Raw genomic sequence first — 139,709 nt, forward strand, 5'->3', positions numbered from 1 at the left:
TATAAAATATTACAAACAAACAGAAACTAAGAGAGTTTGCAAAAAAAAAAAAGAGTTCACCATTGCAGGAAATATTAAATGACACCTTATAACCTGAAAAAAAGACAGGAGAGACAGGCTTTGAGGAGAGTATAGAAGAAAGAATAGAGGAAGGATAACCAAAAGAGTAAAAAGACAGACAAATATTAGATAAGACATATGAAAACCAAAGAATAAAATAGAGGAAGTAAATAGTTCATTTACAGTAATATCATATAATGTGAATGGACTAAACTCCCAATTAAATGACACAGGCTGGCAGAATGGATAAAAAACACTTGAGCCATCCATATGCTGCTTAGACCCAGGGATACTGTAGCAGTTTGATATAGTTATGAATTCCAAAAATTGATACTAGATTATGTTTGTAAACTGGTCTGTGCCTGGGCATGGTTAAATTATGATTAGGGCTTTGATTGGGCCACAACAGTAGGGTGTTGAGTCTCCACACTTTGGTGGATGGGGACTCACAAATAAAAGACATGTAAAGGACAGAATTGGAGACTTTGATGTTAGGGTTTTGATTTGGAGTTTGATGCTGGAGTCTTCAGCTGGAGCCCCAGGAAGTAAGCACATAGAGGAAAGAGAAGAAAACACTGGGAAGAGAGGACCTGAGCCAGGAGAAGAACACAGGATTAGAGACAGCTCCTTAGACACAGCAGAAACCCCAGGGAGAGAAAGCCATTTGCCTGATAGTCTACAGCTGACCTTGTGGAGAGAGACAAGGCCTACAGAGCCTCATAGTCTACAGCTGACCTTGTGGAGAACACAAAGGACCTGAGCCCAGAGAGAAGCAAGACCTGGACAGAGAAGAACCTAGGAAGACTAATCTCTGGCAGACTTGCTCCAACACATGGAAATAGACTTTGGTGAGGGAAGTAACTTATGCTTTATGGCCTGGTATCTGTAAGCTTCTATCCCAAATAAATACCCTTTATAAAAACCAACCCATTTCTGGTACTGTGCATCAGCACTCCTCTGGCTGACTAATACAGATACAAAATGGCTGAAAGTGAAAGGTTAGAAGAAGATACTCCACATGAATAGTAACCAAAAAAGAGCAGAGGTGCAGGAACAATTACCAGACATTGTATGTCCTCCCATGGCCCACTGGATGGAATGTGGGAGAGTGTGGGCTATGGTGTGGACCATTGGCCATGGGGTGCAGCGATGCCCAGAGATGTACTCACCAAATGCAATGGATGTGTCATGATGATGGGGGAGAGTGTTTCTGTGGGGGGAGTGGTGGGATGGGGGCAGTGGGGGTGAATGGAGACCTCATATTTTTTTAATGTAATATTTTTTTAAATGAATAAATAAAATTTTAAAAAAAGAGCAGAGGTAGCTATACTAATATCAGACAGAACAGACTTTAAATGCAAAAAAAAATTATAAGAGCTACAGAAGGCCATTATATATTAATAAAATGGACAATCCACCAGGAAGATATAATAGTCATAAATATCTATGCACCTAACCAGGGTCCCCCAAAATACATGATACAAACTCTGGGAAAACTGAAGGGAGAAATAGACATCTCTACAAAAATCATTGGAGACTTCAATACCCCACTCACATCATTAGATGGAACATCTAGACAGAAGATCAACAAGGAAACAAAGAACTTGAACAATATGATGAGTTAGACTCTAGGTCATCTACAGAACACTGCATTCAAATTCAGTGGGCTATACTTTCTTCTCAAGTGCCCATTGATCTTTCTCCAGGATATACTATATGTTAGGGCACAATGCAGCTCTTAATAAATATAGAGAGACTGAAATTATACAAAGCACTTTCTCAGATCATAATGAAATGAAACTGGAAATCAATAATAGACTAAACTATTTTTAACAAAACTAAATTTTGTTTAAAAGTTTTAAACAAAACTAAATTTGTAAACATGTGGAGGCTAAACAATCAGTGGGTTAAAGAAGAAATTGCAAGTGAAATCAGTAAATATATTGAGACAAATGAAAACAAAAACAAAACTTATTAAAACTTATGGAGGAAGTGGATGTAGCTCAAGCAATTGGGCTCCCATCTACCATATAGGAGGTCCAGGTTCAATTCTTGGGGCCTCCTGGTGAAGGCAAGCTGACCTGAGAGGAGAGTTGGCCCATGCAGAATGCTGACCCATGTGGAGTACTGGCCCACACAATAATGCTGGTCCACACAGGAGTACTGGCCTGCATGGAGTACTGGCCCATGTGTAGAGCTGGCACAGCAAGATGATGCAACAAAGAGAGACACAGAGAAGAGACAAAAAAAGCAGACCAGGGAGCTGAGGTGGTGCAAGAGATTGAGCACCTCTCTCCCACTCTGGAAGGTCCCAGTATTGGTTACCAGGGCAGCCTAAAGAGAAGACAAGCAGACACAGAAGAACACACAGTGAATGGATACAGACAGCAGAGAATGCAAACAAGGGTTGGGGATAGATAAATCTTTAAAAATAAATTTTATGGGGTACAGCAAAGAGTCTTGAGAGTGAAACTTACAGCCCTAAATGCCTGTATTAAAAAAGAAGAAAGAGGGAAATGGACTTTGGCCCAGTGGTTAGGGCATCCGTCTACCACATGGGAGGTCCGCGGTTCAAGCCCCGGGCCTCCTTGACCCATGTGGAGCTGGCCCATGTGCAGTGCTGATGTGCGCAAGGAGTGCCATGCCACACAGGGGTGTCCCCCGCGTAGGGGAGCCCCACGCGCAAGGAGTGCACCCATAAGGAGAGCTGCCCAGCGCGAAGGAGGAAGCAGCCTGCCCAGGAATGGCGCTGCCCACACTTCCCGTGCCACTGACAACAACAGAAGTGGACAAAGAAACAAGACGCAGCAAAAAGACACAGAAAACAGACAACCGGGGGAGGGGAGGGGAATTAAATAAATAAATAAATAAATAAATAAATAAATAAATAAATAAATAAATAAAAGAAGAAAGAGCTAAACTCAGAGATTTAACTGAACAACTAGAGAAACTAGAAAAAGAACAGCAAACCAATCCCAAAGCAAGCAAAAGGAAAGAAATAATAAAGATTAGAGCAGAATAAATGAAATTGAGAACAAAAAACAACAAAGAAAATCAACAAAACCAAAGCTGGTTCTTTAAGCAGATCGGTAAAAGTGACAAATCCCTAGCTAAGCTAACAAAGAAAAGAAGAGAGACAATGCAAATAAATACAATCAGAAATGAAAGGGGGGAAATTACAAATGATCCCATAGAAATAAAAAGAATCATAAGAGAATATTATGAGAAACTGTATGCCAACAAACTAGACAACCTAGATGAAATGGACAAACTCCTAGAAATGCATAACCAACCTACATCGATGCTACAAGAAATGCATAACCAACCTACATCGATGCTACAAGAAATACAAGAACTAAACAGACCAATCACATTTAAAGAGATACTCAGGGGACTTGAATCTCTGGACTGCCCATGTGACAGCTGGGCCCTGAGCCTCAGCAGAGTTTTGACTCTACTCTCTTGTTCATTGAACTTACCCAGGTTAGCTAACATGGAGGTGAAGAAGGTCTACCACCACACCAGGGAATCAAGAGTGCCAACAACTGCAAGCATAGGAATTGCATCCATCATCCATGTGGAATCTAAGTCCCCTCTTGATCTAGAGGTGGAGTGGACATCACCGTCCCAGGGTCCACAGGATGGAGGAATAAAATATGGATGAGTGGACTTGCTGATATTCTATTATGGAACTATTGTGATTAGTAATGGAAGAAATTGTAGCATTGAGGTGGAGAAAGTGGCCACAGTAGTTGCTAAGGGCAGGGAAAGGGAAGAAGAGATGTGATGTGGGAGCATTTTTGGGACCTTGAGTTGTCCTAAATGATATTGGAGGGTCAGATGCTGGACTTTATATATCCTACCATAATTCACTGGTGTACTGGTGGAGAGTGTGAACTACAGGGTAAACTATTATCTATGTGGTGCAGCAGTGCTCCAAAATGTGTTCACTGAGTGTGATGAGTGTGCCACAATGATAGAGGAGGTTGTTGGTGTGGGAGGAGTGGGGTGGGGGGGGTGTATATGGGAACCTCATATTTTTAATGTAACTTTTTTTGTGATGTATATATCTTCAAAAAATACAATTTACAAAAATGATGGGGTGGGGGTGGGGGGTGGGGAGTGGGGTATATGGAAACCTCTTACTTTTTTTATGTTTTTTAATGTAACATTCTTTGTGAGCTATAACATTAATGAAAAAAGTGTAAAAAAAAAGAAACAAGGAAAGATGAACAGACACAGCAATAAATAAGTAAAATAAATCTTAAAAGAAAAAGGACCATATCAAGTATATGAAGGGAGCTCCTCTCAACTGAAATAAAATAATAGGTCCTTTAATAAATTTGAACATCAGCATTGTACTTGCCAGGAAAATTAAACTTAAAAAAAAATCAAAAAGTAAATTGTCAAAATAATACAAAATAAAAAAATAAAGAGGGAAGCAGACTTGGCCCAATGGATAGGGCATCTGCCTACCACATGGGAGGTCCACAGTTCAAACCCCGAGCCTCCTTGACCCATGTGGAGCTGGCCCACGCACAGTGCTGATGCACTCAAGGAGTGCCGTGCCACACAGGGGTGCCCCCTGCATAGGGGACTCCAACACACAAGGAGTGTGCCCCGTAAAGAGAGCTGCCCAGCATGAAAGAAAGTGCAGCCTGCCCAGGAATGGCACCACACACACGGAGAGCTGACGCAGCAAGATGACACAACAAAAGAAACACGGATTCCTGTGCCGCTGACATCAACAGAAGTGAACAAAGAAGAACATGCAGTAAATGGACATAGAGAACAGACAACTGGGGGGCGGGGGGAGGAGAAGGGGAGAAAAATAAATAAAATAAATCTTTAAAAAATAAAATAGATTGAATCTGTCATTAAAAATCTCCTAGCAAAGAAAAGTCCAGGACTAGATGGTTTCACAGGTGAATTCTACGAAGCATTTGAAAAAGAAATAACACCAATCCTGTTTAAACTCTTCCAAAAAATTGAAGGGGAAGGAAAATTATCCAATACATTTTATGACACCAACATCACCCTAATACCAAAGCCAGATAAAGATACTACAAGTAAAGAAAATTACAGACCAATTTCTTTAATGAACACAGATGCAAAAATTCTCAACAAAATACTTGCAAATAGACTCCAACAGTGTATCAAAAGACTTATACATCACAACCAAGTGGGATTTATTCCTGGTATGCAAGGCTGGTTCAACATAAGAAAATCAATCAACATAATACACCACATTAACAAATTAAAGAGGAAAAAAAAGGACATGATAACCTTAATTGATGCAGAAAAGGCATTCAACAAAATCCAGCTATCTTTTTTGATAAAAACACTTCAAAAGTTAGGAATAGAAGGAAAATTCCTCAATTTGATATACAGCATATATTTTTTAAAAACCCACAGCCAACATCACACTCAATGGGGAAAGGTTGAAAGTTTTCCCTCTAAAATTGGGAACAAGACAGGGATGGCCACTGTCACCATTATTATTCAATATGGTGCTAGAAGTTCTAGCTCGGGAATTTAGACAAGAAAAGAAAATGCATCCAAATAGCAAAAGAGGAAGTAAAACTCTCACTGTTTGCGGATGACATGGTCCTGTACTTTAAAAATCCTGAAGTATCCACTACAAAGCTACTTGAACTAACAAATGAGTTCAGCAAAGTGGCAGGACACAAGATCAACAACAAAAAAAAAACAGTAATGTTTTTGTACACTGGTACTGAACAACCTGAGGAGGAAATCAGGGGGGAAATTCCATTTTCAATAGCAACAAAGAGACTCAAATACCTAGGAATTAATTTAACCCAAGAAATTCAGGACCTATATGCGGTCACCCCTCGGGCTGAAGTGTGGTTTGCTGGCCTGGCGGGGGAGCAGCCGCGGCAGGCCAAGCCGCTGCCCCCATAATAGGGTGGCTGGTCGGACTCAGGGCCACCCCTGAAGGGAGCTCGGCATGGGCGCAGAGTGCCCTCGGGTCTCCCCTTCTCGGCAGCCATGCTTCCGCGGCCGCCCCTCCTCCCGGATGGCGCCACACGATGCCTGTGGGGCGGCACCCTTCTTCTTCTTTCTCCCTGCGCAGGCGCAGGGTGGAAAATTCCAGTCTGCCCTTTTCCCCTCCCCCGACAGCAGCAACAGCCAGGCGTGGGCGGAAAAATCCAGTCTGCCCTTTTCCCTCTCCCCCGACAGCAGCAACAGCCAGGCGTGGGCGGGAAACTCAAGTCTACCCTCCACCCCAGCAACAGCAGCCACCAATCCCTAAACCCTGCCCCTTCCCCCAGCAACAGCAACAGCCAATCCCTAATCACCACCCCTCCCCCGTCCAGTACCGCCCACTGACCTTTCACCGGCAACCAATCAGAACAGGGCGTGGCTTCGACCAATCAGCCTTCCCCAGCCCCTATAAAACTGTTGCCTCTCCCTCAATAAAGTGGACTTGCGTGTTTACCTTGTCTCCGCGGTAGTTCTTCTGCCGTGTGCCCTCCAGTCCTGAGAGCCCCCGACAAGGGCCTGGCCTCCCTTGTCCCCAGTTCGTCGCCTGCTTCTCCGGGCGACCCCTTCGTTGCCGGCTTCGCCGGGCGACCCCGTCAGCCAAACCGCGCAACCCCTGTGAGACCGACCCCTCGTCTGCTGCCGGACCGACCCCTCGTCCCAAGTGGGACCGACCCCTCGTCCCAAGCGGGACCGACCCCTCGTCCAAAGCTGGACCGACCCCTCGTCCGCAGCCAGACCCCACCTCTACCGACTGAGCAAGCCGCCGCACCTATATGCAGAAAACAACAAAACAGTGCTAAAAGGAAGTTTAAAAGACCTAAACAAATGGAAAGACATTCCATGTTCATGGATTGGAAGAACAAATATCATGAAGATGTCAATCTTATCCAAACTGATTTATAGATTCAATGCAATACCAATCAAAATTCGGACAGCCCACTTTACAGAATTAGGAAAGGCAATTACCAAATTCATTTGGAAGGGAAAGTGCACCAGAATAGCTAAAAGCATTCTGAAAACGAAGAGCAACATGGGAGGAATTTCACTACCTGACCTTGAAATGTATTACAAATCTACAGTGGTCAAAACAGCATGGTACTGGCATAAAGATAGACACATTGATCAGTGGAACAGAATTGAGAATCCAGAAATAAACCCTCACCTAGAGAGTCAACTGGCTTTTGACAAAACTACCTAGTTAATGTTAACAGGACAAAACAGTCTCTTCAACAAATGATGCTGGGAGAACTGGATATCTATAACCAAAAGAATGAAAGAGAACTCCCATCTCACTCCCTATACAAGAATCAACTCAAAATGGATCAAAGTCTAAAACCCAGGACCATAAAACTACTAGAAGGAAACGTAGGGAAACATCTTCGAGACCTTATAGTGGGTGGTGGTTTCTTGGAACTTATACCCAAAGCACCTGCAACAAAAGAAAAAAATAAATGGAACCTCCTCATTTAGGTGCAAAGTTTTGCATTTAAGTGCAAAAATTAAAAACTTTTGCACCTCACAGGACTTTGTCAAAAGAGTGAAAAGCCAGCCAAGACAGTGGGACAAAATATTTGGAAATCACATATCCAATAAGGGTTTAATATCCAGGATATATAAAGAGATGTTACAACTCAACAAAGAAAGACAACCCAATTACAAAATGGGCAAAAGACTTGATGAGACATTTGTCCAAAGAAGAAATACAAATGGCAAAAAAACACATGAAGAAATATTCAACATCACTAATGATGAGGGAAGTGCAAATCAAAACTACAGTGAGATATCATTTCACACCTACCAGAATGGCCACAATTAAAAAGACAGAGAACTACAAGTGTTGGAGAGGAATTGGAGAGATAGGAACACTTATTCACTGTTGGTGGGAATGCAGAATGGTACAGCCACTGTGGAGGACTATTTGGCATTTCCCAAAGAAGTTGAAAATAGACTTGCCACATTACCCTGCAATACTACTCCTGGATATATACACAGAAGAACTGAGAGCAGTGACATGAATAGACATCTGCACAATGATGTTCATAGCAGCATTACTCACAATTGCCAAAAGTTCAAAACAACCCAGCTGCCCATTAACAGATGAGTGGATAAACAAGCTGTGGTGTATTCAGATGATGGAATAGTATGCAACCGTAAGAAGAAATGAAGCTGTAAAGCATATGACAATATGGATGAGCCTGGAGGGCATTATGTTAAGTGAAGCAAGCCAGACACAAAAGGACAAATACTATATGATTGTGTTACTATGATCCAAATATATTGTGCAACATATTGTATGGCTCAAAAAAAAATTATATGTATCCAGAAAAAAAAAAAAGAGTAGGGGACATCAATACACCATTTTCAATAGTGGACAGGACATCTAGACAGAAGATCAATAAACAGAAGACTTGCACAATACCATAAACCAGCTAGGCCTAAGAACACTTATATAGAACACTTCACCCAACAATAACAGAATCCACATTCTTCTCTCGTGTACATGGTTCATTCCTCAGGATAGACCATATGTTAGGTCACAATACAGGTCTCAATAAATTAAAAATAATGAAATCATACAATGTATCTTCTCCAACCACAATGGAAGCAAGAAATCAATAACAGAGGGAAAGAATGGAGAATTCACAAAATATGTAGGAATTAAACAAAATACTCATAAATAACCACTGTGTCAAAGAAGAAATCACAAGGGAAATTGGGAAATATCTTGAGGTGAATGAAAAGGAAAACAAAACATACCAAACATTATGAGATTCAGCAAAAGCTTACATTAAAAAAGAAGAGCAATCTAAAATCAGAGACCTAATCTCACAACTGGAGGATCTAGGGGGAAAAAGCAAACTAAACCCAAAGTAATCAAAAGGAAGAAAATAAAAAAGATTAGAGCAAAGCTAAATGAAATAGAGAAAAAAATAGAATTGACAAAACTAAAAGTTGTTTGTTTCAAAAGATCAATAAAATTGACAAAACTTTAGTGAGTCTGATAAAGAAAAAAAGAGAGAAGACAAATAAAAATCAGAAATGAAAGGGGGGATATTACTACTAACCCCTCAGAAATAGAAAAGGATTATAAGAGGATACTATGAACAACTATACACCAACAAAGTGGATAACCTAGATGAAATGGACAAATTTCTAGAAACACACAAACCACCTACATTGACTCAAGAAGAAATAGAAAATTTCAACAGGCTAATAACTAGTAAAGAAAATGAATCAGTAATCAAAAACCTCCTGACAGGACATCCAGGATGATGGAGGATTAGAGACACACAGGATTCAACTCTTCCCCAGAAGAATAGCTAGAGGACAGGCAGAAATGACCTGAAAAAGAAATGTTTTAGGGCTTAGGACACCAAGGGAAGCCTAGACACCACCCAAAAGAGAGAGGGGCAAGGAAAAGAATCTTGATGGGAAAATTCAGTGAGTAGAAGCTGCCGTTGCAGGTGCAGGTGCCCATCCCCCCACCCTTGGGGCAGACAGCTTTGAATTCTCTGGCATCTGGCCAGTGGCTAGGAACAGAGGAGGCCACAAGGATCCACTTCCCCAGGAAAAGGGATAGAGAGGGACACAGCCTAAGGCTGATTCCACTTTAGGCCAACAAATTAGGTCTACTGTGTCCCATGAGCACTTCCAGGCCAGTGGGGCTGTGCCAATGTTTGCCCTAGGAACCAGCTGGGGACTAAAGAGATCCAACCCTCTCAATCAACCTCCCTACTGACTTTGTTGAAGATTCAGAGGGGAGTGGAATTATTTCCTCCCTGGGAAAAGGGAGGTGGCTGCCGGCAAAGTTTGGAGAACTGCCTCTGAGAAAATTTGAATTTTGAGGTTCTTAGCCTCTAAGCAGGATCCTCTATTACATTGATTTGGTTGGTGTTGCAGCAAACACACTCCAACCAAGCTTCAATCTGAGAAGGATGCCAAAGAGCACCATCTGCTGACCAAACAAGGAAGTGCATAAAATGGAGAAATAATAAGAGGCAAGCAGGTGCCTTCACTGCCACCTTCTCCAAGGCCCTTGAAATTTCCTTACATCCCATTACTGGATCCTTTGCCCTGGTTTGAGCAGTTAATCAGGAACAATCCTAAATATCTAGAACAAGTTGAACCAAGAGACAAAGAACAGTAGTAGCACACAGCTACTTAACAGTAAATCCCTGGGCAAGAGAGAGAAACTGAACATCAGAGTAAACTCAGCTTCACAACCAGATGCCTAGACATCAGCAAAAAATTACAAGCCATACTCAGAAATTGAAGATATGGCTCAGGCAAAGGAACAAATCAAAGCTCCAGATAAGACTCAGGACTGGAAACAGCTAGTCAGTGAGTTTCATACAAATCTCTTAAATAAAATAATGGAAATGAAGGACTGCATTACTAAAGAAATAAAAGACATTAACAAGACACTGAGGCCTCTCTCTAAGCCTAACTTACCATATAAATTCACTGAATTCCCCCAGCTGTGGGACATAACTCCCAGGGATTAGCCTCCTCGGCATCAAGGGATTACCAAGTGCCAACTAGCAATGTATCTGGAAAAAGATTTTGACCAAAAGTGTGAAATATTAAATACAAGTGAATTTTTATGGCTAAGATGTTTTAAAGTGACTTGGAAGGTCATTCCCAAGGTTCCATTTATGCATGTTTCATCAGGACCTCATTGATTGCCCCTAAGGGCTCTAGAGACATCTGGACACTATAGGCAGGGCAGACAACCCCAGGAAATTGGCACCCCACTGATGGGCCTTACCTTGCAGTATACAATAACCTATCATGGGAAGAAGATGTGGCTCAAGTGATAAGGCCTCCACCTACCATATGGGAGGACCCGGGTTCAATCTCTGGGAACTCCTGGTGAAAAAGAAGAAGAGAAAGCATGCCTGTGAGGCAAGCCAGTGCCCATATGACAAGCTGAGTGCCCACACAGTGAGCCTAGTGTCCACACAAGTGCCTGCATGGCAAGCTGAGTGCCCATGAGTGCCCACATGGCAAGCTGAGTGCCTGCGTGAATGCCCACGTGGTGAAGCAGTGCCCATGCAGTGAGCCAGTGCCCACATGGTGAGCCAAGTGCCCATGGAGCAAACTGAGTGCCTGCACAGTCAACCAGTGCCTGCACAAGTGCATCACACAGAGAGATGATGATGCAACAAAAGAGAGATGAAGGGGAGAGTCAAGATGAAGCACAGCAGAGACCAGGAACTGAGGTGGTGCAATTGACAGAGAACCTCTCTCCACCTCAGAAGTCCCCAGGATCGAATCCTGGTGAATCCTAAAGGAGAAAGACGAGAAGACAAAAAAAAAGAGAAATAGATACAGAAGATCACATAGTGAAGGACAAAGATAGCAAAAATGGGGGAGGAGGGGAAAAAAAATACCACATGATCATTTTGATCGATGTAGAAAAGGCATTCAACAAAATCCAGCACACTTTCTTGATAAAAACACTTCAAAAGTTAGGAATAGAAGGAAAGTACCTCAATATGGTAAAGGGCATATATGAAAAACCTACAGCCAACATCATGTTCAATGGGGAAGATTGAAAGCTTTCCCTTTAAAATCAGGAACAAGACAAGGATGCCCACTGTCACCACTGTTATTCAACATTGTAGTAGAAGTTCTAGCTAGAGCAATTAGACACAAAAAAGAAATAATAAATTGCACCCAAATAGGAAAAGAGGAAGTAAAACTCTCACTATTTACAGATGACATGATCCTATATTTATAAAATTTCAAAATGTACATGACAAAACTACATGAACTAATTAACAAGTTCATCAAAGTGGCAGGATCCAAGATCAACACACAAAAATCAGTAATGTTTATATATACTAGTATTTAACACTCTGAAGAGGAAATCAAGAATAAAAATTCCATTTACAATAGCAAGAAAAAGACACAAATACCTAGGAATTTATTTAACCAAAGTTGTAAAGGACCTTTATCAGAAAACTACAAAATAATGCTAAAGGAAATCAAAGACCCAAACAATGGAAAGACACCCCATGTTCATGGGTTGGAGATCTAAATATTATGAAGACGTCAATCTACCCAAACTAATTTATAGATTCAATACAATAGCTATCAAAATTCCAACAGCTTACTTTACAGAAATAGAAGAGCCAATTACCAACTTTATTTGGAAGGGAAAGGGGTCCTGAATAGCCTCAATATGTAAGCACATATATGAAAAGCCCACAGCTAACATCCTACTTAATGGTGAAAGACTGAAAGCTTGCCCTCTAAGATCAGGAACAAAACAAGGATGCCCACGTCATCACTGTTATTCAACATTGTACTGGAAGTTCTTGCCAGGGGCAAGATAAAGAAATAAAAGACACTCAGAAGCAGATGTGGCTCAACTGATAGAGCATCTGTCTACCATATGGAGGGTCCAAGGTTCGATCCCCAGGGTCTCTTGACCCATGTGATGAGCTGGCCCATGTGCAGTGCTGCCACACACAAGGAGTGCCATGCCACACAGAGGCACCCCCATGTAGGGGTGTCCCATGCACAAGGAGTGCACCCCACAAGGAGAGCTGCCCCATGTGAAAAAAAGTGCAGCCCACCCAGGAGTTGGGCCACACACACAGAGAGCTGATGCAGCAAGATGACACAACAAAAAAAAGACACAATTTCCCAGTGCCACCAGATAGTTCAAGCAGATGCAGAAGAACACACAGTGAATGTACACAGAGAGCAGACAATGCGGGGGAAGGCGAGAGAAATAAATAAAATAAATCTTAAAATAAATAAATAAATAAATAAATAAATAAATAAATAAATAAAAGATACCCAAATTGAAAAGGAAGAAGTAAACCTTTCCCTATTTGGAGATAACATGGTCCCCTACACAGAAAATCCTGAAAAATCCACTACATAGCTTCCAGAACTAATAAATAAATTCAGCAAAGTGTCAGGTTACCTGATCAACATACAAAAATCAGTAGTGTTTCTATATACAAGCAATGACTAATCAGAAGAAGAAATCAAGAAAAAAAATTCCATTCACAATAGCAAACAAAAGAATCAAATATCTAGGAATAAATCTAACCAAGGGTGTAAAGGACTTGAACACAGAAAACTACAAAATATTGCTAAAAGAAACTAAAGAAGACTTAAATAAATGGAAGGACATTTAGTGTTCATGGGTTTGAAGACTAAAAATCATTAAGATAAATATGGGAAATGAACTTGGCCTAGTGGTTAGGGCGTCCGTCTACCACATGGAAGGTCCGCGGTTCAAACCCCGGGCCTCCTTGACCCGTGTGGAGCTGGCCCATGTGCAGTGCTGATGCGCGCAAGTAGTGCCGCCCCACGCAGGGGTGTCACACGCATAGGGGAGCCCCAGGCGCAAGGAGTGCGCCCCGTAAGGAGAGCCGCCCAGCACCAAAGAAAGTGCAGCCTGCCCAGGAATGGTGCCGCCCACACTTCCTGTGCTGCTGACGACAACAGAAGCAGACAAAGAAGATGCAGCAGATAGACACAGAGAACAGACAACCGGGGGGGGGGGGGGGAATTAAATAAATAAATAAAATAAATCTTCAAAAAAAAAGTACTATCTAAAGCAATTTAGATTTAATGTAATCCCAATTAAAATTCCAACAGTCTGAAGAAATGGAACAACCAGTTGTCAAATATAAATTATTATCATTATTTTGGGGGAGGAACAGGGGATTGAATCCAGGACCTGGGAAGCAGGCACTCAATCACTGAGCTACATCTGCTCCCCAATGACAGGGTTTTTTTTTTTTTCATTTGTTTTGTTTTGGGGAGGTACCAGGGATCAAATCCAGGACCTTGTACATGGGAAGCAGGCATTCAACCACTTGAGCTACATCCACTCGCCAATTTTCAAATTTATATGGAACAGTAAGGAGTCCCAAATAGCCAAAGCTACCTTGAGAAAGAAGAATGAAGTTGGAAGAGTCACATTTCCCGATCTTAAAATTTATTACAAAGTCCCCCGGTATATAAAAAAAATTTAATTTAAATTAAAAAATACACTGCATGGTACTGGCACAAGGACAGACATAATAGACAAATGGAATAGAATTGAAAGCTCAAACAGAGAGCTCAGAAATCAACCTCACATTCATGGCCAACTGATTTTTGACAAGTAGCAAAGACCACTCAATTAGGAAAGAATAGTCTCTTCGACAAATAGTGCTGGGAAACTGGATGTCCATTTGTTAAAACAAAAATTAAAAAGGAGAACCCCCTACTTTTACCATATACAAAAACCAAGTCAAAATAAATTAAAGACCTTAATATAAGAGCTAGAACTATCAAACTCCTAGAAGAAAATGTAGGGAAGCATCTTCAAGACCTTGTGTTAGGCAATGGTTCCTTAGACTTCACATCCAAAGCACAAGCAACAAAGAAAAAGTAGATAAATGGGACCTCATCAAAATTTTAAAATTTTGTTCCTCAAAGGACTTTATCATGAAAGTAAAACAACCTACACAATGGGAGAAAATATTTGGAAACCATATATTCAATAAACATTTATATCCAGAATATATGAAGAAATCTTTCAACTTAACAACAAACAACCCAATTTAAAAATGGGCAAAAGACTTGAACAAACATTTCTCCAAAGAAGATATACAAATGGCTAGAAAATACATGAAAAGATGCTCAACATCATTAGCCATCAGGGAAATGCAAATCAAAAACACAACAACATACCATTTCACACCCATTAGGAAAGTTGCTATTAAAAAAAGGGGTGGGGGTGGGGATAAGTGTTGGAGAGGATGTGGAGAAATAAGAACACACATTTCACTCACTGCTGGTGGTAATGTAAAATGGTACAGCCACTGTGGAAGACAGTTGGATGGTTCCTCAGAAAGCTAAGGATAGAACCACCTTTGACCCAGCAATCCCACGTCTAACTATACACCCAAAAGAATTGACAGCAGGGGCTTGAACAGGTGTTTGCACACTGATGTTCATAGTGGCATTATTCACAATTGCCAAAATATGGAAGCAACCCAAGTGTCCATCAACCGATAACTGGATAAATGAAATGTGATATATATGTACACTGGAACATTATTCAGCCATAAAAAGGGAATGAAATCTTGATACATGCAACAACATGGATGAAACTTGGAAGACATCATGTTGAGTTAAATAAGCCAGACACAAAAAGACAAATATCTCATGGAAATGAAACTTAGAATAAGCAAACTCATACAGTCAGAATCTAGAACATAGCTTACCAAGGGGAAAGGGTGGGGATAGGAAAGGGGAAGTTAAGGGTTAAATGTACAGGGTTCCTCTTTGGAATGATGGGCGTGTTTGGTAACCGATGGCAATGATGCTAGCACAACATTGTGAATGCAGCTAACAGCACTGAAATACATATCTGAATATGAGCAAAAGGGGAAATGTTAGATTCATAAATGGTAACAGAGTAAAACATTGAAATTTTTAAAAGCATTTTTAAAAATCCATGGAGCTACACAGTGAACCCTAAGTTAAACCATGGACTTTAATTATAGTATAATAATAATAGTTGAATTATTAATTTAATAATAGCATAATTATTAAAATGTGCTATTGATAGCTGGAAAATGTACTTACTAAATATTTCTTCACTTAAGCACTCTGAAAATTCTAATACACTAATTTAGCTGGTTTTTTATAAATCTAATTTTAGAAGTTTACAGTTTGCACTTAGTTCCCTGAAGGAAAGTAAGGAGACTTTCTCAGTTTTGCTAAATCTGTACTGGAATTTCATCAGACTTGAGGTTTAATTTGGGAAGAATGGTCACCTTCCCAGTAAGTAATACTATCCTTGTTTACACTTCCATTCATGCGAGTCTTCGTCCATGTCCTTTTAGAAAATATATTATTTTCATCACAAGATTCTTTGCATTATGAAAGATTAGTATTGTTTGCTACTGTGAATGGTATTTTATTTTGTATTTTCTTGTTATGTCTTTTCCTGGTAAAGAAATGCTACCACTTTTTTCAAGTCTAAGACACACATTTGGCTGCAAGTTGTAGAATATCCAGGTAGAAAGAGCTTAAACAATCAGGGACTGAGGTCAGGACCCCAGTGGTTCACAGTCAAAGAGCCCACCCTGGCCCTTGAAGACACAGGTCCTGGTGCCTCAGCCTGTGGCCTAGGCTCAGCATCCCATGACTGCCGGTGGCAGCAGAAACCGTGGGAACCAGGTGCAGTCCCAGCAGGAGAAGGGGCAAACCCTTCCCCAGGGAGCCCCAGACACTTAACCGCAGGTTTTACGAGCTACATCTGCATCACGTGTCTTCCCATTGCTGCCACCAGGCAGGTGGAACGCCAGTGGCAGGTGCTCATCCTGTGTGCTGGAAAAGAGCGTTGGGGCCAAAAGCTGCAGGATCTGCCACTTCAACATCATTTTATGCTGATACTGTGTTAAACACAAATGACATTCCTATTTTTAAAGGATTACATTTAAAAATTCTCCATTAAGTACAATGCCTGCTGAGGTTTTTTGAGAAATAGCCTTTAACAAGTTAAAAAATCACCGTTTGGGGAAGTGGACGTGGCTCAACTGATAAGAGTGTCCGCCTACCGTATGGAGGGTCCAGGGTTCAATCCCCAGGACCTCCTGACCCATGTGGTGAGCTGGCCCATGCACAGTGCTGCCATGCACAAGGAGTGCCGTGCCACACAGGGGTGCCCACATAGGGGTGCCTCATGTGCAAGGTATGCACCCTGCAAGGAGAGCCGCCCCGCTGTAAAAAGCACAGCCCACCCAGGAGTGCCACCGCACACACTGACAGCTGATGCAGCAAGATGATGCAACAAAAAAGAGACACAGATTCCCAGTGCCACCTGATAATGCAAGCAGATGCAGAACACACAGCGAATGGACACAGAGAGCAGACAATGGGGGGGAAGAGGAGAGAAATAAACAAAATAAATTTTTTTAAAAAAATTCATTATTTGCCTGAGTATTAGCTTTTTTTTTTAATCACAAATAAGCAGGGATTGCAACTAAATGCTTTTTCATTTTTTGAAAAAATAATGAGTGTTTTTCTCCTTTGGCTCACCATTAATGAGGCATAGTAAATTTACTAATTTTCCAAAGTAAATCCATCCTGAACTATACTTGGTCATGATGTATGTTTTTTTTTTTTTTTTTTTTTTTTGAAAAGGCAATTACAGGGGACTTCCGGCAAGATGGTGGCTGAGTGAGCTTGCCTTGCCGTCTCTCCTGGGAAGAAGCAGCTGGGCACCGCTGGAGGTTCTCTGGGACCAGGCTTTTTCAGGATTTTTTCAGGGCAGGAAGTGTCTGGACATCGATTTGGTGGGAAGGTAATGGAAAGGACTGGTCTATAAGATATAATTTGGGACTTTTCAGGAGGGGGAGGCAAGATGGCGGCTGAGTGAACTTCCCGGTTACTAGCTCCTGGGGGGAATTGGCTGGGAGGCTTCGGAGACTCTTTGGGACCGGCTGTTTCAGGATTTTTCCTGGTCCGGAGGTGTCTGGACATCGATTTGGAGGGAAGGTAACAGAGAGGATCCATCTGTGAAATATACACGGAGATCCCAGCTACGTGTGGAGGACTCCCTCCTTGGGTAGGTGGAGCCGAGGCAGCTAGCACCGCGGCGGGTGGCGGGTGGGAGAGCCGAGCCGCGCTGCGCCGCGGCGGCGGGCGGTGGGCGGGGAAGCCGAGTCCGGCCGAGCCCGGCTGAGCCGCAGCGGGCGGGGGGGCCGAGCCCAGCCACGCCGCGCCGGGCGGCGGGCGGGAAAGCCGAGCTCAGCCGAGCCCAGCCGAGCCGCGGCGGGCGGCGGGCGGGGGACCGGAGCCCAGCTGAGCCCAGCCGAGCCTGGCGGCGGGGTTTCTGTTTGTTGTTTTTTTTTTTGTTTTTTTTTTTAAATTTTTTATTTTTTGTTGTTCTTGTTGTTCTTGTTGTTCTTTTTTTTTTTTTTCAATCCTCTCTTTCTTGTCCCCAATATTCTTCTTATACTATTTTACCTTAACAATACAATAGGTCCTACAGGAAATACCTCACATTTGCTGGGTTTCCTCACCCTCCACTGCCTCATTTCTCTGTGAATAGATTTAGCATATCTACACTATCCCCTTTCCCCTACAACTTGATATCCTCCACCATCTGCTATCTCTCCTATATTCCATCTCCCTTTCTTTGATCCACAAAGTGTCTAACTCTTAATTTCTAATACCTTTGTTTAGTTTTCCATCTGGTATTCGTCCCTGAAACTATTACCTTTCTTTTCTCTTTCCCTCTCTCACGAAAACAATAGCCTCTTAGTACGTACCACATTCCTCCCATATTCAGTCGTCTACCTCATTATAGGTACTTTCCTACTACTATAACTCTACACAATTTACATGATCTAACCTCCATCCTCCCAGAACTCATATTGTTGCTTTGTAAACATATATCACCAATACTACTTCACACTTTTTCCTTCCTTACACAATTGCCTTTCCCCAGCACTAATACTTTCCTTTAAAGTGAGCTTAACTAGCAATAAGAAATTGGAATAAGAAGAACAAAGTGACAAAGAGAAGATATAACACTTACGCAAAAACAACAGCTAATTAATCTCCAAGACTAGACAAAGAAGCTAAGGAACTGATTAAACCCGTCAAGAAAAAATGTTGACAAGACAGCAACAAAAATCTACAAACCAAACCAGTAATCAGGAAAACATGGCTGAATCCAATCAGGAAGGGGGGCAGGACTTCGCACAAGCAATGAAAGATCTCAGATCATTTATCACCGACAAATTTGATGAAGTAATGAAAGAGGTTAACAGCATGAAGACAACACTTGGAGGGGAAATTGCAGACATGCGCAAAAAAATAACAGATATGATGGAAATGAACACCACAATTCAAGAAATCAAAAATACACTTGCAGCAAATATCAGCAGACTAGAAGAGGCAGAGCAGAGAATTAGTGATGTGGAAGACAGTGCATTGGAAATCAAACAGATAGTAGAAGTGGTCAATAAAAAGGTAGAAAAAATCCAGATAGGACTTAGGGACCTGAATGATAACGCAAAACGCTCAAACATACGTATTATAGGCATTCCAGAAGGAGAACAGAAGGGAAAGGGGTCAGAAGGAGTGTTGCAGGAAATAATGAATGAAAACTTCCCAAATCTACTGAAAGAGACAGATGTACATATCCAAGAAGCACAGCGCACTCCACTGGTCATAAACCCCAACAGGCCCACCCCAAGACATATACTTGTCAAATTATCCAATGCTCAAGACAAAGAAAAAATTCTAAAAGCAGCAAGAGAAAAGAAAACCATCACATACAAGGGAAACTCCATAAGATTAAGTGCTGATTTCTCATCTGAAACGATGGAGGCAAGAAGGCAGTGGTATGATATAGTCAAGGTACTAAAGGAAAAAAATCTCCAACCAAGAATACTCTATCCAGCTAAACTAGCATTCAAAAATGATGGAGAGTTCAAAATATTCACAGATAAACAGAAACTGAAAGAGTATATCAACAAGAAACCTCCCCTTCAAGAAATTCTTAAGGGAATTCTGCAGGAAGAAAGGAAAAAACAGGACAGTCAGAGATGGAGGAGAGTGTAAAAGCAACAAGAAAGACAAAAATAGAAGGGGAAAATAAAATAATACAAACAAAATATAACAAACACAAATCCAACCAAAATATGGCTACCATAAATAACTCTCTAAACGTAATAACACTGAATGTCAACGGATTAAACTCACCTATCAAAAGATTCAGACTGGGACACTGGATAAGGAAATACGACCCATCTATATGCTGCCTATAAGAGACACATCTTAGACCCAGAGACTCATGGAGGTTGAAAGTGAATGGCTGGAAAACAATCATACAAGCAAACAACAACCAAAAAAGGCAGGAGTAGCTATATTAATATCAGACAAAATAGACTTTAAATGCGAAACAATTGTGAGAGACAAAGAAGGATACTATATTTTAGTGAAAGGGACAATTTGTCAAGAAGATCGAACAATCATAAATATTTATGCTCCTAACAAGGGCGCCTCTAAATATGTGAGGCAAACGCTGGAAAAACTAAGTGAAAGAATAGATGCATCTACAATTATAGTGGGGGATTTTAATACACCACTATCAATTCTGGACAGAACATCTCAAAAGAGAATCACTAAAGAAACAAAACATTTGAACAGTATATTAGAGGAGCTGGATCTAATAGACATATATAGATCATTACACCCAAACACAGCAGGATACACATTTTTCTCAAGCGCACATGGAACATTCTCCAAGATTGACCATATGCTAGGCCACAAAGAAAGGCTTAATGAATTCAGAAAGATCAAAATCATACAAAACAATATCTCTGACCACAGTGGAGTGAAGCTGGAAATTTGCAAGGGACAGAGACAAAGACCCAGACTTCACACGACAATTTGGAAATTAAACAGCACACTCTTAGAAAAACAGTGGGTCAAAGAGGAAATCTCAAAAGAAATCAATGACTACCTTGAAACAAATGATAATGATAACACAACATACCAAAATTTATGGGATGCAGCAAAAGCGGTACTGAGAGGGAAATTTATAGCCATAAATTCATATATCAAAAAAGAAGAAAGAGCAGAAATTGAAGAATTAACTGCACATTTGAAGGAATTAGAAAAACAACAACAAAGTAACCCAACAGGAAGAAGAAGGAAGGAAATAACAAAGATAAGAGCAGAACTAAATGAAATAGAAAATAAGAAAGCACTTGAAAAAATAAACAAGACCAAGAGCTGGTTTTTTGAGAAGATCAACAAAATTGACAAACCTTTAGCGAGACTAACAAAGAAAAAAAGAGAAAAGATGCAAATACACAAAATAAGAAATGAGAAAGGTGATATCACCACTGACCCCGCAGAAATAAAGACTATCATAAGAGGATACTTTGAAAAACTATATTCCAACAAAAATGACAATTTAGAGGAAATGGACAAATTCCTAGAAATACATAAGCAGCCCATACTGACGAAAGAAGAAATTGATGATCTTAACAAACCAATCACAAGCAAAGAGATAGAATCAGTCATTAAAAAATCTCCCAACTAAGAAGAGCCCAGGGCCAGATGGCTTCACAGGTGAATTCTACAAAACATTCCGGAAAGAACTAACACCAATCCTGTTGAAACTATTCCAAAAAATCGAAACAGAAGGAACACTGCCTAATTCCTTCTATGATGCCAACATTACCCTAGTACCAAAGCCAAACAAAGACACCACAAGAAAGGAAAATTACAGACCAATTTCTCTAATGAACCTAGACGCAAAAATACTTAACAAAATACTTGCTAATCATATTCAACAACACGTTAAACAAATTATACACCATGACCAAGTGGGATTTATCCCAGGTATGCAAGGATGGTTCAACATAAGAAAATCAATCAATGTAATACACCATATAAACAGATTGAGAGAAAAAAACCACATGATTATATCTATAGATGCAGAAAAGGCATTTGACAAAATACAGCACCCCTTCCTGATAAAAACACTCCAAAAGATCGGAATACAAGGAAACTTTTTGAACATGATAAAGAGTATATATGAAAAACCGAAAGCCAACATTGTTTATAATGGCGAAATCCTGAAATCCTTCCCTCTAAACTCAGGAACAAGACAAGGATGCCCATTGTCTCCACTCCTATTTAACATTGTCTTGGAAGTACTTGCTCGAGCACTGAGACAAGAACCAGATATAAAAGGCATTCAAATTGGAAGGGAAGAAGTCAAAATTTCATTATTTGCAGATGACATGATCCTATATATAGAAAACCCTGAGAGATCTTCAACAAAGCTCCTAGAACTCATAAATGAGTTTAGTAAAGTCGCAGGTTATAAGATCAATGCGCAAAAATCAGTAGCATTTCTGTACACCAATAATGAGCAAGATCAGGAGGAAATCAAGAAACAAATACCATTCACAATAGTAAATAAAAAAATCAAATACTTAGGAATAAATTTAACTAAAGAGGTAAAAAACTTATACATCGAGAACTATACAAGATTGTTCAAGGAAATCAAAGAAGACCTAAATAAATGGAAGAATACTCCCTGTTCATGGATAGGAAGACTGAATATTATTAAGATGTCTATCCTACCAAAACTGATCTACACATTCAATGCAATCCCAATAAAAATCAACACAGCCTTCTTTAAGGAACTAGAAAAACTAACTATGAAATTTATTTGGAACAGAAAGAGGCCCCGAATAGCCAAAGACATATTGAAAAAGAAAAACGAAATAGGAGGAATCACACTTCCTGACTTCAAAACATACTACAAAGCTACAGTAGTGAAAACAGCATGGTACTGGCATAAGGAGAGACACACAGACCAATGGAATCGAATTGAAAGTTCAGATATAGAACCTCATGTATATAGCCATATAATATTCGATAAAGCCACCAAACCCTCTCAACTGGGAGAGAATGGCCTATTCAACAAATGGTGCCTGGAGAACTGGATAGCCATATGTAGAAGAATGAAAGAGGATTACCATCTCACACCTTATACAAAGATCAACTCAAGATGGATCAAAGACCTAAATATAAGAGCCAAGACCATAAAGACCTTAGAAAGCAGTGTAGGGAAACATCTACAGGACCTTGTAATAGGAAATGGCTTCATGAATATCACACCAAAAGCACAAGCAGCAAAAGAACAAATAGATAAATGGGACTACCTCAAAATTAAAGCCTTCTGCACCTCAAAGGAGTTTGTCAAGAAAGTAAAAAGAGAACCCACACAATGGGAGAAAATATTTGGCAACCATATATCTGATAAGAGACTTATAACTTGCATATATAAAGAACTCATATATCTCGAAAACAAAAAGATAAACAACCCATTTAAAAAATGGGAAAAAGATTTAAACAGACACTTCTCCAAAGAAGAAATACAAATGGCTAGAAAGCACATGAAAAAATTCTCCAAATCTCTAGCAATCAGGGAAATGCAAATCAAAACTACAATGAGATACCATCTTACTCCCATAAGATTGGCAGCCATGAAAAAAACAGTAGAATACAAATGCTGGAGAGGATGTGAAGAAAGGGGAACACTCATCCATTGCTGGTGGGAATGCAGAAGGATCCAACCATTCTGGAGGACAGTTTGGCGGTTTCTCAAAAAATTATCCATAGATTTGCCATATGACCCAGCAATACCACTGCTGGGTATATACCCATCAGATCTGAAAACAAGGACACAAACCGATATATGTACACCAATGTTCATAGCAGCATTGTTCACCATCGCCAAAAGTTGGAATCAATCCAAAAGTCCATCAACAGATGAGTGGATCAATAAAATGTGGTATATACACACAATGGAATACTACTCAGCTGTAAGAACCAATACACTACAATCGCACGTGATAACATGGATGAACCTTGAGAATCTTATGTTAAGTGAAGCAACCCAGGCATTGAAGGACAAATACTATATGACCTCAATGATATGAAATAAGTTAACTGCCTCAGAGAGCTAGAGTCTGGAAAAGTGGCTTACTGGAAATCGGGCGGTGGAGGAAGGATGTGAGTTAATGTCTGCAGGGGTGGAATCTGTGATGAGCTGGGGGTAAGTATGAGCACAAAGAAGGGACAAAATGGGGGCAAGGGGATACCTTCGGGTGGGGTTTTCTGGGTTTGAGGGGGGCTGGGGATGGGAAGAGGGGTAATATGGTCCAAGAAATAGGTGGGAGGGAGGGGCAACATATAAACATGGGAGAGTGCCAGAAGTTCGTTGAGAACTAAATGTTGAGTAAAACGTATCAAAGTATAAATAGGAGGGTCATCTGGTTAGGACACTCAGGGGGTATGGTCTGATGCAGGACGGACTCCGGAGGGAATAGCTGAAGGCTCATTTTGCCAAGGTGGGTTCTACCATTGGGTGGGGTGGACCCATATCCTGGGGAAGACTAATGCCGTCGAATAGAGAGAACTGTATCTCTCGTGAGAAAGGACGGCTCCCAGGGCATTAGATTGGCAGGCGTTGTGGGCCCTAAGGGGAGGGGAAAATAGACGTGCAATGGATGGAACAAAGGTAAATAAGGGGGCAAAAGAGGAGTTTTGTGAGAGTACACGAGGATGAATATAAAACAGCTAATATTACACCAAAAACATATAGGGGACGACAGACTAATAATGAAAACCATAAGACAAAACATAGGATAACTAAAAAATTTAGAAAACTGTACAACCTAAAGTATGGACCACATAGTAAGCACAAATGTTACCTTGTTTGAAAACTATAGTTTCGGAATCTGTACATCAGTTTCAGGAAATATGATATGAATAAGTTAAAAGATTATTGCTGTGGAAGGGAAAAGGTTTTATGGTGGATCTGGGGAAATACTGTATATTGTATATATGAATTTTGGTGATCTAAGACTCTTCTGAAGCTGACATTATGTTGGGATTCACTTTACGGGAAGTTTTGGATCACAGAGCGGTTCAACAATGGCAGTGGAGGAATACTGATATGGGATGTTATTGACAGGATATATATGGTTGACAGGGAGTTATACAGGGCATATGCCCAGGGTATATGGTAATGTCTATATATACTCATAGTGGAAACAATTAAAAACAACAGCTGGGGGGGTACTGGGCTCCTGGCCGGGGGGTCACTGTTGTGGGCCCTGGGAGAGCAGCGGCAATCCTCCAGGTGCAACGGCAAGAACCAGGAAGGAAGGAGGGCCCAACAGTGGGCTCTTGATACTAATGGCTACACTTTTGAGCCTATGCACCTGCAATAAGAACAAGGCCTAGAGTAGCATTGTGCCTGGGGGTTTCCTCCTGACAGCCTTCATGTTACTCAAATGTGGCCACTCTCACAGCCAAACTCAGCGTGTAGATGCGATGCATTCCCCCCAGCGTGGGACACGACACCCGGGGATGAGCCTCCCTGGCACCGAGGGATCACTACCACATACCAGCTGAAGAAGCAACTAGAAAATGACCTTGAATTAAAGATTCAATGCGGAACAGCAGAATATACCTGTCTACATATAATAACATGACTTCGGGAAGCTGTTTGACCTAATGTAAGGGGGAAATGGAAAGGAGAAATGAGATTATAAGGCTGTGAGTCTCTAAAAAAGAGTCTGGAGGTTGTCAGAAGGAATACCTCTATGTACAACTGAACAGAGTCTAAGAGACAGATAAGGTAGATACAACCCCAGGTATTGGTTCTTTTGAGGGATAAAGAGACCCACGGGTTCTATGGTCATGGCAGAAGGGGTTCACTGCCATGACAGATGGCCCTTCTTTGGAGCTGGTGTTTCTGCGTGATGGAAATGGACTCAGAGGGGATCTCTTTTCACAAGACTTGCATGCTACTTTATTGGAACTGTAGTTGGTGCTGAGTTTAAGATATATGTAGGGGATTTGAATCTCTGGACTGATAATATGACACCCAGGCCCAGAGCCTCAACAGACTTCAGCTCCTACACTTTGACTTATTGGACTTACTCCACTCAGCTAACATGGAGTTGAAGAAGGTCAACCACCACAACATGGAGCCTAGAATGTCTACAACTAGAAGCGGGAAGAGTGCATCCAGTACCCATGTGGAATCTAAGCCCTCACTTGACATAGGTGTGCAATGGACACAACCAATCCAATGTCCACAGAGGAAATGTGAAATGGGTGTGGGAACGGTAGCCATGGTGGCTGCTGGGTGTGGGGAACGGGAGGAAGAGATGAGATGTGGAGGCGTTTTCGGGACGTGGAGTTGTCCTGGATAGTGCTTCACGGACAATTACGGGACACTGTAGATCCCCCCAGGGCCCACTGGATGGAACGTGAGAGAGTCTGGGCTATGATGTGGACCATTGACTATGGGGTGCAGTGATGCTCAGAGATGAACTTACCAGGTGCAATGGATGTATCACGATGATGGGAGAGAGTGTTGCTGTGGGGGGAGTGGGGGGCGGGGGCGGTGGGGTTGAATGGGACCTCATATATTTTTTTAATGTAATTAAAAAATAATAATAATAAATAAATATTTTTTAAAAATGTTAATAGGGAAAACTGGGGGGTGGAAAAAGAAAAAAAAAATAAACCATATGTAAACCATTAAAAAAATTTAAAAAAATTAAAAAAAAAAGGCAATTACATCTCTTTTTTTTTTTTTGTCATTTTTTCTTCTTTATTTTCTTTTAAATGTTACATTAAAAAAATAGAGGTCCCCATATACCCCCCACCCCACTCACCCCACCCCTCCCACATCAACAACTTCTTCCATCATTGTGGCACATCACCGCACCTAGCAAATACATTCTGGAGCACCGCTGCACATGGACAGTGGTCCACATTGTAGTCCACACTCTCCCCCAGTCCACCCAGTGGGCCATGGCAGGACACACAACGTCCAGCATCCGTCCCTGCAGCACCACCCAGGACAACTCCAAACCCTGAGAATGCCCCCACACCATATCTCTTCTTCCATCTCCCTACCATCAGCAGTCACCGTGGCACCCTCTCCACATCACTATTACAATTTCTTCCCTTGCTAATCACAATAGTTCCCCTACAGAACACCAGTAAGTCCACTCTAATCCATACTCTATTCTTCCATCTTGTGGACCTGGGATGGCTATGTCTAGTTCCCCTGTACATCAAGAGGGGGTTTAGATTCCACATGGATGATGGATGCAATTCCCTGCTTGCAGCTGTAGGCACTCTTGGCTCCCTGGTGTGGTGGTTGACCCTCTTCACCTCCCTGTCAGCTCGCCAGGGTAAGTCCAACAAACCAGAGGGTAGGAGCCACAAGTCTGCTGAGGCTCAGGGCCTGGCCGTCACATGGACAGTCCAGAGATTCAGGTCTCCTGAGTATACACCAACCCAAATGCCAACCACAGGTCCAGTAAAAGTAACAGAAGAGGCATGTGTAGAAAGATCATGTCTGAGTCCAACTCCATCACACTCAGGAACACAAATTCGAAAGTAGGGCCCTCTGGCATGGCCCTGAACTCCAGAGCCGTCTGCCATGATCATAGAACCTGTGGGTCTCTGCAGCCCTCAGGAGAACCAGCACCTGCGTTTCCATCTACCTTGGCTGTCTCTGGTACCCTGCTGAGGCATGCATAAGCACCACCCTATGATGACCTCCTGACTCTTTTTTGGAGACTCTTAGCCATATAAACTCACTTGTCCTTTCCATTTCCCCCTTTTTATCCAAAGTCAAAAAGCAGTTTTGAACACCTGATATTACATGTAGGCTGAGATATTCTTCCAGTCTGAGCTGACCCCTTTATTCAAGGTCTTTTTCTAGTTACATCATCAGCTGGTGCTTGGTAGTAATCCCTTGGTGCCAGGGAGGCTCATCCCCAGGAGTCATGCCCCACACGGGGGGGAGGCAATGCATCTACATGCTGAGTTTGGCTTAGAGATTGGCCACATGTGAGCAACATGGAGGCTCTCAGGAGGTAACTCTTAGGCACCCCGTAGCTCTAGGCCTAGTTCAGATTTCAGGCACACAGGCTCATAATCAGAGCCATCAGTATAAAGGCCTCATCGCTGGACCATCAATCTTCATTGGTCTTTGCCATTGCACTTGGGAGATTGTAGCTGTTCCATTGCGGAATGTGATAGAGCTCCGTGGCCAGGAACTCAGCACTCCCTCAGTTGTCGTTTCCAACTGAAACCACTATGAAAATATCCAAACCTTTCTATGTACCTTGTATACATGCCCTGGAGAACTCCCTCCCAACCATGTGCCCCCACCAATAATAACCCACACGAGTCGAGTGCTCCTCCCCCACCATAGTTGAACCTCTCCGTGGTTCAAAACTTCTTCAAAAAGGAAGCCCAATATATTGCCAGGTCCCATTAATAGTAAAATGGAATATAGTGATGGGTTTAAAGGTTAGATATAGAATACATAGTAATTTAGAAAAATTAAATAAAGGAAAAATAAATTGGGGTATGAAAAAATGAAAAAGCTTTGTTTTTGACATTTTGCCTTTCAGCACTGCTATAGGTGTTGCCCTGTATGTACAGTGGCAAGGCAATTTCTTCCTCAGTGCCTACATCCTTTCTTTTTATTTCTAATTATTTTGTCTTCACTTAAGTTTTAGATCACAGTAATTCACATATACAAATTACACCAAATATAGGGTGAAATGTAAACCATAATGTAAAACACAAGATAACTAAAAATCTAGAAAATCGTATAGTCTAAAATATAAACCATAATGTAAACCCAAAGGGAACCATCTTTCAAAGCTATCGTTTCAATATCTGTACATCAGCTGCAGCAAATATAATATGAACATGTAAAAAGATCATTGCTGGGGAAGGGACAAAAGGTTTCATGATGTATTATTTTATTTAGGATTTTCACATCTATATTCCAATATGAAATAGTCTAAGTTTTTTTTCCTTATACTTAAGTATCTTTTTTTTTCTTGCTAGAACTTTATTTCAGAAATAAGCATCCTATATAATATGAGATGATTAGAATAGTTATTTCTAAACTACTGTAATAAATATTTGTCAAAAACAGCAATCATCTCAATAATCACACTTATTGCATTCATTAAAGACTTCCAAAAATATTGCCTCTGTATCAAAAAAATTTACAAATATCACAAGAAAGTTAATAATGGTCTATGCAGAAGGAAAATTTTACCAGAAGAAACCCTAAGGTGGCAGTCTCCCCATTCCATTTTTTATTGATATACTTGATAAAAACAGAACTAGTTTTACTTTGCTTTTTAGTGCCTGAGAGAAAAAGCAAGAAGTCAGTAGTCTTAGGAGAAAAACTGCTTTCATGTTCTCAAGCGTGAGTTTTTTGGATAAAGCTTCAAATATTGAAGAGATGAGAAAGGTAAGTATGCATTCTACTATACATTTCAATAAACAAGCAGAAAACTCAACAATCATCATCATTATTGTATACTCGAATATGCAACAAACTTCATGCTGTGAATATTTTATCCTCACCATAATTTTAAGAATCTTTTGTTTTAGAAATCCAAAAGTAAGCCTTCCACATATATATGATAGTAGGGATTCTCTGTGATTAACATTCTGGACTGTTGAATCAATAAGAGTGCAGACGTGACGTCTACCTTGTACAGCACGCTGACGAGTGGCAGAACGGATCGCCCATCTTTGTTTTAGGCTCGCTGCTTTTGCTAAGTGCAGCAGATGAAAAACAGTGGTCACTTGTTTGTGTCCAAATAGCCAGACAACTCTCCTGGCTCTCCACCATTTAAACAAGTTCTGAGTCCTCAATATTCAAAGAAAGACTGGGATGGCCCTCCTCTTCTGGTCCCTTTACCAAACCACTTAGGCACATAAATTTAAAAATAGGTAAGATACTTTAATTCTGATAGCACAACCTTAGTTTTATATTCATCAAAACGTTTTTAATTACTCAAATGTGAGAATTGGAAATACGTGTGCTTATTTGGAAGAGAGCTACTGAATTTATTCTCCAGAAGGAAAAGCAGACTGGAAACATAGCATTACACTGGTGACATGTTCTTATCTTCCAAACTTCAGCAAAAGCTGCTTGTACAGACTATGTAAGGAATATGTGCCCCCTGTTAATCCAGCAAGACATCTGATGTATGAGCAGCCAGGAGCCGAGGCACCTCATTTCTTCCTGTTGCTTCTATCTGCTGGCACAATGACCACTGGCATAAATATATTTAGTATATCCACGTAGAGTTCCACCATGGAGCATGGAGCATGGAGCTGATGGGGTCGTACTTTTGGCCCTTCGGCTCACCTGGCACTTTCTGGATGTCATCCAGGAGAAAAAGCTGAAAAGAACTATACTGTGAAGGGCCCCCAGAGTGGCAGGTGGAGGAAACGCAGACCCCAGTGAGGACATGAGGCGAGACCCGGGCCCCCCAGGGATGAAGGTCATGAACTCCTGGCCGGGAGCACACATGGCCACGGTGGAGAGGCCATCCAAATCCCAGCTGTGCACCAAGCAGCACCAACGAGAAGGGGACCCCGAGATGGCCAGGCTGCACCCCACACCAGAATGCGGCCACCACACCAGGCACCTCAGGCCAGGGCCCGGGTCATAGGGGATGGCCGGCTCCAGCCATGGCTGCAACAGTGGCAGCAGTAGCCACCAAGGGCCTCTCCTCGAGCAGCTCGTAAGAGTTCTCACCGCCAAGGAACACAGAGCCACTAAGCCAGTACTTGTGGAAAAGCAGCAACTGCTTGTGCATCACCTTGATCTTGTTTTCTTCCAGGAACTTGAGCTTGATGGCTACATCTCCCCGCAGCTTCTCGTACTTGTCCCGATGGGCCTGGAAAGTGGCCTGGGCGCTCTCGATTCTGCCCCGTGTCCCTGCGTCCCGGGGACCTAGGCTCAGCTCCTCTAAATCTGTAACTGGAGCAGACCCTACAGCAGTTCAACATCAAGCTGCGACCACCAGGAGCTGAGAAACCCTCTTGGCTAGAGGAGCAGTGAGCCACTCACAGCCCAACCTGGCTATCAAGAAGGACATTGGGAGGGGCAGCCCCCAGGGTTGGGGAAATTGGACATGGGACATCCTCAACCACCTGCCTCTGGCTTGGGCTCCCTCTCCCTTGCTGGGACTTGACACCAGTTTGCCCATGCTGCTGTGGGTGGGTTGCCACCCTGCCCTATATCCTGGCCACTGGGCTTCATTCCCAGATCTTTTCCTTCCACTCCACAGCCAAAGGCTATAAAAAGACCACTCCCTGGCCAATGGCATCAGCTAAGCACACGGAGATGGACTGGATTCTATCCTTCACGTACCATAGCCAGATCACAGCCCTTCCAAAGGCTCCGATCTCACTAGACATTCCCAAGCTCTTGCAGTGCAAGGCCGCAAGGCCAACAGCAGCTCCTCCAGCAGCAAACCAGCTTCCAGCTGGTCAGTTCAAAGTATTTTTCTACAGATGGCTCCAGTGCTGCATCTCTGAGCTCTTGGCCAGTTTTCCCACACCAGTTCTTGTCCTGCTGGCAGATTCCCTGGCAGGTGTCACCAGCCCTCGATTCCTTGGGATGGAGCTCTTCAGAGAGGGAAGGCTGTGGTGAGAGCTGGCTGGATACCCTGGAGGGCAGTGTCCTTGCCGCCTTAGGGGGCAGATCTGTCCCAGGCACCTTCCCCGTTCCACACCAGGTCCCCTCTGGGCCGTGGAAATGCAGGGTGGACCCCCTCCCCATCCTCAGTCCCCCCCCCCCGCCCCCGACCACTTACTTTCTTATACATCTTAAGGAAAAGGCTCGGGTCTCATAAGATCAGTCACTGCCTCTCCGACCTCTTCCTCTCTGTGCCCTGTTCTCTCCCCTTGGCAGAGCCGCGGGGTATTAGACTCCAGAACAGAGCTGATCGTCCACGTGTCCTCATTTTCCTCTCATAGCTGCCATCCTTTTGCTGTTCAGAGATTTTAACTTTATATTTAAAGTATTTAAAGCCTTTGCTGTTTGTGAATGTGTTTGCAATGATTTTTATGTTCAAGTTTTCTTAGTGTTTGCTTTGTTTCCTATCACTGTGTTCTCTTATAAATAGACCTCTCTCAGTCTTTCTGCTTATAAATTGGAATAGTTCATATTTGTTTTTAAGCCTTTCTGACTCTTCAATTATCTTGTTTTTTTGCTTTTGTTTTTTTAATGTTTGTTTGCCTTGGTCTTTCTCTTCCACGGTGCTTTTCTTGAATGTCTTTAAAATGAATCCGTGGTTGGGTTGCCTGGGAGCTTTCTGTATTTTGGCAGTGCGTGTGGACTGGAAGGCGTTCAGGTAAAAGAGTAAGCAAGAACCAGCCTTCAGGGCGGGATCCCTTCAACAGCCAGTTCTGGAACAATCTAGCAGGCTCCAATGAAAAGGGGGATTTACTAATCCCTCACTCGGCAGAAAGGCCCGAGACGTCTGAGTGGAGCTGCTCAGTCCCGCTCCCCCGTCAGCCCTGTCCTTCTGCTCCCAGGGCCCTGGAAGGCTCCGGGTCTCTCAGCAGCCGGGGTCGCATGCCCGCCTGGCCTGGAAGGCCGCCTAACTGTGGCCAGGATGAGCTGCTTGGCTGGTTGGGCCAGGGTTGCACGTCCACCCGGAGGGCCAGGGCAAGGCCAATCTCAGCCAGACCCCAGGGGCTGAAACAAGGGCCGGCAGGCCCTGGGGCAGGCAGGGCAAGGGGGACGGGATGCTGAGTGCAAGAGCAGCAGGGTCCACTCAGGGCCGACCCAGGCGCAGGGTGGCCTCGTTCGTCCAAACTGCTTCACCTCCCCGAGGAAGCGCACGGGTGGGGGGACCCTCGGCCACTTTATGCGAACACGATGGTCCTTTCTGCCCCGCTTCGCAGGGCCGTCCCCATCGCAGCTGCCCGAGCCCGGAGCTGCTGTGGGTTCTCCTAGTCCGTCTTCTCTCCTGAGCTGAAGCCCCCTTCCCAGGAACCCCCCCTCCTGTAGGGTCTGAGCGGGGGATCAAGTGAGCAGAGGGTGGGGCAGGAGGGGCCGGCACCCCCTAGCCAACGGAGAGGTGGGCGCAGACCTGGGAGCTCTTGGCAGTTGGGTGGGTGCGAAGGGGGGAACCCGGACCCGGATTCAGGCCCTGGGCAGCCTGGCGACCCCACCCCACAGCGCAGACACCACGATCCGGAGTCCAGAACCCACCCTGAGATCCCACAGGTGCGAGGGCGCTCGCTGGGGGAAGGGATGCTGCGGGAAGAGCGAGGAGGGGCAGGAGGCCGGCGTTCTCTTGGAGGAGAGGTGGGAAGGAATGAGGGCCCAAATACAGACCGAGGGCGGCGCGGCTCGGAGAGGAGTGGGCGGGGCGGGCTGGGTGCCTGCGGGGCGGCCTAACGCAAGAGACAGCTCGAGTGGAGGGGGCAGGCGGATGAAGTCTGGGGGGAGGGAGGAGGACGTCGCGGCCAGCACGGCTGTGGGGGGTGAGCTGCGCCGCCCCCGCGCCGCCGCCTCCTCCCGCAGGTCTCGGGGCTGAGCGTCTGCCGTGCGCCCGCCCCCAGTCCTAGGGGAGGATCCGCGCAAAGCCCCCGCTCAGCGGCTCCGCGCTCCGGCGAGCCGCTTCTTCCCGGTCGCCCGCGGCCCCTGGAGCCGCCTCCCCGGACTGCGGTTCCGACGCGGCCCCCGGCGGGTAAGGCCCAGGCGGCGGGGTTAAGGCGCGGGCCGGGAGGCTGGGGCGGGCGCCGTGCGGGACCGGCAGGGCGGAGGGAGATCGAGCGCCTGCACCCAGTGCCGCGTGCGCGCCTCTTGGCCCGCGGCCTGAGGTGGGCAGCGAGGGGCGGGCCGGGGGTCGTGGATCCAGGCTTTATGGTGCGGGGCAGGGGCGGGCTGCACCGGCCCGGGACCGGGCGGGGTCTCCAGCCGGGTGTTCCTCAGGCCACCCTTAAAGCACGAACCCCATCCCCCTTCCCGGCTCCGCCCCGCGCCCAGGGCGTTTGGCGTCCGAGGCTGTGAGCGAGGGCGCCCAAGCCAGGCCGAGGTGCATGCAGGGCGGGTCCCTTCTCCACTCTGGCCTGGGTCTTTGGGGCCCTCGGGCCCCCGTGACCACGTCCTCCACCCTGGCCCCTCCCCCACACAGCCACCTGTTAACGGGAAGACTGTGGTGCCCTGACTCCAGCGTGGCTTCCGGCCGGCCTGAAGCCCAGGGTACGCAGCCCCTTCCCTCGAGCCAGTCACTCTGCGGGGCCCTCACTCGTCCATTTTGTGTCCCCCACGATCCACCCTTGGGAGCGGAACTCTCCCACCCCACCCACCCATTCCCCAGTTTCTGAGCACGACCCCTATCCTACCCCCAGGCTTCAGCCCCTGATCAGGGCATTAAAACCCGCGCCACCCCTGAGCGGGCTGTCTTCCAAGACCGCGGGGCTCCCTGTCCCCCCAACTTTGAGCTTGACCCCCCAGAGCCTGGCCCCAAAAGGCCGAGTCACTGCTGCTCCAGCCCCGGGTGCGTTTCCAGGTGTTGAGCCCTGGGGAGCCCCGCCGAGGCCCCTTGCCCTCGAGGAAGCTGAGACCCTTTCTCTTCCCCGCAGATTGCGCCCCGCGAGGATGAACTGGGCGGCCGCGACGTGCTGGGCTCTGCTGCTGACCGCCGCCTTCCTCTGCGACAGCGGTGCGGCCAAGGGTGGCCGGGGAGGGGCGCGCGGCAGCGCCCGGGGAGGGCTGCGTGGGGGCGCGCGCGGCTCCCCGAGGGGGCGCGTGAGGCCCGCGCCCCGCTTCGGCTCTTCCCTGCGCGTGGCGGCGGCTGGAGCCGCAGCGGGAGCAGCAGCGGGGGCGGCCGCGGGCCTGGCGGCAGGCTCCAGCTGGAGAAGGGCCGAGGTGCCCGGAGCACGCGGCCTGTGGGACGGCGAGGACGAGGCACCAGGTGGCAACGGGACCGACCCAGGCCTCTACGGCTACCGGGGCTTGACCTCGGGCACCGGGAGCACGCGAGCGGGCCCGCGCCTCTGCCTGCTGCTGGGCGGCGTCCTGGGGGTCCTACTGCTGCCGCCCTAGGCCTGGCCGTCGGGGTCAGCGGGGCCCCCAAGCCCACCATCTGCAGCCCGGCCCTGGGAGCGAGGGCTACCTCACAGGTAGGAGACCCGCTGTCCAGGGCCCTGTCCAAGCCCCAACCCGCTGTGGGGGCGGAGGCCCCACGGGGTCCAGGACAGCTCCACCCACCTACTACCCTGGGGGTGGGGGGTACCCCACACAGAGGCAAGTGTCCTGGGGCTCCTGCACCAGCCCCCCCAGCCAGCTGCCCACCACTCTCCAGAGCCCCCCAACACGAGCTCCCAAGACCAGGCCACCGAGGGCTGTGCGCAGTGGGGACGCCAGGCGGAGTGGCCTCCCCAAACCAGCCAGAGCCGACGGAGGACTTCAGACCCGGAGGGAAAGGGCAGTTGCAGGACCAAGAATTTCCACCCGGAAGAGGAAGCTGTGGGCATCACAGAACCCGGCAGGGGCTCCTCGGGAAGCAGTCCTCCCAGAAATACGACTGGCTCTGGATGGTTCTCACACACTGCCCCCGGGGACCACCCACTGTCACCCTGGCCAGGGGAGAAGCTCACCTCCCCCTTTGGGCCACTATGTTCCAACTAGAAGCAAGAGAGTCACTGACCTCTACCTGGATCTATTGTGGAAAAACAGAAAAGGAGCATCCTATTTAAAAACTTCAAGAGCTTTCCGTTTTCTCTGAACCTGAGGCTCCCATTTCAGGTCCTACAGAGCTGTCCCATGAAGCTGCCCCCCTTGGGCACAGCCCAGGCACGGCGGTTCCAGGCAGATCTCCCAGTGGGCAGCAGCTGGACCAGGTCCAGGCGGAGGCCAGTGTGAGGGCGTGGGTGTGAGCCAGCAGAAAAGAGCCAGGGCTCTGGACATGCTGACCCTCTACAGCCAGAGGGAGGGTCCCAGCCACCTGCTGGCACCACCCGACGAGAGGACGTGCGAACTGGCCGCATCCACCCCAGCAGCTCGGGCAGCGCAGGGCCCACAGGCTGAGATCAGGGGCCTTCTGAGGACAGGATGGAAATGTAGAAGCTACCAAGGAAACCAGGAAGGCCCTGGCCAGGCTGCCTCGCCACACCCCAGACGCCTCTGTGCAAAACGTAGGGCTTCCTTTCTCGGTGCCGATGGGCCTGCTTCAGAGCTCAGCCAACCTGAAACCACACAGGCCTGCCAGGAGCTTCAACAGTCGCCTCCCAGGGCGCCCCGTGGCCTCAAGGTTGCATCCTCCTTCGGTGCTCGGGCGGAGCCACCCTGCAGCCTCCGGAATCTGCCCCTGCTGCCCCTGGACTGCGCGGTCGTGCCTTTGGACTCCTGATGGACGCCCCTGCTGGAGCCGGCAGCCCACCCCACCCCCGTCCCAACCCGCAGCTGCAGGCAGCTCAGGGGAAGGGCCTGGTGCTCCTGGTGGACCTGGACAAGCATCCTCTCCAGTTGGGTGCTGGGACCCAGGACAAGGCCCACACCTGCCCCACACTGCCAGTGCTCCCGGGGAGCCTCCGCTCACCCCAGACGAGCCCACAGCCACCAAAGACCTGCACCAGTGCCAGGCCCGCTGGGGCCTCACCAGCAGCATGTGTCAAGCGAACCGCCCGGAGCTGCCCGCCTTGGGTGCAGCACCCTGCGCCTGGTCTTGGTCCCGACAGCACCGGGCCCCAGCCGTCCCTCCCCGCTCCTCCCATGTCTAGCTCCTCACCAGCCCCCAGGTCAGCCTCATGCAACACAGCCATGTATGAGCCAGAGGTACCTGGGCCCTTCCAGGAAACAGGGACACACCTGACCAGCCCGGTGTCCTGCGAGTTCAGCATCTGGTGCAGCTGACCAGCCAGGGCTCCCACAGGAAGCACACGGCGTGCACCATGGGGGTCCCGGGAGAGTCCAACACAGGCTGGGGGCCGCCACGAGGGCCAGCTGGGTCCAGAGGGTGAGCACAAGACGTCCAGCCCCAGCTGAGAAGCAGGCGCCGCTAAGCAAGGTCAGAGGCCAGCTGGGGGCCGGGCAGAGGGTCAGCGGCCAGGGGTGCCCAGAAGTGGCCCTAGACCAGGAGCCCCTCCCTGCACCCAGCAGACCGGCTGCCGCAGCCACAGCCCCACAGGACTTGGGAAGCACCCTGGCAGGTCCCCACAGCACCTCTGCTGCCAGGAGGAGCCGGGCGGGCTAGGGGCCCTGGTCTCCTGGACCCCAATGGGCAGCCCTTCCGAGGAGCAGGTCCCTCGGGCCCAGTGGACAGGCGGTTCTGACTGCCTCAGTGCTGAGCCACGCGCTGGTGCCCATGTACAGAATTAACTGTGTATAAATAAACCTCTGCTGGCAACGCGATTTTGTCTCACTGGGTGGCCCCAGGCCCGGGACCGGCTCTCTGAGACAAGGGCCCTTTGGCCACTAACCTGCTCCCCAGCCCCTTCCACCTGTGCGAGCCCCAGGTACTGCAGGCACACAGCAAACAGGCCGGCAGAGACAGACCTTCTCGGTGTAAGATTTAAAGAGCAGCCACAGAGCACCCTCCACCCCTCCCCAAGGTCCTTCCCGGTCAGACGCGTAGATGGCTCAGACCCCTGCCCCGTCCACCCAGCCCTGGAGCTGGAGAGGGCGCGGCAGGCAGGGCCAGGCTTCTGGGGCAGGGCCTCACGGCGCTGGGCCCTCAGGGCGCTGCCTCCTCCTGGGGGGCGGCGCTGGGCCCAGCCAAGTACGGCCCCTGCAGGACGTCGCGGTCGAGCATCACTGGGCCCAGGCACCCGCTGCGGAAGGCCCGCAGGAAGTCGCCGGCTGCCGCAGTGTAGTCGGGCTGCATGACGTTCACGGGTCCTGGGGGGAGGTGGGCTGCTGAGGAAGGGGCCTTGGCCTCCAGGGCAGGGCGTGCCCCCTCACAGACGCCCCCAGCCCTCCCCACCGCCCTGCTCCCCCTTCTCCACCCTTCTCCCTCCCCGCCCTCCCTCCTCCCCCTCGTCCCCTCCCGGGGCCCCCACTGACAGGCTGGCACCATCGTCCCCGCTGGATGGGAGGGCCCCCCCACTCACCACAGCCCGTGAGGACCTTCACCCTCTGCGTCTTCCGCAGCCGCACGGCCACACTCTTGAGCACGCTCCCCACGTCGTCGCAGGCACTGCCCAGGCCGTAGTGCTGCACATACCTGCACACAGACCCCGCCAGGTGAACAAGACAGGCCGGCAGGTGAGGGCACAGGTGGGCAGGGCAGGAGCTCCTGGAGCGTCCTGACCGAGCTTCAGGGCAGGGCTGGGCGTTAGCCCTGCATGGCAGCAGCCCCAGAGGCCCCCATCCACACGCCTGAGAAAACCAGCATTCCAGGAAGAGGAGCGGACGCTGAGGACGCCCACGTGCCAGCCAACAGAGGACCTTGGTGCAACCTTCTTCCAGGCCCTGCAACCTGCCGGGTCGGCCCACGTGGGGGGAACTGCAGGAGCCACCAGGGCGAAAGTGGGGTGCCCAGGGCCCCCTGGAACCTTGTGGTTCCAGCACACGGGAGGAAATCCGCAGAAGGGTCTGAGCCCCAGGCCCCCGACAAGGCTTAAAAAAAAGACCTCAAAGTCTCAAACTGTTTCCAAGTTCCTTAACCATCCGAGAACTTTTACACGAATACAGAGATTTCCAGCACCCGAAAAGGTAAAAGGTACCATGTCTGACACCTAATAAACAACGACCAGGCATGCGAAGAAGCAGGAAAATAAACCCACAATGAGGAGAAAAAAACACTCATTTGAAACTGACTCAGAACTGACGCAGATTTACAAAGACATTAGCAGTTATTATAACTGAATTCTAGGTAGTTATGAAATTAAGTAGAGACATGGAAGATTGTTGTTGTTTTTCAGATGATGCAAACTGAACTCCCAGAGAGGAAAACTATGAAAAATAACTAGGTGGCATTAGAGATCAGAATGAGTAAGAAAACGCTAGGAGCCTGGAGGCACTGCAAGAGAAGACATCCAAAAGATGAGCTGTGGGCAGCTCAGCAGCTGAATATGTAAAACTGAAGTCCTGAAGGAGAAGAAAAAGAAGGGACAGAAAAAACACTGGCAGAAATGGGGGGAAATGGGTGTAGCTCAGAGGCTGAGCACCTGCTTCGCATGTACAAGGTCCCGGGTTCAATTCCCAGCACCTCCTAAAAGAAAAAAAGTAAGGAAATAATGTACAAAAACTATTCACAGATCCAGGAAATTCAACAAACTGCAAACACAAAAAACCTGGGGAAACTAGCAAGGCCCCTCACAGTCAAATGCTCAAGAGCAGTGATCATGAGAAAAGAAGTAACAAAGATGCATGAGGCGCCCTCGACAGAACACAAGAGAGAAAAGGTGAAGCGACAACTTTCAAGTAATGAAAAAAAAATCCAGAATTCTCTTTCAGAAAGCCAGGTGAAATAAAGATGTTTCAGACAACCAAAAGCTGAAAGAATTCACCTCCAGCAGACCTGCCCTACAATAAATGTGAAAGGAAAGAGAGAAGTAAAATGGCATCAGATGGAAATACAGACCACAAAAAGGATGATAAACAGTTAAGGATTTTCCCTATTAATAAAAGACACAAGTAGGTTAAAAGGGAAGGATGGAAAATTGCAGGAATATGGCAGAGTAGGAAGCTCCAGGAATCTGTCCTTCCACCAGAACAACTACTGAACTGGAGACACTGTCTGAATCAACTGTTTGAAAACCGTGGACTCTAGGGGAACATTGTGTAGCATCCAGCAAGGAGTGGGAGGAAGAGGCCGGTCCACAATGATTAAATGGGTGAATTCCACCCTCTGTGCAGCAGCTGCCACCCCATTCCCCACCTGTGGCAGACAGAAGTGGAGACCAGGGGATATAACAATCTAGATCCCTTTTAAAAAATTGAATTAAAAAAATAAATAAAAATTACGAAAAAAAAAAAAAAGCAAGCAGGAGGATTGCATCCGGCATCCATGTGGAATCTAAGCCCCCTCTTGACATAGATGTGGAGTGGACACAACCAATCCAAGGTCCACAGGATGGAGGAATAGAATATGGAGTAGAGTGGACTTACTGATATTCTATTCATGAACTATTGTGGTTAGTAATCGAAGAAAACGTGGCATTGGAGTGGAAAAAGTGGCCGTGGTGGCTGCTGGGTGTGGGGAATAGGAGGAAGAGATGAGATGTGGAGGCGTTTTCGGGACTTGGAGTTGTCTTGGGTGGTGCTGCAGGGACAATTACCGGACATTGTATGTCCTCCCACGGCCCACTTGCTGGAACGTGGGAGAGTGTGGGCTATGATGTGGACCACTGACCATGAGGTGCAGCGATGCTCAGAGATGTATTCACCAAATGCAATGAATGTGTCATGATGATGGAGGAGAATGTTGCTATGGGGGGAGTAGTGGGGGGTACATATAAAAATATGTACCCCCCATATGAGGGGACCTCATATTTTTTTAATGTAATATTTTAAAAAATGAATTAAAAAAATAAAAATTAAAAACAAAACAAAACAAAAAAACAATCTAGTTCCCCATGATGTGGAGGGTGTGGTAGGACCACTGATCACAGCCTTTGATCTGCTACTTCAGAACACTGTTGCAACCCACCCCAGGCAAACCAGTGGAGAAAACAAAGTCAGGAAGCTCCCTCAAAATGACAGAAAACAGTAAAGGGCTGCATTTACTGGGCAAGTGCCAATCAAGGAAGCAGCTCCAGAAGAGCCAGGAGAAGCTCTGGCACCCTGGCTGGCCTTGCCCTCTCCGTCCCCAGGGCAGCACAGGTGCTGGACCACTAGAGCCACATCTGCTCCCCTGATCTTGACAGGAGGGCTGAGCTCTGAAGGAGACCACCAGCTGAAGCAGAGCCAATCTGCAAAGACTGTGAAAGGTGTTTTATTCATTGCTTCATCTGGTGGTGGTAGCTCCTGGCACTCCAGGAAGCCTCAATCATAACACAAGCTGGAACCAAACTCAAGAAACAAACAGCTCAGGGGCTAAGTCCCATAGTTAACACTTCACAATATTAAAATGTACAGTGTACAAAAAAAGATGACAAGACAAACTAAGAAACAGAAAATGATGGCCCACCCAAAGGAATAGGAAAAAATCCAAGAAAGTCTTCAATAAAGACTACAATGAAGAAGACTAGAATATGGACAAACCAAAGGCTTTGAAAAAAAGATGCTGGGAGCAGATAAAAATCAGTGGTTAAGCACCTGCTTCCCATGTACAAGGTCCTGGGTTCAATTCCTGAAACCTCCAAAAAAAAAAATGATACTCATTATGCTCAAGATGAAAGAAAATACAGAGAAAGAACTTAAAGTCAGGGAAACAATAAATGAACAATATGGGAATCACAACAAAGAAAGAAAACTTTTTTAAAGAATCCAAACAGAACTACTGAAATTAAACACCACAATAACTGAAAGGAACACAGTTGATGTATGCTATTGACGTTGTTAGGTTGGTATCAAAGCAAAAGAGATTTTTATAATTTTAAGATGTTATATTTAAGCTCTATAGTAACCACAAGAAAAACAACAGAGAATATGCAGAACTCATATAAAAAGAAAGTAGAGCACAGGTTACCAGGAGTAGGGGGCAGGGGCAATGGGGAATTAATGCAAAATCAGTGCAGCGTTTCTCTGGGGCGAGGGAAAGTCCTAGTGATGGATGGTGGGAGGGTCCCATGGCACTGTGGGTGTGGTGAACCCCACGCACAGGGTGCTTGGAGTGGGCTGGGATGGGAAGGTTTGTGACTGTGCTGTAGATGTGAGGGAGGGAGGGAGCAGGTAATGACGATTAAATGCAATCCATGATACTAGACAGAATCTAAGAATGGAGGAAAAAAGGCTCAAAAGGACATTGTTGGGAGCAGATGTGGCTCGAGTGGCTGAGCTCCTGCTTCCCACACAGGAGGTCCTGGTTTGGTTCCTGGTGCCTCCTGAAAACAAAAAAAAAAGCAACAAGCAAACAAGCAAAAAAATAACTAATAGGAACTAATGTGGCTCAATGGCTGAGTGCCAGCTTCCCACAGACGAGATCCCGGACTCCATACCTCAAAAACTAAGAAAGAAAAGAAAGAAAAGAAAGAAAGAATTTTTAAAAGGACATTGTTGGGAAATAAGATAAAATTAGGGTATAAGTTTTATATCAATATTAAGTTTCTTGAACTTGATAACTGCACTGAGGGTGATTACATAAGTGATTATGTTCGTAGGAAATGTACGTAAGTGTTATGGGTTCAGAGAGAACGTGATGTGTGTAACCTGCTCTCCAGTACTCAGAAAACAGATGACTAGATGGACAGCCAGATGGAGAGACACACGGATGCATGCTTGGGCGCATGTGTAGATAATCTGGCAAAGGTGGCAAAACGTTAAAACTGGTGGAGCTGGAGGTTGGCGTTCTCTGTGTGGGGTTTGTAGTGTTTCCTAAATGTCCTGTAAGTTTGAAATTATTTTAAAATAAAAGGTTAAAAAATTTAAGAATGGGAAATATGTTCTGCAGGGGATGTGGAGAAACAGGAACATCCACTCGCTGCTGGTGGGAAGTAAAGCGGTGCCGCTGCTGGGGAGCACAGTCGGCATTTCCTCAGGAGGCTGAGCACAGAACCACCTATGGCAGGTGATCCCACCACTAGGGGTAGACCCCACGGAGTTAAAAGTGGGGACACAAACATACCTGTAACCAGTGCTCACAGACAGCAGCTCTATTCATACCTGCCAGAGGTGTGAAGCAACCCAGATGTCCACCAACCAATGAAAGGGCAAACAAAAGGTAGTTTATACACACACTGGATTATCCAGAGGTAAAAAGGAATGATGTTCTGATAGATGTAACAATAATAAAACTGCATGTGTGAGGGAAAACTGGGGGGGGGGGGGGGCGGTTAATATGGAAACTATTTTCTGCATGATTTTTCCATAAACCTACAACTTCTCTAATAAAAAAATAAGATAATCACTGAAAGAACTGCAAGAATAGGCAAATCCAGTTTTAGCTGAAGATTTCAATATCCCTCAGTAGTTGAGAGTAAAGTAAAAAGAAAATCAGCAAACTAGAAATTAGGAAATAATAAAGATGTTATGAAAGCAATGAAATAAAATACAAAAAAAATACGAGAAATTCAATGAAACCGAAAGCTGGATGGATCTTTGGGGAAACTGATAAACCTCAACCCGATAAAGGACATGTACAAACCACTCAGAACGGACATCCTACTTAATGGCGTGAGATTGAAAGCTTCAGCCTCAGGTCAGCAATGAGACTATGACGTTCACTTTCACCACTTCCATTCAACACCGCAGTGGAGCTTCCGGCCAGTGCAGTAAGACAAGAAATAAAGTCACCGGCCAGTGCAGTAAGGCAAGAAATAAAGTCATCCAGACTTCAAAGGAAAAAGGAAAACTATCTTTATTCGTGGCTGATATGATCATCTAGGCAGAAAATCTGATGGAATCAGACCTAAACCAATGGAGAGATACACCATATTGATGGGTCGGAAGATTCAATATCGTTAAGGTCTTAATTTTCCACAAATTGGCCTATAAATTCAAAACACCAATAAAAAATATAGAGGGCTTTTTTCCTATAGAAACTGACAAACTGCTAAATTCACACGAGAATGCAAAGGACCTAAAATAGCCCAACAAGAATGAGGCCGGGGTCTAGCACTACGCGACGTCAAGGATTATTTTACGGCAATCAAGACAGTCGAACGATCAGTGGACCAGGAGTCCAGAAACACACCAGGTACCGACATGGGGCAAAGACAACTCAGTGACAACTCAGATGTCCCAGAACGACCAGTGATCCATGTGCACAACACTCGACTTTACTCTGTATCTTGCAGCCAGCTCATACAAAAAAATTAATTCAAGAAGGGTCACAGACCTAAATGCAAATCCTGAAACTACAGCTCTTCCAGAAGAAAACAAGGAAAAAACAGTTTGACCTTGGTTTGGCCAAAGATTTCTTAGATATGACAACTAAACACCATCCACAAAAGATCTAATAGATAAACCGGACCTCATCAAATTAACATCTTCTGCTCCTCAAAAAAACACTGTTAAAGTGATGGAAACACAAATCACAGGCTCAGGGAAAATATTTACAAACCTTCCAAACCTCTGATTTAGGAACTGCATCCAGAATTTACACAGAACTCTTACAACTCAAAAAGAAAATAAACAATTCTGTTAAAAAACATAAAGTTAACAGAAGATCTGAATGGACATTTCTGCAAAGTCACACAGATGGCAAACAGGCACATGAAAAGACATTCAGCATCGCTAGTCATCAGGGAAACGCGCACCAGACCGCCTGGCGGCTAAGGTTAGGGCTGAGCAGACCTGCTGGCGCAGACGCCAGAACCAGAGTCTCACTGCCTGCGGGCGGGAGCATGACGTGGGCACAGTCCTTGTGGAAAACAGCCTGACAGTCTCTGAGAAGGTAAACGTGGGCCTTCCAGGGACCAGCCACTGCGCACCTCGTATTCGCCCTAGAGATAAGACAGCGTCCGCACAGGAAGCTTCGGGGCGGCGTTCGTAAAAGCCGGCCTGGAACAGTCATGGCTAGAGACCACACACCCGTGTCCAGGGGGCCCGGCTCAGCCTCAGAGGAATGTCTCAAGACACGGAAGGATCTCGAGACAACTGGGCTGAGAGAAGAAAGTTAGACGAGAGCGCACATACTGTGTGAATCCATTTACAGAAAACTCTAGAAAAGACTAACCCTTAGTGATAGAAAGTGGGACGGGGAGGGGCAAGAAGGAAGGGTGACAAAGGGGACGAGGAACCGTCTGGGGGGAATGTGGGTGATGGCCACATGGGGTGACGGCCTCGTGGACGTGTCCGTATATCAAAACTACCAGGGAAACGGACTTTGGCCCAGTGGTTAGGGCGTCCGTCTACCATATGGGAGGTCCGCGGTTCAAACCCCGGGCCTCCTTGACCCGTGTGGAACTGGCCATGCGCAGTGCTGATGCACGCAAGGAGTGCCGTGCCACGCAAGGGTGTCCCCCGCGTGGGGGAACCCCACGCGCAAGGAGTGCGCCCGTGAGGAAAGCCGCCCAGCATGAAAAGAAAGAGCAGCCTGCCCAGGAATGGCGCCGTCCACACTTCCCGTGCCGCTGACGACAACAGAAGCGGACAAAGAAACAAGACGCAGCAAATAGACACCAAGAACAGACAACCAGGGGAGGGGGGGAAATTAAATAAATAAATAAATCTTTTAAAAAAAAAAAAAAAAAACTACCAAACTGTATACTTTAAAATGTGCGGATTATTGTATAACGTAAAACCTAATAGTGCTGTTAAAAAATAAAAACCTGTGTATCTGCCAGCATGAGAAGGAAGGAGGCGGCGCCGCCCCACCCGCCCCGCGCCGCTCACCTGAAGAGCCGGTGCCGGTTGAGGGTGTACAGAAGGTAGTCCGCCAGGGTCTCCTCCCCCACCAGGTGGTCCAGAACTGTTCCTGGGGAGCAGGCAGCACAGGCTGAGCCGTTCCCGGACCTCCCATACGCCACCCCGTGTTGCAGCCCCAAACTGCCCGATGGCCGAGGGACAGGCCCCAAGGGCTAGACACAGCCGCGGCGTCCTCCTGGGCACAAGCCCTCGCCCGCGAGGGCTGCAGAGCCCCTCCTGCAGGGTGGTAGGGAGGACGAGGGGTCAGAGCATGGCTGGCCCTCCTCGGCCGCAAGCTGCTACGTCCAGTGCCTGAGAGATGGTCTCATACCACGACTTGGAGATCCAGGACCCCAGGCAGTTGCCCTAACGTGGGGCGGGGGCCCAGAAACCACCACCGCCCAGCCAGCTCACCACACAGGGCCAGCTTCAGGCCCGTCTCCACACTTTCGATCCGAGGGTCCAGCACCCCAGGGGTGTCCAGCAGGAACATGAGGGGCCGCTCACACACCTGTAGGCACAGAAGTGTGGCCAGGCTGAGGCGGGGCCCCCTGCCCGCCCACCCCCTACCCAGGCCACTCGGGAAGCCTCAGAGCTGCCGCCCCCCCCAGCCTAGCTGCAGAAGCTGGGGACCCCATGTGGCCAAACAGACACAGCCTCACACCACGGAGCTCAGCCATGGTTGAGTCCAGACAGGCTTGGGGCCCGGGGGAGGCACCCCGAGAAGCCCACCCACGTGCACAACTCTGGCCCAGCCCTAGGGCTCCCGGGGGGGGGGGGGGTTTAAACTGCCCAATAATCTGCAGAGTAAGTGAAGGCATCAGCTTCCAAACAGCCTTCCTGTCTTCTCCCAGGAGAGCAAAAAGGGAACACGGAGAAGCCGGACACCACAGGGACGGAGAGACCGGGCTCCTTCCCAGCGTGCTGCCACCTCCCTGGGCCTCGGCTTCTGCCTTTGGGAGGCGGATGACAAGAGCACCTTCCCAAGGACTGGGACAGGACCCGGGACACGCAGCACTCATGGGAGCGGATGGTGGCAGGTGAAGGGACGCGGGAACAGGAAGGCATGCTGTGGGACGAGCCGCCAGAAAGGGCCTGTCGTGACACGGCCAGGGCCCTCTACCTGAATTCTGGACATCACAGCTCTGGTGATCCCAGGCTGGCCGCCCACCCTGGTGGCTTTTCCTGCAGGACAAAAAGGGCTGTCAAATGTTCGGGAGGCACCCGAGGCCCGGCAAGCAGACATGGAGAAGCCCCAAGGTCAGGGGCCTTCCCAAGCCTGTCTCCCCTCCCTGCCCACCCCCACCTGGCAGGTCACATACAGGCAGAGCTAATGTGCCAGGACCCATGCCCATGCCCGGGGGGGGGGGCAGGGTACTCCAAAAGCCCCCTTGACACAAAGGCCAAGCCAGCACCCCTCCCTCACACACCCTGCTCTCCGCAGGAGACTCAGCCCCTCGGCAGCACCTGCACCTGTAGGCTGAGCTCCTAGCTTGGCTTCTCTGGGCGAAAACCAAGTTAGTGTTTACTCTGAGCACAGGGGCTTCCCTGGGACCAGCTCAGCTGTGTCCCAAAGGAGAGGCTGCTCCACACTTAGTGGAAGCAATGCACAAGTAAAGGCAAGAAAAAAATAAAATAAATAAAAGGTACTCAAATTAGAAAGCCAGAAGTAAACTATATTTGCAGACAACATGAACTTTTATGTAGAAACTCCAAAGGAATCCACAAGAACGCTATTAGAGTTAAGAAACAATTTCAGCAAAGTAACAGGTACAAAATCAACATGCAAAAATCAGTAGCATTTTCATATACTATTACTGGATAATCTGACAAAATAAAGAAAACATTCCATTCACAATAGCAGCCAAAAGAATAAAATACCTAGGAACAAATTTAAGCAAGTATATAAAAGACTTGTACACTGAAAATTACAAAGCACTGTTGATAAAAGACTTGTACACTGAAAATTAAAAAGTACTGTTGAAGGACATTAGAGACCTAAATAAATGGTAAGACTACCATAGTCATGATTGGAAAACTTAATATTGTTATGATGTCCATACTATCTAAAGTGATCAACAAACTTAACACAATCCCTATCAAAATTCCTACAGCCTTTTTTGCAGAAATGGAAAAATCGATCCTCAAATTCATGTGTAATTACAATGGGGCTCGAAAAGCAAAACTATTCTGAAAAAAGAAGAAAAAGTTTGGAAGAATGACACTTCCCAATTTCAGGTTGTACTGCAAAACTACAGCAATCAAAACAGTGTGGTACTGAAGTAAAGATAAACGGATCAACGGAACAGAACTGAAAGTCCAGAAACAAACCGATGAATCTATGGCCAGTTCATTTTCTACAAGGGTGCTAAGTGCAGGCAATGTCTCTTCAACACACAGTGCTAGAAAAACTGGATATCCACAACCAAAAGAATGATATTAAACCCCTGTTTCATTCCATATACAAAAATTACACTCAAAATGGATCAACCACCTAAACTTAAGAGCTAAACCTATAAAACCCTTAGAAGATAACAAAGAAGCAAATCTTCATGACCGGGGATTCGACAATGGAAGTCTTAGATATAACACCAAAAGCACAAGCAACGAAAGAAACAACAGATACATGTGATGTCATCAAAAGTAAAAACTTTTGTGCTTCAAAAGACATTATCAGGAAAGTAAAAAGACAACTTACAGAATGGGAGAAAATAGTTTCAAACCATCCACTGGATAAAGGCTTAATATCTAAAACATATAAAGAACGTTTACAATATAACAACTGGAAGACAAAACTCAATTAAAAAACTGGCAAAGGACTTGAGCAGACATTTCTCTGGTGAAGGCAAACAAATGGCCAATAAGCTTATGAAAAGATGTTGACATCATTAGCCATTACAGAAATGCAAACCATATCACACCCACAATAATGACTATTATTAAAAAAAGAAAAACAGAAAAGTATTGGAGAGGATACAGAGAACCTGAAATCTAGTAGGACTGTAAACGGCGCAGCTACTATGGACAGCAGCGTGGCAGTTCCTCAAAAAGTTAACTATAGAACTGCCATGTGACCCAGCAACCCCACTTCTAGGTAGAGGCTCAAAGAATGTGAAAATAGGTTCTCAAACAGATACTTGCACATCAAAGTTCATCACAGCATTATTCACAATTGCCAAAAGCTGGAAACAGCCCTTGTCCATCAACAGATAATGGATAAACACAACGTGGTTCACACACACAGTGGACTGCTAGTTGCTCCTAAAAATGAAATTCTGAGACATACCACAACATGAAGAAACCTTGAAAACATTATACTCAGTGAAATAAGCCAGATACTTCAGGACAAATGTTGTATGTCACTGATAAGAGATCTCTGGAAATAGAAAATCCAAAGAAAAAGTAGATTAGAGTCTACCAGGGAAGGAGAGAAGGAGGGGAGCAAGAGTGCTTGGTTGGTGGATAGGGTGTGTTTGTGAAAATAGGTAATAAACCATAAATTATTAAATAACTTTTAAAATGTTAACAAAAGAATAAATTTAAAAATAAGTTAAAAAAAGAAAGAGTAAGGCAACCAGCAAGATGGCAATTCCTGCTACAGGGCAGTCAGTAGCCACCCACAGCCATCTAAAGCACCTGTCTGGGCTCCAGGAGACCAGAAGAGCATCCTGCCACATCCTTGAAGGAATGGAAGGCGGAGGCTGCCCATCTGCAGAGAAGGTTTTGAGTAGAGGCTCCACGCCACGGAGGCCAGTGCCCACCCCCCACTGGAGGCACAAGCCGCCTCAGGAGCTGTTCCTCATCTGGAACTGAAAGCTCCACTTCCCAAAAGCAGAGAAGAAATGCTTGGGCACCAGCTTCAACTACCGATTAGTAAATGCAGCGGGCTAAAGCATAATCTCAAGAATAGTTAGTTTGAACCTGTCTAAGTCAGAAGGAAGCTGGCAGCCACCATCTTAACTCCACGCCTGGCATGAGGGGACGCGGGGAGGACTGAAAATCCCAGTGCTGGTGAGGACCAGATTCTTTCCATGCAGGTCAGATTGCAGCTCTAGCCTAAGCCCCAGCCCCACCTCCATCAGGGAGGAAGCCGCGGGGACCTGCGCCAGCCTCTCGGAGAAAATACAGGCCATACCACAGAGGCTGGTGGTCATCCTACTCTGGTGGTACAGCCGCCCCAGGAGCTATTCTGTGGCTGGAATATGAACCAAAAACAGGGGAGGAAGAGAGGAAGGAAGAGACAGTTGGCCACCGACTTCAGCTACTGATCAGTAGACTCGGCTGGCTAAGCTATAACCCCAGGAACAGCTGGGGTGTGAATCTGTCCAAGTCAGAAAGAGGCCAGTGGTCGCCATTTTTACTCCATCCCCAGCATGAGGGGAAGCTGGGCTGAATGAAAATCACAGTGATGGCAGGAACCGGTTTCTTTCACCCAGATCAGCCTGCAGCACTAACCTAGATGTCAGGCCCACCTCTGGCAGGGAGAAAGCTGGCAGGCCCAGAACCAGCCTCTCCAAGTAACTATAGGTACATTCAGTCGGCACAGGCTGAATAATTGGAAGTCCACCAGGGCAACTGCGGTCATCTTGGACCTGCACAGCATAGACTGCTGCCCACACCTGCAGCTGCAGGGAGAAAGCGTCATCAGTCTCTCTGGGCAACTGAAGTCCCGGCCTGCACGTGGATTATTCCACAAAGCTGTGGCTCTGTCCCTACCTCTGGCAAAGGAGAAAGTTGGGAGAAGCTTCACTGGTCCCTGGGACAAGGAGGGCAGCTTGAGCCTCCCCAGCTTATAGCACCAACTACATCCTTGGTTCCTACTGCACAATCAGCATGGGAGAAAGGGCAGGAAGCCCTCAACTACAGAGAAAAACTGCACCCAGAACAAATACATGTGGTAAGCCAGTCAAGACACCAACAAAAATTTACAATCCACACCAAGAAACAGGAAGCTATGGCCCAATTAAAGAAACAAGCTCAACCTCCAGATGACATAAAGGAGTTGAGACAAATAATCATAGATGTTTAAAAAATTCTCCTTAATAAAGTCAATGAGATGGCTAAAGAGAGTAAGGATACTAAGAAGACACTGGATGAATACAAAGAAGAATTTGAAAGCATATATAGAAAAACAGCAGATCTTATGGGAATGAAAGGTGCAATCAATGCAATTTAAAAAACATTGGGATCATTTAATAGATTTCAAGAGGCAGAAGAAAGGCTTGCTGAGCTTGAAGAAATGGCCTCTGAAAGTGAACACACAAAAAAACGGGTGAAAAAAAGAACAGAACAAATTGAACAAGGTCTCAGGGAATTAAACAACAGCAAGTGACATATAAACATACATGTCATAAGTGTTCCAGAAGGAGAAGAGAAGGGAAAAGGGGTAGAAGCAATATTTGAAGAAATAATGGTAGAAAATTTCCCAACCCTATTGAAGGACACAGATATCCATGTCCAAGAAGCACAACGTACTCCCATCTGAAAAAATCCAAATAGACCAACTCCGAGACACACACTAATCAGAATGTCAAATGCCAAAGACAAAGAAAGAATTCCAAGAGCAGCAAGAGAAAAGCAACACATAACATATAAAGGATACCCAATAAGAGTATGTGCTGATTTCTCACCAGAAACCATGGAGGCAAGACAATGGTATATTTAAGATACTAGAAGAGAAAAACTTCCAGCCAAGAATCTTATATCCTGCAAGACTGTCTTTCAAAAATGAGGGTGAGTTTAGAATTTTCACAGATAAACAGAAACTGAAAGAGTCTGTAACCAAGAGACCAGCTTTGCAGGAAATACTAAAGGGTGTGCTAGAGCCTGAAAAGTAACAAAAGGAGAGAGAGGCCTGGAAGAGTCTAGAAATGAAAACTGTATCAGTAAAACTAACTGAAAGTGTCAAAAGAATGGTGAAAACATGGCAGATAAAACCCAAATATTGAGAATAAACTTAACCAACAGTGTAAATGTTGTATTCGAAAACTACAACTCAACGTTAAAAGAAATCAAAAAGACCTAAATAATTGGAAGAACATTCCATGGTTAAAGATTGAAAGACTAAATATCATTAAGATGTCATTTCTACTCAAATTAATATACAGATTCAATGCAATCGTGATAAAAATTCCACCAGCGTTTTTTTAATACATGGGAAACATGATTATCAAATTTATTTGGAAGGGTAAGGGGTCCTAACTATCCAGAAACATCTTAAAAAGGAAAAGCAAAGTCGGAGGACTCTCACTTCCTGACACTCTCACTTCTGGACTTTAAATCATATCACCTAGCTACAGTGGTAAAAATAGCATGGTACTGGCGTAAAGACAGACACAAACAATAGAACCAAATTGATGGATCAGAAATGACCCTCACACATATGGTCAAGTGGTTTTTGGCCGGCCTGTCATGTCCTGCCCAGCTCATGCAGAATAGTCCATTCAACAAATGGTACTGAGAAAACTGGATATCCATAGCCAAAAGAAGGAAAGAGGACCCCTATCTCACACCTTATCTAAAAATTACCTTGAAATGAATCAAAAACCTAAATATAAAAGCAAGAGCCATAAAACTTCTAGAAGAAAATGTAGGAAAATATCTTCAAGACCTGGTAGTAGGAAGTTAATACTTAAAAGCAATAAGAGGACTGAGATAGACTACTGATGTTTAATATATGTAGAATTTTTAATTTCCTTTAATGTAAAAGTGTGGTAATGTACAGAGTTGATGGTAACACATTATAGTGAGTCTAACAGCTGGCTTATAAATGAGGATGTGGCTCAAAATGGTAGTCTAGAGATGTAAATGCCACTTGAAAGAATGCTAGAGAATAATCTAGGGACTGGATAGCACATTAAACCCAGAGGTGGATGAGAACTGTGGTTGATGGTACCAATGCAAGAGTGTCCTTTGTGAGCTAGAGCAGGTGTATATTACTACTGCAGGGTGGAAGGAATATGGAGAAGCATAGGAAAAACACAACTGGAGTGACCTATGGACTGTGGCTAGCCAGTAATAATGAAAATTCATGCATCTATGCCAAAGATATACTGTGTTGATAATGGGACAGTATGGAAAATGTGTGCCAAATGTACATTATGGGTCTGGTAATAATCAGATGATATTATCTCATAATCTGTAACAATTATTCCACCACAGTGTGCTGTGCTGATGGAGGGGTGTCATTTGGAAATCCTTCACATGTGCATGATTATTTTCTAAGTTTATAACTTCTGTCATAAAAATATATTTAAAAAATAATGGTAGAGTGGGTTGGGGGAAAAATACTTTGGTTAGAAGTAACATTTGGAGGATGCTCTTTAATCATTAGTTAAAAATGTTTCACAACAATGCAAGGTATTGGTGGTAGGGTGATATATGAGAGCCCTGAATGATACATGTTTGTTTTTAAGTTCACAACTATTACTATACATACACTTATTATGTATGTTCATATATGAGTGATATGCTTCAAAAATTAAGAAAAAAAGAAAGAAAGAAAGAGTAAAGGAAAAGTGAGTGAGTAAAGTAGGTGATCCTCTTCTGAGAATCAGAAAATAACTCCAAAACAAGGGTACAAGCCTATCTGGGCCATACAAACTGACTCCAAAAATTCCAATGGAGGCTAAAAAAAAAAATTCCTAGTCATTGCAGCATGACTAAAACACACACAGCTTCCCAACGTCAAGATTTTGATGGAAAGCACTCATTTTCAACATGTACATGCCAAAGTGCTTATTAAAAAGTCAGCCTTTCTGCCTAACAGTCAAAGCCACTATGGCAGTTTGAAGTTCTTTTATGAACCCCAGGAAGAGAAAGCCGGTGTTCTTGAACTCATCTGTCCCTGCGGGTGAGGGACCTTTTGAAGGACCACGGCAGTGAGGGCAGTCGCAGGCTGAGTCTGATAAAAACAAAGACCCAGGAAAAAGGAGCCACCACGCGGACCCGGCCCTGTGAGAGAGGACCCCAGGAAGACAGCGACACCCCACGGGCTGGGAGGGGAGGCTGGGGGAGCCAAGGCCGGGCCCCCACAGCTGCGCTCCAGGAGACGGTGGATTCAGGAGGGGAAGGCAGTGACCAGGCAGGATGGGCCGCCGTCTTCACCACGTGGCCGCACGCCGAGAAAGCACCTCTGAGGGTTGATGTGGACATCTCACAGCCTTAACGCTATAAAATTTCACCCCAAATAAATCCACTTCACAAAAGCCAACACATTTCTAGTACTTTGCATTGGCAGCCCTGTGGCAAACTAAGACACCCCAGATTCCGCAATGCTCTGGATTATCTGGATCAAATAAATGACAAAACAAAACAAAGCTTGAAAGCAGTCTTCACACTACAGGTTTTAACACAAAGCGTCCGACGCACAGAGGCCACCTCCCCGCTGGACCCTCTGCCCGCGCTCACTGCTTCAGGAAACCCTCGACAGGCTGGGCAGACGCCTCCTCCTGGAACACCAGTGGAGGGCTGCCCACGGCCCATGGCCCGCTCCTCTCCAGGGAAAGGGCCTGCGGCGGCCGCCCAGCCGCGTACCTTTCCTCAAGTGCCGCCTCCGCAGGGCGTTGATGAGCGAGGACTTGCCCACGTTGGGGAGGCCGACCACCAGCAGGCAGTACTCCAGATTCTGCGGAGGGAGGGGCAGCGTGTCACCGCCCCGGGCTCAGGGGAAGGTACTGATCCCAGCTGCTCTCCAAGAGGGCAGCTCCAGTTCTTTCTGCTGATCAAGAGCACGAAGCTGGGGCCTCCACCGGCCGAGGGGCGCAGCACCCCGTTCTCTGCCAGTGCAGCAGCCCGCTCACGCCCACGCCGAGGCCCAGCTCAGACCTGGGGCTCACGGTGGCGGCCCACGGTGGGGACTGGGACCCCGCGATCTGGCAGGACAAGGTGATGGGCACCGTAAGGCCCTCTCAGTCCCTGCCCCGGGTCCCACCAACTCACCTCTCCTCGGTGATAGCGGGAGCTGCTCCTAATCAATTCCGTCACCATCGGGACAATCTGCAACCAAACAAACCACATGCAAAGCACAGGATCTGAGGCTGACGTTTGCTTAGCACAAGCATTCTTTTCCTGCCACCTCAAAATATCCGGATTATGGACTCCTCGTGTTTCCCTTTTTGTTTACTGGTTAAAAGAACAAAGACCTCATGTTCAAAAGCCCCGTATTGAAAGCTGCCTTCTTGTTTAATTTCTGAAGGTAGCATGTGAAGGCTGGGACTGCAATCACCTTCTAATAAACATGCACACCAAGCTGTGGAATTCTGCCAGAGGATTCCAACATTAACAACTCCAGAATGTGCTTCTGCACCAGTAAAGTTCACTGCAGACTGTTCCAAGTGGAAACCTGCCCCAGGACAGGGCACGGCTCCCCCAGGGGGGGAGCGCCCCACACTGCAGCTGGAAGCCACCACCAGGGATCTTCTCCAAACTCTGCTTCTTCTTAAGGCATAGTCTAATTTACGATACCCCTCAAATGTGTTTAAGCAGAAAAAGCATTAGAGTATAAAAAGAGAAAAAGCCTACCTGATCGGTATTTTCATCCTTTACACAGTTGGTAAAAATGACGTTTTTTAAGCCTTCCCCTTCTAGGCGTTGTATAATTTTCTAAAAGAAGACATTTCCATTTTAAATACTAAATAAAGATACGAAAGGCAGTGTGATACGATAAAAAGAGCGCGATGTCAGAGGACCTGAGGTTGAAGCTCCACCCTGCCAGGTGTGTCTGTCTGCTCAGCCCAGCCACTCGGGACCAACAGGTTCTCATGGAAACAGGTGCCACACCGGGCCAGGGGCCGGGAAAGAATGAGGCCCAGGCCTGCCCTCAAGAAGCTGAGGAGTCGGGACAGCAAGAGACAGACACCAGGTGTGTGCACAGGCAACAGTGAGCCACAACAGGTGAGCCGTGCCAGGTGACCTGCACCAGGTGAGCCGTGCCAGGTGTGGCCTGGATGGCATGGGGTTCCAGCAGAGAGCAGCCAGCCCCATCTGCAGGCTCCAAGAAGGACCCAGAGCAGCTGCCTCCAGAGTGAGGACAGGAAGGAGGGCCTCTGGGCAGAGGACATGGTCAGCTAAGCTGGCTGCTCAGTCCACGTACTCCGGGTGCGGCCAGCAGGGGTACAGCACAGCCTGGACACACAGCCTGCCCTCTTGGACTGCAGCATCGTTTTTATGTAAAACTAGATTATTCTGAAGCCACTTCGAGTACTAGAATGACGCAATTTGTGTCTTAATTTAGAAATCTCACTACTCTTGTGTATTCTGACTAGATTTTATAAAATGGACATGTTAAACTAAGGTTAGAATCCCATCTCACTCCAGAGCATAGAGAGTACTTTAAAAGCCCAAAATCAAATTAAGGTGAATATAAACTTGCTAATCTTAACATGAAATGAAATCAGCATACACTGAAAAGTACTTTTTAGCATCAATATTTTATTGTATGATCAGGAACTAAACTAAAAATACAATCGTTGCTTAAATAAACAACAAAAAGATCACTATCCTAGCTATTCATCATGATGACATAGATTAAGATTTCTGCCGTGAACAGGCACACTGGAGCGTCTCTGTGCAGAGGCACCGGGACACTGCTCTGCGCTCCTCTCCAGAAGCCCCCGCCACAGCAGCCCCTGGGAGCAGAGCGGTGCACCTTTGCCCCCGCCAGTGTGACACTGCTGCACCAAGTCCACAAAAAATAGCATTTTGAGGGCAGAGATGATCACAAATAAGATTCCAAAGTCTCAACTAATAAAAGCAATTGAAAGCATTTGTGATGATAAAAACTAAAACTGGGAAGCAGACTTGGCTCAACGGATAGAGCATCCACCTACCACATGGGAGGTCCGCAGATCAAACTCCGGGCCTCCTTGACCCGTGTGGAGCTGGCCCACGCACGGTGCTGATGCGCGCAAGGAGTGCCGTGCCACACAGGGGTGTCCCCATGTAGGGGAGCCCCATGCACAAAGAGTGCGCCCCGTAAGGAGAGCCACCCAGAGACAAAGAAAGAGCAGCCTGCACAGGAATGGCGCCGCACACACTGAGAGCTGACACAAGATGACGCAACAAAATGAAACACAGATTCCTGTGCCGCTGACAACAGAAGCGGACAAAGAAGAACATGCAGCAAACAGACACAGAGAACAGACAACTGGGGTGGGGGGAGGATATAAATAAACAAATATATCTTTTTTTTTCAAAAAAACTAAAACTGGAAACATAAGCACCTGCAGCGAAAAACGGAAACATGCTGTCCCAAGAACATCGACTGCCACATTTTGCAGCATAGGCGGGTCTGAACTATGGGGTACACTGGTATCGTGGGGGTGGGCCATCACTGTGGGAATGCCTCCCGCTCGGGTTCTCAATGAACAAAGAACTCTTGTGGTTTTAGCACTTAACGTTTCCGAGGAAACCTTGTGGTGGGGATTAAGTAACTCAAATATACCACAAGTAACCTGAAACATATTATTGCTGCTGCAACAAAAGAAAAAATTCTATACATTAACCACTTGCTTAAAAAAAACTGACTTGAATTCAAAAGATGCTGACACCGACTCTTTGCCAAGGATTTGTCAACAAAGCAAGAGAGGCAAAAGTCAACACTTCAAAAGTAACATTTCCAAAATCCTCAGATCGCGTTCTCCAGGACCCCTGTTCTGGGTCACTTGTGTCCCTGACCCTGACATGGAAGAGCTGCCTGGCTTTGGGGAAATCAGCTCCTTTGGGCAGCATTTGTCGCTTTGGAAAACAGAAGATTAAGCTGCCAGCCCTCTGGGGGTGTCAGGGGTCTGGTGGACACTGGGCAGCAAGCGCAACCCCCACAGGAGGCCTTGGGCTGGTGCTATCCAACGCTGCAGCCACTAGCCACATGTGGCTACGCACATTAACAGACTAAAACTAAATAAAATGCAAACACCACTTTTTCAGCTAAGCAGGCACGTTTCCACGCGCACAGCGGCGGGCGGCTGGAGGCTGCCACATCGGGCAGGATGGACACAGAGCAGGCCCACACCTGTGGACACGGGGCTTTGCCCTGGTACAGACCACAGCGGCACAGCCTGACCCTGCCATGGGGCTTCTCAGCACCCAGGCGTTTGAGCCACACATTAAATGTCGGGGAAGCAGGCTGTTCTGAGGCCCACGCTGGAAAACTTCTGCAAGGCAGCCTTCCGCAAGCGCCAGTCCTCCGACTGTGTAAATCAGTACCACATCTGCGAGTCGGCCACCCTCCTGGGCACGGCAGCAGCCCTGGGAGGATCAGACCCGGGCTGCTGCAGGTGTTGGGGAAAGGCCTTTACCTGCTGCTCCGTCAGGTCAGCCAGGTCCATCTTGTTGAGGACAAGCAAGTGAGGCTTAAGGCCAAGGACTTCCTGAAACTGAGGGTTACGGCCTGAAAGTGGGATGTTACAGAATTAAGGCAAAAATTCCTTTACAACTTTACCGCCCAATTAATTTGTTGGATAAGTTCTCCAACAGATGAGCTCCGCCTGCGGCAGACAAGGCAGCCAGCCGCAGACCAAGGGCACGCCGGCCAGCCCAGCCCAGCTCAGAGAGCCAAGAACCCAGCCCAGTCCTGCTCTCCCAGTCCGGAAAGCTGTGCCTTGTCCCCACTGCCTTGGTAACAAAGGCCACTCTCCTTTCTGCAGACTGAGACGCGGGAGGGCTGGATGAGGACATCACGTGGCTCCACAGCCAATAATGACCACAGCAAAACAAAACAAAAAAATCAAGCTCATTTCCCAGTTGCCCAGGCCAAAGCAATGTGTGAGCTGACTGTGGGCCGCCTCTCACCGGGTTCTAACTGTGTTATCTCAGTCGCGGCAGTGCCATGGAGCCACCTTGCAGGCCCTAGAGCCTGCATCGCAGGAGGCCTGGTCCCTGCCCCTCCTGGAAATCCGCTAGGGATTCTGCATGCTGCCCCGAGCTGCTCTCTACACCACCAGCACCCCACTGCTCCTGCCCATCAGTCAGAGATCCTGGACTAATTTTAGGCCCCCTCAAGTGACAGAGCACAGGCAGGAGAGGCTTTTTACCCTTATCTTCTGGGTGCTTCGTGCTTCCCCAACCAGGCCTCTGGGCAGTGGTCACACACACAGCCTGTCTCTAGGCTGGCACTATCTGAAGGGTTAGTGCTCCTGTGCTGTTTTCACAAACTCCACTGGAGTTCCCTAGGCAGGCTGGTAACAGTGCTCAAACCAACATCTTCATCACAGCAGGAGAAGCTAAGTAAGTCTCAAATATAACACCAGAACAGAGTCTGAAAAGTGCAATCATCAACGAACTGGACAATTAACTCTTGCCAAATCATTCATCAAGCACAAGAGGAAAGACTGATTGGCAGGGACATTTCAGATGATGTTCCATGTTCTACCTGGAGAATTCCACTGTGGGGCCAGACTCAGAAGCTTGAGCGCCGGGCAGACGTCCCTGGACAAAGGACGCTACTGCCTGTCCATGGAGAGCTTCTAAAGCTACGGGAGGCCTGGATCCTACGCCTGAGGCCCCGCCATGGTGGAATAGGCCCAGGCGTGGGTACTTTTTAAGGCTCCCAGTAATGATAATGTGCTACAGGGCTTTAAATGCCAGTAGCTATGACACTTGACACTGCTGGCACAGTGGACAGCCAGGACAGAGGAGGTGTGGAAGCACAGGCACCCCCCAGGAAAGCTTCCCGCCGCCTGATGCAGGAAGAGGGGCTCTCCTGCACCACAGAAGGATATCCGGGCATCATGGACCTCGATGATACAGTCCACCAGCTTCAAGCTGCTCTGCATCTTCTTCAGGCCTGGAAAACAGAAGAAGAATGCCTAAGGGAAGGGATCTACAGCCTTTTTCTTCAGGCCTGGAAAACAGAAGAAGAATGCCTAAGGGAAGGGATCTACAGCCTTTTAAGAGTGGTAGAGAATGTGGATGAAGCGGAACCATCAGAACCATCATAAACGACAGAGCAAAGCACGCCAAGCAGCCCTCAGCCCTGAGTGCCATCCAGGCCCTGCACCAGCAGGGGGCAGGAGAGAGAGGGGCGCAAGGCCACCACCACGCCAGCCACTGAGCCTGTGACCTTGGGTGGAACATTTACCCTCCAGGGGTCGTCTCAGCTATGAGACAGAAAGCACCCGCTCAATGTGCATTGTCCTGCTGAGATAATGATGTAAGGGAGACTTCACAGCATGCACCTGTCCAGCTGGGGACAAGGGAGGGGAGTGGCAGGCAATACTGGGCCAGTCCTAGATGTCTTCTTGGGGCAAGGGCAGGGAAAATCACGAGAGGTACGTTTTAAAGGTGCTGCAGGGGAAGCAGATGTGGCTCAAGCCCAGGTTCTGCTCCCAGTGCGTCCAGGAGAAGACGTGCAAGACAGCAAGCTGGCCTGACCGGGAGGCGTGGCGAGCTGATGCAACAAGATGACGCAACAAGGAGACACAAAGAGGAAAGACAAAGACTCAACAAAGCAGGGAGCTGAGGTAGCTCAATCAATTGAGCGCCTCTTCCACAAGAGGCCCCAGGTTCGGTTTCCAGTGCCTCCTAAAGTGAAGAGGAACAGAGATCACACAACGAATGGACACAGAGTGCAGACAGTGAGAGCAAAACAACTGGGGGGGTGGGGGGATAAAGTGAAAATAAGATAAAGGTGCTGCAATGTCAATAAGCTGAATAATTTATAATTTGAAACATGCTTTCATATCCACTCTTGCATGTAATGCTCAAAATAAACACACTTTGTTAAAAAAACATGTGGAGATGCTCCGGGGGATGAAGAGGCTCGTAGGAGGCATTTAAATGCAAGCGGCATGGGGAGGGAACGCAGTTCAGGGGTGGAGTGCCTGCTTCCCACGTCCGAGGTGCTGGATTCAATTCCCGGACCTCCTTTTAAAAATCAGTTAAGTAAGTGCAAGTGGCAGAAGGGACTTAGGCCAGGAAGCAGGACTGACCCAAGTCCAGTTCCACCAGCACTTGCCCTTTCTCAGGACTGCCCGGGTCCATGGACCCCAAGTGCGCGAGGCCCTCGACGCCTGAGCTCGGCCCGACCCCTTCCGGGGGCCAACACAGGGTCTCCGTGCGACGCGGGAGGCGGGAGGCGCGGGCGCCCGCGCTACGGCGAGGAAAGGGGCGCTCGGCCCGAGGACGAACCAGCGCGCCCGGCGCTCCTCCGAGAAGCCGGGTGCGGCGCGGGCGCGGGCCGGGGAGCCGGGGGTGGGGGGCGGCGGGGCGGGGGCGGGGGCCGGAGCGGTGGACGGAGGGCGGGGCCTGCCCCTCCCGCGGGCGCCTCACCCTTGGCCATGTGGCCCGGGAACCACCGAGCCACGTCGCGACCCGCCACGGGGAAGGCCTCCCGCCAAGCGGCCCGGGCCGCGCTGCAGAGCGCGCGCGGGAACAGCCTCATGGCGCCGCTGACCGGAAACGCCGGCGCGGGGCCGCTCCACCGCGAACCCCCTCCGCCGGCGCCGACCCAGCCGCCAGGGTTCCGCCGCTCAAGGCGCGCGCATGCGCACGGCGCCGCCTCCGGCCAGGGGCGGGGCCGGGAGAGGGCAGGACCCCGACCCCTCCCGCCGCCGGCCTGGGAGTTCTCCGGCGTTCGTTTTTTTCCTTTTTATTATTTGTAAAATATATTTAATTACATAAATGTTACAATGGTTGACTTTTTAATTATTTATTGACCTTTATTAAAGTATCCCAGCTCCCCCTAGAGTAAGTGAAGCAAAAATATTTGATCCTCTTAAAAAATGTGGTTAAAAACTTTCAAATATTGTAAATTTTCTTTATAAATGTAATATCTTCGCCTTCCAAGTATTGCATCGTTACTTTGATGTATCAAATTGTTTCACAGCACTTCTGTCAAGTTAAGCTTACTAATACAATGAGCCTGAAATTCTCTTAACTGTCCCAAAACTATGGCTACATTTAGGCAGTTTACCCTCAAATCAGTAGTAGAAGCAACTGCTCAATTACTTCCTGGTGACAAGAGGGTCGCTCCAAGGGGTCTCAGCTGCTCAAACACACTCCGGTTCTGGCTCACGAAAGCGTCCCTTCTGTGGTTCCAGCACCCCCACCAAGGAAGGCCCACCCAGGAAGACAGCCGCACTCCCAGGCTGGGGGCTGCTCAGAGCCGGGGGCAGACCCCCTGCGGTGAGGACCCCCAGCGCCCTCCCAGGCGGGGCGGCCTGGCCCCTTTGGACAGGGAAATGCCTCCCCGGGTGCGTGCCCTGGAGAAGCCTACACTCAACCCTCTCCAGTCCACGCGCAGGCCGTGGCCTCAGTGGGCGCCTGGCCCCCTCCAGCTGCAGACACACACCCCCACACCCCGGTTTCTCTCTCCACCGACAGAAGCAAGCAGCACAGGAACGGGCAGTACTGACCCCACAGCAAGGAGCCAGGCCGGGAGGAGAGCCAGATGGAGACTCTGGAGGAGGCAGCAGGCCGAGCAGTCGGGGTGCAGGTGGACGGGGCGAGGCCAGCGCCCCCCAGCCCAGGCCCGTGGACGCTGGGGGCACCGCGGTGATTCCACCATGGGGGACATCTTCCTCCTGGCTGGGTGGTCAGCGTAGGGTGGTGGGGAGGGCCCGAGCCTGCTCTAGTCATGACAGGGCAGGCACCGGGGCTCGGTGAGCCTGAGCCCTCTCGTCCTCAGCAGGAAAGTGGGAACAAGAGGGCAGAGGCTGTGGGGCTGCCTGGCGGCTGCAGGGAAATAAAAAAGGAGCAGCTGGGCCCAGGGCCGGACACCCCCCACCGCGAGCTGGCAAGCTGCTGCTCACCCTCCAGGGTTGGCCCGGGGCACCCCTCCATGCACCAAGCCCACTTGGATGGGCTCCAAGGACGCTCGCCCTCACTGCCTTCTCTGCAGCAGGTCCAGTGCAGCACGTGGTCGGGCATCCTGGCCCCCAGAGAGCACTCAGGAGACGCCTCGACATGCCCGGGGTAAGGCAGGCCAGGGGGTGGGGGCCAGGGCGAGCGGGCCAGGGCGAGGGCCTCCCGGCGGGAGGACAAACGTGGCCCGAGCCAGACGCTGGAGGAGCAGAGACGACTCGACGCGAGCAGGCCTCAAGGTGCTTTAGGTGAGCAGGCCTCAAGGTGCTTTAGGTGTGCGTCACACGCTCACGACCGCGCTGGCCCAGGCAAGGCCCGCAGGCCTCCAGCACGGCAGGTGCGGGAAGGAGAGGGAGGCCGGCTACCGAGCAGGAGACTGTCCTTGGCGTCCCCAAACCTCAAGCAGGTCCGTCAGAGGAAGGCTGGGCTCCAGCCGGCCACGGGGCAGGGCTCAGAGCTTGGGCCGGGTCTGCAGGCCGATGAGGCGCTCGGCCTCACGCCAGCCGGATAGCAGGGCCCCGTGCGTGGTGGAGTAGAACGTGCGGTGGGTGGCTTCCCCGGCAAACAGCACCTGCGGCTGCAGAGCAGGGCAGGGTTAGCGCGACGCCAGGCCCCAGGCCGCTCCTGTGCTTGCTGCTCAGTGAAGCTTATTGCTACAGTGAACCTAATTCTCCTAACTGTCCCAAAATTACCGATACAATTAGGCAGCTTTTACCCTCAAATGAGCGGTCTAAGCAACTGCTCAGTTACTTACTGGGTTACAAGAGTGTCACTCCAAGGGGTCTGAGTTTTTGAAGCAAGCTCCTAAAATGGCAAACACACTCAGATTCCTTCTCAGGAAAATGTCACTACTGTGGTTTCGATGCTCTTGAACCTCCAGTACTTGCCTGAGGACCCATAGTGTGGTTCTGATGTGAACACAGAACAAGAGCCAGCGTCTACCACTACAGTAATGAAGGAAGTCCAGGCAACAGACAAGAGCCCGTGGAAATAAACATAATAGCAAAATGTAAAACTCAACAGAAGGATTGGAACCCATGGCAGAGCACAAAAAAAGAGAGAATTTACATAAGAAAAGATTAGAAAGTCGGTAACTCCAAAATCCAAATAACAGAAATCCCAGAAAAAGAGAAAAGGAAAAAAAAATGAAGGGAGAGTATGTCAAACTGATAATTCCAGAGAATTTCCTGAATTAATAAGCATGAGTTTCCAAATCTAAAGGTTTGACCAAGTGCTTAGTGCAAAGAATGGAAGCATTTCTTGGTGAAATTCAGAACTCAGGCATAAAGCGCCGTGTACGGAAGGGGTTCAGACGTGTCTGGAACAAGAATGGGGTCCGGTCAGGGCCCCTTCCCCGCTGGTGTCAGCCCCAGGCAGCTGTGAGAAGGCAGCACCGAGGGGGTGCCCCAAGCCGGGGCTGCACGTCACCGTGGGGTTTCTAGTGGCCGCGAGGTCTTGGACGCTCCTTCGTGGGGAGGCAGGACCCGTGCCCCTCCCTGGATCTGGGCTGGTTGACCCGTCGGCCAGTGGAGGGGGCGGGGCAGAAGTGCTGCGTTCTGACGTCCAGGCCCCTGGCACACCTGTGCCGAGCGGAGCCCTGAGCACAGAGCACCAGGAGGGGCTGCGCGCCGCGCTCCAGCCACAGTCCCAGCTGGGGTGCAGACAGGGGAGTGCAGGGGCCCCTGACTGACCTAGAGACTCAGCATAATGGTTTCCACCACAGAGTTTTGGGGTGATTTGTTACACAGCAATATCATCTGGGACACCTGGCCAGACTATCAAGTGTAAGGGCAGAAATAAGACATTTTCAGACATGCAAAGCCTCTAAAAGTTGACCTCCCATGCCCCCTTTTCTCAGGAAGCTTCTGCAGCAAATGCTCCAACACAGCAAAGGAGCTACCCAAGAGGGATGACGCAGAACCCAAGACCACGGTCCAGAGCCGGAGCCGGGCTCGGGGGTCCCAGGAAGAGCCCAGAGAATGGAGCCCACGGCACAGGGCAGTGGGCTGCACTGCCGGCCCCAGGAGCCACGCGGCCAGAGCACCCGGACAGCTAGCAGGGCGGGCAGGAAGCACACACACACGTGCACACGCCCACATGCCACCTCACACCCACCTCACGCTCACATACTCCACCTTACACTCACCTCACACACGCACTCACACACCTCACGCATACTCACCCACACACACTCATGCTCACACTCTGCCTCACGCACACTTACACACACTCATGCACCCACATGCTTGCATGCACACACATACACTCATATGCTCACAGGCATTCACACACACATGCACACTCACGTACGCACGTGTGCTCTCACTTGCTCACACATGCACACTCATGTACATGCTCACAATACTCTGTCACACACACAAGTGAGCAAGAGAAGAAACCATCATGTCCTCAAAGCTCAGGTGTGAATAGTATTTGCAGAGCAAACGAGTACGCGAACGTGGTGGGGCAGAGGGTCTGGGAGTTGGGGAGGGCAAAGGAGTGAAAGAAAGCTAAAACCTCATCCTCCACAGTGAGAGACTAACCCATGATGCCTAAAACTGGAAATGCAAGAAGCAAAGTTAAAAAAAACATGCAAACCGAAAAGTGGAAAGTGGAAAATCAAATGCTTACTCTTGGATAATGCTGAGGAACTGTTCATTTTCCTCTCAGTGTCATAACAGAATTGTGGTTCTACTCTTCTGAAAAGGGTATCCTTATATACTAGAGACACACACCACACTGCATGCAGAAGAAATGAAGTCACGGGTGGGATATGCTTACACGTCGGAAGGGGCAGGGGGTCAAGCTGAAAAAAGGCTGGCTGAGCTGACAATGCTGAGGCTGGGAAATGGGGACTCAGAGGTTTAATAGCTCTGTATGCATTTGAAGTTTTCCATAATAAAGTTGGTTAAAAGTGGCAGTGTGGGGAAGCAGATGTGGCTCAAGCAGCTGGGCACCTGCCTACCATGTGGGAGGTCCCAGGTTCAGTTCCCAGTGCCTCCTAAAGAAGACAAACAAGACAGCTAGATGATGTAACAAGGTGACACAGTGAGATGATGCAACAAAGAGACAGCAAGGAAACACAATGAGAGACATAACAAGCAGGGAGTAGAGGTGGCTCAAGTGACTGGGTGCCTCCCTTCCATATGGGAGGTCCCAGGTTCCATTCCCCATGCCTCCTGAAAAGAAGACACAGAGAGCAGAAAGCGAGTGCAAACAATGAGGAGGAGAATAAATAAATAAAATAAACCTTTTTAAAAAAAGCAAAAGTGGCAGTATAGGGGAGTGGGTGTAGCTCAAGTGGTTGAGTGCCTGCTTCCCATGTAGGAGGTCCCAGGTTCAATCCCCAGTACGTCCTTAAAAAAAAAGTGTCAGTGCAAACAAGCCAGTTAGATATACAGAATTTCTGGAAATTTGAGATAAGAACTGGCTAAAGACACGGCTGCCCCGGTATGGGGGGGAGGGGTGCCCCTGCCTGCGCTGCGTGTTATTTCCTTTGGTGTGGTCAACCAGCTGGCTCTGTAGAGCTCTCACGCTCTTTAGGCTACATCCATTGTAAACCTGGAGGAATAACACCTTCCTAAAGTGATTCTTAATTTCAAAACGACAGTGGACTCTGAGTTGCACGAGTCCCGGCCTCATGCAGCGGCTCCCTCTCCAGCAGCTCTCAGCCTGCACAGGACCATCCTGCTTTGGGGAGGGGGCCTCTGCAGGACAACCCCTGGTGCCCCCCGCACCCAGGCTGCACCATCATACCTGGGCATCTACGCCGCCTGCAGGGAGGGGCTCGGCCAGCTTGTCCACGTCGTCCCCAGAGCTGCCCACGGCGACGTAGCTGTAGGAGCCCCTGGTGTAGGGGTCGCTGTGCCAGCAAGACCGCAGCAGGCTCCTGGGCGCGGGAAGCTGGGGATTCCCTGCAGAGACCAGCGTGCTAATACCCCCCCCCCCATTAACACAACCCTCCCGTGCCTGCAGCGCAGTTTTCATCTGAAGGTGGAGCAGTTCCAAAGCGGCAGGCACTGCCACGGAAGAAACCAAGCCACAGAGCCTTAGTGAGGCTCCTCCTGCCAGCTCAGCTTGCCAAACCCTCAGCACGGAGACGTGGGCGCCCCACGGAGCAGCCTGAGGCGGCTGGCAGCCGCACCGTGCTGCTCTGGAACCTCGGTTTCCTCATCTGGGAAATCTGGCTGACAACCACATTTATTTTGGCTGCAGATTCCAAAAAAGGCAGCAGCAGAAGTGTTTGCACAACAATTTCGTTTCCTCGCAGAGCAGGGCCTGCGGTGCGGAGCTCCCTGACATCAGCCTTTCCCTGCTCTGAAGCCTGGCCCTGGAGGCTGCCAGCCCCGCGCGGTGCGGGAAGTACCTGTCATCCTCCGCAGGGCCCGGGTCAGGGAGACGAGCACCTCCTCATCAGACAGCGTCTCCATGAACTCGGACTCGCGCCCAGCGATGAACCCGCAAAGCACGTGGGAGGACCTGCGTGGGAGAGGCCGCTGACACCCGGCTCTGCCCCGGGCCTCCCAGGGAGCAGATGGGGACTGCCGCCCGTGCAGGGGCTACCAGCCCCACCCACAGTGCCGTGCACGCAGCCCCAGGGTCCCGAGCCCTGCTGGGGGCTGGGGGCCAGGACTACTTCTCAACACCAAGACGGCGTTTGCACCGCTGCTTCACCCAATCAAGGCACTGCACCGGGCACGGTGTCCTTCACCACCACAGGTGCACAGCACAGAGGTCGATGCCCAAGAACGTCCCTGGTGGAGCAGCGACCTCCGATGTCATCACAGTTCAGCCGAGCGCGTGTCCCTAACGCCACGTGAGGAAGAGGGAGCTCTGCACCCTCCCTCGGGCGTGGCGGGAGCAGCTCGGCACAGGGCTTAGGAGCTGCACCGCCACCACTTCCACTTGGAGCGAGCTCAGCAGGGCACAGGGTCTCGTCACCACGAGAACGACCGGCAGTGTTTTATAGTCAGTGATAAAATGTGAGCTCTCAAGCTGAAAATAGAATTTTTTGAAAACTTGCGTCGGCCACCTTCAGCTTAACGGTGCCCAGTATTAAAGGCTTTTCTCAGTTCAGCTGATGATATTAACAAATTTGATTTTTTGACGTAATCTAATGAAAAGTGTCAACATTGGGAAGATTGCATGACTCAGCAAACCAATATTTTCCAAATGACCAAAATCACCAAAATCATGGGTAGAATGGATCCACCCAGAGTGCCAGGCTAACAGGTGGACTTTTTTTTTGGCCGGGAGAATTGGCCTCTTCTTCTCTAAATTATTCACACATTTTTTTAAGTTATCTTTTGAATTAGCCCCTAACTTCGTCCAGCAGCTGAGCCATTCGATCTAGCACTGTGTCTGTGGGAACGGAACTCCACAGCTTATCGCGATGTTTAACTATCACACCATGTCCAAGCATTGCCTCCCAGTTATGACTCCCATCTCCTCTGGCTCCCTGCACATCACAGCAGAGGCGCTCCTGCGGGTTGAACACGCTCTCCTGCTGTGGCCCTTTCTAGGTCCTGCAGTGGCAGGGCCCGGGTGTTACACCCCGGGGGAGCTCCAGAGGTACCCCCCCCCAAGAGGATCAAACCACGGAAACCAGCAGAGCCACGAGGCTTCCTCGGACAACCCCGGCGAGCCACGTACTCGAAGGCAGGCAAGACCAAGAAGCCGATGAGCTTCTGGAGCCAGGCGTCCTGTGGTGCCGCGGCGGGCTCAAGCGGTGACGTGTCCTCCCACACCACCTGGATGAACTGGCAGTCCGGCTCCCAGAAGGGCTCCGCAAACTCCAGGAAGATTTTATTGTTGGTCCCAAAGCCCATTCTCCGGATCACGTCTGCCTTCTCTGGGGGCAGTGGCGGCTGAAAGAAGGTGTCCAGATGCTCTTTAAGGAAACCTGGAAGTCATAATCACACTGACTTACACACGCCGGCCTCTTACAATGGACCCGAGAGCCAACGTGGAGCCCCCCGTGCCCCGTCAGAGGAGCCGGAGAAGGAGGTTCTTGGAGATGCAGTCGAGAGGCCACAGCGGGTCACCCATGCGGCCAGGCTCCCCTGTCCCACCGCCCTGGCTTGCAGAAGTGGGGTGGCCGGCCCCGCCCTCCGGGCCCACGGTCTGGGGCCAGCTCCTGCCAGCTAGCAACCCCACCCCCACCCAGACCAGCTGTTCTGAGGGACCATTTCCTCATTTCTAAGCCTTCTGCCTCTCAATTCTGCAAGCCACACGGTTCAAGAACGAGCCTGGGGTAGAAGCTACATGAAAATTAAACTGTCTGGCTAAAACACACATACACATTCAGAACAACAAACAAAACAAAAACAAAAACCACTTAGTACAAAGTCAAACAACAAATCGGGATGAAACACCTGCAGCACACGGAATAAGCCAGTTTTCTTTACATAGAAAACGAGCTCACAAATCAGTAAGTAGATGAACAACCCAGTAAAAAGCAGGCAGAGGCCACCGAGAGGCGGTGAGACGTGAGCGCCTGGCCGCACGGCCACGGAGCCCACGGACGTGGCACCGCCTTCCGAAGCAGCCGATGGACAGCTCCCACCACCCGCACCGACCCTACGGGTATTTTCACCTGTGTGTTCAAATGCGCTTGTTAAACACCGTGGGAAATTGAAAAAGTGAAAAGTCACTAAATTTCTGTGGACCTTAAATAATGACATCCACATCCGAGAAAACATCACGTGGCCATAAGAAAAAAAAATGTGCTGACGCGCAACGGTTGAGCACCTGCTTCATATGTACAGGGTCCCAGGTTCAATCCCTAGTACCTCCTAAAAAAACAAAAATGAAAATGCCATGGAGGCGGCCCAGGCGGCTAGCGCATCCACTGACTGTACCCCAGGGGCCGGGCCGAGCAGGGGTCTACTGCACGAACAAGTAGGTGGGTGAATCACAGCCCCTGATGCTAAAAAGAGAGGGGGACGGCGATAAGTCTCTATGCGCTAATTTGGGAAAAGTGACAGAATTTTTATTCAGAAAACACAAAAGCCAAGCAGACAACAACAGGGTGCTGCAAGGAAAGGAGACGTGTCTGGTGAGGGCAAGAGGGTCCACGCCAGGCGGCTCGAGGGCACGCAGCCCCGCGTGGGGGCTCCTCCTGGTCACTCCACACCCTCCGCCAGATCCAGCGTCCCCTCAGCTCGGGCACTCACCAGCTTTGTGAAACGGCAACCTAAAAGTCCCGCTTCCCAAGCGGGCACGGGCCGCCATGAGGAGTCGACGAGATTTGCAGGCGGCAGGCGCAGGGGCGCCCACGGGAACACAGCCTGCGCGGGGCGGCTATCCCACCACCAGCTTTGCTCAGCCTTCCCCGCATCTGACCAAACTTCTGAAACAAGTTCTACTCAAAGACCTACATCTAAGGCATGTATCTGGAGCCAAAAAAAAGCGCGTGTGCCGCTCCTGTCACGACTGCCGCCCGGCTGCCCTGGAGACCCGGTTTCCTGCCATCCCTGTCCAAGGAGGCTCGCTTCCTTTCCAGCCACCTCCAAACTGGCAAAACATCTGCTCCTTTGCACTTCTCTCACGGTTAAACCCCTACGTCCCAAGTATGCAAAGGCTAGAAACGCCAAGTAACGTAGACTGTCGGACAATTTTAAAACGAAAATGTGAGCTTAATATCAAAGCAAAGGCAATGCCCCAGAGTCATCACCGGGGCAGGACGAGGCCAGAGGGCGCCTGACCCCGCGGGGGTAAGCCGGCCTCACCCAGTGGCACGGTGAGGATGACGTGGTGAGCAGGGAAGCAGCCTCCGTCCTCACACTCCACCAGCACCGGGAATGTCTCCCTGGGAAGCGCCTCGTCTCGGAAGGCGCCGTTCCAGTGGATGGTTTTCACGGGCTTGTTAAAAACCACGGTGTCCTCAGGCAGGGAGGCCAGGAGGCAGCTGGGGAGGCCCTCGTAGCCACTGCGGGGGACAGAAGCAGCCAGTGGCGTTGAAGGAGCGCGTCCCTGGAAGGGAAGGCTGGCAGGAATAAACCCACCGGCTCGGGGAGCTCCTAACGTGTGGCCAGGGCCAGGGGCCGGGCGAGGAGGGCAGGCCTTGGGGGCTGAGGTCTGGGGCGCAGACCCGGGAGGGGAGGGCACTCACACCTGACCCCAGTAACTCAGGACTAAAGGAGGAAATGAGCGCAAAGCTCCCACCCACAGAGCCACAATCCCCACCCCTGGGAATTCGGGCTGACAAAGTGTCCAGTCAGACACTGAGGGCGGGGAGCGGCTTGCCAGGAGGGCCCCTTAAATACGCTGTGAAGGAGGGGTTACATCTTTCCTCTTTCAAACACATTCTCTTCAAACTAACACCCTTCATTTTCTCAAACGAGCAAAATCAGGGAAAGGCAGAGAGAAACAGCGTCTCTGAAATGGACTTGGGGTCTCCTGTCCGTGCCCTGCCCCCCGCCGGTCCCAAGCGCCGGGGCTGGAGGGCGGGCAGGGGTGCACGTACCCCGGGAGGGTGCAGTCCAGCCCGGGCAGCATGGCATACTCGCCGAAGGGCCCCAGCGCCACCAGGTCCATGCTGTGCGTGCCGCTCACGCAGCACTCCAGGTGAAAGAAGGCGTTCAGGATGGCCAGCTTGAGCCTCTGGGTCTCCTCGTCCTCCGTCCACTCGGCCACCTGCTGGCCGATCTCCTTCTTGAGGAACTCCCCGACGCTGGGGACAGGGGTCTCGGCCACGTGCAGGAACTCGCGGGTGCGGTCCAGCAGGCCGTAGAACAGGTCGGCCATGTCGGCCACCAGCTGCAGGCTCACCCGCGCCCCGGAGCTGGTGTAGGCCGCGGAGGGCAGGCCCACGTGGCCGCCGAGCTCCACGCGCTGGTTCTCCTCCGACAGCGCGCTCTCCGGCAGCAGCCCGTGCTGGGCAGCCAGCTGGAAGACGGGGTTGCCTCTGGACGGGCCGTGGATCCAGTGCGCACCCACCTCCACCACGCCGCCTGCGGAGGGGACAGGAGGCGCCCCGTGAGGTCCTCTCGCTGAGAGCCGGGCCCTGCCCAAGCGAGCGGGGACGGGGGTCGCCTGCACCTGCTCGGGAAGGGCGGCCTCTGGGCAGACAGCCTTCCCTTCCCGGCAGGGGCCCACCTCACTGGAGGAGACTCGGCTGGGTGTCGGCCGCGGTGACCCGGAGCGGATTAAGCGCGGGGCGGGGATTCACTCTGGGGGCAGGTGAGCGGCAGTCGGGTAACCCTGCGGCGCACGCCGAGCCCGAGGCCGGCTAGCGAGGCGCCACCGGGCTTCCGGGAAGCGGTTCCGGGAAGGGGTTCCGGGAAGGGGCCGTTACCGAATCTGCGCTCCGAGCGGATGCGGCCCCCGGCGCGGGCAGTGGCCTCCAGGACCCGCAGCTGCCGGAAGGCCGGGTGGCGGCAGAGCCTCTCCGCGGCTCCCAGCCCCGCGATGCCGCCGCCCACCACCAGCACCCGGCGGCCGCCACCCGGGGCCTCCGCGCTGCCGCCTTCCGACTCCATCGCGCCGTCCCGGGCTGTCCCCGCGCGTCCCCGCCGCCGCCTCGCGGAGGTCTGGTGCCTGCTCGAGACTGCCGCGCCGGGGCGGGGCGGGGCGGGGCGGGCCGGGCCGGGGGCGGGGAGCGCGCGAGGGGGGCGCGAGACCCGGGTGCGGAGCCCGCGGGGGTTAGGGGCGCGGGGCGCACGAGACTGGGGTGGCGAGGGACCCGGAGCAGGAGAATCCAGAGGCGGAGCGGGGGGCGGGGCGGGGGGCGTGAGGGTCACGAGACGGAGGGACAGGGATGGGGAGCCCGCCGACCCTTCGTGGTTCCTGGCAGTTTGGGAACGAGGAGGGGGAGGGGAGGGCGCGGGGCAGGGCCTGGGTCCCGAGTCAGCCGCGCGCGGCTCCGAGCGCTCTCGGGGCTGGCCTGGGGAGGGCCGGGTCCTGGCTAGGCCCTGCGCGCCCCGAGGCCTGCTCTGGGTACGCTGGCCCCTGGGTGCAGGACCGCGGCCTCCCAGCAGGACGGCGGGCCTTTCGGGCGGGGGTCTGGCTTGTTCAGCTCCCCTTGCCCCTCCCGGCCCTCGCGGCCCAGGTCGGGTGCTGCAGAGCGAGCGCGGGAGGCCGGTGGATGTTTCCAGGATGGCGGGAGCTGTGGTGTCAGGGGTGGGACCAGGGGGGCTTAAGAGGGGGTCCGTGGGGTGGCATCTGTGCCCCGCGCCGCGCTGTGTGCAGTTACAGCCTTCCTCGAATGCGCAGGATCTCGGAAGCTGCACAGGAGCAGGGTAGTGGGGACCACACCTTCCCCCCGCCCCCACCCCCCCAGGGTGCTTCCCGGGCCCCTGGGCATCCCCAGCCGCCCCTCTCCTAGTCCAACTCGCTGGCCTTCCCGGAGCCTTCCTCCAATTCAGGCCAGTCTGGCCTCTTGGGCGTTGCCGTCCTCAGGGGCCAGGCTCTTCCCAGTCGTGGGTTAAGGGCGATCACCTTGGCCGTGACCCCATGCCTGCAGCTGGGAGGTGGCCACCAACGCTCAGGACTGCTCTGCCAGGTCAGGCTGCCCTCTCTGTCCGGAATGGACCTCTCCCTTTTCGGAGGCCTTTCCCTCTCTCCAGAGCCCCCTGAGCCCCAGTCCTTCATTTCCTCCGGTGATTTGGGGCAGCACACACTCCTGCCTGAGAAAAGATGCTACACTGCAAACCTAAATATGCCTTTATTTTGCCCTCACACTTGATTTACAGTTTGCCTGCACACAGACTTACAGGTTACGAACATTTTCCTTGAGGACTTCCAGTCTCCTCTCTCCCAGTAGTGCTGGCACAAAATTCAAGGCGATTCTAATTTCTAGTCCTTTGCCTGTGAGCTGGTTTCCCCCTCTCCCGGAAGCGGCTGGGACTCTCGCTCAAGTTCTCAGCTATCTCGACGTGGGTCTGTGGGTCCATTTCCTTCACCAGCACTCGAGGGACCTTCACCCGGAAATGCCCATCGGAGAAGTGACTTCATTATCCATTTCCCTGATTAATTAGTCCCCTGAGGAGCTCTCCCCTGTCTCTTTTAGAACTCCCATTTTAGGGTGTCAGGCCCTCTAGACTGATCCTTGGGTGTTCTTATCTGTTGTCTCCTGTTTCCCATCTTTATCTTTTTGCTTTGCTTTCTGAGAGATTCCTTTCAGCTTTAATTCCTGAATCTTCTATTGAGTTTTTATTTCTGCTCTAACAGTTTTTAATTTTTAATAGTTCTCTCTCCTAAAATGAATGTTTCTTTTTAAAGAAAAGAAGCATTCTATTCTCACCACACTGATGCAATATTCTCTCATCTGTGGATGCCCATGATAAAAACGGAGGGGTTATTCTCCCTGCAGAGTGTCTTTCCTCTGAATTGTCTGTGCTGGCTAGCCTGTCTTCAGGATGGAAGCTTTCCGAGGAGTCTGGTCATGTTTGCTTGAGACAAAAGAGACCCTGGAAGCATCCGCTTTGAGGGTGGCTTATTGTTTGAGCTGGACTCCGGGGTGCACTGGGTGGCCTGCTGGTCAGGAAGCCCCAGGGAAGGCCTTCGGTCTTTCTTCCCGGGTGCAGGTTTCCCAGGACCCGTCTCCTGCAGGGAGCCTGCCGCCTGGCTGCCAGCAAGCTGAGTGCGGACAGGGCACCAGGCGGCTTGCTCGCTCCGCCTCGCCCGCCTCGCCCGCCTGCCCCCTGCAGCCGGAGTCCCTCCGGGCAGCGCTGTCTGGCACGTGCTCACGCCCCTGAGGGCAGGGGCCTGGCTTGCCTGCAGCCCGCTACAAGGCTTGCCACTTGTGCCAGGCGGCCAAGTTCCCCTCCGGTACCCCAGCCCCTCTGTGGGCCACATCCATCCCTGTGTTGGCCTGTGAGACTTTGGGGGTGGGGAACTGGCACCTCCTGCCTGAGTTTGGGAACAGGACAGGGTGCTGAGAGGCTTTCTGAAAGAGAAGGGGCACGGGGTCCCATGGCCTGGGCGGGGGATCTGAGCAGCCCCCTGCAGTCCGGAGTGAACGCTCATCCCAGTGGTGGGCGGGGGAAGGGTGGCCCCCGGCTCCAGCCCATCAAGGATATTGAGAAGCTGAGCAGTGGGAGGATGGAGACCAGCCACCAGGCGGCCCTGTCTGTCACCACCTGGGGCAGGACAAGGATGGCCATCGGCCGGCTAGGGGCACCCAGCCCTGAGCCCCAACACAGGCCTCCTCGGCTGCGCCGCTGAGCCACAGGCCCCAAAACCAAGATAAAGGGCATCAGCGGCGAGGCAGGAGGCAGACGTTAAACGCTAGTTTGTTGTGCAGGGGACGGTCCTTGGAAAACAGGAGTCTGCCAGTGCCTGGTCCCTCCCTCCCCCCTCCACGGGGACTTTGCCGCAGCTTTGCGGGAATGCCTAGTGCTGGCAAGTCACCCAAACCTCATAGCTGTGCCGGGTACAAGCACCCAAGTCCCACCCTTCCTGTCCCCTGGGGGAGAGGCCCTAGGTGTGGGAGTGCCAAAGGCAGGGCCAGCGGAGCTGCAGCTGGACGGGCGCCCTGGGCGGGGGAGGCGCTCCCCTCCGCGACGCCTCCTCCCATGCTCCCTGCTCTGGCTGCTCTGGTGGCCCTCCTAGCCCCCGGGCGCCTGTTAAACTCCCGTAGCAGGAAAAGTGCCTTAGGTCACCTTACCGTGTATGTGCCTGCTGGACACCTAGGTGTGCAGGACTGAGTGCCCCGGCTGCGTGGGTGGATGAAAACTCCGTGAGGAGGGCGCACTCCCGTGGCCCTGCACCTCTGGACGCTGGCGGCCCTGCTGGCCTGGGGCCGGGGCTCGGGATCCGAGGATGCAAGGTGCTGGCTGCCTGTACCCAGAGGGGCTGCTGCGCAGGCAGGGTGACCCGGAGGAAACGGAGAGTCGGGGGGGGGGGGGGGAGGGGGAGAACGGGGGCGTGGCCGGTGCCCCAGCGACCCCCAAGAGGCCGCCAAGTGCACGCCTGGGAAAACGGAACAGAGCAGACCTGGGCCTACAGAGCCTTGTCACAACCCGACACCCCACGGGGGCGTGGATCACCACAAACTTGACCAACTAGCAGATGGTCAGCAGACCTCGCGAAGTGCTTGGGGGTGCACCCGGCCTGCCACCCCCCACCCATCACCCCAGCTTTTCATGAAGGGATACAGGAGAGGAAAACACCTCAGGAAGAGAGAGACGCAGAGAGGGAAGGTGGCTGCGTGGTGCCAGGTGCAGCGGGAGGGGGGTGGTGACGCGGCTGAGGGCGCCCGGGACCCTCCCCTAGGTGCAGAGGGAGCGTGGTCTGCACACACCTGGGTTCTGGCTGCGCGTGCCAGACTCGACTTGCGGCCTCCAGAGCTGCTGTTTTAAGCCTCCCAGCTCTGCCACGGCCGCCCCAGGAAACCAAGAAGGGCAAAGGGCTGTACACCTGCAAAAATGCCCTTGTCCCCTCACACGGACCCCTCCAGCTGGACGGTCCGGGAACAAGGACCAGTGATTGGGAAAAAGGCAAAGTCCCACGACTGGTTTCAACAGTCCTGCCCCCTGGGGAGGGGCACCTCAGACCAGGTGTGGTGGGGGGCACACTGCTCTTCTTGTTCTCTAGATCCAGCCCGGACCAAGCAGCAGCGTGTCATCCCTGCTTTCAGACCCGCACCACCGAGACGCGGCCCAGCAGGTGCAGACGCAGGCATGACTCCTGGCGCCCAGGAGAGGGTCCCGCCACTCGGGCACAGCCGGAAAGACTTAACCAAAGAGATTTATTTTTTTAAACAGGCTACCAAGGTATAATTTGTACACCACAAAATTCACCCATTTAAAGTAAAATCCAATGACTTTTAGTATACAGTTGTGCAACCATCACCACAATCAATTTTAAAATATTTTCACCACCTCCCCCATAAAATATCTGTAACCTTGAGGAGTCACCTCCATTTCCCCTACCTGCAGCCCCTGATAACCACTAATCTGCTTTCTGTCCCTATAGATTTGTCTGTTCTGGGCATTTCACATAAATGGAATTATTTAGTATGTGGCCTCTTTGTGTCATGTTTTTTGACATAGTGTTTCTCCACGTTGTAATGTGTATCAGAACTTCATTCCTTTTTAGGGCAAAATAATATTCCAGTGTGTGGATAGACCACATTTTGTTTATCCATCAGCTGATGGACGTTTATGTTGTTTCCATTTTAGGACTATTATGAACAATGCTGCTACAATCATTTGTGTACACGGTTGCCTGGACGTGTTTTTATTTCTCTTGGTTATATACAGAGGACTGGAATTGCTAGGTCACATGGTAACTGATTTAACATTTTGAGGAATTGCCAGGCAGTCTTCCAGAGTAGCTGTCCCAAATTTACATTCCCACCAGCAGCATAAGGGTCCTGGTTTCTCCACATCTCACCAACATTTATTGTATTTTAGCCTCTGCAGTGGGTGTGAAGTGATGCCCAATGGTCTTCATACGCGTTTCCCTAATACTAATGATGCTGAACATCACCGCACGTACGTCTTCTTTTGGGGAGAGGTGTATTCAGAGCCTTGGGCCGCTTAGAAATGGTTTCCACGCCTTACACTGCTGGTGAGGCGCCTCCTGTCAGGACGGGCTCTCTGCCTGCTCTCACCTGACACCTCCGCATCCTCAGACCTGCCTGCAAGTGGTGCTGGTGTCTCTACGTGGGCTTTCCCACTGGCTTTTCAAGGTGCGCGAGCCTCTCCGTGCCTTTCCCGTGTCCATCTACAGCTGGGGCTCTGCCCCCCCTTTCCCCTCTCCACAGACTCTCTTCAGCTTTGGGGACACAAGGGCAGAAGGCCTGGTTCCTGCCCACTTCTGCTCTGGTCCCCAGGTCTCCATTCCCTTTGCAGGGGCTTTCTCTTTGAGGGGCCACTGAAGGTCCAAGGTCCTCAAGGCTCCCCCCAAGGCACCAGTCAGGGCTGCGTTAATAAACAACACAGTAAAAGCTTATTCTCTTTCACATCCCAGCCCCAGCAGGCCACATTCAGGAAGCTAGCTGACACTTCAACCCCTGGTTCTCCAAAGCTGCCCTGGGGACCAGTCCCTCTGTCAGCGAGAAGAGACGACGGCTGAGCCCAATCGCAGAGCTGAAAGCTGAAAATGGCACGCAGCTGTGTCCTGTCCGCGAGAAGAGGCCAGCTGGGGACACTCGGCATGGCCTCCCAAACTCCGCCTTCTTCGCTCGCAGAGAATCCACTCAGGCCAAGCAGCCACGGTGCCCGGCTCGGAGTGGGGGGCCCCGGGGCCCTCGCCGCTGGGCCGAGCTGGCTGGCGGCCCAGCGACCCTGGGACTGACGGCAGAGGGCCCCGCGCGGGCCCCGGGAAAGGGGCGACCAGGGGCAGACGCCAGCGCGGCCACCGCGCACGAAGGGGAGGAAACGGGCGGCCGCGGGCCGGCAGGCCCCGACCCGAGCGGAGCTGCCGCGTCCTCGGCGGGCTCTCCCCGCGCGCCCCTGGACCTTGACCGGCTTTTCGAGCCCGCGCCTGCGCAGAGGCGGGCCGGGGGAGCTCCGGCCTGTGGGCAGCACCAGCGACGACCCGCGCCCCGGGCGCCCTCGCTGCCGCAGCGGCTCCTCCCGGGGCGGGGCGAGGCGAGCCAGGCGGGCCCTCCGCGGCGTGTCCGCGGTTCCCGCGGGGCCTCCGCCGTCGCCCCGCCCCTTTCCCGCCGCCTCTCCCGCCTCCCCGTTAATCACGCGATAGCCGCGCGGCGGTCTCGCGATACCCTCCCCATGGGCGGAGCGAGCCCTGAGTGGTGGGGCTGGGGGGCGGCTCCCCGGGCAGGCCCGCGGCGGGGAGGGTCGGCCAGTGCGCCATGGCCTCCCTGCGCGGCCTGCTGCTCGCGCTGCGCCGCCCGCTGCCGCCCTGGGCCGCCTGCCCCGCGCAGCGTTCGTTTGCAGCGGGTGAGCGCCGAGGAGGGCCCGACTCGGCCCCGTCACCTCCCGGGGGTCCCACCTGCACCCCGCCGACCCTGCCCTCGTCCCAGCCACCCCGGTCCCCACCCCGCTGTCTAAGGTCCACGACCTGAGCTCGCTGGAGGGAGGACGGGGTCGAGCTCCTGGTCCCTGATGGCCCCTAAGCTCGGCTCCTCAGGAGCGGCGTCGATGCCTGCTGCCATTTCAGCATCTGGTGGGTGGTTGTGGAGGTAGAGGGGCAATTGGAGCCCGGGCGGAAGCTGGCAGGGGTCACTGCCTGTCGCCCCATGCTTACCCCCACCCGCTGTGGTAACTCGTCTGGGTGTCCCTGTCTCCCGTCTAGGTGCCAACTTTGAGTACATCATCACAGAAAAGAAGGGGAAGAATGGCACCGTGGGCCTGATCCGGCTGAACCGCCCCAAAGCGCTCAACGCACTTTGCGACAGCCTGGTCACGGAGCTCAACCAGGCCCTGGACGCCTTCGAAGACGACCCAGCCATTGGGGCGATAGTCCTGACCGGCGGGGATAAAGCGTTTGCAGGTGTGGTACATGGCAGTGCCACCTTTGAGTCCGGGCAGGTGTGCGAGGGCACTCGGAGTGCCATCACTCCTGTAGCACGTGCCGCCGTCAGAAGCCTCAGGACGGGCTTAGACCGCTGTGATAGCGTCAGAAAACTCCACACAGCGTGGGGCTTACGTAAACGTTAAGCCAGACGGGCACACGTAAACGTTAAGCCAGACGGGCACACGCAAACTGCTCAGGTCAACCCTGCGGCGGGGAACGTCCAGCCGTGGTCGGCCCACATGGCGCTGCAGGTAGCTCAGGCTACGCGGGTGCTGGGTGACAAGTGAGCAGGCCCGCGGTGGTTCCTGCTAAAGCAGGTGCCGTGCAACGGTTTGACTTAAACATCGGGGATCTATCGGGTCGTGATTTGAGGCTAGAAGTCAGTCGAGGCGCCAGCACGGCAGTGCTTTCTCCAGAAGACGGTGCGGTGGCGCTCTGGCTGGCTGCCGGCCGTCCTTGCTCCTTGGCTTTTCCGTGAAGGGGCAGTGCACATGGCAGCGTCCTCTCCTTTCTCCTCCCGGTTCCGTTGCCTGGCTTCTGGCTGCTCCCCATGGCTTCCTCTCCACATCCAGAGTCCTTGCTTAGGAGGACTTCAGCCATGTTGGATAAACGCCCGCCCCGTTCAGTCTGGGCAGAGCTCAACTAATAACATCTTCCAAGGTCCAGTGACAAATGGGCTCAACCCCCCGGACCAGGGAACAGGACTCAAGCATCCCTTTGTGGGAATGTGATTCAGTCCACAGCCTCTTACCTGTCCCAGGGACCCTCCATCTCCCCCTTTCCTTGAGCCCACCTCCGCCTGTTACCTGTCCCAGGGCATTATGTACTCATCACAGCACAGTGCCCTGTCCACCTGAGTGCTGGGCCGTGGCCTCAGCGGCCCTGCAGCCCCGCAGCCCACAGGCAGGTGCTCCGTACCTGTCAGGTGATCTGGCAGTGGGGTCTGCTTGCTGGTAACTGGACTCTCTTTCCATTCCTTTCCAGCTGGAGCCGACATCAAGGAAATGCAGGACCGGACGTTCCAGAGTTGTTACTCCGGCAAGTTCCTGGCCCACTGGGACCGTCTGGCCCACACCAAGAAGCCAGTTATAGCCGCTGTCAACGGCTACGCGGTGCGTGTCGTTCAGACTCTCCTCTCAGGTGGCTTAAGAAGTTGCACCTGTGCAGTACAGCCCCCTTGACTCCCCCGGGAAGGCCCTGCCCCCACCAGGCGAGGACTATACAGTTCACTGACTCTTCTGGCCCCGCCGCCCCAGGGGACTGCCTTCTGCCATCAGGGCTCTTTGCCCCTGGGCTTGGCACACCAGGGCTTCCCTGTCACGTGGCAGCCGGTCTTGCACCATCCAGAAGTGCCAGCCTCAGCCTGGGGAGGTGCAGGTGGTCACGTCAATGCGTGACTTCTTTATTTCATAAATTCTCTTTGGGGTCAGCAGAGTGCAGCCCACAAGCTCATTGTGGCCACTGCCTGTCTTGTGTTCATTGGTTCATAGCCAGGGTCTTTCGTTCACACGTTCTCTGGGTGCTTTGGAGCAAACCAAGTCCAGCCCTTTATAGAGAATGCGTGCTGACCCCTGGCGTTCAGAATTGACCATCGGCTGGTCACGTCTGGTAACGTGACTAACTTTGCCGTGCCCCGGACTGTTTCACATTAATGAGAATGGACTTGAGCAGAGAGCGGCTTCGTGACTGGGCACTAGTGAGGCTGCGCCTTTGTTGGCTCTTCTGTCTTGCAGCTGGGCGGGGGCTGTGAGCTTGCCATGATGTGCGACATCGTCTACGCCGGGGAGAAAGCTCAGTTTGCACAGCCGGAGATCTTGCTGGGGACCATCCCAGGTAAAGAGCGATCATGGCTCGGGCATGAATTTGCAAGGCCCTTCCCCAAGTTGGCCCGCTTTCGGGGGATGTAGGCTCTAGGCTGTTGCCTGTGTCCCCTTAAGGTGGCTGCTAGCCTCGGGGGGGGGGGGAGGCGCAGCACCCTGCCAGCCGGGGTGAGGGCCGGCGTGTGGGCCGCTCTGGGCTGCGGCCAGTGCTCTCGGGGGACGTGCAGAGCTCGGGAAGTGGCCTGGGCACGTGCTCCTCTGACTGCCACCCCTCGCCCAGGCCCACGTCCCACCAGAAAGGCCAGGTACGCCAAAGTGGCGAGGGCACTGAAGACCTGGCCGCCCGAACTCCAGCAATTGCTTCCTGCTCAGTCATAGCCACCGCGACTCCTGAGCGGGCCACAGGCTGGGAAAGGAGTGTGGTGGCCGTGGACTGGCGCCAAGGGCTGCTGACGGGAGTCTCGAGCACCAGCTAGAGCGAGTGCCGTGGTCGCACCTCAGTTGGGCTGAACAGGGAAGCAGCCCCCTGCCCTGGGAGGAATCGGGGTCCTGGGCAGTGACCTGCTTGCCCTGGCGGTTGTCCCAGCTTCAGGCTCTGCAGGGGATGGCGGGGACAGCTGGCGGGCAGCTGTGGGAGCTGAGTCAGGGTGTGGCGTGGAAGAGGCAGGAGAGGCAGGACACCCTGCGCGAGCCCCAGTGCTAAGCCGGGGGCCATACCTGCCCCCAGGCTAGTTTGTAAGGGGAGGGACTTCCTGTCTCCTTGGCAGCCTGTCATTCATTCCTCGGTCATTCACTCGTGGGGCAGGGTGGGGTGGACACTGTCCAGCATCGAGTGACTGGGACTGAGGCTGAACAGAGGGGCATGACCGTGTGGGAGGCTGGGTTCCTGCAGGGCCACCCACCTGGAGTGTGAGGACAAGGGTGGGGGGGGGCCCAGGCCTGCAGGGAGGGGTGCCGCCTCCGTGCAAAGGCACTTTCCAAAGGGGCCTGGCTGGACAACTCTGCCGGCAGGGTGAGCGGGTGATGCCCACCCTGAGGGCAGCCACGGACATTGGATGCCCTGCCCGGGGGCACCGGACATCAGGCTCCAGTTCTGGGGCAAGAACTCAGGTCTGACCTGCCAGTACATGCCTCCCGGCTGGTGAGGTGGAACCTGGCACGGGAACCCCGGGCCTGGGCCCGCAGGTGGTCCTGTGGGCATCCGTGGCGTCCTGAGAGCAGGGTTTGGGGTGGAGGACCAGGTGTGTGCATGGGGCACGCTCAGCCCTGTGGCCTCCCGTTGTCCCCAGCCTGCCCCGCCCCTTCTAGGCCCGTCTCCAGCCCTCGGGCCTGCCAGCCACAAGCCTGTGGCATTTTCTTCCTTCCAAGCATCACAGAGCTGCACTGACAGCAGCGCCCTCCACCCTTGTAGGTTCAGGGGGCACCCAGAGGCTCACCCGCGCCGTCGGGAAGTCGCTGGCGATGGAAATGGTCCTCACCGGCGACCGCATCTCAGCCCAGGACGCCAAGCAAGCAGGTGCCGCCTGGGAGGGCGGGGGAGATGGGTGGGCACGCTCTGTACGCTGCTCTTCAGGGCATCGGCCCTCGGCCCCCGCCTGCTCCACTGTCACATCCGCCTGCCTCACTTTTCCTTGGGCCTTTGCTCTCCTGTCCCGTGCGCGGCCTGGTCTGCACAGCACAAGGGTCCAGTAGCTGCAGCAGCAGAGGGACGCATCCCCCGCCTTGGGCAGCGCGGTGCACGCTGCCCTTTTCAAAGCGGTTCCCATTCAACATTCAGAGAACCCAGGCGCTCCAAGTGCTTTGCTCCCAAAAGTCACTAACGACTCAAAAGAACCAAACTGGTGTGTTTCTACATGGTTTTTATGTGTTTTGTTTTAGGTCTTGTCAGCAAAATTTTTCCTGTCGAGACGGTGGTGGAAGAAGCCATCCGATGTGCAGAAAAAATCGCCAGCAATTCTAAAATTGTGGTAGCTATAGCCAAAGAATCAGTGAATGCAGGTAGGGACTGCCGATGGGAGGGGCCCAGGGCCAGGGGTCTCCAGCCGGCAGGCAGGTGAGGCTCAAGGGCCTGAATTGCTCTGCCCCAGCCACATGGCTGCAAACCACTGGCTGCCAGCAGAGCTCTGGTCTCAGGTCACCCTCCTTTCGGACCAAGGGCCAGCCAGGCCTGGGGACAGACCAGCACCGGGTGGGCACAGAACAGAGGCCACAAGGGAGTCACGGTCACTGGTGAGGGACCGCTGTGCGCGTGGTGACAGCGTTCTCTGTTAACTGCGGGCCGTGTCCACTCAATGGCCGGTCGCCCTTCGAGGGCCTGAGCCTGCCACGGGGGCCACACCAGCCCGACAATCGTGGCAGAAGGAGAGGGGCAGGGGCTGCAGCTGGTGTCTGCCGGGTGCAGTGAGCTCTCACAGCACCGGGCTGGCTTGAGCCTGGCACAGCACTGCGCTCAACCTCTGGCCTGTTGGCTCCATGCTGCCCAGAGGCCCGAGGCCCGCCTGAGCCCGTGCTCGGCACAGGTCCCCAGGCAGTAGCTCTGTCTGGGGCTGCTCATCTGGAAAACTCTGGCAATCTCTCCCAGCTTTGCTGAAGGCCATGGTTTCACGGGCTCACAGGTGAAGCCATTTGTGGCACCGGGCATACACCAGGCTCTGCTAAACACACACTGCGGTCAGCCCAGTGTCCGAGTGTGATTGGCAAGGCCGAGGCTGAAGGCCTGTGGCCGCCCGGCTGTGCTGGTGGTGCCTCACTGTCCAATGACGCCAAGGCTCCCCTCTGCCTGCCCCTGGCCCGTTTTCCCCTTCGTGGAGCAGAGGACGCCCAGGCCCAAGCAGCTGGCACCTCTCAGGGCACAGTGCCAGCCCCATGTCCCTCTGGTTTCCCGCAATTCCACAGGCTGCTGCCAGCCTCCTGTAGCTGGGCAGGCTGGAAGTGCTGCAGAGCCCTCTCGCTGGGGCCCCCTGTGGGCTGTGGCAGCTCTCCGCCCCCTGCTGATGTTCAGAAGGGCAGAGCCTCTGGGGAGGGCCGAGCCTGGGGAGGTGTAGACACTGCGTTGGCAGGCACAGCGACGTGGAGGGTAGGGCATATTGGGGGTGCCTCCTGTCGCCATGAGAAAAAGCCCTCCCTCCTATCGTGCCATCGTGGTTTGTAACTTCCTGGGTTATTTTCCCCAGCCTTTTTTTTTTGCCCCCCGCCCCATTGTCTGCTCTCTGTGTCCATTTGCTGTGTGTTCTTCTGTTTCCATTTGTATTCTTGTCATCAGCACCTGGCATGTGTGTCTCTTTTTTGTTGTGTCATCTCGCTGTGTCAGCTCTTCATGTGTGTGGCGCCACTCCAGGACAGGCTGCACTTTTTTTGCACGGGGTGGCTCTCCTTGCAGGGCACACTCCTTGCGTGTGGGGCTCCCCTACGTGGGGGACACCACTGTATGGCTCGGCACTCCTTGAGCGTATCAGCACTGTGTTTGGGCCAGCTCATCACACCTCATGTGTGGTAGGCGGACACCTTATTTGTTGAGCCAAATCCACTTCCCTTTTTCCCCAGCTTTTGAGACGACTTTGGCAGAAGGAAATAGGTTGGAGAAGAAACTCTTTTATTCAACTTTTGCCACTGTAAGTAAACGGAATCAAACCGGGGAATCATGTATTCTGATCTTAAAAGTTGTTAGGAATTTCCTTTTACATGGAAAAGGATTTTATCGTTAAATACCATTTATTTTTGGTTAGAAATGTTAGTTTTGCCTCTGGCTGGACAAGATTTGTTCCATCAGTGTGTCTTGATTTTGGCCACATACAGTGTGGGAAAGTCAGGTTCTTCTTGTTACAAAGGCCTTAGGAAATCCTGTCCTTACCCAGCACTGTTCTTGCTCCGTGTCTTGCTCGGGATTTTCCTGGAACATGTGGCTGGAATGGGGCGCGGGCGTGCTTTAGAGCCGCTCTTTCCCCATTTCCGCCCGCAGACGAGGGAAGCCGTTCTTCCAGTCGCTCCCGGTCACCTTTGTCACTGGAGAAGGCGCGTCTAGATGATTTACAGAATTAAAAGTGGTTTGGGCTCTTAGGAAGACGTGAAGATGCCTGTGTGCACGCATGTGTGTGTACACGTGTGCGCGTGGGGGCGTGCACGGGGAGTGGGCCCTGACGCCCTGGCCGGCTCTCTCCAGGCGCAGACGCCTGCGCGCCGGCTCGTCACAGGCCCGTTGCCGGCCAGCCCTGTAGTCCAGGTCTCGGAGGCCGTGGGTCACGGGCCGGCCCGGGCATCTGGGTTGTTCCGGGTGACCCTAGTCCTGTGGGCGGGGGGCGCATTGGGGAGAAACCTGGAGCCCAGGCCGGGAAAGGTGAGCTCGGCCTTGGACTCTGCGCCCGTCCCCGCAGGAGGACCGGAAGGAAGGGATGACTGCGTTTGTGGAGAAGAGGAAGGCCAACTTCAGAGACCAGTAGGCGCCGCCACGGCCTCGCCAGCCGCAGGCGCACAGCCTATCTCAGGGCCGCCCGAGTGCCGCACAGCGTCGCTCAGCGTCTCCCCGGCCGCAGGCCGAGGCTCGGCCGCCCCCGCCCTCCCGCCGTGGTGCCTGTCTTCACCGGGGCTCGCTGCAATCAAGTGGGTCACGTTCTGGTCTATCATGCGCCTTTAAATAAAGCCAGTGATGGAGCCCAGCGAGCTTTAGTAACTTTTTTACCAGGTCTGGGGGAGGGAGTGGTGCTGGCGGTGGGAGGGTCTGCCCAGCTGGCGTCTCCTTTAATCCTCCCTGGAGGCTGGGTGCGCCGTGCGGAGGTGTGCGTGCCTCGTGGTCACGTTCAGCGGGGCCCAGGTCCACACAGCGCCGTCCCCCCACTGCCCTCCCGGGCGCCCTCGGCTCGTCCACCCTGCAGTCGTCCCTGCAGTCGTCTCGCACGGGCCAGGTGCGTGCTGTACGCCCACAGCAGTGTCTTTTCACCAACGTGGATTCTGTGCACACTGTCCTAAAATTTCACACAGAACGTCTGCTGCGCACAGCTGTACTTGACTAGCCTTGGTTTTCTTAAGTAGACTTTATTTTTTTTTTAGCAGTTTCGGGTTTCCAGGAAACTTGCACGCAGAGTAGCGAGTTCGCCCACCTCCCTGCAACTTCCTGCGGCTCGCATCTTGGCGAGTGTACTGGCTGCCCTCGATGGGCCCTTGATGTGCTTCTCTTTAGTTACCAAACCCTCAGCTCGCTTCAGGCTCACCCCACTTCGGTGTCACTCCCTAGAATGCCCTCTGCCCTCCTAGTCCTCCCCATGCCACGCAGAGCCATGGCAGCTGCTGGTGCTTTCCTGTCCTGGGGCTTACTAGCCTTCTCTCAGGGCCCTGCAGGATTTAGTAATAGGGTCTGTCACGACCAGGTTACTCTGGCCTCGCCAGCGGGCAGCTCGTTACTGTCGTGCTTGTGGGCACGCTGCAGCCGCGCTCCAGGCATGAGTCCTTGCACTTGAACTAGAAGCCACAACCTGCTGGGCAGCAGGCCGCGGTGCCAGGCCAGGGGCCCCTGGGTGGGAGCCCTCCACGAGGCAGGCGCCCGGCACCGGGAACCTGCGCGGTGTCGCGGAGCAGGCCTCAGGAGAGCAGCAGCAGGTCGGGGCCAGGCCAGGTGCTGCAGGTTAGAGGGCTGGGGCAGGGTCTGCAGGCCAGGCCAGGTGCTGCTCTGCAGAGATGGCCTCACTCACCAGGCCCCGAGAGAAAGCTCTGCCTGAGTGAGGGATCCGAGCCCTGGCGGGACACACAGCGAGTCCTGCCGAGCTCTCTGAGGTCCCCGAGCCCTGGCGGGACACACAGCGAGTCCTGCCGAGCTCTCTGAGGTCCCCGAGCCCTGGCGGGACACACAGCGAGTCCTGCCGAGCTCTCTGAGGTCCCCCCACTCGCAGCGGAAGGCACTGGTTCCCCCAGGTGACTCTGGTTTCACAGGCCCTGCTCTCCCTAGGCAGCTGCGGCCCCCAAAGCACCCCATGTACAGGTGGCCTCCTGCATGTCCGACGGCTAGGTGTGGACAGGTAACAGATGGTTCCTGGAGCAAGGCCATTTCCAATGAGGCAGGCTGTGTCCTGGGGGTGGCGTAGGGCTGTGTGACCCCTCTGCCCTTGGCCTCGGCAGCAGCCCCAAGGGCAGGTGCAGGTAAGGAAGAATTGACCTTTGTAAAGCTTTTGATAGCTGAATGCCTTAAATCACTGTTCAGTTTGCAAAAAGCTCATGATATACCAGAAATGGGTTGGCTTTTATAATGGGGATTTATTGGGTTAAAAAGCTTAGGGGGAAGGGGATGTGGCTCAGGTGACTGAGCTCCTGCCTGCCACAGGAGAGGTCCCTGGTCTGGTTCCTGGTGCCTCCTAGAGAGGACAGCAAGCTGGCACGACAGATAGACGTGGCAAGCTGACACGGCAAGAAATACGAGACACGAAGAAAAAACAACGAGATACAGCAAAGCAGGGAACAGAGGTGGCTTGAGTGATTAGGTACCTCCCTCCCACATCGGAGGCCGGAGGCTCAGTTCCTGGTGCCTCTTAAAGACACAGCAAGTTGAAACAATGAGGGGGTGGGGAGAAATAAATAAATCTTAAAAAAAAAAACATAATTAAAGAGACATATTTTTTTTAAAAAAGCTTACAGGGTGTGTCTCACCCTCCAGCACACCTGCAGTCGGTGCCTCAGACCATGGACTTCTCTCATTTTCTTGTTTCTTCATAAACTCTTCTCCCTCACCTACCTATGGTGTGTCCTTAAATTCTTCCGTACGACAAAAGCCAAGAACCTAGAAGCGCAGAACCCAGAGCCTTCCGCTAACAATTCCTCTTAAAGTTTTCAGTGGTTGCGCTGGCCATCTCACCAAATGGCGTCAGTCCTTCTAGAACAGCACAAAACCGCTGAGCTCGACGTCTGTAACCCAGGGTTAATCCCCAGGAGAGCCATCTAGACCCGGCAGACGTACAGGAGAGGGGCGCTAACATTTTTAAGCTTGATCTCAGCCCTCAGCCTGGCCAAGGTGAGTAAAACCCAGCCGCCCAACGCAGAGACACCAGCGCCAGCTCCACGCCCACAAAGCAGGAACGTCAGCTCATTTCTCTCCTGTGAATGCCCAGCGTGCCCAGAAAGCCAAGCTTAGATACAGCTGTCCAGTTAGGGCCAGTGAATGTCCTCACTCCTAAGCAACCACTGCCCCCACGCTGTGAAACGGAAACGTGCCCTTAGCCACTCAGAACACTCCCTGCGTCTGACGTGCGCCTGTGGGAGCCCCCTCCCCACCCCCTCTCTGGAGCCCCCCTCTACTTTCCGAATGGGATGCTGCCCACTTCATTAATTGCTCAACAAAGCTGTGAGATCTTGGGGGGGAAAAACCCTTTCAGTTCTGGGGAGCAGATGTAGCTTGGTGTTGAGCACCTGCTTCCCATGTGCAAGGTCCTGGGTTCGACCCCCAGTGCCTCCAAAAAACAAAACAAAACTTAGTTTGGAGACCGTGGAAGTGTCCAAGTCAAGGCATCGTCAGACACGCATCTCCCCAGCCAGGCCGCTGGCCATCCTGGGCTCCTTCCAGGCAGCCAGCATCTGCTTCAGCCCTGCATCCACTGCTCCAGTCCATGACCTCCCTCTCCCAGGTGCCTCTCCGAGCTCCTGGTTCCTTCTCTCCATCGCTGAGGCTCTTCTCTGTGAGTCTCCTGGTTGGCAGCTTTTTCTCCCATTTATAAGGGCTCCAGCAAGAGAGGCAGGACCCCCTGGGCCGCGCCCCCCAAAGCTGTCCACTCAAAGGCCCACCTGAACCCAGCCCAGCAAGGGGCCCACAGCCGCAGGAGTGGGCGAGCTAAGAACGCAGTCTCTTCTGGGATCCACAGCAAGCTTCAAGCTGTCACAGTTAAACACACACAAGTGTACCTGGTTCTGTAGCACAGAAGAGCAGCGGCGCCTCTGAAAGCAAAGGGGAAGTGCTGTGAGACCCCGTTTGCCTTCCAGCTACCAGCTCTGCCGGCGTCACCACATCCGACTGTCCTTTCTAGGGAGTGGGGGGTATCCTGGGTGGTGACCACAAGTGCACTTCAGAGAGGCTTCAGGAAGTGAGGAAGACTTTGAGTAGGAAACAAGTCTCTGTTAAAGACCTGGATCGCCAGCACTGAGCGCTGTTAAAAACTTTTCAGCAACATTATGTTTAGATCTCAGCAATATGGAGCGATTCACGAATGGGGCAGCACCCCATTCGTAGGGGGAGCTCCACAAAGGAGTGGAAAAGGGGGTCTAGAGAGGGCGGACACGGAAGCCAGGGAGATGCTCGGAACGGCTGACGTGACGTGCCCATTTTACTTGGTCTGAGGCAGGGGGAGCAGGTGCACACTGGACAGTGTCGTGTGCTTGTCCATTCTCAGTCTCAGCTGGACCAGAGCCACCTGCTCACCTGCAGATCTGGAGGGTGCGTTCCTTTTCTCGGAAAGCCCCTGCAGTCAATTACTTTTGTCTTCTTGAAAAACACTCTTCAGAAAGGCGTCCCCTCCCAACAATGCCCAATGCAGGCTGCCATTTTTGCTTAATAAAACATAGACCTGTGGCAGACTTGGCCCAGTGGTTAGGGCGTCTGTCTACCACATGGGAGGTCCGCGGTTCAAACCCCGGGCCTCCTAACCCGTGTGGAGCTGGCCCATGCGCAGTGCAGATGCGCACAAGGAGTGCCCTGCCACGCAGGCGTGTCCCCCGCATAGGGGAGCCCCACGCGCAAGGAGTGCACCCCGTAAGGAGAGCCGCCCAGCACGAAAGAAAGTGCAGCTTGCCCAGGAGTGGCGCCGCACACACAGAGAGCTGACACAGCAAGATGACGCAACCAAAAGAAACACAGATTCCAGCACGGCTGACAGCAACAGAAGCGGACAAAGAAAAAGACGCAACAAATGAACACAGAGGACAGACAACCGGGGTCGGGGAGGGGAAGGGGAGATAAATAAATAAATAAGTAAATAAATAGAATAAAATCTTTAAAAAAAAAAACATAGACTGGGCTTTGAAGAGTCAGAGCTGAGGCAGAAGGAGGGGTGACATTCTTTTCCAAGAAGCATCTTGGACTGTGTGATGTGCTTCTTGCAGAAGCAGGCACCATGGACCTTGAGCTGACCAGAGTGCATCAGGCCTCTCCCTGGTGGTAGGTACAGAAAGGTTAACTTATTAAAGCTAAATAAACAAGTGTATGTTTGTGCTGGATGACATACCATCTGTGTCCGATTCTAGAATAAACAAGCAGAGGTTTGCACCAAAGCTTGGACGCATCCAAGGGGGAGGAAACGTAAAACTTGAAAATTCGTTTCTTAGTTATTTGCATGCGCATCAGCCAGTGGCCTCCATAATTTGATTTTAAGTGATGGGACCCCTCAGTGCCACCTGCGTTCTGTGGCCGACAGTTGGGGCACCCTGTCCTCAGCCTGACATTTACACCCACACCTCAGCCATGCTGTCTCTGAATCTAAGATCTGTGTCCACAAAGTTACTTGGCGTCCAGCCCTTGGCAGAGGAAGGAACGGGCAATGGGGCTTCTCTTCGTTCTTGCGCCCCGTTCCTGGCCTTCGAGTTCTGGCGTGGCCGACCAGAAGGTGACCCCAAACCCCAAAAGGGGCCTTCTGCTCGCTGTTTCTAGTCCTCTGGCCCCATTGTCATCTTGTTTTGCTTGGATTTGCTTTAGAAGCTGAAAACATTCCTTCTTATTTACATAAAACTGGTTTACCCCAATGTTTGTACAAAAAGTTAAAGCTGTGGGGGATGGTGACCCCCAACTCCCTCCACCTGCAGGTTTTGGAACAACTGCCCCCAAGCACAACCCTCCTGCCGTGCCTCCGTGGACGGCCCCTGCCATCTAGGCCGCTCCTGGCTCCTGCCCCAGCTCCCTCCTGACACCCGAGCCTGCGTGGGTGCCGCTGGGCAGGACTGGTCTCTGGGCTGGGCCCCCCGCCTGCACTGGCTGTTGCAGGGCCCTCTCCAGTCCGGCTCGTTTCCCTGGCCGTGCCATGGCCTCGCCATCCCGCCTACGGTTTACAGAGCTTTCCGCAGAAGCTGCCAGGCCTCCAAGCATTCCATGTCTTTGGCAGGACTGCTGGCCACACCACCCAGTGTCCTGCCAGGAACCAAGTGGAAGATAGGGGCTCCCAGGAGACAGGCCTGCGGGGCGGCCAGTCTGGGCACTGCACCAGGGCCACAGGGTGGGCACAGGCAGCAGGGCAGGTGGGCAGGGCAGCCTCTGACCCAGGGCGGAGGCCAGCAGAGCCTTGCTCTGTCTGAAGGCGAGGCGCCCCTCTGTTCAGGGGCCGGGACGTGGACGGTGGGCTTTGAGCCTGGATCCCCCCATCCTGGACACCCTGCGTTAGGGTTCTGTGTCCGGGGCAGGGGCGCGGTCAGCCGGCGCGGGTGGGGCGCAGTGGGGACGCGGCCGGAGGCGGGCGCGGGTGTTCGCCGAGGCGGGCCGGGGCGCCTGCACGCAGACTTGGAGCAGACGAGGAACTGGAGGCGGCCGCTCGCAGCTGCCCGGCCCTTGGGTCCCGCCCCCGAGCCGCCTCCTCTGGAAGCCGCCCCTGCCCCGGCCCGGCCTCCCGGCAGGCGCAGCGCGGCAGCCTCGGCCACCATGGTGGCCCTCAAGGGCGTCCCCGCGCTGCTGTCCCCGGAGCTGCTCTACGCCCTGGCGCGGATGGGCCACGGGGACGAGATCGGTGAGGCCGCCGGGGAGCCGCACCCCGTGTTCAGAAACGGAGGCCCGGGGGGCGGCGCAGGCCATGCCCAGGGGGTCTGCCCTCTGCGCCCTCCGCAGCCTGGTGCCTCCGGGGCTGGGGCGGCCGCAGCCTCCGACCTCGGCCCGGCCTCGCTTGTACTCACGGCCGACCTGCCTGACTCCCCGCAGACGACCCCCGAGGGGCGCGAGCGCGCCAGGGCCGCCCGAGGCCGGTCGTTTGCGGCGCGCGGCTTTCCCGGGCTCGGTGGCCGGACCCGGGGCGGGATGCGGAGCCCCCTGGCGCGGCCGCCCTCCCCTGCGATGTCACCGGCTTTCTTCCCCCCCACCCCCGCCCCCGCGTTTCCTATTTTACTCCCGGAACGAAGGCTGCTCTCTAACCCGGGTCGGGGGGTCTGAGCCGTCTGCCCCGAGCCCCCCACAGGGCTGCGGCCGGGCGGGGATGGGACGGTGGGCTGCACGCTTGCGCCACGAGGGCGAGCTGGTCTGACCGGCTGCCGTTTCAGTCCTTGCAGATGCGAACTTCCCCACCTCCTCCGTCTGCCGCGACGGCCCTGTGGAGATCCGCGCGGATGGTGAGCCCCCCGTCCACCCGGGTCCCCGCCTCTGGTGCAGGCGTGGGGGTTGGGGAGGGGGGCATCCTGGCGCCGAGGCTCCTGTGGGCGCTGCCCCTGCCCCACTCCTTCCTGAGCACCCACGGGTAAATCCCAGGATCCCTGCGACCTCTCCTGAGCACGCAAGGTGGAGGGGACCCTGGCCTCTGGGCCCCCCGCGCTGAGCCCACGCAGAGCCTGGCTCCCCTTGTGGCCAGCTCAGGGCCTGTGGGCTTGGGTAGTTTTTGTGTCTTCACACCCGCAGGGTGGTCGCAGGCGTCCGTGCTGGGGGCAGGCTGGGGGCCGCAGCCTTGACCCTCCCTCGGTGCTGAAACTGGGAACAGGGACCCCTGCGCGGAGCTGACGCTCAGATTCCAGTGCAGGGTGAACCCAGGGCCCTCGAGACAAAGGGGAAAGCTGGGCAGGGGTGCAGGGTCCCCGGTGTCCAGAGGCTGCTCGCTCCCGGCCTGCACCCCGCTCAGGGAGCGGAGCCAGCCCACCTCTGTACCCTCGTGGCCGGGCGACCCAGGTGCCCAGCTCCCCAGGGACGTGGGGTGCCCTTCCTGGAAGGCCCTAGGTGGCTGCCCCTGGCTTCACCTTCTCAGATGCTTGGGAGTGACCAGGTAGCTGCGTTTTCAGCGCCCTTCCCCAAGCACTCATTAGCAGGAAAACAAGCAACGAGGCCCCGGAACACGCAGGAAACCTAACCCTGCAGAGGCCAAGCCCACAGCCCTGCAGGACAGACGGCCTCGGGCTTCTGGGTCTGAGGTCAGTGCAGGGGGCTTCTGTCCTCCAGCCTGAAGGGGCAGACCCACCCCTTCCCTAGCGCAGTGGCCGGTCTCCCTGAAACGCTGGGGTGGAGCCCTCCCCCCCCCCCCCCGCTAGCATCTGGACAGTCCAGGTGGTCTCTGTGCCCCTTGGCCCCCTTGCCCCGCCCAGGTGTGACAGTGGCCGTCAATGTGGTGTTTTCACTCAGAACAGCAGAAGTGTGTTCATCCAGGGCCTAAGCTCCGGAAGCTTCCAAACAGGGCGTCCTCTAAAAAACAGAGTCTGAGGGGCACGTCCACCATAGTCAGGGGCAGCGCCTGCCAGCTGCAGCACGGGGGCTGGCAGGAGCAGGGCCTGGGGTGCACTGACCAGAGTGACCAAGTCACTCCTGAGCTCAGCACCGATCAGCCTGCGGTCCTCGCCTGCCCGGGCACTGCATCCTCCTTGCAGGTAGGTCACAGCACCTCTGCTGAGAGGCAGGTGTGGGCAGCAGGGCAGGGGATGGGGGGGCTGCCTTCTCTGAGCCCCGGGCTGTCCCCCAGGCCTGGGTATCCCACAGCTCCTGGAAGCTGTGCTGAAGCTGCTGCCGCTGGACACCTACGTGGAGAGTCCGGTGAGCTGGGCCCACACCCCTGCCCCTGCCTCGGTTTCCCCTCGCCAAGTTCAGACCGCCCACTTGCCGGTGCTTTCTGGGACTGGCCTTGGGGGGAGGGTAGGAGCCATGTCCCCAGCAGGGCCCTGACCCTTCAGCTCCTGTCTCCCCCCCATCAGAGGAAAGCTGAACTGTCCCCCAAAGGCCAGGCCTGGAGACCCCAGGGCGGCTGGGTGGGGGCAGCACAGCTGAGGTCCCAAACCCCCGCCCAGGCTGCTGTCATGGAGCTGGTGGACAGCGACAGGGCCAGGGGCCTGCAGACCCCCGTGTGGAAAGACTACGAGGCTCTCCTTGCCGGGGCGGGCTGCAGGGTAAGCCCACTGCCCACTGCGGGGAGGGGCGGCTGCTTCCCTGCCTGGCGGGGGTGGAGCAGAGGTGCAGCTGAGCAGGCTTTGCTCGGCTCGCCCCCCCCCCCCAGCTAACCCCCGCCAGTGGCCCTCGCCCAAGCCCACCCCCCAAGGCCCTGCCCCACCCAAGGCTCCACCCCCCTTGCTGTGGGCGGTTTCTGAGGCACCTGGTGCCCGCCCAGACCGGTGTCCCCAGGCAGACAGGTGCCCCCAGGCGTGGACCGAGGGCCAGGCTTCCCTCCTGCCCTGGGGTGGGGGGCTGTGGGCAGCCATTGTCCTGGAGAGCTGCGGGCCGGCCTGGCCACAGTGCGAGGGCCCGTGGGGGTGGCCACTCTGGGGGGGCAGCACAGGGCCCTGAGGAGGCCCGGGCTCAGGAAGGGATCACCGGAGCTACTCCTGAGGCATTTCTCTCCAGAACTTTCCAGAAGTCCCCGGGGCAGGCTCGGCTGCAGAGCTGTAGGCTGAGGCCAGGGCCTGCTCCCCAGGGCCTCCTCAGGGGCCCTGGAGACGGCCGAGGTTTGACCCGGTGGCACGCGAGCCCCAGTGGCCTCCTGCTCCCGCCGGCCGTGGGCGGCTGTGTGGGCACCAGGGCGTGCGAGGGCCACCGCGAGCCCCGAGGTCCCCTGAGGTCCTGCTGGACCCCGCTGCTCCGAGGGAGCTGAGGCCCAGGGTGGGCGCTCACCAGAGGGAGCTGCCTGAGGCGGCAGACCTGGGGCGGGGGCCAGGGTCGCATCTGCAAGACTCCAGGCTGGGCCGCTGGGCCCGCAGGCCGGGCGCACACCAGGCCTGCACCCAGGCGGGCGGGGCGGGGCGGGCTTGCAGCCTGCGGGCGCCTCCAGCCACCACCCACCCGTGCAGGGACACACCCACCCAGGCCTCAGGAATCGGGGCTGAGCCCCAGCCAGGTCCTTGGGGAACCCCCTGGGGAACCCCCCACCACCACACACACACACACCAGAACAGAAAAAAGCTCAAAGAAGGCGGAGCCCCTGCTGCTCCCCCCTCCCAGAGGCCGGTGGGGCCTGGGCTGGCCACATGCCCCTGCTGCTCCCCCACTCCCAGAGGCCGGTGGGGCCTGGGCTGGCCACATGCCCCTGCTGCTCCCCCCTCCCAGAGGCCGGTGGGGCCTGGGCTGGCCACATGCCCCTGCTGCTCCCCCCTCCCAGAGGCCGGTGGGGCCTGGGCTGGCCACATGCCCCTGCTGCTCCCCCACTCCCAGAGGCCGGTGGGGCCTGGGCTGGCCTGTGGCTTCCGGGCAGGCCCTCTTGACGCTGCCTCGTCGCCTTCCAGAGCGCCCTCCAGAAGGTGGAGCGGTTTGCGTTTTACCAGCGGGCAAGAAAGGCCTTCGCCGTTGTCGCAACGGGGTGAGTTGGGGTCAGGCTTGGGGCCCCTCCCCGCTCTGAGGCCCTCAGGACCTGGGGCTCCCCCACCCCAGCCCCAAGGACTGGGGGGTTCCCTCTTTACCCAGGAAACAGGGTGGAGGTGGAGGGGCCTGTTTCAGAGGGGGCTGGAGCAGCCCCTCGGCCCGGCTGCGGGCTACAGGACTCGTGCCCCCCGCAGGGAAGCCGCCCCCTACGGGAACCTCCTCCTCAGGAAGGGGGTGCTCGCCCCCGACGCCCCCGTGGGGTGAAGGCCGCCTCGCCCAGAGGAGACGCCGCAGCCACAGTCCCGGCAGCCGTGCTCCCGCCGACCACAGCCGCTGGACGCGGGCCCAGGACGGGCTCCCCTCCCGGTCACGAGTGTGACGGAAACGGGGCCATCTGTCACCCGGGCTGAGGGCTGAACACGCTCCGTGCTTCTCCACGCTTGTTTGGCTGCTGGCTCCCCTGGGCAGTCCACGGCGGGGCCCTGCCCAGAGCTCCAGAGGGAGGGCTGAGGGGCAGGCCGCACCCTGCCGCCCCCCCGCCACGAGGTGGTTCCTTCTGCCCGAGACGCGAGAGCAGGGGTGGCCAGGGGTGGCTGGAAGCTGGAGGGAGGAGTGGGGGTGGGGGCTGGGCGGGGATCCCAGGTGTGCAGCTGCTCCGGCAGGCCAGGGGTGTGGGGCCTGTGGCCCCGGGCCTGCTTTGGTGGTCAGAGCTGGTCGAGCGCCCGCTGCACACCCGCTCCCGCGGCGGGAGCCCTGGGAGGCATAGTGAACCAGGAGGCGGTGGCCAGTGCCCGGTGCCCAGGCGGGTGACTTGGGGGGTGGTCCCAAGGGGTGAGGCCAGAGGTATGGTTGACAGTTCCTAAAGGATGGGAGGGGCCCTGCTGCTGTGCTGGACCCCAGGCCTCTCACTGCCCTACCAGACCACCCCCCATTTGAGCCTGGATGGCTCAGGCTCTGTGGCCCTCAGCGGCCAGGCAGGGAGGCTCTGCCCAGGGACCTCCTGTGCCAGGACATCTGGGGAAGGGACGCCCAGCCCCTCCACTGCCCTGTGGAGGCTTCTCCCTGCTCTTGGGGCCCCCCTTTGGGAGTCACCTGCTGGTACTTGAGCTCAGACACTCCCCCAGGGCTTCAGCCAACCGGGCGCTGGGGCCCCCAGCCACGGCCACACACTCAGTGGACATCACAGACACCCGGCTGCACACAGCTGGGTGCATTCCGGAACCGTCTCCTTCCACCCCCATTTCCCTTGGGCAGCCTGCCCCCTCCTCCCCTCCCCTGAGCTGCTTCCTGCCCCTAGAGAGCAGTTCGCGTTTTCTGGAATTTTACGCACGTGGAATCCTGCAGAGTGCTCTTGCACTCAGCGGGTTATTCTGAGTGACGGTGCGGCTTGCGTCAATAGCTCACTTCTTACGGACTGTCCCTCGTCACTCCTCCACTCGCCCGCGTCATTCGGGCTGTTCTGAAGTCAGACCTTGTGTGGCTGAGTTCATCCCTCTCGGGTGAGCCCTGCAGGACCCGCCTTCCGCCCAGGCGTCTGTCCCCTGCCCTCACCCGGCCTGGAGCCACCGCCACGGCTGCTGGGAGTCCGGAAAGTCAGGCCAAGGCCAGAGGCGCGCTGTCAGCCCTATTAGCATGAGGAGGATGTGGGAATGCGGGGGGAGGGGTGGAGGCGGGGAGGAGGGGGGCTAGTCAGGAACTACATGCCTAAGCGGGCAGGGGCTGCGCACCTGGGAGCCTGGGGACTCCCCAGCCTTTCCCACCTGACCCTTATGACACCATGAGCTGAAGGGCAGGGAGAAGCCCCCCTTCACCCTTGGGCAGCTCGGTGGCCCCAACCCCAGGACCCGTCTGCCTGGGGGCCAGCAGAGCCACCCGCTGCTCAGCTGCTCACGGGTTTGCACACCCCAGGTCCCCACGGGCGCTCAGCCGCTCTCAGCAACGCCTTCCCGGAAGGAAGGGCCCGCGGGGGTCCCCGCCTCACATGGCTGGGTGTCCTGCACCTGCCCCTGTGGAGAAGCCCAAATCCTCGCCCCTCTGCTCCTACTGGGTGGTGGGGCAGGGGGAGTGGGCACTGAGCACAAGGTGTCCAGGTGCAGCCCTCAGCCCACCTGGACCTGAACCCAGGTGGGACCGGGGCAGGACCTTCACAGCCCCTCCCTGGCCTCCCCCTCTGGAATGAGTGAAATGGCTCAACAGATCCACATTTCCCGTGGCTGAGGCTCAATGGCAGCAATCCCGTCACACCTCAGGGGCACACGGACCCTAGGGCAGAGGTCACCTCCACAAACGCAGGGTCCCCTGCAGCGCCACTGGCCTCTAGGGCCACTTTGCATCTCTTAGCGGCAGGTGCACGCACACCTGCGTGGCTCGGGCAGGGCTGGTCTGAGGGTGCAGGCTTGGCTGTTCCCCTCCAGGTGGAGAGGGCGTGGCCGCCCGCCTAACTCCGGTCTGCATTCAGGCCCTTCAGTCCGAGGTGTAGTCTGCCCCCACCCCCACCTACCTGCGCACCTGCACCTGTGCACCAACAACTCCTTTTCCCAAGGGTGCTTGCTTTTGCTGGCCCTCCTGGGCGAGCTAAGCATAGGTTCTGTTTCTGGGCTGAGCCTGCCCCGGCTCCTTCCTCTGTCCCCAGCCACTGAGCGCTGCTGCTGAGCCCTCGGGGAGCGTGGGTGGCTGGGAGTGCGCCGTGCGGGGGGGCGGCACCTAGGGTCAGCCGGGCCTTGGCGTTGCACAGGTGGGGGCAGGCGACGTGCCCACCCCCAGGAGGACGCAGTCCCTCTCCCGGACAGAGCCAGGCCTGGGCCCAGGGTTACTCTTCTCCAGACCATGGGCCTCCGGTTTCGGGCATTTATTTTCCTTGCAGGGGCAGCCTGGGCTGGGGGCAGGGCTGGGGGGACGGTCAGGGGCCGCCTGGCCCGGGCTCTGCGGGGTGGTAGATGTGGTCTCGGTCCTCCTCCGGACCCCAGGACACCTGAAGGGGCAGCAGCCACGCCTGCGGCCGGGGGTCCTCGGCCGGCGCCTCCTCGTGCCGGGGGTGGTACAGGCGGTCGCGGTCCAGCTCCGGGCCCTGGAGGGGGCTCCGGAAAACGCCCAGGATGTCCTTGACCTCTGCGCCTGCGGACAGTCGGATGGGGGTGCGGTGCACCCCAAGTTCCCGCCCCAGGCCTCATCTGCCCACCCAGCTCCAGCCCCGGGGGCACCACCCACCTTGTGGCTCCTTGCCGGCACTGGGCTGCAGGGTGAGAAGCCCCTGTGGCGAGTCTCCCTTCTCCAGGGGCTCCGCGGCCTCGGCGTCCCGGGCCCTGCCAGCGAGCCGGGTGAGGGCTGGGTGGGGGGTGGCCACAGCTGGGCCGTGTGGCAAGGGGGGGGCCATGGGGAGGGAAGGGCGCCGCCACCTCCAGGCAGCCCACCCCCTGCGGGGAGCCTGGTGGCCCGAGCCCCTCACAGCCGCCCACTGCCCACCGGATCACGCTCTGATGCCCCTCCAGGAGCCTCTGCAGGGAGCAGGGGGCGCAGGGGCCGTGTCCCGGGGCGACACTGCCCAGGACACGCCGGGCCCTCCCTGGACAGGGCCTTGCACCCACACCTGGATGGCGCCCTGGCCCGAGCAGGGTCCTGACCGCACTGTGTCCTGCAGGGCCCGGCCCAGCTCAGCCAGGAGGCCGGTGGGGCGCGGGGTGGGGGCGGCCTGGCTGGAGCTGGAGCTCTCCTGCTGGGCCTTGGGGCACTGACCCCAGCTGCCGCCAGGGGAACCTAAAATGAGTGTGCCCCTTCCCCTTCCCATCCATTCCCATCCACCGAGGCCCCCGCCTCAAGGTCAGGCGGCTGGGGGGGCGGGGGGGGGGGGTGGGGATGCCGGGGGGGGGAGGGCTCACTCCATTGCGTCCAGCTGGGAGGCTCCGTCTCTGGCTTGGGTCTTGTCAGAGGCCTGGAGGGTGAGGGGCAGCGTTGGCCCGAGGCTGGGGCGGGGCAGCCCTGGGGGGTGTTCTAAGGCCCAGCTGCCTCTGGGTGTGTGGAGGAGAGGAGCCCGAGACCCCCAGTGGGCCTACGGAAGGCCGAAAGGCTGAGGCGCGGCTCCATCCTGGGGGCCAGAGGTCTGGGCTGGGGCGACTTTGTGCACTGACCGCCTGTGTGGAGGCCCCTGCCCTCCTCCCTGCAGGGCTGGGCCCTGAGGGTCACCTTGTCTGGACGGACGTGGGAGGGCGCAGGCGGGGCCAGGCTGCAGGGCTGGAGAGGGCGGGCGCTGGCCCGCACGGCCCTCCAGCCAAGCAGCGCGGCACCTCCAGGCCTAGGTGTCCGGGAGCAGTGGGGAGGGCCTCCACAAGGCACTCCCCCCCACCCCCGCCCTAAGGAATCCTCTGATGCACCCTTCACTCTGGCCAGTGCTTCTCTGGGGGAGGTGCTTCCCACTGCACCTGGGGTGCACCTGGGCTGGGCCAACTTACCTGGGGCAGGGGAGCCGCACCTGCCGCCCCCAGTAAAGCCACGAGGCTGGCGAAGAGGATGAGCCTGGGAGGGGCAGAGGGCAGCGTGAGGCGGGGGCGCGGGGCTGAGCCTCTCCATGGCAACCCTGCTCCCACCCAAGACCCCCGTGGGAAGCTCGTGCATGGGAGGGGGGACGCCATGGGCACCGCCACGCCCTGGCCCTAAGGGGGGCCTCCGGTGGATGAGCAGACATGTCCCTGCGCGGCCCCTCCCGGCTCTGCCTGCATGGGGGCCCGTGGGGAGGGGCACAGCCCAGGGAGGCGCTGACAGCTGGCAGGGGGCTGCTGGACCACGGCGCAGCGCCTGAGGCGGGGAGGGCATCTGGTCTGGGCCTGGGGCTGGCAGGGTGGGGCCCCGGGCTGAGCGGGGGGTAACACCTTTCACGGCACCTGACTGAGACTCCGGGCCCACAAAGGCCTCTGTCCCTTTGCCAGTGTCAGGGGGGTAGACCCCGGAGTGTGGGGGGGACGGAGACTCGGAAGCGGGAGCCTGAGTCAGGCCTGGCGCCTCACCCCGCTGCCCTGGAAGGACCCCAGGACCCAGCCTGGTGCCCTGGGAGCGCGGGGCAGGCCTGGCTGGGGGCTGAGAGGTCGCCTCTCTGCAGGGGGACCAAGCTGGGGTCCCAGGGAGAGTCCCCAGGAGGAGGGGCCGGAGAAGGCACAGGTCTCTAGGTCTCCTCGGCCCCTGGTGCCTGGCTGGTGGCTTCACAAGGGGAGGGGGCTCATGGGAGCGGGGGAGGGCCCGTTTAGAACTGGGGCTCCTGTGGCTGGGACATCAGGGCGCCTGGAGGCCACTGTGAAGCTGGCCCGTCTCAGCAGGCTGCCCCGGGTGCAGAGCCCCGACAGCCACGCCCCCAAAGCCCCGAGCACCTCGTACCATAAACGAACCCCGAGATAAGGAGCCCGCCAGCTGTCTAACCGAGGGACAGTCAGAGCACCCCAGGAGCCCACCTGCTCCCTTGCCTTGTCTGATCTTTTCCTTTTCCTTTAAAACCCTTTGCGGGAATTGCCAAGTCGGGGCACGATCTGAGTCGCTTCCTAAGTCTGCGCTCCGAATTGCGGTTCTGAGACCACACAAACGCGCCATTGCGGCGTGGCTCCGTTTATCTCCCGGCTGGGGCCTCCAAGGGCAGAGGGACCCCCCCACACAGGCGCGGCTGGGAGCCCAGGTCTGGTGCCGCCCCACGCTGGCGCCAGGTGACAGCTCCTGCCTTGGCGTCGCCACGGGCCCCTGCCCTTTGCTCTCTTCCTGGGGTTCCCCGGGCAGTTCTGCGCTGGGCCAGGAGTCCCCAGGGGGCGAGCCTGCTCCCCCTGCTCGCACAGGGTTGGAGCCCAGGCCGCAGGTCCTGGACGGTCGAGACCAGAAGCAGCCGGGGGCAGTTCTGCCAGACCCCGTCCACCTCACCGCGAAACACAGTCTGATCCTGCTGGGGACGGCAGGGCCCTGCCCCTGCCTCCCCCTCTCCAAGGAGCCAGAGGCTGGACCGGGGCTTCCACGGGGCAGGCTTCTGAGCGCCGGTGGGGCGCGTGGGCACCGGGGCTCGGGCTTTACCTCCTCATGTCTGGGTCCCCCTCTGCGGGCAGGGGCTCCTCGGCAGGCCGTCTCCGGACTCCTGGCCCTGCTCCTCCCTGCCCCGGCTGCTGGAGGTTTTATTGCCACACGTGGTGATCTAGGTCGGAGGTCAGGGGCCAAGCCCGCCCAGCCCCACCCCAGCCTGGGCTTCCCGGCACTGCCCAGCAGCCCCACCCCACCACAGCCCCCCGCCCTGGAATTCCCTCAGCTCCCACCGTCCCTGCCCGCTGGCTTGTCCTCAGGGCACTTGGCTGGCAGTTGGTCCGGGGCTGGAGGTGCCTCTTTCTTTGGAATCCCAGGGGACTGGACTGTCTTTGTCATGCATGAACCTGTATTTTATCTACAGAGACGACAGGCGGTGGGCTCTGAGCTGAACCCAGTCACCCAGGAGGGGGCTGGCGATGGCGCCCAGTCACGGGGCATTCTCCAGCCTAACGATAAAACCCCGGCTTCTCTGACAGATGACCTTGATCAATGTGCAGGCGACCGCCGGGGAGGACCTGGGTGCTGCGCGTTTGCGCCCCTCCCAGACCTCACCCAGTGCGTCCCTTCTTTAGGACACTTTTTTTATTTCTTTAAAAAATGTTATTGTCATGACATATATACAACAGGCATATGTACACCATTTCCAAGTGTACAATTCAGTGGTGTAATCACATTCACAGTGTTGTGCCACCAGCGCCACCCTCCACCGAAATTTTTCCGCCCCAAGCAGAAACTCTGCACCTACAAAGCAAGACCCCCCATTCCCTGCCCTACACCACCCCGGTGACGTCACATCCACTCCCTGTCTCTACGAACTTCTTATTCTATTTATTTCATATACAAGTGAGATCATACAAGTTTTTTTTTTTTTTTTTTTTTAAAGATTTATTTATTATTTATTTAATTTCCCCCCCTCCCCTGGTTGTCTGTTCTTGGTGTCTATTTGTTGCGTCTTGTTTCTTTGTCTGCTTTTGTTTCTTTGTCCGCTTCTGTTGTCGTCAGCGGCACAGGAAGTGTGGGCGGCGCCATTCCTGGGCAGGCTGCTCTTTCTTTTCACGCTGGGCGGCTCTCCTCACGGGCGCACTCCTGGCGCGTGGGGCTCCCCCACGCGGGGGACACCCTTGCGTGGCACGGCACTCCTTGCGCGCATCAGCACTGCGCATGGCCAGCTCCACACGGGTCGAGGAGGCCCGGGGTTTGAACCGCGGACCTCCCATATGGTAGACGGACGCCCTCACCACTGGGCCAAAGTCCGTTTCCCAGATCATACAAGTTTTGTACTCGTATCTGGTTGCAGCAGATCTTCATTTTTTCCAATGGCTGAATAATCTATTCTGAATATATACCACATTCTTCATTTTTCTTCCACGGATGGATCCTTGGGTCGTTCCCACATTACAGCAATTGTGAATCGTGCTGCTATGAACTTTAATGGACAAATATCTACTCAAGTCCCTGTTTTCAATTCTTTGGGGCATATACCTAGAAGTGGGATTGCTGGGTCATATGATAATTCTATATTTAACTTTCTGAGGAACTGCCAAACTGTCTTCCACACCAGTTGCCCCATTTTACATTCCCACCAAGAGTAAACTATTTCCATTTCTCTGTATTCTCATCAGCATTTGTTATTTTCCTTTTTAAAATAATAGCCATCCTTGTGTGAGCGATGTGAGATTTTGTGCTTTTGATATGCATTTCCCTGATGACTTATGGTGCTGAGCACCTTTCCTCATGCTTATTGACCATTCATGTATCTTCTTTGGAGAAAAGTCTATTCAAATCCTTGGTCCAGTTTTTAAGTGGATTGAAGGTCTTTTGTTGTTGAGCTGAAGGAGCTCTGTTTATTTTGGATCTTCAACCCTTATCAGATATATGGTGTGTTAGAGTTCTCCAGGGAAACAGACTGACAGGACATAGATTTATTATAGGAATTGTCTCACATGACCACGGGGATTGACAAGTTCAAATTCCCAAACTGCAAGCTGGAAACCTCATGAAGGATTCCAATTCATTCACCAGGAGAAGGTGGTTGCTGAAGTAGGGATAGAAATTCTTTCTGATGTTGACATCAGTTCTCCCTTTAAGGCCTCCAACTGATTGGCTGAGACTTCTCTCAACATTGAAGGCAATCTCCTGTTGCTTGTAGATGTAATCAGCTATGTATGCTGGCGACTTACTGATGATTTAAATCCATGAAGTATCCTCACTGTAACTATCAGGCCAGTGCTTGTTTGACCAGACAACTGGACTCAATAACCCAGCCAAGCTGACACAGAAACTTCCATCACATATGGTTCCCATCACACAGTTTCCAAATATTCTTCCCCATTCCATAGGTTGTCTTTGCACTTTCTCATAATATTCTTTGATGCACAAAAGTTTTAAATTTTAATGAAGTTCAATTTATGTTTTGTTTTATTTTGTTGCTTGTGCTTTTGATGTAAAGTCTAAGAATCCACTATCCACTACAAGGTCCTGAAGGTGCTTCCCTATGTTTTCTTCTAGGAGTTTTATAGTTTTAGTTATGTTATTTAGGTGGTTGATCCATTTTGAGTTAACTTTTGTATACAGAGTAGATTTTTATCATTTTTAAAATAATAAGACTGTAATTGTAGGTACAGTGCTTTCCTGAGCTCTGAGTCATTCTAGCATGTTATCAAACCGGGTGGGGTGGTGGAAATCCTCAGCTGTGGTGTTGGAGATTTGGACCTGAAGGGTATCCAGAATGAAAGAAAGAGAAAAAGGAAAGTGAAAGAAAGAGAAAGAAAGAAAGAAAAAGAAAGAAAGAAAGAAAGAACAAGCGAGCTGGGATGAGGGGGCCTTCGAGTAGAGACTCATCAGACAACTTTATTGTTCACAAGGGGCTCTCTATATACCCCAGTCCACGTGGGCAGAAGCAGCAACATGCAGTTAACCATCAACATTACTCAAAGTCTAAGGAATTCAAAAAATCTTATCTCAAGGTACAAAGTTTAAGTGTTCTATTTACTACGCAAAGCAAAAGTTATCTGCTTATCTTTTCTTTCAACCTTTCACAGCTTCATCCGGTTTGCCTGGAACTCTTTTTTTTTTTTTTGTCTTTATTTTTTTTTTAATGTTACATTCAAAAAACATGAGGTCCCCATATACCCCCACCCCCCTCACCTCCTCCTCCCCCCATAATGAGGAGAACTCTTAATTACCGCATTCCTTAGGTTGCAAGCGTAGCCATGGAAACAGCAAATCTCTCCTTGCGAGACCACTGTGCCTCAGTTTCCAACATGCGGAGCCAGTTGGTCAGAAGCGAGGGCTTCTGAGAACCCCTGAACTTGGGTCTGGAGTGAGGGTGGCCTCGTGGGGATGGTGCCCGTACCCTGGGAAACTCTGACCCGAGTCCGGGCAGCTGGTGTCGGAAGTGGGATTTCCAGAGGCCCCTGCCTCGGGGACACATGCATTCGGGAGGTGAAAGGACGAGAGGGTGGGATGAGGAACCTTTCCTGGACCGCCGTGGGGTCCCCCGTGGCAGGAAACCACAGCTGTGCCTTCAGTCGCCAAGAGTAACCGTTACTGGTGGGATTTAGAAGCGGTGGTGGACCCAGCCCCAGGAAATGCAGAGACCCTGAGAACCTGCTCAGGAGCCGTCCCTGGCTACTGTTACCTGAAATCACTAAAATGAAGGTGAAGGAGAGCGGGGTGGGGCCTGGGGCCGGGCCAAGCCCAGACTGTCACTGTCCAGCCATGCCCGCCAGCCACAGGCCAGTCCCAGAGGGGACAGGACAACACACAGCACCTCTGCGACCTCTGGCCATCAAGAAGGTGGCCCAGGTGGGGCAAGGGCAAAACCAAGGAGCCACGGATCTAGGGCCCCGCCTGGGGTTGTCTCGTTCCGTGGCTCGGTGTCATGACTTCACTAGGATGACGGCGGGGGTGACTCCCTGCCATGTGTCCTCACTTTCGGGTGCGCAGCGTGGAAGGCACCTGTTCCCTGTGAGCAGCCTCAGATGCCGAGGGCCAGCTGGACTGTGGGCCAGACAGAAGCCCCTTTCCCCCGAGAAGGGAGGTTGTCCGGCTCCTCCCGTATGAAGCGAGCAGGGCCCCGTGAAGCCACTGATGGGCTTCGGGTACAGGCCACACGGGATCAGCTTTACAATGCTGGGGTGCTCACCACTGAATATGCCCCATATCCACGGCATGGCGAAGCACCCCAAGTAACCCTGGTGCTGCAAAATCGAGCAACATCTGAGGAGCCGCCTCGGGTTTGCTGCCTCCCTTTATGGGTCTTACAGGTGCAAAGAAAATTAGAGTAATTCACAAGAAAAAATAGCGGTGCGGAGGGGAGCGTTAAAGGGCCGTCCCAGCAGAATGGAAGTCTTTAGATGGTCACTGAGAAATGGGCTGAGCACAGCGACACCAACGGGCTTGCAACGAGCTGTTGATGCATCACTAGCAAAGTTGGTGCTGGGGCAAGGCCATCTGCAGCCGTGTGGACAAAGCAGCCAGTGGACGGGAGGACCTTTTTGGGCTCCCGAACACGGAGCACAGAGCACAGACTCCACAACCTGCTGGTTTGGCCCCAGCGGGCCGGGGTGAGCTATGGAGAATGGTGGATGGGATTAAGGTGGGAGTTTGAATGAAAATGGAAATTTTTTAAAAAAATAAATAAATAATTAAAAAAAAAAAAAGGAAAATGGAAATTTTTGAACAGCTTTACGTGAAGTGGTTGTGCCTCCTTTACTGCAACATATTACTGGGAAGGGGTGTCACGTCTGGCTGGGGGGCACTTCCCCTGCCTGGCTTTGAAAGACGAGGCAGGGAAGCTGATATGGCTCAAGCAATCGAGCTCCCGCCTACCACTTGGGAGGTCTGGGTTCGGTTCCCAGTGCCTCCTAAAGAAGACAACGCGCTGGAGCAACCGGCAGGCATGGCACGCTGACACAACAAGATGATGCAACAAGAGACACAAGAGAAACACAGTGAGAGACACAACAAAGCAGGAACGGAGGTGGCTCAAGCAATTAGGTGCCTTCTTTCTATATCAGAGGCCCGGACTTCAGTTCCAGTGCCTCCTGAAGAAACAAGTAAAGCTGACCAGACACAGCAAGTGCAAACAATGAGGGGGTGGGGAGAAATAAAATAAATCTTTAAAAAAAGAAGAGGCAGCAAGTCGGCCCGCAGCCACTTTTTTTTTAAACTGAGAAAATAATTTATTCAGTCGTAAATAAGGAATTTTATTTTAAAAAATATTTGAGGGAAACAGACTTGGCCCAGTGGTTAGGGCATCCGTCTACCATATGGGAGGTCTGCGGTTCAAACCCTGGGCCTCCTTGACCCGTGTGGAGCTGGCCCATGTGCAGTGCTGATGCGCGCAAGGAGTGCCGTGCCACGCAGGGGTGTCCCCCGCATAGGGGAGCCCCACGTGCAAGGAGTGTGCCCTGTTAAGGAGAGCTGCCCAGCGCGAAAGAAAGTGCAGCCTTCCCAGGAATGGCGCTGCCCACACTTCCCGTGCTGCTGACGACAACAGAAGCGGACAAAGAAACAAGATGCAGCAAATAGACACAGAGAACAGACAACCGGAGGGGGGGGGGAATTAAATAAATAAATAAATCTTTTAAAAAAAATTTGAGTCTGCGATCCATACAAAGTGTACAATCAAAGGTATTTGGTATAATTACATAGTTGTGCATTAATCGGTTCAATCATTATTAGACCATTTTCGTTATTTTTATAATAACAATAAAATATAAAAAACAGACATACAAACATATGATTCATCACCTCTCAATCTCTCTATGCTTCCCCAGCTGTGCATAGCTGCTATTTCTGGCTATTGCATATTTATTTATATTTTATTTTAAAGCAATTTTATTGAGATATATTCACATACCATACAATTTACCCAAAGTGTATAAACAATGGGTTTTAGTATAATTACAATGTTGTGCATTCATCACCACAAAATCAATACATATCAATAAAATTGATTTGTTAAAAAAAAAAGTTTGGTAATAACCATTAGCAACTGAGAGGGAAATTTATAGCCATAAATTCATATATCAAAAAAGAAGAAAGAGCAGAAATTGAAGAATTAACTGCACATTTGAAGGAATTAGAAAAACAACAACAAAGTAACCCAACAGGAAGAAGAAGGAAGGAAATAACAAAGATAAGAGCAGAACTAAATGAAATAGAAAATAAGAAAGCACTTGAAAAAATAAACAAGACCAAGAGCTGGTTTTTTGAGAAGATCAACAAAATTGACAAACCTTTAGCGAGACTAACAAAGAAAAAAAGAGAAAAGATGCAAATACACAAAATAAGAAATGAGAAAGGTGATATCACCACTGACCCCACAGAAATAAAGACTATCATAAGAGGATACTTTGAAAAACTATATTCCAACAAAAATGACAATTTAGAGGAAATGGACAAATTCCTAGAAATACATAAGCAGCCCATACTGACGAAAGAAGAAATTGATGATCTTAACAAACCAATCACAAGCAAAGAGATAGAATCAGTCATTAAAAATCTCCCAACTAAGAAGAGCCCAGGGCCAGATGGCTTCACAGGTGAATTCTACAAAACATTCCGGAAAGAACTAACACCAATCCTGTTGAAACTATTCCAAAAAATCGAAACAGAAGGAACACTGCCTAATTCCTTCTATGATGCCAACATTACCCTAGTACCAAAGCCAAACAAAGACACCACAAGAAAGGAAAATTACAGACCAATTTCTCTAATGAACCTAGACGCAAAAATACTTAACAAAATACTTGCTAATCGTATTCAACAACACGTTAAACAAATTATACACCATGACCAAGTGGGATTTATCCCAGGTATGCAAGGATGGTTCAACATAAGAAAATCAATCAATGTAATACACCATATAAACAGATTGAGAGAAAAAAACCACATGATTATATCTATAGATGCAGAAAAGGCATTTGACAAAATACAGCACCCCTTCCTGATAAAAACACTCCAAAAGATCGGAATACAAGGAAACTTTTTGAACATGATAAAGAGTATATATGAAAAACCTAAAGCCAACATTGTTTACAATGGCGAAATCCTGAAATCCTTCCCTCTAAAATCAGGAACAAGACAAGGATGCCCATTGTCTCCGCTCCTATTTAACATTGTCTTGGAAGTACTGGCTCGAGCACTGAGACAAGAACCAGATATAAAAGGCATTCAAATTGGAAGGGAAGAAGTCAAAATTTCATTATTTGCAGATGACATGATCCTATATATAGAAAACCCTGAGAGATCTTCAACAAAGCTCCTAGAACTCATAAATGAGTTTAGTAAAGTCGCAGGTTATAAGATCAATGCGCAAAAATCAGTAGCATTTCTATACACCAATAATGAGCAAGATCAGGAGGAAATCAAGAAACAAATACCATTCACAATAGTAAATAAAAAAATCAAATACTTAGGAATAAATTTAACTAAAGAGGTAAAAAACTTATACATCGAGAACTATACAAGATTGTTCAAGGAAATCAAAGAAGACCTAAATAAATGGAAGACTATTCCTTGTTCATGGATAGGAAGACTGAATATTATTAAGATGTCTATCCTACCAAAACTGATCTACACATTCAACGCAATCCCAATAAAAATCAACACAGCCTTCTTTAAGGAACTAGAAAAACTAACTATGAAATTTATTTGGAATAAAAAGAGGCCCCGAATAGCCAAAGACATATTGAAAAAGAAAAACGAAATAGGAGGAATCACACTTCCTGACTTCAAAACATACTACAAAGCTACAGTAGTGAAAACAGCATGGTACTGGCATAAGGAGAGACACACGGGAAACGGACTTTGGCCCAGTGGTTAGGGCGTCCGTCTACCATATGGGAGGTCCGCGGTTCAAACCCTGGGCCTCCTTGACCGGTGTGGAGCTGGCCATGCGCAGTGCTGATGCGCGCAAGGAGTGCCGTGCCACGCAAGGGTGTCCCCCGCGTGGGGGAGCCCCACGCGCAAGGAGTGCGCCCGTGAGGAAAAAGCCGCCCAGCGTGAAAAGAAAGAGCAGCCTGCCCGGGAATGGCGCCGCCCACACTTCCCGTGCCGCTGACGACAACAGAAGCGGACAAAGAAACAAGACGCAGCAAATAGACACCAAGAACAGACAACCAGGGGAAGGGGGGAAATTAAATAAATAAAATAAATCTTTAAAAAAAAAAAAAAAAAAGGAGAGACACACAGACCAATGGAATCGAATTGAAAGTTCAGATATAGAACCTCATGTATATAGCCATATAATATTCGATAAAGCCACCAAACCCTCACAACTGGGAGAGAATGGCCTATTCAACAAATGGTGCCTGGAGAACTGGATAGCTATATGTAGAAGAATGAAAGAGGATTACCATCTCACACCTTATACAAAGATCAACTCAAGATGGATCAAAGACCTAAATATAAGAGCCAAGACCATAAAGACCTTAGAAAGCAGTGTAGGGAAACATCTACAGGACCTTGTAATAGGAAATGGCTTCATGAATATCACACCAAAAGCACGAGCAGCAAAAGAACAAATAGATAAATGGGACTACCTCAAAATTAAAGCCTTCTGCACCTCAAAGGAGTTTGTCAAGAAAGTAAAAAGGGAACCCACACAATGGGAGAAAATATTTGGCAACCATATATCTGATAAGAGACTTATAACTTGCATATATAAAGAACTCATAGATCTCGAAAACAAAAAGATAAACAACCCATTTAAAAAATGGGAAAAAGATTTAAACAGATACTTCTCCAAAGAAGAAATACAAATGGCTAAAAAGCACATGAAAAAATGCTCCAAATCCCTAGCTATCAGGGAAATGCAAATCAAAACTACAATGAGATACCATCTTACTCCGATAAGATTGGCAGCCATGAAAAAAACAGTAGAATACAAATGCTGGAGAGGATGTGAAGAAAGGGGAACACTCATCCATTGCTGGTGGGAATGCAGAAGGATCCAACCATTCTGGAGGACAGTTTGGCAGTTTCTCAAAAAACTATCCATAGATTTGCCATATGACCCAGCAATACCACTGCTGGGTATATACCCATCAGATCTGAAAACAAGGACACAAACCGATATATGTACACCAATGTTCATAGCAGCATTGTTCACCATCGCCAAAAGTTGGAATCAATCCAAAAGTCCATCAACAGGTGAGTGGATCAATGAAGTGTGGTATATGCACACAATGGAATACTACTCAGCTGTAAGAACAAATACACTACAATCGCACGTGATAACATGGATGAACCTTGAGAATCTTATGTTGAGTGAAGCAACCCAGGCTTTGAAGGACAAATACTATATGACCTCAATGATATGAAATAAGTTAACTGCCTCAGAGAGCTAGAGTCTGGAAAAGTGGCTTACTGGAAATCGGGGGGTGGAGGAAGGCTGTGAGTTAATGTCTGTAGGGGTGGAATCTGTTATGAGCTGGGGGTAAGTATGAGCACAAAGAAGGGACAAAATGGGGGCAAGGGGTTACCTTCGGGTGGGGTTTTCTGGGTTTAAGGGGGGCTGGGGATGGGAAGAGGGGTAATATGGTCCAAGAAATAGGTGGGAGGGAGGGGCAACATACAAACATGGGAGAGTGCCAGAAGTTCATTGAGAACTAAATGTTGAGTAAAACGTATCAAAGTATAAGTAGGAGGGTTACCTGGTTAGGACGCTCAGGGGGTATGGTCTGATGCGGGACAGACTCCGGAGGGAATAGCTGAAGGCTCATTTTGCCAAGGTGGGTTCTACCATTGGGTGGGGTGGACCCATATCCTGGGGAAGACTAATGCCGTCGAATAGAGAGAACTGTATCTCTCGTGAGAAAGGACGGCTCCCAGGGCATTAGATTGGCAGGCGTTGTGGGCCCTAAGGGGAGGGGAAAATAGACGTGCAATGGATGGAACAAAGGTAAATAAGGGGGCAAAAGAGGAGTTTTGTGAGAGTACACGAGGATGAATATAAAACAGCTAATATTACACCAAAAACATATAGGGGACGACAGACTAATAATGAAAACCATAAGACAAAACATAGGATAACTAAAAAATTTAGAAAACTGTACAACCTAAAGTATGGACCACATAGTAAGCACAAATGTTACCTTGTTTGAAAACTATAGTTTCGGAATCTGTACATCAGTTTCAGGAAATATGATATGAATAAGTTAAAAGATTATTGCTGTGGAAGGGAAAAGGTTTTATGGTGGATCTGGGGAAATACTGTATATTGTATATATGAATTTAGTGATCTAAGACTCTTCTGAAGCTGACATTATGTTGGGATTCACTTTACGGGAAGTTTTGGATCACAGAGTGGTTCAACAATGGCAGTGGAGGAATACTGATATGGGATGTTATTGACAGGATATATATGGTTGACAGGGAGTTATACAGGGCATATGCCCAGGGTATATGGTAATGTCTATATATACTCATAGTGGAAACAATTAATAACAACAGCTAGGGGGGTACTGGGCTCCTGGCCGGGGGGTCACTGTTGTGGGCCCTGGGAGAGCAGCGGCAATCCTCCAGGTGCAACGGCAAGAACCAGGAAGGAAGGAGGGCCCAACAGTGGGCTCTTGATACTAATGGCTACACTTTTGAGCCTATGCACCTGCAATAAGAACAAGGCCTAGAGTAGCATTGTGCCTGGGGGTTTCCTCCTGACAGCCTTCATGTTACTCAAATGTGGCCACTCTCACAGCCAAACTCAGCGTGTAGATGTGATGCATTCCCCCCAGCGTGGGACACGACACCCGGGGATGAGCCTCCCTGGCACCGAGGGATCACTACCACATACCAGCTGAAGAAGCAACTAGAAAATGACCTTGAATTAAAGATTCAATGCGGAACAGCAGAATATACCTGTCTACATATAATAACATGACTTCGGGAAGCTGTTTGACCTAATGTAAGGGGGAAATGGAAAGGAGAAATGAGATTATAAGGCTGTGAGTCTCTAAAAAAGAGTCTGGAGGTTGTCAGAAGGAATACCCCTATGTACAACTGAACAGAGTCTAAGAGACAGATAAGGTAGATACAACCCCAGGTATTGGTTCTTTTGAGGGATAAAGAGACCCACGGGTTCTATGGTCATGGCAGAAGGGGTTCACTGCCATGACAGATGGCCCTTCTTTGGAGCTGGTGTTTCTGCGTGATGGAAATAGACTCAGAGGGGATCTCTTTTCACAAGACTTGCATGCTACTTTATTGGAATTGTAGTTGGTGCTGGGTTTAAGATATATGTAGGGGATTTGAATCTCTGAACTGATAATATGACACCCAGGCCCAGAGCCTCAACAGACTTCAGCTCCTACACTTTGACTTATTGGACTTACTCCACTCAGCTAACATCGAGTTGAAGAAGGTCAACCACCACAACATGGAGCCTAGAGTGTCTACAACTAGAAGCAGGAAGAGTGCATCCAGTACCCATGTGCAATCTAAGCCATCACTTGACATAGGTGTGCAATGGACACAACCAATCCAATGTCCACAGAGAAAATGTGGAATGGGTGTGGGAACAGTAGCCATGGTGGCTGCTGGGTGTGGGGAACGGGAGGAAGAGATGAGATGTGGAGGCGTTTTCGGGATGTGGAGTCGTCCTGGATAGTGCTTCACGGACAATTACGGGACACTGTAGATCCCCCCAGGGCCCACTGGATGGAACGTGAGAGAGTCTGGGCTATGATGTGGACCATTGACTATGGGGTGCAGTGATGCTCAGAGATGAACTTACCAGGTGCAATGGATGTATCACGATGATGGGAGAGAGTGTTGCTGTGGGGGGAGTGGGGGGCGGGGGCGGTGGGGTTGAATGGGACCTCATATATTTTTTTAATTGTAATTAAAAATAATAATAATAAATAAATATTAAAAAAAAAAAGAAACATAGATTTTTAAAATTGTTTTTAGGCTTAGGAATGATAAAGTAAGATCATAGGTTTGATTGGTACAATTTGATTTTGTTCAATTCTGTAATAGGTTGGTAACAAGGAAGACCATTCATTCAGTTTATCTTCATTTTGAGAAATGTGCCTGCTCTATAAGGAGAGATTCCAAACAGTAGTTTTGTAACTCTGATTAGTCCATCGTGTCCATTTCACAGAAGACAGGACAAAAGTATTAGGGAGGAAAGGCATAAGCTCAGGGAGGACCCAGCCCATCCTGGGCAAAATTGGCAAAGTTCACGTAGCTTTGACTCTGACCCCACCTCAGTCTCCCATGACCTTGCCCCGCTATGCTCCGACGTCCCAGGTCATCTTCTGTGGGCACAATGAGGACCCACATTGTGGTAGACCATCCTAGGCTACCTTATCCATTTAGAGCCCCTCGTGTTCCATACCTGCTCTTTTTTCATAAACATCTTACTGAGTTATGCTTTCAGTACCAAAATATTCGCCCAAACAATGAGCTCTAGTAAATGTATACCACTGTGCAACCATAACAACAATTAAAATTTTAGAACAAACCCATCAGCCCATAAAGTTGCCTTGTGTGCATTTGCAGCCAGTCTCTACTCTCAGTCCTGGCCTCAGGCAACATCAGATCTGCGCTCTGTCTTTATTAGTTTTGCATTTCCTGGAAAATTTGCATAAATAGTATCATGTAATATGTAGCATTTTGTGTCTAACACCTTTCAGTTGCGTATTTTTGAGGTTCATACATTTTATGACATACATAAATCCTGTTTAATTGTGGTATCGCATTGTGTGGATATGGTACATTTTATTTATTCATTCACCAACTGGTGGATATTTGGATTATTTCCATTTGCTGCTATGAACTTTGAATGTGAGTTTTTATGTGTAACCGTACATTTTCATTTCTCTTTAGGTAGATAACTAGGAGTGGAATTACTGGGTCATATTTTACATGCACAGTTAATTTTTTCTTTTTTTAAAGATTTATTTTTTATTTCTCTCCCCTTCCCTGCCCACCCCCCGCCTCCCTCCCGTTGTCTGCTCTCTGTGTCCATTCACTGTGTGTTCTTCTGTATCTGCTTATATTCTTGTTAGCGACACCAGGAATATGTGTTTCTTTTTGTTGCATCATCTTGCTGCGTCAGCTCTCTGTGTGTGCGGCACAACTCCTGGGCAGGCTACACTTCTTTTGCGCTGGGCAGCTCTCTTTATGGGGCACACTCCTTGCGCATGGGGCTCCCCTATGCAGGGGATACCCCTGTGTGGCATGGCACTCCTTGCACACATCAGCACTGAGCATGGGCCAGCTCATCACATGGGTCAGGAGGCCCTGAGTTTGAACCCTGAACCTCCTATGTGGTAAGCAGACACTCTATCTGTTGAGCCAAATCCAATTCCCTTTAAGAAATTTTTAAGAAATTGCCAAACAGATTTCCAAAGTGACTTTATCACATTACATTTTTACCAGCCACGTGAGAGGGTTCCAGTTTCTACACACCCCTGGTATTGTCAGTTTTTTAAATATTAGCCATTCTAGTGGCTGTTAGAGGTATCTCGTTGTGGCTTTACTTCGAATTTCCCTTATAAATAATGATGTTGATCAGCTTTTCATGCATTTATTTGCCATTTGCCTATCTTCTTTAGTGAACATCCATTAAATCTTATGTCCATTTTATTTTTTCATTTTTTAAAAAATATTTATTTATTTAATTCCCCCCCTCCCCCGGTTGTCTGTTCTCTCTGTCTATTTGCTACGTCTTGTTTCTTTTGTCCGCTTCTGTTGTCGTCAGCGGCACAGGAAGTGTGGGCGGCGCCATTCCTGGGCAGGCTACACTTTCTTTTGCGCTGGGCGGCTCTCCTTACGGGGCGCGCTCCTTGCCCATGGGGCTCCCCTACGCAGGGGACACCCCTGCGTGGCAGGGCACTCCTTGCGCGCATCAGCACTGCGCATGGCCAGCTCCACACGGGTCAAGGAGGCCCAGGATTTGAACCGCGGACCTCCCATGTGGTAGACGGACGCCCTAACCACTGCGCCAAGTCCGCTTCCCTGTCCATTTTAATTGGCTTTTTTTTTTTGGTCTTCTTAAGTTGTGAAGTTTTCTTCATATATATTATGGGTACAAACCCTTTCATATATTTGTTGTGCAAATAATTTCTCATAGTCAATGCTTTGACTTTTTGTTTTTCTTAATTATAAAAACGTGTTTATTATTTTCAAAAAAGTTTGGAAAATACAGAAAGTCTTTGGAGAAAGATAAAATTCCCCTGAATCATCAGTGACACTTGAAACCTTTTTCTCTGCAGATACATCTTTTGCATATGTATAATACACGTATTTGCGTGATAAGCGAAAAGAAGGGAACAAAACTACACTGAACAATTATACTTTAAAAACATATGGAAATGATGCATAAATAGGGATCATATTCCACATGCATCGTGGTTTTTTGGGGTTTTATTTTGTATCATGGTTTTTAATATAACATTATGTAATGAATGTTAAATATCATTTTCCCATGTCATTAAATACTACCCAGGAACCTGATTTTTAACAGCTACATATTTCCTTGTGTGAATATCCTATCATTTAACTTTTATGTTGATTGCTTTTTATCATAAATAAAACTGGTGAACATCTTCTACATAAAAAAAAAAAAAAAAATAACCATTAGCGAGATCTTGAATTTGTCCATTTGGGATTTAAATTTAAATGAAAAAAAAAAAGAATTCAAGAGAGTCCCTCAGAAGTAAACATCGGCCCTTTCCTGTAACCTTCAGGATGGACCTTTTCTTTGGTGGAGTCTTAGTCCATCAACTCGCCTTCTCAGAATGGATCAAAGGCAAAGGTTATAGAGAAGCAATTTCCCGACCGATTGGTGGTCTCCTTCTTCTTTCTTTAAAGCCCGCTTCTTTTTCAGTATTTCTGTTTGTTTGTTTTTTAATTTAAGGAGGAGGAGGCAGCAGTGAAACACAAAAATGAAAGTTTCATTTGCTTAAGGAAGCCCATCGTCTGTACATCAAACCAGCACGATGGCCTTTTAAGCCAACTCCTTGAAAACGGAAACAAGTAAACCAGAAACATGTGCCTATGCCCACGCTGCCCGCACGTCCTTACCCTGCATCGCTCAGGTTTACACAGTGTCTAGGCTTCCGCAGCTGCTCCTGGAGAAGGGAATCGAGCTGAAGCTCCTCCGACACGGGGGGACTGGGTTTCCCGCTGCCCTCCCCTCATGCTGTTGTATAAACTCTCGCTGTTAAATGGCTGTCACGCTGCCACTCTGCGTCGGTGCGTCCAGGACCAGGAGAAATGCGAGGATCAGGGATGGGAGCCATGGCTTGGCGATGGCCTGAGGGGGCCTGGGGCTGCATGCAGCCTTCTGGGCCCTCTGGGAGACGATTGTCGATTGTCCCGATGCAGCTCGGGCCTCCTGGGCCTCCAGGCCTTTGCGGGCTTCTCCCTGCCCTGAAACCACCTGCTTCTTGCCAGGACATACTCCTGTCTGCCGAGACACCTTGACAGCCTTCGCCCGGGGCAGGCCTGTGCGCTAACGCCGCAGCGCACCGGGGATGAGATCCCCGTGGGCTTGTTGGGAAGGAAGCACTCATCAGGCGGCTCTTCTCAGGCCACTGTGTCCTGGAGGATCCCCTGGAGCCCTCCCAGATGTCTAGGCCCAGGTGGGTGCTCCTCCAAGAGTGGCCGCACAGGTGTCAACCCCCAGCTGGGCGGCGAATGCTGCCCACTCCTCCTCGCAGGTCAGGGTGCGCCTGGTCCACCCGGCCCGCCCCCGAGCCGCTGACCGGCCCAGCGTCCCCACCCCAACGTGCTCCTGGAAGACCTGGTCCACGTCCACGCGCAAGAGGAAGTGGACCCAGCGTTCTCCCCGGCGGCCTCAGGCATCGTGCTGGGGTCCTGCCGCCTCATCTCGGGCTTGGTCAGGACACCGGCAGCGCAGAGGACACAGCTCCACGGCGGGCTTTCTGGAGAACCATCCGCATGACGTGCAACACGGCTCTGTGGCCAGCCACGAAGCACCCACGAGCAGATGCCACGGACTCCCCCAAGTAATGCTCAGTGTATCTTCCAGCAGCAAAATCCATCAGCGCCACGGCCATTTTCTGTTTGGCGTAATGGTTTTCCAAGACGGATCTGCTGTGAGCACCTTCCCACACAAAAGGCGTCTCCATCTGGTCACCGTCACAACTTGGGGGCGGTGTTTTGGATTAAACCAGTCCCTTAGCTGTAGCTCTCCTTTGTCTTCCTTTCTTTCCCCTTTTCCTTCCCTTAGTCTAAATCTTCTTCTCCTCGATAATGGTGGGTCCCCTTGTTGAACCAGCTCGGAAACGACCAGGCGTGAGCGCTGCTGTCCCAACTTCCGGTCTTTTGAGTGCAATTTCCACAGACTGAGTCACTGGGCCGGTGGACTCCCCAAGCACGACCACTACAGCTGAGACAGCCAGCGCCGACAGAATTACGTCTCCTTGACATTCATTAGCTTCTCATCTTTGTCTGCTTCTGTCCCCACACAACAACAAAGTCCTACTCAGCTCCTTTCCACATAAGAAACAGGGCCAGGACGAAGGGAAGGTGGGTGCTCCAACTCCTGATGCGAGAACTCAGGACCCCAGGGCCATGGATAGCTGCGCTGAGCGCTGGGCTGGCTCCCACCCCTAACCCTAACCCTAACCTAACGCTAGCCCCAGCCCTAACCCTGCTCAACCCCTCACCCCACTCCTACCCTCACCCTCACCCTAACTCTCACCCTAACCCTAACCTAACGCTAGCCCCAGCTCTACCCCTACTCCTCACCCTACCTGTACCCTCACCCTCACCCTCACCCTCATCCTCTGCCCAAGCCCTGACTGGGGACCCGAGTGGGGTGTGCCTCAGGCCACTCTTGATGGGACATGCTAAATGGGGACCAGCCCAAACCACTCAATTGTTACTTTGAAACAGGATAAGATCCCTGGTGGACCAAAAGAGCACTTTAATTAATGACACGCAGGATGCCAAGGAATTATCTGCCCTGAAATCACCTGCGTGGCCTGTGAAGAAGGCGGGTGGCTGGGGGAGACCTAGCAGCAACCCATGGAGGGCTGCTTAAGCAGAGCCACCTGTGGCCGTGGCAGCAGAGCCACACAGAGTCCAGCTGGCCAGCGGGCACAGGCGCTCAGGACTGGTGTCGTCAGTGTTTTCTCTCCATCGGTCGCAGAAAAGAGCCTGCCCTGGTGGCTTACAGGGTTACAGGAATCCACCAACGCACTGCCATAATTTGGTGAGCTGGGATTTGGACCTGATGCCGGGGCTGAGTGTGGTGAAGTCATGATAATATTGGAAACGGAAGAGAGCAGAGGCTGGGTGACAAACCCAGCAGAGCTCCAAGGGCCTGCCCAAGTGGAGAAATTCCTCCGAGTGACCTGGGCAGGAAGCGCTGCAGTGTTCCCCAGGCGACAAAGATGAACAGCTGTCCTTACCTACCCGACACTCAACAGGGGCCCAGCGTTCAGCTTTATTTGGATCTTTTTTTTTTTTTTTAAGGAACCGATTTTTGGGGGAAAGGTTTATTTATTTATTTTTAGTTTATTTCTCTCTGCATCCCCCCACCCCCTGTTGTCTGCTCTGTGTGTCCATTCACTGTGTGTTCTTCTGTGTCCGCTTGCATTCATGTCAGTGGCACTGGGAATCTGTGTCTCTTTTTGTTGTGTCATCTTGCTGCATCGCTCTCCGGGTGTGCAGTGCCACTCCTGGGCGGGCTATGCTTTTTTTGCGTGGGCTGCTCTCCTTACAGGGCGCACTCCTTGTGCGTGGGGCTCCCCTACGTGGGGGACACCCCTGCATGGCACAGCACTCCTTGCGCACATCAGCACTGCATGTGGGCCAGCTCCACACGGGTCAGGAGGCCTGGGGTTTGAACCCTGGACCTCCCATGTGGTAGGCGGACGCTCTATCAGTTGAACCACATCTGCTTCCCTTTATTTGGATCTTGGAGAATGTATATTCCACACCCGGGATCCATAAATTACCTAAAAGCAGGCTGTGTCTGGATTGCAAAACAGGGTACTCTCTCAATGCCTTTGGGTCCCTGTGATCCACCTTCAGACAAGATTTTGGAGGCATCTCCAGGTACTCTGCTTCTGCAGCTCCCAGCAAAAGCCTGTGAGTGCCGGCCAGCAGCAGCCATGGGATTTGGGGCCCGAAAATGCCCAGGTGCCACGGCGCTATTGGGCATGAATTGAAAGTGCCCCGTGACTGAAGGACATCAACTTACCCTGACACCCGAACACCCAAAGCGTCCTGGGTGACATCCGAGCAACCTCGACCAGAAGGCAGCCCGCGAGAGTGCACTGTAGATGGCGCACACAACAGGGACGCAGGAGCCTTTTCCCGAGGACCAACTTTGGAATCTGCTGAGGAGCTGCCACAACCCATGGCCCCATGGCAGGGCCCCATGGACAGCTCCCCAGCCAGCAAGCAGCTGGTGGCCACAGTCAGGTTCCCAGGTGGGCACATGGCAGCCTGCGTGGCATGGAGATGAGCGGAAGGAAGGGCGTGGTGGAAGAAGCAGAGGCCGACCGGCTCAGCGGGCCCACCCGAAGGCTGGACTGGGGGCTGAGCGGGGGCCTGTTGGAATCACTGTGGGACTATGGGGCGCCCGAAGCAGGACGTGCTGACGCCCACCAGCGCCCAGGTTCAGGCGGGCACTAGAGCACCACGTGGACCTCTGGATGTGGCCACTTCAGCCCACGAAATGAGGGGAGTCGGGGCAGCAGCAACGCAGAGGAGGACTGAGTCTGGACACTGTCCTCTGACAGCCTCCGAGGCACGAAATGCAGAAGGCCAGAGGCTGCGGGTGGCTGTGGGGCAGCTCCAGGGCCCACCCAGGGCCAGCCCCCGGGCCGGAGGCCGCGGCAGGAAGAGACACTCGCTCTTGCCTGGTGGATTAGTCAGCCAATGAGGTGCTGATGCAAAATACCAGAGATTGGTTGGCTTTAATAAAGGGTATTATGTGGGGTAGGAGCTTACAGATACCAGGCCATAAAGCATTAGTTCCCTCACCAAAGTCTATTTCCACGTGTTGGAGCAAGATGGCTGCCGACGTCTGTCAGGGCTCAGGCTTCCTGGGTTCCTCCCGTCCTGGGGCTTGCTTCTCTTTCCTCTGTGAGCTTACTTCCTGGGGCTCCAGCTTAAGGCTTCAGCCTCAAACTCAAACATCAAAAACCCTCAACTCTGTCCTTTGCCATGTCGTATATCTGTGAGTCCCCACCCACCAAAGGGGCACAAGAGGGTTACATAATTAATCAAGTAAACCTATGAATCCAGTATAATCTAATAAACCCAGAGGAAAAGATCAGTTTACAAACATAATCCAATATTTCTTTTTGGAATTCATCAATAATATCAAACAGCTGCACCTGGCTTTTGCATACCCAACGGTAGATGCAAATGCGCAGAATTACTACCTAAGATGGAAAAAGAAGATACCGTGCCAATTTGGACCGAGTTTCATTTCTCAGCCAGGGGACATGCTTTGCTGCCCAGTGCCCAACAGCGGCTGGAGAGACACAGGTCAAATGGACGGCGCAGGCTGCGCACCGCCCCGGAGCCGTGGCTCAACAAGTACGGAACCGGCAACTGGTCTAAAGAGAGGCCCTCGAGGTCTGGAAGGTCCCCGGGTGGGGCGTGCGTTTCTTCACGCTGGCGCTCCGTACCTCACCTGCTAACAAAACGGCTCAGGGGGGCCGGCTGCACTGGCGTCCTCAACCAGCCACCGCAGCAGGGCTTGAGCCAAGCCGTATCAGCCTGACCTCCAGGGCCGGGTGGCCTGGAGACCGAGGCCAGCCAGGCGGCCATTGATTCCAGAACACATCTCAATAAAACCGCTGGACACCGACGCTTGGGTGAGCTTCCCTGGAGGGCCAAGCCCCCCGATGCGTGCGCCGTGTCTGGGCACCTCCCAGGCCGAGCTCTTCACATCTCTCTTTTCGGCTCCTTATTTGCATCCTTTTGACTATAATAAAGCTGTAATTGTGAGTGTGGCGTCTATGACTGCACTTTCCCCCAGACCTTCCCGTTCTTTTCCCTCCTTCCTGCTGAGCACATTCCACTCCTACACGTAAGCAGGCAGGCCTGGCAACTGTGAGCTGGTGACTGGCAGTAAATCGTGCAGCGCTGAAGGCTGTCGCAGCCCTGCTGCCCCTCACATACCTTCCCCTTCTGCAGGTAGACCTGCATTATAAAAGACCCCTCTTGTTTGCGGGGAGCGCAGACGATAGAGTCTGCTGTCCCTCCTCCTGCACTGAGGACGAGGACCCCACCCGATGCCCCTAAATAAATGCTCATCACCCGCCACGCTGAGTCCTCCTTGGTCTGACGTGTCCCTGTCTGCCCGGTGGGAAGCGGTCATTTTACACAGCTCCTCACTGTGTGAGGACGGTACGTACAGCCCTTTCTTGAGTTCTGGGAGGGGGTGATGGGAACCACAAATCTGGAGCTAGCTGGTCAGAAGTGGCCCGAGGAAGCCCTGAACTCGTGGCTGGTGTCTGACGGGCCACCTTGCAAAGGTCTGTGCCCTGAGCTGGACCCAACGCCAGATAGTTGGAGCAAGAGGTCAGCATTGCAGAGCTGACCAGACCTGAGCCTGAGCCAACAGGGGCAGCTCATCCACAGCCCCACTGACAGGGCAGGGGTGGGAGGGGAAGCTTGCCGGCCGCCTGCGGCCCCCCGACTCCCCAGCCTTCCTGGGGCCTGCCCTCAGCCAGCAGCTGCAATGGGAGCCCTGCAGCCTAAAGCCTCCCAGGCCCTGACCTGATGGCCTCCCAGGGCACAGGGCTCCTCCTGGAGCTGATCTTGCAGAAATAGAGAGGGGTGGGGCTTACGATGGAATAAGGAGCTCGACAAATCTTCCCCAAAAAACAGCAGTAAAGCCAGGCAAAGTCATCACAAAGAACCTCCCCAGGGCTCTCGACTGGACCGAAGTTGTATGACCAATGGAGAGCCTGGGGTCAGCAGAGGGAGCCTGTGGCGTCCTGCCTGGGCTGCTCCCATGCCACCTGCGACTGGTAGGTAAAGTAATTCCACCAGGGGAGGCAGGGGCAGGACAGTGACTGTGCACCTGAGGCCATGGTCTTGGTTGGTACAAGCAATGTCTGACAGACAAGCCAGAAATTCAGCAGGGAGCTTGGGGGGATGCGAGAGCCACAGGGCAGGGAGAAGGCTGCACACAGGCCCAGGTGAGACCAAGAGGGTGCAAGGTAGCCTCACGCCCCGGCGCCCACATGCAGAGAAGCTGTGAGAGGGCCTGGGGAGGAAAAGCCAGGGCAGGCCCGAACACCGCCTTAACGCTGCATGCACTCAGCTCACACCCAGGTGCATCGGGACAAGTGGACGCTGCTGGGTCAAGGGGTGTGAGCACATCCCCCACCAATCACTGGCTAACCTCCAGGCTATGCAGACACACAGTGCCCAGGAAGCCAGGCTGAAAAGTAAAAACAAGAATTAAAATATGCACATACTGAGCACTTACGTCAGAGGCAGCACACCACAAGAGAAACAGAGTCCACAGGTTTAATCAGATAAATAACTAGGCAACAATAAACAAGCAAAAATAGTTAAGACAGTCCTTAGGGGGGGAATATCAGAACCCGGAGTTGTTTCAATATGCAATCTAAAACATCGTTTTCAACGACAAGTTATAGGGCATGCAAAGTGTATTCATCAGTCAAAGGGGTGCTGAGGCAAAATAAAGTGCAAGTTACTTCCCTCACCAAAGTCTGTTGCCACGTGTTGGAGCAAGATGGCTGCCGACGTCTGCGAGGGTTCAGGCTTCCTGGGTTCCTCTCTTCCCGGAGCTTGTTTCTTTCTGGGCTCAGCTGCTCTGCTCTCTCCACAAGGCCAGCTATAAACTTTCAGGTGAACAGCTCGTCTCTCTTCCTGAGGCCTCTGCCATGACTAATGGAGCCTTTTCTCCTTCCTCACGTAGCTGCTTCTCTGTGTGTTTACTTCTTGGGCTCCAGACTCAAAACTCCAACCTCCCTTGTCTTTGGTGCGGTTTCTCTGTGAATCCCTGCCCACCAAGGGGAGGGGGATGCAACGTCCTACTGATGTGACCCAATCAAATCCTTAATCATTATTTAATCAAGTAAAAGTGAAACCTCAGGATCCAGTATAATCTAATATGCCCAGAGGAACAGACCAGTTTACAAACATAATCCAATATCAATTTTTGGAATTCATAAGCAATATCAAACTGCCACATAAAGAAACTGGAAAAGAAAAAATGAAGAAGAAAAAAGAAACTTGAAATTGTAACCCATGTAAAAGCAGGCAAGATAACTGTCTCTGAGTGGACCCACACATTGGATTTAAGCAAATAATGTTTATAAAATAGCTATTATAGGGAAACGGACTTTGGTCCAGTGGTTAGGGCGTCCGTCTACCACATGGGAGGTCCGCGGTTCAAGCCCCGGGCCTCCTTGACCCGTGTGGAGCAGACCCATGTGCAGTGCTGATGCGCGCAAGGAGTGCCCTGCTACACAGGGGTGTCCCCCGTGTAGGGGAGCCCCACGCGCAAGGAGTGCACCCATAAGGAGAGCCGCCCAGCGCGAAGGAGGGAGCAGCCTGCCGAGGAATGGCGCCGCCCACACTTCCCGTGCCGCTGACGACAACAGAAGCGGACAAAGAAACAAGACGCAGCAAAAAGACACAGAAAACAGACAACCGGGGGAGGGGAATTAAATAAATAAAAATAAATCTTTAAAAAAAAAATAGCTATTATAGAGGAAGAAATGGAAGAGATTGTCTTTCCACTGTACATATAGGGCCACACCTATTATAGTGAAGAAAAGAAAAATGCCAAAAATTTTTTTGATATTTTTCATTTTTTAAATACATCAATTTATTTTTTACTGTATTTTAGTTTTTCTAAATTATTAAGTATTTTATTTCTAATCTTTAAACCTATCATTACTATTTCATTTTCCTATTAATTGAATTTGGCAATATATAAGGCTTCATTTTTGAAGAGGTTTTGAATCACAGAGGGGTTCAACTGTGGCAGGGGAGGAGCACTGGTGTGGAGTGTCATTGATGGGGCATGCATATACAGTATATAGATATGTTCGAATGTTCACTGGGTATTGACAAAGTGGGTAGAGCTTTACACGACAACTGAGAGAGTGCTCAGTTCCCATCCTGGGGAGCTCTGTTGCATTCTCCAATGGAACAGCACAATCCCCCAAGTGCAAGGGCAAAGACCAGTGAAGAAGGATGGTCCAATGATGGACCCTTGATACTGATGACTATGCTTATGAGCCTGTGTGCTTGAAATTTCAAGTAGGCCTAGAGCTGCAGGGTGCCTAAGAATTACCTCCTGAGAGCCTTCATGTTGCTCAAATATGACCACTCTCTAAGCTAAACTCAGTATGTAAATGCATTAGCTTCCTCCCCCCCACCCCAGTGTGGGACATGACTCCCAGGGATGAGCCTCCCTGGCACCAAGGGATTACTACCAAGCACCAGCTGGTGATGCAACTAGAAAAAGACCTTGAATAAAAGGGTGAAATGATAAAGATAAATGAGTTTATATGGCTAAGAGACTTCAAAATGAATTGGGAGGTCATCGGAGGGGTTGCACTTATGCATGTCTCAGCAGGATCTCAGAGACAGCCAAAGTAGACACAATCCCACATAGTTGGGCTCCTGAGGGCTATGGAGACACCCAGGCCCATGGTCATGGCAGATGGCTCTGAAGTTCAGTGCCTTGCCAGTGGGCCGTACTTTGGAATTTGTGCTCCTGAGTGTGGTGGAGTTGGACTTAGATGTGACTTCTCTACACATGCCTCTTCTGTCACTTTTACTGAACCTGTGGTTGGTGCTGGGGTTGGTGTATGCTCAGGAGACTTTAATTTCTGGACTACCCATGTGCCACCTATTCCCTGAGGCTGGTGCTGGGGTTGGTGTATGCTCAGGAGACTTTAATTTCTGGACTACCCATGTGCCACCTATTCCCTGAGCCTCAGCAGAGTTGCAAAACATACTCTCCAGTTCATTGGACTTACCTAGGTCAGCTAACAAGGAGGTGAGGATAGTCAACCACCATACCAAGGAACCACAGGCAGGAGAATTCCATTCATCACCCATGTGGGATCTAAGCCCCCTCTCAATTTAGAGGTGGAGTGGGCATTACTATCCCAGGGTCCTCAGGATGGAAGAATAAAATACGGATTACAGTGGACTTACTGGTATTCTATTATAAAATTACTGTGACTCTAGCAATGGAAGAAATTGTATCACTGTTGTGGAGACAGTGGTCACAGGAGTTGCTGAGGGCAGGGAGAGGGAAAAAGAGTTGTGATATGGGGGCATTTTCAGGAGTTGGAGGTGTCCTGAATGATATTGCAGGGACAGATGCTGGACATTATATATCCTGCCATAACCCACTGATTGGACTAGGGGAGAGTGTAAACTACAACATAAACTATAATCCACACTGTGTAGCAGTGCTCCAAAATGTATTCATCAAATGTAGTGAATGTACCACATTAATGAAAGAAGTTGTTGATGTGGGAGGAGTGGTGGGTATGGGAGTGGGGTATATAGGAACCTCTTCTATTTTTTAATGTAACATTTTATGTGATCTATGTATTTTTTTAAAAAGAGATAATTTTAAGAACTTAAAACAGCTATTATAAATATTTTCAAAGAATCAAAGGAAATCACTTCTTTTTTTTTAGGTACTGGGGTCTGGGGATTGAATCTGGGACCTCCCATGTGGAAAGCAGTCATGCCACTGCTGGAGCCACATCTGCTCCCCGACATAACTTTATTTTTTTTAAATTTTTTGTTTTCTTTTATATTTTCCTAAAATCATTTTTAATGAATTAAAAGAAATGCCTTAACAAGTAAAGCATTTTAATAAAAATATTTTTTTAAAAGAACCAAATTTCAAAAAAATACAATAACTGAAATTTTAAAAATTACTAGAGGGGCTCAACAGCAGATTAGAGATAGCAAAAGAATCAGTAAACTTGAAGACAGGGCAACAAAAATTATCCAATCTTATGGAAAGAGAGAAAAAAAGAATGAAGAATAATGAACAGTACCTCAAAAACCTGTCAGACAACATCGAGAGTATAGATAGATGATAAAGAGATGATAGATGGATAGATGGTAGGTAGGTAGATAGGTAGGTAGGTAGGTAGGTAGGTAGGTGGATATTCCCAGCAGAAGAAAGAGAAAGGGGCAGAAGAAATATTTGAAGAAATTTATTCCAAATTTGAAGAAAAGTATTAATCTACAGATCCAAGAATTTCAATGAACCCCAAGTAAGATAAACACGAAGACCTATCAGAGTCAAACTGTTGAAACCCAAAGTCAAAGAGAAAATCTTGAGGACAAGAGGAAACTATTCCTCATGCACAGAGCACCAACAGCAACAACCACGCAGGCACTACTTGAATTAGGGCTGGAACCAGCGCCTGCAAATGCAGAAGAGATGAGAACTCTCCTTCTGCGAAGCCAGTATGCCCCTGATAAGAAAGTCAGACAAGACCGTCACAAGAAGAGAAAACTGCAGACCAACATTTCTCATGGGCACAGAAGCAAAAGTCCTTAATATTAGCAAACCAAAGCCAGCAACATATACAAAGGAATTTATTCCAGAAATTTAAAGTTATTTAACATTCAAAATCAATTTATGTAATTATTTAATACGTTTCCATCTAAGATGATGAAAAAGTTTTGGTAATGGATGGTGGTGATGTTGTCACAATATTGTGAATGTAATTGATTAGTATCATTGAATTGTATACATGAAGTGGTTAAAATGGGAAATTTTGTGTTGTATATATGTTATCACCATTAAAATTTAAAAATCAATTACTGTAATACACTCTGTTAATAGATTGAAGGGTGAAAAATGTGATCTTTCTAATAGACATAGAAAATGCATTTGATAAAATATAGCATCCATTTCATAATAAAAACTCTCAGTAAACTAGTAGTAGAAGGGGACAGCCTAACCCTGATACACATAGATGAAGACCCTAAGGCTGACATCAGACTTAATGGTGAAAGACTGAAAGTTCTCTGCTTAAGATTGGGAGAAGAAAAAGGTGTCTGCCACCCAGTGATGGCACTGGATGTTCTAGCCAGCCCCTCAAGGCAGGAAAAAGAAATTAGTGCTTGGATGGGGGAAGGACGAAGCAAAACTGTCTTTTTTTGCAGGCGATGTGATCCCAAACTTAGAATTTTCCAAGGGCCCACCAAAAGATCCCCTAGGAAAAATAAATGAGTTTAGCAAAATCTCAGGGTACAAGATCTATATAGAGAAATCATTTGTGTTTCTATATGATAACTGTAAATAATACAAAATTAAATTAGGAAAACAATTTCACTCTGAAGATGCCATTCAGCAGACAATCAAAAGAGAAAGAATAGCAATGTAGTTTTTTTTTTAAGATTTATTTTTATTTATTTCTCTCCCCCTCAGTCCCCCTGGTTGTCTGCTCTCTGTGTTCATTTGCTGTGTGTTCTTCTGTGTCTGCTTGTCTTCTCATTAGGTGGCTCTGGGAACTGATCCTGGAACCTTCAGGAGTGGGAGAGAGGCAATTACTTCCTTGCATCACCTCATCTCCCTGTTCTGCTACATCTTATTTTCTGTCCTCTGAGTCTCTTGTTGAGTCATCTTGCTGTGCCAGCGCTCCACGTTGACCTGCACTCCTGCATGAGGCCACATTCCCATGTGGGCTGGTACTCCTGCGTGGGCCAGCTTACCTTCACCAGGAGGCCTGGGCATCGAGCCCTGGACCTCCTATATGGTAGACAGGAGTCCAGTTGGTTGAGCCACATCCGTTTCCTGCAATGTAGTTTTATTTATTTATTTATTTTTAAAGATTTATTTATTTATTTAATTCCCACCCCCCACCCTCCGGTTGTCTGTTCTTTGTGTCTATTTGCTGCGTTTCTTTGTCCGCTTCTGTTGTCTTCAGCAGCACGGGAAGTGTGGGCGGCGCCATTCCTGGGCAGGCTGCACTTTCTTTTGCGCTGGGTGGCTCTCCTTATGGGACGCACTCCTTGCGCGTGGGGCTCCCCTACGCGGGGACACCCCTGCGTGGCAGGGCACTCCTTGCGCGCATCAGCACTGCGCATGGGCCAGCTGCACACGGGTCAAGGAGGCCCGGGGTTTGAACCGCGGACCTCCCATGTGGTAGACGGACGCCCTAACCACTGGGCCAAGTCCGTTTCCCGCAATGTAGTTTTAAAAGGTCAAATGATACTCATCAGAATAATATTTTGAAAAACTAAAAGCCTTCAGATCCAAATGTGCAGATTGAGGAAATGCGCGAGCAGGCTGGAGGAGCAGTCTTCAAATTCCTAAGAACCCAGTGGTGGGAGAGGAAAGAGGCAAGGGAGCACCAGGCACATTGAGCTGTGTGCCGGAGCGGGTACCCTAGTAGCTACAGGGCCAGTGTAATAGGCCAACGGCTTCTAGGCCTTTCCTGAAGTTTTTAGGAAATGCCGCCTTACCAGCACTCCGAAGGCACAGAGCTACGTAGAAACGCAGACTTCACTGCTACGGTGTTGAAAAGGGGCCAGGAGTTGTAGGAATACACTAATTGACTCATTTCAGTTACATTTTCCTTGTTACACATGCAAATCTATATTTATGGTAACATATATTTCTATAAATGTATGTATATTCCACACAACGGGATATTATTTGACAACAAAAAGGAATAAAGTTCTGATAAATGCTGAACATGAAAAAGGCTGGCTGGCTTGGGCGCCTGCTCACAGGTGCGAGAACAGGCAGGTGCAAACAGGACAAGAGCCCCCTGGGTGGATGCCAAGCGACCACCAGACCCGCTGGCCCTCAGCACCTCCAGCCGCATCATCCGGAGGGCTGGTTTCAACGCGTGCTCCCGGCTCCGCCCCTCCACTGCCCTCCACGCCTCCTGGACCACCCCGTCCCAACCCTCGAGCTACTGAACCAGAGTCTCTGGGGTGGGCCTCAGAACCTGCATTTTTAAGACATTCTCCTCAGGTGATTCTTAAGGACACTTAAATTTCAGAAGCATAGGTCTAGAAGCTAGATCAGATTTTATAGTCTCTAATAGGTTACTGAAGGTTTTATATCTACATTTGTACATTAGAAACTACAGAACATTACTGAGAAAAATTAAAGAAGGTCTAAATAAATGGAGAGACATTCAATGTTCATGGAGCGGAAGATTAAAAATTGTTAAAATGGCAATTCTTCCCAAATTGACCCATAGATAGAATATAATCTCTATCATAGTTCCAGCAGGAGTTCTGTGGACATTAACAAGCTGATCCCGATATTTACATAGAAATGGAAAGGGCCCTGAATAGCCAAAACAATTTTTTAAAAGGACAAAGTTGGAGGACTTACACTGCCTGATTTTAAAACTTACTAAATAGCCACAGAAATCGAGACCAGAATGAGGACGGGCATAAATGAACGAATGAGACTGATGGGACCAAAGTAAGAATCCAGAACTAAATCCACACGGATATGGACAGCTGATTTTTGGCAACGGTGTCCAGGCCATTTGGTGGGGGAAAGGTCCGTTTTCTAACAAATGGTGCAGAGACAATTACATCCTTGTGCCAAGAGAAAGAAAAGAAACAGAAAAATAAAAGAACATATACCTTTAACTTATACACAAAACTTAACTCAAAATGGATCATAGACTTAAATATAATAATTAAAACAATACAATTTCTGGAAGAGAAAATTCTTCCTGACCTTGGGTTAGGCAAACAATCTTAGAGAACTGTTTCATAAAAGAAAAAATTTAGAAATTGGATTTCATTAGTAATTAAAAAGTTTTGCACATCAAAAGACACCATCAAAAAAGTGAAAAGACACAAAGTCACAAACTGAGAGAAACAATTTGCAAATCATATATCTAATCAAGGATTTCTAAAAGAACACCTATAATTCCATAATAAGACAAACAACCCAGTTAAAAAACACTCAATACATTTGAACAGACATTTCGGCAAAGAAGATACACAAATGGTTAACACAAAAGAATAGTAAAATATAAAAACAAATTAATATCTGTTGATTTAAAAACAAAACCAGAGAAGCAGACATGGCTCAACTGATAGAGCGTCTGTCTACCATACGGAGGTTCCAGGGTTCGATCCCCAGGGCCTCCTGACCCGTGTGGAGGTGGCCCACGCACAGCGCTGCTGCGCAAGGAGTGCCGTGCCATGCAGGGGTGTCCCGCGTAGGGGAGCCTCACGTGCAAGGAGTGTGCCCTGCAAGGAGAGCCGCCCCACATGAAAAAAGTGCAGCCTGCCCAGGAGTGGCGCCACATACACAGAGAGCTGACGCAGCAAGAGGACGCAACAAAAAGAGACAGATTCCGGATGCCGCTAACAAAGAATGCAAGCGGACACAGAAGAACACACAGCGAATGGGCACAGAGAGCAGACAACTGGCAGGAGGGGGGTGGAGAGAGAAATAAATAAGATAAATCTTTAAAAAAAAACAGAAAAGCAGTAAATTACAAGCATGAGGAGAACACAGAGAGGATGTGGAGCCTTGGAGCCCTCCGATGCTGCTGATGGATGGGAGAGGCGCAGCCACCTTGGAGGACGGTTTGGTTATTTCTTAAAGAGTTAAATATAACCTTATCCAGTCTGCTAATTCCACTTGTAGGTGTCCACCCAAGAGAAGTGAAAACCTGCATCCACACAGAGTTTGTCACGACATTACGAACAACAGCTGAAACCTGGAAACAACTCCAGTGCCCTTCAGCGGACAAATGGGTAAATGAACGGTGGTTTCTCAGCACTAAGGCAAACGCTGGGCGACGGGCGGGCTGACACGACGGGAATGCATTGGCTGGTGGAGTTAGGGCTGAGTGAAGTCCGAAGGCGGAGCTTTCCTGAAGGCGCTCTGGGCCCCGCGGGCCTCCTGGGTCCTCGGGTAAGGCACGTGGGGCACTGCCTCCCTGCGCCCCGGGCGCCGCTGACGCCGCTCCTGCTGGCCGCTGTGGCTTCTCCTGTGGCTCCTCTGCTGTAAGGACTTCAGGCCTGGGGGCTAAGGCTCCCTCAGTTCAGGCACATCTTCCAAGTCCTATTTACAGACGGGTTTCTGTCCACCGAACCAGGGCTGGGGCTCGAACCTGCCTTTTGTGGGGATACGATTCTGTCCCAGACAGGAGGTACGACGCGTACAACGGAAGAGCACCCAGCACCAAAAGGAACGCCCGAGGAGGGCTTGTCTCTGTCTACACACCAGGAAAGTCACGTCTGGGGAAGCACCTGTGACTCCAGCCGTTGAGCAGCCACTTCCACATGGGAGGTCCCCAGTGTCTCCTGAAAACACAAACAACAGGCAAACAGAACAACCAGCTCAGGGGAGCGGATGCGGCTCAGTGTTGAGCACCAGCTTCCCACATGCTGGGTCTGGGGTTCAATCCCCTGCCCCGGTACCTCAAAAAAAAAGTCTCATCTGCCAAGAGCGCCTCCGTGGAGCACAGCACACGCTCACTCACTCACTCTGCCAACGCCTATTGAGCACCTTCTGTATACCAGGCACCAACCAGCCCTGGGGCACAACAGGGACCAAGGAGGACCAGGATGATGAGGGTGTCCTCTGGGTGGGTGGGGGCCACACCAGCCCTGCCTGACCCCCACCCACTCAAAACGGTTCAGGGGGAGGGGGCGAGAGGGAAAGGCTGGGCCTCATCCCAGGAGCAGGGAGGGAAGCAGTGGGAGGAGTCTGACCCCCAAACTCCCAGTGCCTTGCCCTGACCCTCCCCCTGTTCTGGGTGGGAGTGGGGACTGGGGTGGGAGGGGAGGAGGGGTTCCAGGGCCCCCAGCCGCTGCGCTCCTCCTGCTCCAGGGCGCTCAGGGCCAGAGGCTGAGTCTTCAGTCAGGGGTGCTGCTTTACCAGGAAGGGGGGACAGAGGGAGGCCCCATCTCTCCATCACCCCCACCTCCCTACACACTCAGACACACCTTTACACTCACACACAGAAAAACCACAGTCACAATCATGCTTACCCCCGCTCATCCATGCTCACATTTACATTCACTTATACATGCTGTCACACACTCCTGCACACTTTCACAATCACACTTTCATGCTCGCTCACACACAGGCACACATCCACACTCACACGCCCTCTCACACACTCACTCACATATGCACTCTCACAATAACACAGTTCTTGCTCGCTCACACTTGCTCACACAGTCATACACACTGGCTCACACACACACACCTGAGCCTGCACCTGACCAGTCTCGGGGAGCCTGGACCTCCATCTCCACTTTGACCTCTGCACACCTGCAAACAGCCCTGACCCCAAAGAGGAGGGACGGGGGGGGAGCCCCCAGCCCTGAGGCCTCCCTGGACCCCCCTCTCAGCCTCGGTGGTGGGGCCCAGAGGGGCCTGCCCTGGGACCCCTGGCCTGGCCGGCCAGGGTGGTCAGGCCTCTGGCTGCAGGCTGGGTCAGCTTCCCAATGACCCAGGGTTTTGGCCTACCCTGGGTGGGGGGCAAGGGGCGGAGAATGGCCTGCCCGCTCGGCAGTGCACCTGCTCCTGGGGTCCAGGGGTGTCTGCTGCCTGCGTCTGAGCCAGGGGCTGCAGAGAGCTCACAGGGCAGAGTCTGCTGAGGGGGACCCAGAAGGGGTGCCAGTGCAGGGGTGGGCTCCAGGCCATCAGCAGGGTCGGCTGTCCTGACCAAGAGTCCCCTGTTGGGCGGGGAGGGCGCCGGCTGTGAGCTCCCAGAGGGCCGCTGCGTGGCAGACGTGTGTCTGGGAGAAGAGGGTGGTGAGCCTGAGTGTGTGCGAGTGTGCAAGGTGTGTCTGCACGCGCGTGAGCGTGCAGGGGCTTGCGGCTGAGGCTGGGGGCGCGTGAGAACGTGAGCCTGAAAGTGTGCGGTTATGGGGGGTGTGCGTGAGGCGGTGAGCCTGTGTGTACGCGAGCGTGTGTGCGCCGTGAGGGGCCGAGGGGCTGAGAGGGGTACCGGGTCCGCGGCGGGTGGGAGGGGGCTCTGGCAAGGCAGGGGGCCTGCGCGGCGCACACAGCACCGCAGAGGTGCGGTCTCCGCCGCTGCAGACCCGCTCCCCGTGCTGCGTCTCCAGGGCAACCGCAGCCTCGGTCTCACTCCAGCCCCTCCCCCGCCCCGCCCGCCGGGAAGCGTCTGGAAACGCGTCCTCCGCGCCGCTCCCGCAGCCTCCAGCCACCGCATCCCGCGCAGCTGCCGTCGGAGCCGCCTGTGAGCAATTTCCACGTTTCTCCTTGTGGGCCGGGGCGGGGGGGGGGGGTTGTATGCACGTGTGTGAGAGATGCGTGTGCATGGGCGTGATGGGGCGTCTGCGCCTGGTCCCATGGCTGCCCGGCAGCCGGGCCACAGAAGGGTCCCCAGCCCTGGGGTTCCTCTGCTGAGCGGAGGGGTCCTCAGGTCAGAGGGGGGGCGGGGCAGGGGTCCTGGCCGGCGGTCCGGGGCCTGGACGTCTGCCAGACGTGCGGAGGATCCCTGTCCTGGGCCGCAGGGGCGTGGGGTGGGACTGGCTGGATATGGGCGCCCCTGCTGCGGGCCGCAGCCCCCTCTGCCACCCTTGCAGGTCTGCTAGAGCCAGTGGGAACCGGGCACCCCGGGGGGGGGGGGCAGCCCCAGGTCCTCTCAGCTCTGTCGGGGGGTGGGGGCGGAAGGGACTCGGACTCGTCCAGCACGAAGGAGCCGCAGCCCACACCTGGGGGAGGGGGACGTGGCCGGGAGCGCGCGGGGCACTTCCCCGGAGCGCGGGGCCACCCGCTGCTGCGGAGCTGGGAGCGACCTCCCCGCCCGCGCCGGCCCCTCATGCTGTGACTGGGGAGGGATGGCGCCCTCAGTCCCGCTGCCCCTGAACCCGGAGCCAGGCCCACGAATGACCTGCAGGGCCAGGCGGGGGCGGGGCCACTGCGCGAGCGCTGCGGCGGAGCCGAGCTGGAGCGGGGGCCGGGTCAGAGGCCCTCACGACCCGCTGTCACGCGCACGGCCCGGCACGGGCGCACGCTCGCGCAGTGGCGCACGCCTTCCCACCGTGACGCAGCATTGTAGGCGGGTGGGCGTGGGAGCCGAGCTTCTGCGGCTTTCAGCTAGGGTCTGCCCCCGTCCAGCCGTCCCCCTGTCCTTCGCTACCCCTCCTCCTGCCCCCTTCCCCGTCGGAAGACGAGACGCCGAGACGTGGAGCGCACAGCCCTGCCGGGGACAGGATGACCGCCGGAGGAAGAGGCCGCGACAGAGGGGGAGGAGGGAGGGGACTCGAGGGGCGCCGGGACGAGGGCGCCCCCAAGCCTTCACAGCAGGCCCCCGCGACCGAGCGATGGGAAGGAATGGGGGCGCCCGGTTCAGCCAGCCCCTCTGCAGCATCCTGTCTGGGGCGCAGGGGTACGCACCAGAGAGCAGGGGGGCCTAATGGCTCCGCGTCTCCATGGAGACGACCTGCGAGGGCTGATCTCCGTTGCCATGGAAACCCGCGGCGACATAAATGACGTCATACCGCGTCAGAGTGGGAATTGGCTCAAAGCGGATCCCGGAGGCGGAGCTTTTTATCCAGGGAGGGGTGGGGGCGAGACCGCCGCGAGCCCTCGGGCTGGCCCTCCACCCTCTGACTTGGGTCCCAGGGTCTGGGAAGAGCTGCTGCCCACCCCCGCCCCGCTGGGCCCCCATTTCCCCGCCTTCGCTCTCGCCTGGAGAAGGCGCGGGTCTAAGCCTTGCACCTGCGCCGCGGGGCCGAGCGTGACGCCCCACATCCCCGCCCCCCGCGCGTTCTGCGGCAGCGCCAAGCCCCGAGGGTCCGCAGCACCCCCACCCCACGACCCTGACGTCATCCCGGCGTCCGCGCCACCGACGCCCCGGCCCAGGGCTCTGGGTCGCGACCCCTTGGCTGCTCCTTTTCCTCGCGGCTTTGGTCGCCTGACGTGTGTTACGCGTGTGCCGCGATGCGGTACCGTGCGCCTCCGGGAGAGCGGGGCACGGGCAGCCTTGGTCCAGCCTGTGCCAGCGCCTGCCCGGGGCCTGGTGGGCGTGCAGCAGTACCCTGATGGACGGACAAACAAACGAATGATTGCACCGGTGGCCGCGTCCCGTCAGTGAGCATTGCCCTACCTGCTTGGGGCCAGGTGCGGCTGTGCCAGCGGGCGAGGGCGGCACCTGGCCCGACCAGGTACCGGCACCTTTTCCAAACACCAAGCGCCTCTAAGACGACCCTTCCCAGAGCGCCCGCCGAGTGGGGGTGGGGGCGCCGGGTAGCCCCTCCCCCTCCCCCAGAGCCGCTGCTGCTTTTGCCCCGCCATCCTCTCCACCCTCTTTCCTTAGCGCCATCCACGCACCGCTTTCCTTTCCGGACCTGCTCCTCATTCTGTGTCTCCCGCGGGGAAGCTCTGCCAGGGCAGGGCGTGACCACACCGAGAGGCACGCGGGCCTGGCCCCTGCGGTGTGGGAGTGGTCACTGGAGCTTGGCCGCTGGTGCCCTGAGGCCATGACAGGGAGAGGAGGTGGGGGGCTGCGACATCATTCTGGGGGCGCTGGAGGCCCAGCGGCGTCTGCAGCAGGTGGGCATGTGTGAGTGCGCGTTTGGGGACACCCACCCCTCCCTCAAGGGGGAGGGGTCAAGTTCACAGGCCAGCAAGGAAAGGGACTGTCCCTGGCCTAAGCCCTTAAGGCCCCCTCTCCTGGAGCGGGAACAGCCAGGGCACAGGCTCCCGAGTAGCTGAGCAGCAGTCTAGCCCAGCAGCATGGCCTCCCCAGGGATGGCCCAGCAGGACCAGGTCCTGTCCTCGGGAGGGCAGGGGCTGGGCTGCTGTCACTGACCTGCCTCCTCTGGTTGGTTTTGTTTGCAACTGTCTGGGTTGTGGAATAACCAATATACAGAGAAGGGCTTAAAACAAATGTGCCACGAGCGGATGTGATAGTGAACCCCAAGCACCCTCCATTCAGGCCAAGAGCCAGAAATCCCCCCACCCCAGAAGCCCCTGCTGGACACACGCCCCCCGCAAAGCCCTAGGCCAGACCCTGGCTGCCCGAGTGTGTCCCCAAGCTCTGGGGCTTGCCTGTTTGGAGTGTTCTCTCGTGCCTGGCGTCTCCACTCCCGCCACTTTTCCGTGAGATTCGGCCCCGTTCCTGCTCACAGCCGTGGGTCGTTCTCTTCCACGGCAGCTGAGTCCGTGGCCGTGTGCTCTTGTGGGTACATGGGGGCATCCAGCCCTATTTGCGGAATCCGAGGCCCACGTCTGAACTGCCGGCGGTTCTGCTGGGCGCACAGGCGCGAGAGGACTGGCTGGCGGCAGGCTCTGTGCTGGTGAACGTGCCCATGTGTGGTGCACACTCCTCCGAGCTCTGGCGGCGGGCTGTGCCTTCCGGAGCTCCCCGCGGGCCTTCCCTGGTGACTGTGCAGGCAGAGGAGACCTGCTAGCGTTTCTCTGCTGTTTTCAAGAGTTCTTTATATGCTTTGGATTTACGTAAGCCCTTTGTTTTGATTTACATTTCATTCTTTCAATGCTACGTTTGGATGAGCAGAAGCTCTTACTTTTCACGTACTCATTTCATCACTACTTTCTTTCATGGTCAGTGCTTGTGTGTCCTGTGAAGAAATCTTCCCTCCTCTCCTGTGTTACCTTCACGACGCTTCCTTGTTCAATTTTTCCACTTTGGTTTAAGACCACCTGGCGTTGATTTCCTTGGCGATGTCGCTGCTTTCTACTTGTTGAAAGGATGGCCCTTTCCCCTCCTCTGCAGCGGGCCGGGGGGGGGCATGTCCATGCTCCACCTGCCCACCGTGTGCTGGCCCCACCCACTTACTTTCTGCAGCGATGCAGCACACTGTAGCTCTGTAATGGGCCCTCCACTCTTGCTCCTTTTTAAAAAAAAAGGTTTATTTTTAGTTTTTTATCGCCCCCTCCTTGCCACTTGCTTGCTGTCTGCTCTCTGTGTCCATTTGCTGTATGTTCTTCTGTGCCTGTCTGCCTTTGTCATGTCATCGTACTGCACCAGCTCTCTGCGTGTGTGGGCTGTCAGCTTTCTACAGGCGCAGGCCAGCCTGCCTTCACAAGGAGGCCCCGGGACGCAAACCCAGGGCCTCCCGTGTGGTAGACGGAGCCCAACGGATAGAGCCACAGCCGCTTCCCTCTCCTTCCTTTTTTGACATGTCTTGGCCGTTGTCCCTTTGCATGCCATATAAAGTTGTGTTTGTCAAGTTCCACAAAAAATCCTGTTTGAATTTTTACTAGATTTATTGACTCTATGGATACATTTTGGGGGGAAATGACATGTTTAAATAAGGAGGCTTCTGAAAGCCATGACCATATCTTTCCCCATTTATTTATGGGGATTTAGGTCTTCCTTGGTCTCTGTCAACAATGTTTCCCCATTTTGCACATCGAGGTCCTGCTCCTCTCTTGTTGGACCCATTCCTGAGCACCTGAGAGGTGTGTGTGTGTGTGTATGTAAATATATTTTATTTAGGGGCCACCAGGGATTGGACCTGGGACCTCATACCTGCAGAACAGGCACTCAACCACTGAACTACACCTACTCCCACCTGATTTTTTAAAACTATTTAAATGGAATATTTTTAGAAATTCTAACTCCTTGCAGATGAAACATAGGATGCAACTGATTTCTGAATACTTTAAATCCAACAATCTTGCCATACTTATTTTTCAATCCTAAGAATTATCTGTAGACTCTTTTGGATTTTATACATTCAAAGGCATTTCACTGCAATATTGAGAATTTTATGTGTGTCTAGTTCTTATATCTCTTATTTCTTTTTCTTGCCCTACAGCATTGGCTAAGATCTCCAGTACCATGATTTATAGACCTGGTAATTAAGGGAAATTTTGTCTCCTTTTTTATCTCAAAGGCAAGACTTTCACCATTCACAATAAATAAGGTTTGCTGTGGGTTTTGTGGTGGTGGTGGTGGTGGATAAGCCTTATCAGATTAAGGATGTTTCCTTCTTCCCCTAGGGTGCTTATAGATTTTTTTTTTTTGAGTAAATGAGTGTTGAATACCATCAAATACTTTTTCAGCTATTAAAATTGACCAGATGATTTTTAAAAAATCTGTTAGCATGAGATATACTGATTGCTTTTCAAATGTTAAACAAGCCTCGTTTGTAGAATCCATCCAACCTGGGCATGCTCTATTATCTTTTTATACATTTCAGGGTTCTGCCTTCTCCTTGTATTTGATTTGGGGTCCTTGCACTGTCCTTTATGGGCAACCCTGGCCTGCAATGTCCTCTCTCACACTGTCCTTGCCAGATTTTGGGATTGAGGCTGTGTTGGCCTCATAATGAGTTGGGGCATGTGCCTATGTTCTTTTTTCCCTGTGTGATTCGTAGAATTCAACAGCAAAGCCACCTGGGTCTGGGGTCCTTTGAGGGAAGATTTTTAATGACACCTTCAGTTTCTTTTTCTCTTGATTGATTGCAGATATTTTGTTTTTCTACTTTTTCCATCTGCCAGCTTGGAAGTCCTTTGTTCTTGGTGGTCAGACTATAAGTTAGAGCACACACCTTGGCATGCCAGCATTAGGGGGACCTTGCCCCCTTCCCAGACCACACCCCATCTTCTCCACCCTCCTGACTTAGGGGGTCTGTCATGGTCTTTTGGGTCTTCCAGTTACCCTAATGGCTCAGCTTTCCTGCATTATTAGCACTGCATTCTGTGGGGATGGTGTGTGGATTTACTCTCTGACATTCCTTTGTGTAGCTCTTTGTTACTCCTGCATCCCTAATAGGGCTGCCAGATAAAACACAGTATGTCCAGTTAAATGTAAATTTCAGATCAACAACAAATAATGTTTTAGGTTAAATAGGCCACATGTTGTACATCACAAGACATGCCGAAAAATTATTCGGTGTTACTCTGAAATTCAAATTTAGCTGGGTGTCCTGTGTTTTTATCTTTGAATGCTCCAGATGTGTATCTAGGACTGTTTTACATAGTTGTGTCCAGTTCTTATCTCTCTTATTTCTCTACCAGTTCTATAAATCACAGTACTGGAAATCTTAGCCAATGCAGTAGGGCAAGAAAAAGAATAGGAGATATAAGAAAAAACAAAAAGAATTTTTTAAAAAACAGAGAGAGGTAAGAGTGGGTTGGCGGGTGAAGCTTCTCTTGGCTCTCCTTTGGGCAGCTGCCTGTTGGACGCCTCCCCTGCACTGTCATGGGGGCCAGACGGTGCAGGCAGGAGAGTCAGGCACTTTTGGCTGGACTTGCAGATTGCGCTGGGCGGGCAGGGGTGGCCTGACTGCCCACGGCCAGGCCTGGCTCTGGAGTGAGGGGCTCCAGGACCAGCTGGGGGTCCTCCTGGCCCCGAGCCGGGTGGAGTGGGCGAGGGGGTGGGCTGTGGGCGGTGACGGAGCCTCTGTCTCTGCCCAGGACTAGGCCCATTGTCCACCATGGTGAAGCTGGGCTGCAGCTTCTCTGGGAAGCCAGGCAAGGACCCCGGGGACCAGGACGGGGCTGCCGCAGACAGCGTCCCTCTGATCAGCCCCCTGGACGTCAGCCAGCTCCAGCCACCCTTCCCAGACCAGGTGAGGGCTGCCTTGGGAACCAGGGGGTGTCGGGGTGAGCCTTGCTTGGATGTGAAGGGCCAGGGCTGGCTGAAGTCCCAGCCGGCCACCAGCTCCCGCGTCTCGGAGCTGCCCTTTCCTCATCTGTGCCCTTCCCGTGGCGCCCGGCTCTGTCTCGGGGCAGAGATCTCGGCAGAAATCTATAAGAAGCAAAGGGCTGGTTCGGCAGAACCAGCAACTATGGGAGCCCACGGGGGGCTCCACAGTACAAGGGCACCGAGTCGCCCTGCCTGCAGGCAAGGGCGGCCATCTGTCACTGTCGGGCCATGGGGGGGCTAACTCCCGGCTGAGGTGGCTCCTGTCAGCTGAAGGTCATTCTCCAGGGAAGGGAGCAGCTGCAGGCAGTTAGCAGCTTGGGGCGAACCCATCCTCTTGGGACACACACAGCGCACAGGGCCTGCATCTGCCCCACAGGGCAGGGAACAAGGCTCCGGGAGCCAGAGGAGGCAGGGCAGACTTCCTGGAGGAAGAGGCAGTGCTATGCACCTGCAGAGGTGAAGGTGGCAGGAGAGCAGTGTCTGTCGGTGGTCTGGCTAGACCTGGGGCCACATGGCCACTGGCCACCTAGCAGTGCCCAGCCTCCCCGCGGCCTCGGCTGGTCACCGCCAGACAGTCACGACCCCTGGCTCCCCCACTCCAGCCCTCCCGGTGCCCCACGGGCCCTTCTGAGACCTTGCCAGTGCCTGGCGAGGCCACGGCCTCTCTCCACAGGTGGTCATCAAGACGCAGACGGAGTACCAGCTGTCGTCCCCCGACCAGC

The 139,709-nt window shown here is 52.0% G+C and overlaps 7 protein-coding genes across 14 annotated transcripts in view; 4 read left to right on the forward strand and 3 right to left on the reverse strand.

The window, feature by feature from the left end:
• The first annotated feature begins 33,086 nt into the window (after positions 1-33,086).
• Positions 33,087-34,635, forward strand: SPRN (shadow of prion protein). The gene is made up of 2 exons (XM_004450568.5): positions 33,087-33,194; positions 34,093-34,635. The coding sequence occupies exon 2, from the start codon at positions 34,109-34,111 to the stop codon at positions 34,553-34,555; it is 447 nt and encodes a 148-aa protein (XP_004450625.1). The 5' UTR covers positions 33,087-33,194; positions 34,093-34,108; the 3' UTR covers positions 34,556-34,635.
• Positions 34,636-37,007: 2,372 nt separating this feature from the next.
• Positions 37,008-60,365, reverse strand: MTG1 (mitochondrial ribosome associated GTPase 1). Its single transcript, XM_071215603.1, has 11 exons — positions 60,170-60,365; positions 58,621-58,685; positions 57,199-57,303; positions 54,425-54,505; positions 53,843-53,899; positions 53,438-53,528; positions 46,026-46,087; positions 45,317-45,413; positions 44,891-44,972; positions 37,561-37,673; positions 37,008-37,348 (listed from the first exon to the last, which is right to left on the reverse strand). Exons 1-11 carry the CDS (start codon positions 60,279-60,281, stop codon positions 37,185-37,187), a joined length of 1,029 nt encoding a protein of 342 aa, XP_071071704.1. The 5' UTR covers positions 60,282-60,365; the 3' UTR covers positions 37,008-37,184.
• A 167-nt stretch (positions 60,366-60,532) lies between these two features.
• PAOX (polyamine oxidase) lies at positions 60,533-79,177 on the reverse strand. Of its 2 annotated transcripts, none has more exons than XM_071215604.1 (7): positions 79,049-79,177; positions 70,170-70,656; positions 69,433-69,632; positions 67,355-67,604; positions 66,069-66,181; positions 65,459-65,616; positions 60,533-62,279 (listed from the first exon to the last, which is right to left on the reverse strand). In XM_071215604.1, the coding sequence occupies exons 1-7, from the start codon at positions 79,125-79,127 to the stop codon at positions 62,154-62,156; spliced, it is 1,413 nt and encodes a 470-aa protein (XP_071071705.1). In that variant the 5' UTR covers positions 79,128-79,177; the 3' UTR covers positions 60,533-62,153. The 2 variants fall into 2 exon arrangements, with proteins under 2 accessions (XP_071071705.1, XP_058154057.1); XM_058298074.2 differs by lacking the exon at positions 79,049-79,177 and adding an exon at positions 71,001-71,295.
• Positions 77,379-84,602, forward strand: ECHS1 (enoyl-CoA hydratase, short chain 1). 2 transcript variants are annotated; one of them, XM_058298076.2, is made up of 8 exons: positions 77,379-77,779; positions 77,909-78,106; positions 79,115-79,242; positions 79,864-79,963; positions 81,362-81,466; positions 81,829-81,948; positions 83,494-83,561; positions 84,321-84,602. In XM_058298076.2, the coding sequence occupies exons 1-8, from the start codon at positions 77,719-77,721 to the stop codon at positions 84,384-84,386; spliced, it is 846 nt and encodes a 281-aa protein (XP_058154059.1). In that variant the 5' UTR covers positions 77,379-77,718; the 3' UTR covers positions 84,387-84,602. The 2 variants fall into 2 exon arrangements, with proteins under 2 accessions (XP_058154059.1, XP_004450623.1); XM_004450566.4 differs by having other exon boundaries at positions 77,388-77,553.
• A 5,818-nt stretch (positions 84,603-90,420) lies between these two features.
• FUOM (fucose mutarotase) lies at positions 90,421-94,806 on the forward strand. Of its 4 annotated transcripts, none has more exons than XR_009186029.2 (6): positions 90,421-90,626; positions 91,150-91,218; positions 92,213-92,454; positions 92,547-92,617; positions 94,294-94,367; positions 94,564-94,629. XR_009186029.2 is itself a non-coding variant. In XM_058298077.1 (6 exons), the coding sequence occupies exons 1-6, from the start codon at positions 90,542-90,544 to the stop codon at positions 94,631-94,633; spliced, it is 468 nt and encodes a 155-aa protein (XP_058154060.1). In that variant the 5' UTR covers positions 90,469-90,541; the 3' UTR covers positions 94,634-94,806. The 4 variants fall into 4 exon arrangements, 3 of the variants coding, with proteins under 3 accessions (XP_058154061.1, XP_058154060.1, XP_071071706.1); XM_058298077.1 differs by lacking the exon at positions 92,213-92,454 and adding an exon at positions 92,869-92,967 and having other exon boundaries at positions 90,469-90,626; positions 94,564-94,806; XM_058298078.2 differs by lacking the exons at positions 94,294-94,367; positions 94,564-94,629 and adding an exon at positions 92,869-92,969 and having other exon boundaries at positions 90,424-90,626.
• Positions 94,807-97,178: 2,372 nt separating this feature from the next.
• PRAP1 (proline rich acidic protein 1) lies at positions 97,179-100,548 on the reverse strand. The gene is made up of 5 exons (XM_004450564.5): positions 100,406-100,548; positions 98,815-98,878; positions 98,245-98,297; positions 97,577-97,671; positions 97,179-97,483 (listed from the first exon to the last, which is right to left on the reverse strand). The coding sequence occupies exons 1-5, from the start codon at positions 100,411-100,413 to the stop codon at positions 97,269-97,271; spliced, it is 435 nt and encodes a 144-aa protein (XP_004450621.1). The 5' UTR covers positions 100,414-100,548; the 3' UTR covers positions 97,179-97,268.
• A 31,936-nt stretch (positions 100,549-132,484) lies between these two features.
• Positions 132,485-139,709, forward strand: part of CALY (calcyon neuron specific vesicular protein) — a 9,407-nt gene continuing 2,182 nt past the window's right edge. Inside the window, exons 1-3 of one of the 3 annotated variants that reach the window (XM_058298080.2) lie at positions 132,485-132,600; positions 138,756-138,910; positions 139,661-139,709. The exon at positions 139,661-139,709 is cut by the window's right edge and continues 65 nt beyond it. In XM_058298080.2, the coding sequence (XP_058154063.1) occupies positions 138,776-138,910; positions 139,661-139,709 (184 nt within the window). In that variant the 5' untranslated portion in view covers positions 132,485-132,600; positions 138,756-138,775. Of the gene's footprint in view, positions 132,601-134,283; positions 134,534-135,862; positions 135,933-138,755; positions 138,911-139,660 lie in introns of those variants that run through there. The other 2 variants (XM_058298081.2, XM_071215606.1) reach the window with 2 other exon arrangements.

Source organism: Dasypus novemcinctus, chromosome 6 (genome assembly GCF_030445035.2).
Source record: "Dasypus novemcinctus isolate mDasNov1 chromosome 6, mDasNov1.1.hap2, whole genome shotgun sequence".
In the NCBI taxonomy this organism is placed as follows: domain Eukaryota; kingdom Metazoa; phylum Chordata; class Mammalia; order Cingulata; family Dasypodidae; genus Dasypus; species Dasypus novemcinctus.

Coding starts and splice junctions, on each gene's coding strand:
- SPRN (XM_004450568.5), top strand. CDS start 34,109: ATGAACTGGGCGGCCGCGACGTGCTGGGCTCTGCTGCTGACCGCCGCC.
- MTG1 (XM_071215603.1), bottom strand. CDS start 60,281: ATGAGGCTGTTCCCGCGCGCGCTCTGCAGCGCGGCCCGGGCCGCTTGG. Junction 53,900..54,424: donor AGGATGAAAATACCGATCAG/GTAGGCTTTTTC, acceptor GTTTGGTTGCAG/ATTGTCCCGATGGTGACGGA. Junction 53,529..53,842: donor CCCGCTATCACCGAGGAGAG/GTGAGTTGGTGG, acceptor CTCCCTCCGCAG/AATCTGGAGTACTGCCTGCT.
- PAOX (XM_058298074.2), bottom strand. CDS start 71,184: ATGGAGTCGGAAGGCGGCAGCGCGGAGGCCCCGGGTGGCGGCCGCCGG. Junction 70,657..71,000: donor CCGCTCGGAGCGCAGATTCG/GTAACGGCCCCT, acceptor TCCCCTCCGCAG/GCGGCGTGGTGGAGGTGGGT. Junction 66,182..67,354: donor TTGGTCTTGCCTGCCTTCGA/GTACGTGGCTCG, acceptor TCTCCCACGCAG/GTCCTCCCACGTGCTTTGCG.
- ECHS1 (XM_004450566.4), top strand. CDS start 77,466: ATGGCCTCCCTGCGCGGCCTGCTGCTCGCGCTGCGCCGCCCGCTGCCG. Junction 79,243..79,863: donor CCGCTGTCAACGGCTACGCG/GTGCGTGTCGTT, acceptor TCTGTCTTGCAG/CTGGGCGGGGGCTGTGAGCT. Junction 79,964..81,361: donor CTTGCTGGGGACCATCCCAG/GTAAAGAGCGAT, acceptor CCACCCTTGTAG/GTTCAGGGGGCACCCAGAGG.
- FUOM (XM_058298077.1), top strand. CDS start 90,542: ATGGTGGCCCTCAAGGGCGTCCCCGCGCTGCTGTCCCCGGAGCTGCTC. Junction 91,219..92,546: donor TGTGGAGATCCGCGCGGATG/GTGAGCCCCCCG, acceptor GCTGTCCCCCAG/GCCTGGGTATCCCACAGCTC. Junction 94,368..94,563: donor TTCGCCGTTGTCGCAACGGG/GTGAGTTGGGGT, acceptor TGCCCCCCGCAG/GGAAGCCGCCCCCTACGGGA.
- PRAP1 (XM_004450564.5), bottom strand. Junction 98,298..98,814: donor GTGCGGCTCCCCTGCCCCAG/GTAAGTTGGCCC, acceptor CTCACCCTCCAG/GCCTCTGACAAGACCCAAGC. Junction 97,484..97,576: donor TGCCGGCAAGGAGCCACAAG/GTGGGTGGTGCC, acceptor GACTGTCCGCAG/GCGCAGAGGTCAAGGACATC.